The sequence below is a fragment of the Copadichromis virginalis genome, linkage group LG17 (genome assembly GCF_057382275.1).
Source record: "Copadichromis virginalis isolate Kocher_CV1m ecotype Utaka linkage group LG17, C_Virginalis_male_GT1.1, whole genome shotgun sequence".
NCBI lineage: Eukaryota > Metazoa > Chordata > Actinopteri > Cichliformes > Cichlidae > Copadichromis > Copadichromis virginalis.
The window spans coordinates 38,967,286-39,079,869 of NC_140634.1; the positions used below are offsets into that span (position 1 = coordinate 38,967,286).

A 112,584-nucleotide genomic window follows, 5' to 3' on the forward strand; every position below is an offset into this window, starting at 1 on the left:
GTTTTGTTTAATGTGACTCATGATGTCAAGCTTGTGCAAAAAGCTGCAAAACTACTGAGGTTTATAGCTGTACCACTGCGCTTTTTTTCATATTATTGGAGGGCTTCTTTTAATGTCGCAACTTGTTTGGCCTGTTTCCGGTCCTTTCTGGGGTCTTCAATTGGCACGATCTTGTGTCCATGACAACACAGCGAGAGCCGCAGTGAATTGGGACAAACGCGCACATCTTCCAGTGTAAATAAGAAGTCACCTGACCTTACTAAGTTACAGCTTGTTCCGGCTCGCGCGCTCCTTCCTCACGCTTCTCTCGCCCTTGTCTGTTTTTTTTTCTCCTTTCTTTTTGTTGTTGTTGTACTCTCTCTTTCACTTTCCGGCACGCCCATTTATTCACATGCACGCACACACGTACGCACGCTGTTCTCGAAGCGTCGCTGAGTTCCTGGCCTGTGAAAAACAAAGCCGAGCATTTAATTATGCAACCAGCTTTTAATGTGGGGTTTTTGTAAGGGAAGAATGCGCAGATCAAATAGTGCCAGAGCCCAGATTCTTGAACAGGGAACAAATGGGATCCAGTTAGATCTGACAGAGGGAGAAACTTCTTCTTTGCTTGTTTGTCTGTTCCAGCACTGCCTGACTTCCCGGATGAAACAATGCAGTGCAGCCTGTCTTAAAAACAACTATCAGTGTCTTTTGTACTCATGCGTAAAGTCTGCCGTACCTTTAAACGTAACGTTTCAGCTAAATTCCTTTATTGCGTCTCATCTCTCCTCATGATTTGAACTGACTATAATTAAAAAAAAATAGCTAACTAGGAAAGAGGAGGATATATTCTTATCACTGCACACTGTAGCCTGCGGTTAGAACGAGGGAATGAGGACAATTGTTTGTGCTCCCAAATGCTTATACTCGCATGGTTACCCATGTCTATACTGCACACAGTGTATGTTTATGAAAGGGATGAACCCAGAGTGGGAAAAAGAGATAAAAGAGAGAATAGGGACGGATTACAAAGGGTATGTTGTTGTGTGTGCGCGCAAAACCAGTGAGCCTCATTGGCCAAATGAGTTGTGTTCACTACAAAGGGGGGACTTTAGTGAGATGAGAGGGAGTAAGCACGGGGATTAGGTCTGTCGGGCGACAGAGCACCAGGCCTCAGGGCGGACTTTCTGGTTGGCTTACTGGAATGATGGAGCGCATGTGTCATGCGGAACATGTTTGTGTGCTAAAGTCACACTTGTCCCGGCAGCCTGCATTCAGACACAAGCATGCGCAGAGACAGTGGCTCAGCTGGTTTGTGCGCGCTGAATTTTTCCAAAGTATTATCTAAACTAACGTTTACTCGCTTTGACTGATGCAATCATAGTCATCCATTCTAGCACCTTCTAGCAGTGCAGGCAGGTATTAGTTATCAGAGAGAAACTGTACCGTGCCTTGGCACTGTGCTTTTTTACTTCCTGTCGTTACCTCAGTGCTCAGCAGAAGTTTGAAAGTTACTAACAAGGACTCCATGTGTTACTGTTAACATCATGACTGTATCTTGCTTTTATACACTCTGTTTCATCCAATATATAATCAACAAGCTCACATTTGTTCAGTTTGTTCAGTGATCTTAGTTTAAGTAGTAGTTAAAATATTTATTACAGTTTTAAATTTATTAAAGTAAAAAGACGACAAACTCTAATTTTGCAGGACTGCTCGTGGTAAAAAGAGGAGTTGTTTACTGTTCGTAATAGAAGAACATTGTGTCTTGTAATGCCCCAAAGGCCTGCTCTCAGCCAGGAAAACGTGACATTGGTATTGTGTGCACTCTCCACTTACCTGCATGTATGCAGATTTACAAACCAGTCATACCTCATTGTTTGTCATAAGAAATCTCTTCCCAGCATCATTCTGAAAACAGAAAGCAAGATTTTAAAAAAGATTTTGTAGATAATCGTGGGAAACAACAACACAACACAGTACAAAAACGCTGCAGCTACAAGGTGACTGCACTTTTTTCACTTCCTTTCCGATCGTGGCTCAAGAGTTGGGAGTTCGCCTTGTAATCGGAAGGTTGCCGGTTCGAGCCCCGGCTTGGACAGTCTCGGTCGTTGTGTCCTTGGGCAAGACACTTCACCCGTTGCCTACTGGTGGTGGTCAGAGGGCCCGGTGGCGCCAGTGTCCGGCAGCCTCGCCTCTGTCAGTGCGCCCCAGGGTGGCTACAATGTAGCTGCCATCCCCAGTGTGTGGATGGGTGGATGACTGGATGTGAAAAGCGCTTTGGGGTCCTTAGGGACTGGTAAAGCGCTATACAAATACAGGCCATTTCCCAGGTCTCACTGCTATATCATTTGGAAAGTGCCGGTAGAGTAATTGAAAGCGGTAGTATAAAGTCAGTGCGTGTGTTAGCTTTAGATTTCTTGTGAAACTATAAAGGAAGTTGCACAACTTTAACTCGGAGTTCATTGAACTGTTTGGCTTTGGCACGTTTGGTAAATCTCTGTCTCGGGCGTCTGTACTCCTGCCAAACCTCCAACGCTTGACAGAACCTGAAACAAACAAACTGGTTGCCATAATGAGTCCTGTTAAATTTTAAACAGTGATAAAAGAAAGTGACGTATTGTTTTTCCACCAACGGCTGACAAAGGAGGGAATGCTTCAGTTTTCAGAAGATGTTTAATCATAAGATGAGAGGGTATCAATAAAAGAAACGTATTTGCTGTAATGTACCGCTGGCTTTTTTCTTCTTCTTTTTTTAAATGTTCTACACTTGTGCGCTGAACCCTGTTCAACACAATAAAATAAGCTTTTGCTATCAAGGTGATGTTTAACTCAAAAACCGGTGTGAGTCACACCAAAGACGGGACGTGACTGTGAGGCAGGACGTGTAACTGGTCCAATGACAACACGGGCTCCATGCCTGCTGGTTTACAAAGTAAATCATTAATTCTTTGTATTTAGATCAGAGCTGTGGTGGCTGTATGCTCGGGACAGTTGTTGTACAAACTGACCTACTTCCACTGTTGTGTTTATTAAGTAAATCTGTGCAGCTGTGTCACCGTTAAAACAACAATCACAGAAACAGTTCAGTTCAATTCAGTTTTCTTTGTAAAGCCCATCATCACATATAGAGCTTCAAAAAGCTTCACGGGCATAAAAACATAAGAAACAAGGTCACCTAAATATTAAGCAGACATTTAAATAACAAACCAACCTCGCGGAAATAGAAACACACAGGAACATACAAATAATACATTAGTAAACACTGATGAAGAAGATCTGCTATGGTTTCTATCTACCTGATTGCTAAATGTCGTTGAGCTCAGTAGGTGCGGCTGTATGGTCGTTTTATTGTTGAGTGGAAGCAAATATCAGCTTAAAAATGCGTCCTTTTAACAGCTTCTTGAAATTCTCAGTAAGGTTTGCTTTGCTGATTTTTTTTAAGGGAGGCTCTCTGTGGAGCATTCAGTATCTAACATGTTAGCATAACCCTGCAGCAGAATTCTAGAGAAGCTGCACAGTAATGAGGATTTTTGGGGGAAGTCCAGCAAAAAAAGGGCACTGCAGTAATCCAGTCTACTGGGAACGAATGCATAATGCATACATGAATGACTTGATGCGTGTTTAATCATCCAGGTAAGGAAATGCCAGGAAGTTCATTCTGTTCATCCGAAACATTTTTGAAGAAGTCACCTGGATTAGTGACGCAATGTTTAATGAACAGACTCAACTTCCTGGAAATGCACGATGGAAGTTTTCAGAGTCACGACGGTTCGGGACGTGTCGTGTCTTGGCATTTCCAGAGATGGAGCAGGACTTTCTTTCTGATAAATTCTTACTCTGTCAGCTAGTGTCCCCACCTTATGGACGAACAGATCTCGTTTGATTTTAAGGTCCAATAAAATAATTTCAATTTTGTCTTAAGTTTTAAAAGGTTTGCAGCCACGTCATCCGGCTCTATAGAAACACATAGCTGTGTAGCATCTGTGTAACTATGGAAACAAATGTCATGCTGTCTGATAAGGTTGCCAAGTGGCAGCATGCATAAGGAGAAAATTGAGGGACCCAGACGGCTTCCCAGTGGAACCCCACAAGAAAAACGATGAGTGGGTGATACCTGATCTCCACAGGTGATGAGGAATTTCCTGTGTATACGTAGGTGAAGTTAAATGAGGACAGCAACCTTATTACAGAGATAAGTTAGTCTGAGGTCATTTCGTATATTGGTGAGGTCCGTCTGTGTGCTGTGATTTGCTCCATGGCCAGTACAGAACCTAATTAACCTTTAAGCACTGATTTGCATTAATACAGTTTTTGTTCTTATACTTTACTTAAAAGGTTTTATGTTTATCTGTAATATTAAGATTCATTCTTTTCTAACTGACTGCCACATCCTTTTTAAACATTTGCCCTTTTGCAGTGTCAAGGTCAGAAAGGTTCATGTAAACTTCTGCTCGCTGGACTGTATTGTGGAAACAAGTGCATCGACTTCTACAGAACTTAAACAACGTTCAGCTGTTTGTCATGGCCCTATCAGCTAACCTAATGTGGTGTTTACCTTAAAAGCAAGTCATAGCACATGTCAGTGCTTGCAACACAGCTCTTGTGTGTTAAATAGTAGATACACTTGTTTCCAGGGAATGAAGGAGTGTAAATTCACAGTGTGCCAACACGTTTACTTCTGCAGATTGTTTTGTGATAGGTTGATCATATTGCTAGAAAGCTGTGAAATTGGAATGTGCTAACGATCCCCTTTAAGATGTGATTTATATATACAGAGAAATGTGTTGTATAATCACTGCCTTGCAGACACATTTCTCTGTACCCAGTGCATTTTCAAATAGCTTTAACCTCCCTGTTTGTTTGCCATGCAAAATTCTCACAGGCAGCTGCTCTCCTCCTACATGGTTTTAGCAAATATTGGTTAGAGAGGTTTGGATTCTTATTTGAATTTTTCCGTGTAACTTTCCACCCACATCCTCCGCTAAAGACCTCGTGAAATTATCCTTGGAAAAGACAGGCGATTAATGTCTCCCATCATTTTAAGAGCTACATTTATTTTTGATATATGCTATAAACGTTCTGTTGTTTGTAATCAGCGACACTGTTTACAGTACTAATCACCCCCTCCCGCCCCTTTTTTGGTTCAATTTACAAAAAAGCAAAAAGAAAGAAAAAAGGCAGGACGTCTGTGGCTGACTAGCTCCACCTAGTGGCCAAACAAGGTAATCATTTACTGTTGCCATTGATAAAAAAGTTTCCACTTTTAAAGACATTGTGATCCTTTTACACCTGATATCTCACACAGTTCTGGCCCTTAATGGGCAAAATGGTTTAAAGGTTGTTGGCCTGGGACTGAAGCTAGAAACTAAAATAAAACTTATGAGCATCGCAGTGGTGAAACAGAAATGTAAACCTGTAATGGAGACTCTCAGAGGTCTTTATTTCCAGATAGTAATATCATGAGTGCACCAACTGAAGTTTGATCCATCTGAAAGTCTCAAGAACTTCAACATCAAGAGTAAACAAATGAATTAGTTTCATTTCGATATGAATCAAAACTGTCTAAACATTCATCAAAACACATTTGACATGTTAGAAAGAAAACAGGTGTGATATTTATTGCTTAAGAGATTTATTCGATCACTTGTCATAAAAAACACAAACATTATTGAAATCTGCCAAAACCTTTTAAAACTTAAAATTCATTACATGACTTATCTGACAATTCAGTAATTAATTTTCTGTTTAAGAATGCAAGTAAATAACTGATGTTTGGCATCTTAATCCAATAATAATAATAAGTGTTGTAAAGACTCACCTTTCAGCACACTCACCTCACCAGATGCACCTTGTTTCTTTTCCTCACCGTTGATTGGGTGTGGGGCTTGCCCTTGATTGCACTCACCTGTCACCTGTTATATAAGGACCGCACTCACCTACAGCTCTCTTTTTCTTCACTCCCACATGGGGCGGCAGCTGAGATGAGTTTCTGTTTGAGGCTCCAGAGTTCATGCATTATTTTAACTTACTGACTTACTTAAATCACACTTTGTTTCCTTTCAGAGTTAGCAGTTCATGCGTGTCTTTCCTTTAATGCTGATTATTCAATAAAACGAGAAACCTGCAAGTGATTGATGACTGTTCATTCTCATCCTGACCAGATGAGCCCATGATGGTAACTGTCTCCAGCCTCCTCTGAGCCTTCCTTCATAATAATAATAATAATAATAATAATAATAATAATAACTATAACTTGGTGAACACCCGCTGTGAACACTCAAAACTGATTAAAGTTTGCAGTAAGGGTCCTGGCTTGTTTTTTCAGATGTACATGAAGAACTCATCAGAGTGGCTGACATGGAGGTAGTTGAGGACTAACGGTACCTGGGGGTACACACTGGCTGTAAACTGGACACAGACGCTGTCTTCAAAAAAGGGCAGAGCCAGCTTTTCCTACTGAGGCGGCTCAGGTCTTTCAATGTTTGTAGGAAAATGCTGACCATGCTCTATCACTCTGTGGTAGAGAGTGCTGTGTTCTTTGCAGCTGTGTGCTGGGGCAGTGGGGTGAAGACAGCTGATGCTGAACAAGCTGGCTGGTTCTGTCCCGGGTGTCCGACTGGAGAACCTGGTGGAGGTGTCTGAGAGGAGAATATTAAAATAGCTTCTCAGCATCATAGACCATCCCTCTCATCCCAGGAGCCATCGGAGCACAAAGACTCATCGCCTCTAAATGCAGAACTGACCGCCACAGGAAATCCTTCCTACCAGTGGCTATGAGACTGTACAACTCTTCATCACTCTGTAGGTGACTTTATTATATTAATCCTATAGGATTAATATGAATGCATTTTATTCCCACAGATTGTGCAATATTATTACTCATCTGTATGTTGAATGTTTTTTTCATTCCCCCATTACATGCTGCTACTCTTTTATTCATTGCACTTTTAATTCTTATTCTTATTTTTATTTTCATGTCTATTTTAGCGTAATTTATGACAGTATGTTTGCACTGAAGCACCGCAGCAATTTCCTAATGTTGTAAACCTGCTCAACATTTGGCAATAAAACCCTTTCTGATTCTGATTCTAACATGTCACTTGTCATAATTACTCGCGCTGATAATTATGCTATTTTATTTTTTCTGCACTAACTTTTCCTCTTGCTGCATTGAGCATGTTTATGACAAAAGAATTTCCCTCGGGATAAATAAAGTTCTTCTCATCTTAAATAAGAGCAAATTAAAATTACTTTTGCAGTCATTTTTCTGCCGTTAATGTCACAATAAAAACTTCTTTTTTTTTTTTCTTTTTTTTCTTTTTTTTTTCAAAATGCAACAAATGTTTAATTAAAGCAGGGATGAAGATTTCTTTCCTTATAAAGGAGAAAGATGTAAACTCGAGAATTGTTTGTTTTCTTTTTTTTTTTTTTTTTTTTTTTTTTTTGGCCTGTCCCGTTTGGCTCTTTTGCATCAGAATTGTTGTCTAAAGGCAAAGAAAGATGCCCAACGGATTTACTTGACCAAACTGACCATCCCAGCCTTGCCGTAATGGTCCATTTGATTCACCTTTTATTGTTTATTTTATTTTCACTTACTGAATACGGGACAGACTTGACTGGGGGAAAGAAGGGGAGAAAGAAAGAGGGAAAGAGAAACAGCTGAGAAGAGGGACGGGGGAGAAGGGCAAAAGACAAAAACCAACAGAACGGGCAGAGAAAAAAAAATGCATATATCAATCACCTGGATCACCTGCTGAGAAAGAAAAAAGAAAGCAAGCAGAAGAGAACAAGAGTAATAGAATAAACAGCATCACAATGATATATGGGAATATGACAGTAAATACTAAATGTTAAACATTATTGTGCAGCACATAAGATCAACAGAACACAGTGTGCTTTGAGGTAGGAGCCAAAAAGGGTGTAGTTTGTGGGTGTGATCACCCGTGTGTACACCTGTGAGCATGGACGCGCTTGTTTTTTGTTTTTTCAAAAGGTTCCTTCATGTAATAATCTGCTAGAGGGTGTGGGGGGGCCACAGCCCCGTCCTCCAGGGCGTGAAGCAGGTGTGGAGGAGATCAAAACTCCAGACATCCAGAGGCCCCCAGAACACAAGAGACCAAGGAAGACCAACAGAGGGGCAGCTGCGCCACTGTCCCGGAAAGAGCTGAGGAGAGTCCCAGATGAGGGCTCACTCAGCAGCCGTGGAGCAGAAGCCAGGGGGAGTTGCAGTGACGCGCCCGTGAGCTCCGCCGGCAGCCAGCTGCGCCTGAATGACAGAGCCCCAGGCCGAGAGGCCAGGGGCACCCCACCTCCGAAGTGGCCCGAGCGAGCCCCAGGCTCCAGGCCCCGATAAGCGGCCGCCAAGGAGTGAGCCGGTGTGTACCTGGACGCCCATCCCCGGACACAAAGAACCACCAACGCACCGATGTCTGAGGGGGTCTGCCACTGGCAGGGGGAGTGGTGGTAGGGGGAGATAGGCCTCCAAACCTTGGAGGGCCTGAGGTGTCCCCAGAGAGGTGGCGTCTGACACCCAACCTGACATATAGACACAGACATACAGGCACACACAGATACAAACATCCATTCCCACCCTCATGCTCTCATATGCACTTACTCCACACTCAACCAACGTGGAGACAGACATAAAGAGACGTTGTACACACGATCACACTCCCCAAGCGTACTCTACAAACCGGGTCTAGGTGCCCCCGCCCCTGGAGGGGGGAACTGCACCCAGACCCAGGTGGTGTTTCCCTTTTCCCTGCGGTGGGGGGAGGCAGACCGCCCCGACTCCGCAGCAGCAGGAAGGCTCCACACTCCAGACCGCAGTCGGACGGCCAACTCCTCCTCCTAGTCCTAGCCCCCCTGCTCCAGCAGGTCGCAGAGAACGGGGGTGAGAGAAGACTCCAAACCTCCCTCCACCCGCTCATTGTAGTGTTGATGCATGTGTGTTCTAAGGTGCATTTAAAACCCAGGAGGGCTTGGAGCTACCTGCCAAGGAGCAGCAGGTAAGTGCATGGTCCCTCCTGCTAGCCCTCAATGTCTACGTGTATTTAAAATTGAGAGGTGGGCAACGATGCCAGGGGTGAGGTGTACACCCTGATGGTACTTTGGACTCCGTGTATCGTGCCCACCCCCAAGATCCTATATGTATGTGTAATGAGAGTGTGAGTAATGTGAATGTCTAAGTTGTGGGATAAAATTGAGGCAGAGGCAGCCAGAAGGGGACAGAGGGGGGGGGTAGCCTCCTCTGCACCCTGGTGACATACCCCTACTCCAAGGCCCTGCATGTGTGGGTGGTTGTGGTGGAGCGGGAAGAGGGAGGCAGCTGGAGATGGGGAGGGAAGGAAGGGAGGGGCAAGTGACCCCTCCCTGGGGCCAGCTCCCCCGCTGACCCCAGTAGGCACCCCCATACTCCGCGACCCGCCAGGGAAAGGGGGCCCAGGCCCATCAGACCGGGCCCAGTGCAGCAGCGCCGCCCGGCCCCACAGAGCCCGGGACAGTCCACCCAACCCCACCACAGAGAAAACTGCACCCACCCCACCATCCACTCATCTTCCAGACTACATAAGACAATAAACACCCAGGCTGAGATCTTCCTCCACCTCTCCTGTATCTCCCCCTCCTGCAGAGGGAGCTCCTGAGGAGAGGAAAGCTCCTGCAAGATGTGACAATCTCCCCCACCAGTTGAAGAGCCCCCCAGGTGGCTCGACGCACCGGCGGCACCCTGCTCCAGGGCTGGGCCCCCATGCACCCACCCGCCCACAACCCCGGCAACACACCAACCAGGACCCAAGCCCCCGAGGCCCAGTCCGGGTCCCAGCCCAGAGACGGAGCGCCCCCAGAACCTCACGCCCATCCCGGACCCACCCAGGGCCAGCCAGGCTACCAGGTCAGTAACCCACGTCCGTCAGCACAGACCCTCCCCTAGCCCCGCTGCACGCAGCCGCGAGGAAACAGTCACCGGAGAGCCAACAGAGCCCCTAACCGGACATGACCGCTACCCCGGGTTGAGCCCCCCAAGGAAGATGCCTCCGGGGAACCCCCCGACGCCCTAAGCCTGTCCCTACCCCCACACCAATCACAACAGTGAAGGCGGGACCAAACTATGACCCCCCACCCCCACTAGGTGATGGAGCTGATCAAAGGAGCCCAGAGCAATTGATCTGATGTGGTGGCAGAGGCTGTGTCAAGACTAATGTAATCTAATAGATAATTTCTATATTGGTTAGAATTAAGATTATTTTTATTTTTCCAGTTCATGAGGACTGTTTTCTTGGCTATGCATAGGGCAGTGAAGATCATATGGGCTATATTCTTTTCTGAAGTGACATTATCTAAGCTGCCCAACAAACACACTAAGGGGGAAGTTGGAATGTTACATTTCAGACACTTCGATAAGTCTTCACATATCTCGCGCCAAAACTTCTGAACTGGTGGACAGAACCAAAGAGCGTGGATATAATTGTCCGGTGAATTGGTTTGGCAGTGTGAGCAGTTGTTGGTAGACGTAAAGCCCATCTTGAACATCCGATGACCTGTATAGTGCACTCTATGTAATATTTTGTATTGAATTAATTGAAGACTGGGATTTCTAATTAGATGAAAGGTTTTTAAGCAAATCTGAGACCAGAAGTTTTGGTCTAAGTTAACTGATAAATCCGCTTCCCATTTTGCAATAGGAAGTGATATTGATTCATCTGTTTTAGAAAGCATTCTGTATATTTTGGATAGTAATTTGGGGGGTTTAAGAGTAAGAAATTGAACCACACTTGGTGGTGTTTGTAGTTCAACTTGACCCGGTTTAAATTTCTTTTTTACTATGGATTTAATTTGTTGATATTCTAAAAATCTTTTCTTGTTGATCCCATATTGTGTAACTAGTCCGTCAAATGAAATAAATTCTGTTCCTTCTAGTATATGTTCTAAATATTTGATTCCTTTATCACTCCAATCTGAAAAGTTTATCATATTATTGTTTTGTAATATGTCAGGGTTGTTCCAGATAGGTGTACGTTTGCATGGGATTAATGAAGACGCCGTCAATTTTAGAAACTCCCACCATGCTGTCAGAGAAGAGCTGATGTTGATGCTTTTAAAGCATTCATGTCGTTGGATGTTTGAGCTGATAAATGGTAGGTCTGAGATCTCTAGATTATTGCAGAGTGCTTGTTCTACATCTAGCCAAGGTTCATCTAAGAGGGTGTGTTTTAGCCATCCTGAGATAAACTGAAGCCTGTTGGCTAAGAAGTAGTGCTGAAAGTTAGGCAGTTCTAGTCCTCCTTTATCCTTGGTCTTTTGTAGTGTTTTTAAGCTTATACGTGGGGGTTTATTTTTCCAAAGGAATTTGGACATACATGAATCTAGAGATCTGAACCAATCTTGTGGCGGTTTAGTTGGGATCATTGAGAATAAATAATTTTTTTTGGTAAGACCATCATTTTTATAGCGGCAACCCTTCCCATGAGTGATATGGGTAGACATTTCCATCTAGCCAGATCATCTTCTACCTTCTTTAAAAGTGGGATATGGTTTAATTTAGTTAGATCTGCAAGCTTGGGAGAAACATTAATACCTAAATATTTTATATTTCCCGATTGCAGTGGTGTAGAAGAGGAATTATGGAAGGAGCAATTAATCGGTAGGACTGTAGATTTTGACCAGTTAATTGAGTAATCTGATATTCTTGCAAAAGAGTTTATCAATTCAATCACCCCACAGATATTGGTTTGTGAATTTTGGAGAAAGAGTAACACATCATCCGCATAAAGGCTGATTTTATGTTCCACGTTCTTGCATTTTATGCCCTTAATTACTGAATTCTGTCTGATTGCTGCTGCTAGTGGTTCAATAAAAATTGCAAATAGTGAAGGGGAGAGTGGGCATCCCTGCCTGGTGCCCCTCAAGAGACAGAAGCTGGAGGATGTCTGGTCATTTGTTCTAACACAAGCTGTTGGGGAATTATATAATATTTTTAACCAGTTTATGAAAGAGGATCCAAAACCAAATTTGTGTAAAGTTGCAAATAGAAATTTCCAGTTAACTCTGTCAAATGCTTTTTCTGCGTCTAAAGAGAATATTGTAGTTTCTAGGTTTTTACTGTATGAGTAGTCTATCAAATTAAGTAATCTACGTGTATTTGTTGATGAGTGCCTACCTTTTATGAAACCAGTTTGGTCAGGATGAATTAAGAGGGGGGTTATTTTCTCCAGTCTCTTTGAGAGAGCTTTGCAGATTATTTTAAGGTCTACATTTATAAGGGATATTGGACGATAGCTTGAGGGATATACGGGGTCTTTGCCTGGTTTTAGCAGGAGATGAATGTTTGCAAAATTCATATTTGATGGAAGTCTGCCCTTTTCTTTAATTTCCAACAACGTTCTGTAGAAAACTGGTGCTAGAATCGACCAGAATTCTTTGTAGAATTCTGCAGGAAAGCCGTCTGGACCTGGAGCCTTATTATTGGGCATACTTATCAGAGCTTCCTGGAGTTCACCTGGTGTCAGTGGTGAATCCAGTGCCATTGCTTGAGTGTCCAATAATTTTGGAAGAGTTATGTTATCCAAAAACTGATCAATTTCTTTTTTAGATGGGTTTATTTGTGGTGAATACAACGTTTTATAGAAATCCCTGAAAATGTTGTTTATTTGTATCGGTTCATATAATGTGTTCCCAGATGAATCTTGAACAGCACATATAGTTGTTTTTTCTTTATTTATTTTTAGCTGGTTTGCTAGAAATTGACCGGATTTATTACCATGTTCATAATTTTGTAGGCGTAGTCTTTGTACTAAGAATTTTGTTTTTTTATCAATTATCTCATTTAATTCTAGTTTTGTTTTGCGTATTTTGTTCAATGTTTCCTGATCTTGGTGGGACGCGTAGGCTTCTTCTAGGGATTTGATGGTTTTTTCTAATTCCTGAATATTTTTGTTTTCTTTTTTCTTTTTATGTGATGAGAAAGAAATTATTTTACCTCTCATCACAGCTTTCCCTGCTTCCCATAGAACAGAAGCTGATGTTTCGGGAGTGTCATTATAGTCTAAATACGAAGTCCACTCTTTTTTAAAATATTTAATAAAGTCTTCATCTTTAAGTAGTGATATATTAAATCTCCAGTTTTTTCTTGGCGTAGTATTATTCTTGTGCATTAGTGTTAAAGATACAGGACCATGATCGCTGACAGCTATAGGGTGAATCTCAGTGTCTGAAATGTCACACAGCAGTGAGCTGCTGACCAAAAAATAATCCAGACGAGAGTAGGAGTGATGGACATGTGAGAAAAAAGTATATTCCTTACTGGTGGGGTGAAGAGAGCGCCATGCATCGCAAAGACCAAAGTCACTCATATATTGTTTGATTATATTTGTGGACTGCCAATTACGCTGAGTTCCCGCTGTATTGAGCCTATCCATGTCTTCATTTAGTCCAAGGTTGAGGTCACCTCCAAGAACAAGTGTGCCATCTAAGTGTTCAGAGAGTGCACTGAAAAAACCGTGAAAGAATGAGGGATCATCAACATTTGGACCATATACACTTGCAATACATAGCTTTTTATCACGTATAGATAGTTTAATGATTAAGAATCTGCCCTCTGGATCTATAACTGTATTGAGTACTGTGAAATTAATATTTTTATGTATTAAAATTGCTGCTCCCCTTTGTCTAGAATTATAACAAGCTGAGAACATATTAGGAAACTCAGGTGTTTTAAGTTCATTCGAACCTCTAAGAGGTCTGTGGATCTCTTGTAATAGGACAACATCCGCCTGTAGTTTTTTGAGTTGGTTAAAAATTTTTAACCTCTTTTCTCTGGAGCCAGCTCCATTTATATTCCATGTAATGAACCTCAGTGTACCCATAGATGTTTGTGTATAACTAGGGATGTATGCTGTGTGCGTCGCTTAGACAGGTGGAGAGAATACGTCACTTGTTCATAAATAAAGAGAAGGAGAGAGAGAAAAAATGTGTGGCGAGATGCTCCCTGAGTCTGACTTTGTGTATGCATAGTTACTAATATGAGTAGGCTTGGCTTAAGTGTGTGTGTATCTTATATGACTGTGTGCGCTGTCTGACTGATGTAAATGTGCTGCCGTTGAGCGCATGGTGCGTATGTGTCGAAAGAAATAAAGGATGTTTGTGGATGAGTGTCGAAGCAGGTGATCGAGGCAGTGAAAGGAATAAAGAAAGAAACCAAGGACAGGGGTGAGCAGCATAAAAGCAAGAGGGGGAAAAGAGAGGAGGAGAAAAAAAAAAAAAAAAAAAAAAACGAGAAGAAAAAAAAAAACAGAAACAAAACGTAAACATTCCAATTAAATCACTGACGGAGAGTGACGGTGTTAATTCTGCTATGAAATCACACTTTAAGATGCGATTTGATACTGGTAAGTTAAACAGATGTTAATGCAAGTTAGTGTGAGTGGATAGGGAAATGGTGCAGCTGATTCTTATCTGGTGTGAGGTTAATACAGCCACGGAGTGATGTTGGGGTCGCGGTGGAGCTGTCCGTCCACGTACAGCCGGTCCACAGCAATAAAAACTTCTGATAAACATTTGATTTTCTTTCCATGCAAAACGATCTTCAGTTTTGATACTGACAATGAGGGTTTTTTTTAAAATTATTATTATTACTATTTTTTTTTAAATAAAATGGGCCTTTTATTAAAAACCTTTAACACAACTGGGTTAACACAAAATTTGTGTAAAAGCCAAGTTGCAGTCGCTAGATGGCAGTAGTGCTCAAAATCCCCAATACTGCAGACCTTCATTTATTTCAGCTCGTTTCACTTTAGGTGAGCGTCCCAGGCATGTCCAGTTCATGCCCCGGCGTCAAAGCTTACACCGGTATTTAAAAAGAATCTGTCAAAAATGAATTATAACGACAGCTTTTAAGAAATAATCGTACTGTGGTACTTTTGTGTCGTTGCTGAAGTAAAGGAACTCACCCAAAACATCTTGTCCAATCATAGCGCTGCTATTGTGCATGGGAAGTAGTCTGCGCCTTGGAGACTTTCTGGCCAGCTGAGAGGTGGTCTTTGTATGACAGAGCTGAACAGGGGCTCTGACTCTGCAGATCTGAGGGAACAGGGGCTGCCACAGCTGCTGGGAACAGAAGTTAAGCTTGAGCGTTGAGAGGAAACAACAGACTGCAGGAGAACCAAAAAGTAGGCGCTCGAAAGCTGCACCGGGAGATTCCCGTGTTTCTTTCGCTGATGCTGGGAATTTGATCAACTCTTATAAATTTTCAAAACTTTTTGGTGAGAGCCAGATGTCTCTGCCTCTATCTCGAGACTCACTCTGAGTTTCCCAATGGCGAAAACAAAATATCGTGAAACAATGACAGAGAAGACTCCTGGATCACTGATGTGGCTTCCGCTCGTCCTCTCAGTGGCGCTGGCCGCAGGGCAAGACGCAAACACGGGGGCCGTAAAGGAGGACATCCCGGAGGGCGCATCCACCCTGGCGTTCGTCTTTGATGTGACCGGCTCCATGTACGACGACTTGGTCCAAGTGATAGAGGGCGCATCCAAGATTTTGGAGACATCCCTGAGCAGACCGAAGAGACCTTTGTATAACTTTGCCCTGGTGCCCTTTCACGACCCAGGTAATGTAATAAGAGACGAAGAGATGGTTTGATTAGGTCAATTCTGCTTCTTTTTTCTTGTTTTTCTTCTCTTTAAATGTGATGATTTGGTGCTTACTCTTCGCAGTCTAAACAAAAGCAGACAGAGGTGTGACAAATGTGATAGTTTGCTCACAGGCCGCCGTCTGACTGCCTTAACCTCCTCACACCTCCACGGGAGGCACTTCTGGGGCATTTCATCTCGCACAGATGTTCAGCCTGGCGGTCACTGTATCATTAGCATTCCGCCAGGGTTACTGTGTGGCTTTAGGTTTGCAGTGCAGCTTGATGATTATCATCACTCGTGGGTGCTCTCTCATTCTGAAAAGTAATGCCTAGGCTGTATTTTATTGGGCAGTCAAACAGTATCCCTGGCTAGTATTAGTCTTCAGAGGTGCATGGGGAGGGGGGGGGGGTCATACAAGATAAAACATTTCCAAATATTCAACACACACATCTGACAAGAACGGAGTCCTTGTGAAGAGTAATGTAAGACTGAGGACATCAGTCTTATTGGTCTTATTGAACAACAGCAGATTAAAGTCATCATTTAGGGTTTGAATATTTGGGTGGTAATGTTGACTCACCTTTGTCTCTTTAATTGGAGATTATGTATCGGAATTTCAGGAGTGGGACCACGCCTCCAAACACGCTCTTTCCGATTGTCATCTATATAGGTTCCCTCAGTTCTGCAAGCTGTTCATTCTCGTTTACCTGCCCCACCCTCCTTCCTTGTTCTCAATTCTTTAACTTCTTCACTTCTATTTAGTGCATGAGGATCTGCTAGACTGTCACCAGTCCCCAAACCGCAGCTCAATTCATGTCCAAGCATCACCTTTACCTACTAGGAACGCTGTCAAAACTAAAATGAGGACGTGGGCCCAGCGAGTGGAAGCCCCTTTCGTGATTATTTCATTCAAAACAAGGAGGCTCAATGGTTACTTTTCACCAGCATTTAAGTGTACCACAATTCAATTCAACTTTATTTATACAGCGTCAAATCACAGCAACAGTCGCCTCAAGGCGCTTTATATTGTAAGGTAGACCCTACACACAGAGAAAAACCCAACAATCACATGACCCCCTGTGAGCAAGCATTTTGGCGACAGCGGGAAGGAAAAACTCCCTTTTAACAGGAAGAAACCTCCGGCAGAACCAGGCTCAGGGAGGGGCGGGGCCATCTGCTGCGACTGGTTGGGGTGAGAGAAGGAAGACAGGATGAAGACATGCTGTTGCATGCATTTAATGTTTAGTTTCCATACGTAGCATTCTGCAAAATGTGCTTCGTGAATATTACTTCACAAAGTGCATGAAACACAATGCTTTTGTATTTTAATGTTGTATGTAGAGTACCTACATTTTTTCTAAATGCACTCGGAGCAACAAACATTCCAGGATCTGAAGGATGGAAAGAAAAGATGAATAGACGGAGGTGATCTGTGAGGTGAAGACACAGATTCCTATTCCAGATGTTTTTTTTCTCTTTTCAGTTTCAGCATGTCACAAATTCTCATGAAGCACATTTCTTCAATCATTGTTTCAGTCTGCTCTGTGCCTAGAATAATAATTATATTCAAGGAGGAAAAAATGCACAGTATACACAAATCTTACAAATGATGAATTCATTAGTGCGTGCCTCTGTGGGGAAAGTAAATCTTAGGTGATTAGCGATGCTCTTGGACAGAGAGACAGTAGTGAAAGAATGCTGCGGTTTTAACCTGTTTGTGTAACTGAAGGGTTTAATTTAGAGGAAATGTTGACTTCATTGAGAAGTGATTATAAGATTATCCTTTGGTAGTGAAACACAACAGCTCGATTGAGCGCTCCAGCGTCGACTCCTCTCTGTGTTTGTGACGTTTGTCTGCTTCTTAAAGTGTTTACGAGGATGTCAGGATGTGTGCTCCGACACCCCCGGCGGAATAGAGGAATGATTACTGCAGCGCACTGCAAGCAGGGGTAGCAGAGCATTTTGCCAAATGTTCTGACCCCGTCTCTCTCCCACTTTTGGTCCTTTTCCAACAAAATCCCGGCTCCTCGGAGAGAGTCGGTTTTGTTTTATTAAGGGTTTGCTTCATTGTGCCGCGGATCCATTTTCTCTGCTTTGCATCCAACGTGGTGCGATAACGCAGTCCCTCCTGTTTGACTTGGCTGCTTTTAAATCAGAGCTTCCCTTTTTATTTACACTGCAATCCGACACTGTAAACAAGAGAGTGTGTTTGCAATCTTTGTGTCTGTGCGTGCTTGCCTGAACGTGTGTGAAGCTAAAGAGTCAGGAGGATGCCTGGATATTGGGGTCAGGCCTGTGTGGGAAGATCAGTCAGGAAGCCTCCCCCCTTTCCTCCATCCTGCAGGCAGAGAAAGAAAGAAAGGCACAGGATCCTTCACAAGTCATTTTACCACAGTGCAAGGGCTGTGTGTTTACCGCTGAAGTCTGCCTGTGTTCTTAACAATACAATATGTCATTACTCTTGAAATGGGCATTCGCTTAATGAGAGAAGTGGCTGTACAGAAGAGTCCTGGACAGCTACAAACACGAACATCTCGCTTCTCTGGCTGCAGTCTGACGATCAATCTGTCAATAAGGACTTCAGGCTCATGCAGAGAAGCCAAAGGTGCGTTGCAAACAGACTCGCTGCACTTCTGGAACATTTATTTGAGAGTTTACAGACAATTAAACTCATTTCACGATGCTTCCGTTCTTCCCGAGCTACGAAACGTGGCCTCTAGCCCAAGACTAATGCCAGTTTGTGCATTGTTTCAATTAAAGAAACAAACACTGCATGACAATGACAGGAAATAAAATGGTAGACACTTATCTGTCTGCATGGCCCTGTTGGCATCCTTACATACACACACGTCCATGTAGCTACTACCTCGCTGTGAGAGGATGTGTTTGTGAGTGTCTGACGCTTGCTCGTGTTAATGTTTAACCGTCCAAGGTTAAGACGGATCCAAACCCAGCACCTGGTTCCTAACGTGCCCAGGAAAGTCAGAGAGCCTTTAAACCTTGACACTATGTTGTAGTGCACACTCCAGCTTAATGGAGGGTGTCTAAGGCGTTTGGGGGTAGCACCGTCTTCCACTTTAGAGGACTTAAATAAACTTGCAAAAATGTACACAACAGCATAATCGGGTTTAATATTTGTTTGCAAACCCTTTGCGGTCAGTGACGTCTATGATCTGCGGTAATGCTCTACCAGTCCTATCTTGCATTGTTGCTGGTTTTGATGGTGTCGACACACTTCCAGTAGGACTGAGGATATAGTGAAAATGACTACACTTTCATTGAGTGTGGATGAAACACCGTTATCCTTAAAACTGATAGTTAACACCTAAACCTAACACTTTTTCTATTTTAAAGATAGATGAGCTAGAGTAGGGTTGCCATTGTGACTTAGGGTTCTTTGATCTACTCTGAAAATATATAAGATAAGATAAGATAACCTTTATTAGTCCCACACGTGGGAAATTTGTTTTGTCACAGCAGGAAGTGGACAGTGCAAAAGTTATGAGGCAAAAATTAGAATACAATAAGAATAAATACAGTACACAGCTGTACAGAATAGAATAAAATAATATACTATATACAGTAGAATAAAATAAAATAAATATACAATAAGATAAAAATAGAATACAAATACAAATACTATATACAACTGAGTAAAAATACAACGATGACAGAAAGGATTATTGCACTTAGTATTATTGCATATGTATGGATGTGTGTGCTTGATCAGTTAAAGTCTTTATTATGGAGTCTGACAGCAGTGGGGAGGAAAGACCTGCGAAATCTCTCCGTCCCACACCGTGGGTGCCGCAGTCTCCCACTGAAGGAGCTGCTCAGTGCTGTCACAGTCTGCTGCATGGGGTGGGAGATGTTGTCCATCAGGGATGACAGCTTAGCCGCCGTTCTCCTGTCACTCACCATATGATAAAGACTTAAAAAGATCTACGTTAGGCAGAGAGTATCATTAATCACCGTAATGTCTTTTGTCTCCCTACAATGAATGTGTTTGTGGAAGCTAAAGTCCAAACAGAGAAAGGATGAAAGATGGACAGATTTTACTGACTCATGCCTGCGTGACATCAGCGTGAAGGTTTTGAAAATGGAACAAACCACCGACGTGTTTCTTGGAGTTTTGCTTGTTTTATTCTGCACGTTCTTTGTGTTTCAGCTGCGAGATCTCGGGGTTGGTTCCAGTAAGTTGTTGGCCTTCCTTGCTAAAAATTTCCATCCAAGTTATCTAAGTTAGAAGGAGATCGACCAAAGGAGTGCGGAGTGATGGGAGGAGATGATGGAATAGCTTCTGCCTTCTCTGCAAGATCAAAGGCCGTTATCACAGAGCCCTCCATGCTGGCGTTCGCGTCCTTTTCTACCCCTCGTCCCTTTGTTTCCTTCCTTCCAGAGTAGCTTTTTTTTGTCTGAATTGCCCCGCCCGTGTGAGATTACGCGCAGCCGGCGTTTAGCTGGACAGAGTCAGTAATGATGCTATTAGGCAGGAATGCCAAAAGAGAGAGGTGGAGGTTCGGGAGAAAATAGAGGAGGAGAGAAAAGTGTGGCAGACTGAAACTGTGTCTGTGAGTTTTATGTTTTAATGGATGCGGAGTATTAAAATAGGTATTAACTTTTAGGGCTGCACCTCATGACGTGGCCCAAGGTGCTCGTAGTTCAGTGGGTTCAACTCACGACACACGAGTGGAAGGTTTCCAGTTGTCACTGAGCGACTTCTTTCATCTTGGACGCTCATCCCCGAAGACTGCTACAGAAAACCGCGTCACACTTTATCCTTTATGTTTAAAACTTCGACAGCTTTACAGATCCTAAGGTTCAAGGATCTTCTTGCCTTTTAAAAAACAGTCACATCTAGATGACCTTAGGATCCACTGGCCCACATAACCCCATGCGTAGTAAGTGGCCCATTCGTGAAGTATTTGTCAAACATTTTTCTCTCTCTGCTGTGTGAACTTGTTTTCTAATCTCCACTGGAGGCTCATCAACCTGAGGTTCAATGTCCTTGTGACCTTCTAGACTCTTTGACATCACTGTCTGGGCTCCTGCCAGTATCCCTTTGACCTTTTGTAGCTCTGCTCTTGTTTGTGTTTTTTGGATAAGTGTCTGGCTGTCAAGACATGAACCTGAAACAGAAAGCAGTGGTGAAACAATTTCATATAAAAGATTTTCCACACACGTCATCATCTGGGAAGGAGCGGTGCTGGACAGTGAAAAATGTGTGAGCTTGCACTTCTGTATAATTACATTGTTAAGTAAGTTGACGGGTTAGCTTGTGACTATCATGACCAGACGTAAAATATTGTGTAAAAGTCTTGAGCCATCCCTTTTCTTTTTCTTTTTCCAGTAAAATCAGAAATAGGCGTTTTACTGAAATGCTCAAACATACATAGAATTACAGCATATAAGGCAAAAACAGAGTTTGCACAAGTCTAGAAAGCTTGAAAGTCAATATTTGGTATGATCACGTTTATTCTTAGAGACAGTCTGAACACTCTTAGGAAAGCTTTCTTGTCATTTCTTCAAGTAGTCTTTAGGAAACGTGCTCCAGGCTTCTTGAAGGACAAAGCTTTGGCTGTTGGCTGCCTTTTGTTCTGCTCTGTGTCCTGATGAGCCCACTGTTTCAGTAATGTTTCGATCTGGGCTCTGGGAAGGACGGATCAGGGGCCGATCGTGTTCCACTGCTTTTCTATCCAGGTATGTTTTTGATGCTGGTTTTGGGATCATTGTCATGCTGAAATATGAAGGTGCTGTTACTCAGATGCTATCCAGATGGTATTGGATTAAAAGTCTCACTGCAACCCTTTGACTAAATCCCCAACAGCATGAATGAAGCAGTGCCAAACATGACGGAGCCTCCACCGTGCCTCCATGGCTGAAGACTCTCACTGCTGTGCCTCTTTCGATGTTTCTTTAGTATTGATTTTCAGTCCAGTTCTTGTTCTTGCCTTGTTCTTGGCACATCTCCGCCTTTTTTCCCTTCATTAAGAGCGGCTTCTTAAAAGCTAACCTCCTTACTGAAACCATTTCTGATGATGCCTTGGTGGACTGTACATGGAGGAGCTCGAGGCCCAGATGCATCTCTCAGGACCCAGCAACACACCCAAACGCGTCAAGTTTTCAGCTAACAGCTTTTGAGAATCACTATGTTGATGTAAAATACTGTGATCGTTAATATTTTTGTAGATTCAACGAAAGAAATGGGAAACAAATTTGTGTCTTTTGTGCGAGGCTGCTGGTTCATCCCCTGAGTTAAGTGTCTTGTGTATGTTTGAATAATTCATAGGTCAGTGGTAACAAACACAAAAAATATTCCTCTGAGAACCGCCAGGTGCAAGGAATGAAAATGATGTAATTTTACATGGTCTGTCACTTCACTTCAATTTTATTTTATTTATACAGCGCCAAATCACACAACAGTCACCTCAAGGCGCTTTATATTGTAAGGTAGACTCTACAATAGTAGATACAGAGAAAACCCAACAATCATCCCCTATGAACAAGCACTTTGGCGACAGTGGGAAGGAAAAACTCCCTTTTAACAGGAAGAAACCTCCGACAGAACCAGGCTCAGGGAGGGGCGGGGCCATCTGATGTGATTGGTTGGGATGAGAGAAGGAAGACAGGATGAAGACATGCTGTGGAAGAGAGACGGAGATTAATAACAAGTTATCTATACTTGTGTCCAAGTTGTTGCGGTGCCTAAACGTTTCCTGATTGTGAAATATCTAAGAGGGAAGACTTGATTTGTTCACCTGTGGCAGTGGGCCCAAAGACACCTGAATTTAAAAATTAAAATGTGTGGCCAGTACTTTTGTCCATATAGTGTAGCTGACACTTTACCAGCTAAAAAGATTAGCAACTGGCTAGCTGTTAATGTCTTTTTCTGTCTTTGTAGTGCACATAATGGTGGTACACAGAGTGCTTATCAAAGCTGAGGCTGAGATTAGGGAAAGTGACCCCCCCCCCCCCCCCCCCTTGCTATTAAAAACTGCAGTGCTGAAATGAACTCCATAGTTGACTGATGATTCTCTGTGAGCTCACCTTTTCTGCTATTTCTCTCCTGCGAGTTAGAAATACGTTTTAAGTTTTAAGGATTCAGAGCTATGTAATCACGTATTAAGCTAAATTATACCACTCGTGTCCCAAACATGTACTCCTGTGCATGTTTGAGAGAACTGTTCAACTGCAGACAATATGGTAGCCTTGATCATTTTGGAAGACACGCATTGCTCTTGTAATATCTCACTTGGTCCACACTGAAATGTTACAGATGTTGCACCTAAAATGTACTAACACTCAGTAGTACCGTGTACAATTTACACACTAAAGAATAATAAATCACCGCCTTGGAAGTCACAGCCAACATGAGATCATGCCATTGCAAACCATGGGAATGTTCAACTTTGGCGTCAGGTCTACATGAGAGTAAATCTAACGTGTTCCAAATGAGTCCTCCAGACTCTAAGTGTATGATGCAAAACAATGAAATCAGATGAATTTGTTAGCTAAAACAATCCTTAGAAAAGTAATTTCCTCAATAATGTAGTCTAGACATCAACTGATTATGCTGTTTTAAAGACAGCCTCAATGAAAGGGCAACAGTAAAAGTGCAGAGGCTGGGCTTATTATTATGAGTAATAAAGCAGTAAAAATGCAGAATGGCAAATACTCAACATACAACATCATACATGTGTGCCTGCAGCTGGTATAGCTGGCACCAAGCAGCTGGAAACTACCCATTTGGACTGTGTAGTGGGGCGTTTGAAAGTGTGGTTTGGACCAAAAAACTAATGTAGTCAGAACACGGCAGCTAAAATGAAAGAAGCCTTTAAAAGCCCCCAACCAAGAAAAGACAGCCAGCGGCAGCTGTTATCAAAATCACCTGATATCCTCAAGGACTCGGCTCTCCTAAATGAAGTTAGATGACTTGCTGCTCAGACCCAGAACACATGGTAAGAGTTAGGGACAGGTCAGATAAATATGTCTGACCCAGAACAGGAAAACAGTAACCTTAGACGTGTAGCAAAACCCTCAGTTTGTGGAACAAAATGGTCAAATTCCTCTGAGATTTTCTTATAAACCACGTTTTGTGCAGCGTTTCATATCAAATTTAATGTTGCATCCCTCTGATGCAGACAGTATACATACAATTAGGGTATAGTGAGGTCTATTTATTATAATACAGATAATCAGGTTATCAGAATAAGTAAATGTAAAGCAAATAAACTCTCCAGACCTTCTGAAGGTCTTTGAGTTTTTTCACTAATTTTCATTTCAGTCCTTGGGCTTGGCCACTTTGTGTGTTTGTTAAGTTACTTAACGCTGAACTCTGAATCACCCAAGCATGAAAACGATGCCTAACTCATGAAACGAATCTGTCGTCACCAGACAACTTAGCAAAGAACCGATTTTAAATTGTGTCTTCAGGCACTTTGTTACTAGCAGCCTGGTGCACAATCACATCATTTGTTCCAATTTCTTAGTTGAATCTTTCACACACAAAACATCACAGAACAGTCTCGACAGGCGTGAAATCATCTGCACCAGGAAGTTGAACAAAACCACCTACAATGGATGAATAGTATCGAAAATCATGTCCTTAGGAAATAGGAAAGAAATCCAGCAAAGACCTGGCACAGGACACAAGAGATAAATCTGGCCGCTCAGTTGATCCATCTACTGTTCACTGAGGCCTCATCAGAAATGGTCTCATTGGATTTGGCTGTCAAGAAGCCTCCCCAGAGCCCAGACCTGAACGTTACACGGCAGTGGATGGAACAACATCCAAAGATGATGTCCTTCGAGAATCCTGGAGAACTATTCCTGAAAACAGCCCAAAGAAACAACGAGACAGCTTGCCTAAGAGATGTGGTTCGCAAATAACAATGGTTGCACCAAATGCTGACTTTCAAATTCTGCTTTTGCCTTATTTGCTGTATCGTGTGTTTCCATGAATCACTGCACCTACTGCATTTCCCATTTTCTCAGCAAGAGATGAAGAAATGAGGGCTGGCTCAAGACTTTTGCACAGTACTGTGCAAAACACTTCCAGTCTCCAAATGTTCTGTATCTACAGGATGTGTAATTAGGAACAGTAACTCACCACAGCCACTTTATAAAGTGATAATATGTCAGTATTATGTTTATAGCTTGTTAACTTACCTCAGAGTGGCCAAAAATATGGTCTTCCTGTTTTATTTAAATGTTGTCTACCTTGCCAGATTTAAATCTCCTTAAATTGAGTCTTTACATGCTTGTAAAAGGTTGCTGATGGCATAATAGTGGGACCATGAAGCTGTACCTGAGCAAGTTTAGTCAGCGTCAGTATATGAGCATGGACAGAAACATGAGAGCTGAGTTTGTGGTTTATTTTGCATCAGTGAAGCCTGATCACTGTATAATTGTTCTATGGTGTGTACGGTGGTGCTAAAGCGTTTCATAATAAGCTCCACGGCTGACGTCTCATTCACTACAAGAAGAAAAGCCAGAAGATTTTAACTGTGTGGATTTTTGCTACGTATGTATCTCACCATCAGCATTTAGGCAGTCTGTGCTGGGGGGAAGTCATATATCACAAAGACCACCTTAGCCATAACTAGCTGTGTTTGTAGACCTCTCCCTTTATAAAGTATGCATCTATGTTGTGTTATTACCTCACAATTAAGGATTTAGGGTGAAGCCTGAGCTTAATCTGATGGTTTGGTACACGGTATCCTACGTCAAGCTGATGAGAAGCACATGTCGAGCTCACGGCCAGTTTTACATTTTCAGCAACACAGCTGGACAAACCTTTGTGCCATGGCACACCGTTTGGAAATCACCGCTGCAAACATCTGAGTGTGCATCTGTGTGTGGTCGACAGCGCTGATCTGCTGCATCTGAGGTTTCTCTGTCTGCTTCAGCTCAATTAGAATTTCCCCCGTTAAACAAAAGAGCCATAGTGAACCGAAAACGCCGCCGGTCTCTTATGAGCAGGCGTAATTACAGTCTGTCATAAAATACTTATTCATGAGCTTTGCAGTTCTGTGGTTTTAATATTGAAGTTGTTGCCATTTATTCTTAAGCCTTCTACTTTTTTTTTTTTTTTTTTTTTAAAGAAAATGAATGCAATTACTGCAATTAAGAAGCTGCATTTAGCAAAGAGAGAGTAAATTTTAAAAATCAGGCCAACCAGCTGTGAGTGCTTTGACTTTTCTATAATGGAGACCAAGAAACATCACAAGCAGCAATGTGTTTGTGGCCTGTGCCAGTTTTCACCCTTTCTTAAAAGGCATTTGCAGCCTTAACTGTCACAGTGAGACACGTGAAGAAAGCCGTTCAGTTAAGGCTGGAAAACATTACGAAACAACAGGCAAAGGTGAAACTAAACAATAACCTAAACTGGGTGAACTAAGATTAAAACATGAACTGCCATGGATACATAGAAAAACCTGGAAATATGACATGAACACAGCAGACGACCAGACGAGGAACGAATGAAAACACAGAATGAATGCACACAGGAGGTGACCAAGGGAAGTGGAAACATATGGGGACACAGCTGATTCGAATGAGCGTAATGATGTCACAGGGAAAAGTAAAATTGAACACATTGAAGATAGAAACCAAGAAAACAACAGGAAGTATGGAGAGACGTAGACATGACAACACAGGCTTGACAATATGGAACCCACAGACATAAAACACATGACAGACTAGACAAGAAACAAGACACAAAACCGAAGAGACAGATGCTAAACTAAAACTCAGCTACGCCCTAAATAAGAAAAACTTATAGGAACTTATATGCCTGTGAAGGTTCTCAGTCATCCAGGTCATTGTAGTCAAAGGAGCTTGCAAAGAAAAGCGTCTGGACTTCTTTAAGTTGCTTGAAGACGTTTCACCTCTCATCCGAGAAGCTTCTTCAGTCCAATGTAGAGGTCTGGGCAGGAATTCGCATGATAAGGTGGGGCCAGGTTTCACAATGAGCTCACCCGAAACCCTGGCTGATTGGGACCCACACCCAGTTTCACACCTTGGCTCATGTGATTAGAGGATCATCAGGGGGTCCTTTATCCCTCTGTGGGGGGAAACTCCCACTGGGTTTAAATCTGGAACTCTCCACCATTTGACCTTAGAACTGAAGAAGCTTCTCGGATGAGAGGTGAAACATCTTCAAGTAACTTAAAGAAGTCCAGACGCTTTTCTTTGCAAGCTCCTTTGAATAGGAATTTATAATTAAACCTCACATAAGAAACTCAAAAATACAGAATAAGCTCAAAGTGCTGGGTCACAGACAAAGTCCCCGACACTAAACAGAGGCAGACTTGCTGCTCTGGCTCATCAAGTCTGCACCTTTGTCTTCTTTATCCTTCTCACGAACGCTGCTTCTTTCTAATGTGCTGTCGTGGTGGTTTTGTAAAATCCTGTTATGACCATAAAAAAGCATCCACGGGAGTCATAACCACAAGTTTTTTTAATATCTTCAGTTTTTCATAGGTGAAGCTGATAGAAGGAACATTCATCAGAGCCTGATCCAGAGACTTTTATGTCCGTTACTATTGATCTGATGAAGTCACAGACACTTTGTAAGTGAAAACATACAGAGCACCAACCATTTGATCATAAATCAGACCAGAACTCTGTCAGTATGAAGTCATGTGTAAAGAAAGGCTTTAGAGGACTGTATGCAGTGTAAAGTAATAAACACAGTCCATTTTTCATTTATCTAAAAATCTATCCTTCAATTATAGACCAATGTGACCTCCTCTTGCAACCTAAGCCATGTGTTTTTCTTCTGTCCAAGTTTGCATTAATCTTGGAGGGATTTCCTTTACGTGCTTTCAGAGGTTTTTGGAATTCAGATCCAAGAAGATCCTCTAATTGGCATATTTGGAGTTCCAATGATCCCTCTTAATATATCTCCCAAGCAAACTGATGTCTTGGTTTTCTGTTCCCTTCTTCTTAGACTGTATTTTACTTCTTTAGAAATCTCTTACGCCTCCATCTGCACCACTATGGGTTAATACTGTCTGGACATTTTTGAGAGTGGAGAAGATCTCACTCACAGTGGACACCCTTTGTGGGATATCTGAAATCTTCCCTTCTCAGTATTTAGAGCAATGCATTTTACCCACCCTGTGACTAAATGGAAAAGATTTGTGATTTCCTCTTATTTAATGTAGACATAGGATTTAAGCACCCCCTTTCCCTGTTTTATTTTTATTTAATTTTTTTCTAATTTACTTAGTTTTTCCTTAACTTTCTGTTCTTGTGTAGGTATGATGTTTTTCATATTTTACTTTGTTTTTTGTTTAAAAAGAAAAGTTTAAATGTTTGAAAAGATCTAATGTCATATAAGATGATACAATGTATATAAGTTTGTATAATCTCTCTTTAAAAAAAAGATGTGATCACATTACTGATGATGAATTAATCGAGTGCATTTGAATAGCAGCTAATGAACGACTGCTACTTACCTTTTTAATTCTTGTGGAGTACTTTTCCTCAAGCCTGTTCTTTCTGCAGAGTTACTCACATGTATACGATTTGTCTTGAAGTGTGAATGTTTTAAAGCCAAACCAGATTCTGAAAACAAAAGAATAAAATTGCAGTCAATCTAAAACACCCCTAAATTGCAGATTTGTGCTTCCACAAAGCATTTAGTCAGATAGTCAGAGGATAGCGAGACGGCAACATTATTTACTGAGTTTAAAAAGTCTGTTATGGTAACATCTGGTTTCAAAAAGCGCTGTGGCATACGTGGCTCGAAATGTCTTTTATATTGCACAGTGAAAAACAAAATTAAATTCCGAAATAGTTTAGAAAGGTAAATGCGCTCCAGATGGAGCTTGCTGTCGTTTATGCTTTGCAGACCGTTGTTGAACACAGCTGACAAACTGTAGGGGTCAAAGGTCAGCGTTGAAGACAGGGTCAGGGCGGGCTCTGAGAACATCAGCTTTAAGGAAAGATCCGGATGCTAGCAACTCATCTGAGTACTTCTTAAAAAATACCACACATTCCCATAAATGACAGTGATAAATTTGCATAGACGCTCATGCACATGGGACACGTTTATAATAATAATGTACACTTTTATTGATCCCCGTGGGGAAATTCTTCTCTGCATTTGACCCATTCACTCAGTGAAGCAGTGGGCAGCCACCAGTGCAGCGCCCGGGGAGCAGCGTGTAGGGATGGTACCTTGCTCAAGGGTACCTCAGGGTAGCCGTTCAGGGGATTCGAACCCCTGACCTTCCGATCATGGGGCAACCGCTCTACCTACTGAACTATCCCAGTTTAATTACTGTGAGCCGTACCCTCGGGTCTCATCCTCCTCTGTGCTGTGTCTCCAGCACATGTTATCCTGTCAGATGGATAACTGACTCTGGATCAGGCTTCTCGTGGGTCTGTGCATCTGGGAGGGATTACACAGTGAGCATCAGTTTTTATTTATTTGTGCGTAGCATCGTCTGATCATTCAGTTCCATTAATAGATATCTGTGGTTTCGGGGCCCATTGTCCCCAGTCACATTCAATTACAAAGACTAACGATCACCAGGAGAGGCAGGGCCACAACTGCCTGGTGCTTCTTCTCTCTTAGTTTACGTCACAGGTTTGATGTTTGGTGCTTTGAAATCCTGCGTGCTGACAGCTCTGTTGCTTCAGGGTAACGTTCAGTCATTAGATGTAAATTGGGGATGGTATGCAGAATAACAAGATATAGATTAAGAGATTAGAAAGGAAACAGAAAGACAGAAAGAAGAACTCTGGGCCAACAATGAGCAGTCTTCTGCTCAGTATCTTCACTTAATGCATCGTCTTTGGATGTAGAGTGTGTGAAATGGTCTGCAGAAAAACACTGGATTGTGCCAGGTTAATGTTTGCCCTCTGCAAACGTCGCAGATGCATGATGGAAATAAAATTGAGCACAGTGAGGCGTCAGAAGGAGACTTCTAGGGAATCACTCAAAGATAGCGGGAGCTGCTTAGAATTGAACTTGACCCTAAAAAACCTGACCAGCCAAATTTACCAGAAGAGGTTTTTCCTTTTTATTGATAGAGTCGTGTCTCTTTTAATTCAGACGCCATATTTTATTTAGTTCTTTTCTATTCTTTTCTTCTTCTACCAAGTAGAAGTGTTAGCGCTTGTGCTTGAAGTGTGGTTATTGCTCTGCAGCAGTGAGGGAAAGAGTCGCGTGACTGTCAACACCAGAAGTAATGAAATGTTATTTGGAATAAATGGACATTATTATCCTGTCAGACTAACTAACCACTTCCTCTCCACAATACTTTCCCCCCATTTAAAACAGACACACATGAAGTTAGTAAAATGTAGGAATTAATCTTTCTCAAGATTACAATTTCCTGTTTGGTAAAGTCTTTCGGGCTGATATCACGCCTGGTGTCGCAGTAATGCTCGCCAATTTAGACAACAAAGAAGGAAAACAATTTGGCGCTTCTGTTTTTTTCTTCTTTTTTGGATGTTAGTCTTCTTTTTTATTTGTTTTGTCCTGTTTGCATGTGTGCACTAGTGATGCCTATTAGAAGTGATCGGTGCACGTTGGGGTTGTTGCAGAAAACATTGCTGGAACATTATATGCACCGTGTTCAATGTAAATGATTTGTTACCTCGAGAATCTGCAAACCTGTTTGCTGTTATGTGTATAGTTTATAGTATGATTTCTGGACACTTTCCTCACCGACACACTGTAATTGCCTCGTGCTGTGCATTTCCCCGTGGGGCTGATTAGGTGAATTAAACTCCAAACCTGACAATGAAGATGACAGCCACTCTTATTCTGGCAGACTTTGCTTTGAGTCAGCAGAATGGCAGATATTTGTGTTTATTTACAGCCTCTGCTGCTGTTAAGTGCTATAACAGCTACATGTTGTGTAACCTGTTGGATTTTTGTTGGATCAGAAAGCCACAGAGAGTCTCCTACATGACCATTATTTAAGAAAATAACATATACAGTACTGTGCGAAAGTCTGTAGCCAACCCTCATTTCTCTTTATCCTGCTAGAAAAATGGGAAATAGTTGGGATTCACGTGGAAATAAAGTATACAAGGCAAAAATAATTTAGCCTAACAGGTTTTAAAGTCAGGTGGTGTGACCACCTTTATTCTTCAACACAGTCTGAACTCTCTTAGTCAGCTAAGTAGTCTTCATGCTTGTTGAAGGACATCCAAAACTCTTCTTTGTATGTTGTACTCTTCTCCGTCAAGATGATCCCACACTGCCTCAGTATTGTTGACCTCCAGGCTCTGGGAAGGTCATGACTGATAGGGTTCCACTGCATGTTTTTCTATTCATGTGTGCTTTCACTGCACTGGAAGTGTGTTTGGGATCATTGTTATGCTGAAAAACAAAGCTGTTACCAGTCAGATGCTTTCCAGATGGCATCACAACTTGACTGTACTTTTCTGCATTTATAATTCAGCCGGTTTTGACAAAATCCCCGACATCAGCCAATGCTTTTGGGGATGCTCACTGACAGCAACTGAACCAAACATTTCTAATTTGGATTCATTACTCCATAAGATCTCTTGCCACTGATTTTCAGTCCACTTCTTGTATAATTTGGCAAACCTCACTTTCTTTTCCCCCCATTTTCCTTCCTTAAGAATGGCTTCTTGACAGCTACCCTTCCATTCAGGCCAATCCTGATGCTGCTTGAGGAAACAGTAGATGGATCCAGACGCATCTCTCAGGCTGTGCGTCAGGTCTTTGCTGGATTACTTGCTGATAAAGATATGACAGTTTTTTTAGATAATAGCTTTTTGGGAATCACTGTGTTGGTACTATTTTATGCCTGCAATTAAGTCGTTTAGCAAACAAAAACATTTCTGTGAAAATAATTGAAAAAGCAGCCAATGTCCAAAGAAAAACCTGGAAAACTGATGCTCACGACAACTTTAAAAATAAAGAGAAATCTGGCTCCTTGGAAAGAAAATATAAATAAATGAAGGACGGCTCAAGACTTCTGTACAGTACTTTGCATGTACTGCACACTGTGGCTCGCTAATTCATTTTGAAACAATAGGCTCAGTGCTAATGAGTTGTTAATATAAATCTTGAAATCTCGAAAGTTCTGTTCACCGAGTAAACATAACCTTCGATGGCATTCCTGAACAGAAGATACACTTTATGTTGTGTCTTTTATTGTTAGGAAACTGCATTTCTAAGGGCTTGGTTGTTAAGCTTTTATTAGCAGTACGATCGTGAGCTAACATCCACTTCTTTGACCTCAGGAGTGGAAAAGAAATGAAAACCAATGTGGACTATAAAAGTGCATAAAGCTGCATAAAGTCTCCTCACTGTGGCAAACAGAGAACTTTAAACCTTTGAACCAAACAATTATATGACATCATGGTCATAACTCATTAGCAATTAGCTCTAAATTATACAGTTCTGACAATTTTCAGTCATAACGCAGCTTTCCTCAGAATTTCCCATGCGCTGGCTTTGAAATTCCTTGTTGCTGCTGGTGTACAGCGAGATAAGCTCACTGCACAGTAAATGCTTCTGTGATTCCTTGCAAATTACTTCAAGCCTGAATGTCAGAGGAGGTAAAAGTGAGTTTGCCTTTGGACAGTTGCCCATCCCATTAAGACTTCTGTAAGTATTCGAGCTTGCATGTGGTTTGCAGATGGATGCTTTTTAGAGCAGGCAATACAGGTCAGTGCTCCAGAATGCTCATATGAAGGCTGGAGTGTCTCGTTTTAGTTATTTATCTCTAGTTCCCTTTTGTCAACAGTGAGCAGAACTACCACATTAACGCCACCAAAAAACACCTTTTTGTTTAGTTTTTGGCGGCCATTTTTTCTCTTTTGTTGCCTGTTTGTCAGACTTTTTTTCACTTTGAGCTCATTCGGTTGGCTGCATCCATAGCCTTTATGGGTTCATCACTGAGAAGCTATTTCCTCTGTGGAAACCAAAGGTTATGTTTCCCTTGCACATGAAGGTATAGAATTGGGATTACTGTGATTCCTTTTGTTGTCCAATTTTATTTAAAATTCATAAAATACTAAATAAGTAGGAAGTTTCACATATGAAACTATTTCTATGACCCCCCCCCCCAAGAAAAATGTCCTTTTGAAATAATGGCACTAATAATATGTCTTTTCTTAACTCCTCTTAAGGATGCCCCGGGTCAAAGCACTTGACCCCTAACAAGTGTGCCTTTGCATCAAAGAAGGTATTTGGCTATTTGGTATTGGAAAAGCACACAGTTTCTCTTTCAGGCTTCCAAATGTAGACAAACACACATTTAAAGAGAAAAGTAATGACAAACAGGAGTGGCAGCATCATCCTGACATGTAAAATTCAGAGCTAATTAAACTAGAAGAGCTTGAAGAGTTGAATCTTTTATGTCTCATGTTGCTTAGATGTCACGAGTATTATGGTTTTCCACTCTACAGCCACGGCAAAGAGGGCAGCGGTGCTAAAGGGCACCATATTCAATGCTAAAGAATACTTAAACAGCTACAGGAACTTCTCCCATAAGGAAAGAGATGTCAACTTTTCCTTCTATGAAAAGTTTGGCTGGAGATCCATGTTCCCTTCAGAGCAGCCAGAAACATTTCCATGTTAGTTTTTAAAAAGCGTCTCTGATCACCGCAAATGTTCCTTCGCTCCACCTTCAGGAGTTACAGTGATGCCAAAATCTGAGTCGTTTGGAAAAATTACTTCTTGCTTCTTTGTGAATATTGTTATTGAAATTGAAAGTGCCTGTGGGCTGTGTTTCGAGAAGGAGTGCAAGGTGATGGCAGCTGTAAATGCAGAGTAGATAATGGATCATCATCTCAGGCAAAATATGAATATTTAAATTTGAACTCATTTGAGTCAGGAGCAGAACTGAGCAGGGAGTGTGACTCTGCTAACCATTCAGCAGAGTTGAGGACTGTTGCAAAACTGTATCTGTTTTCAAACGTCTTTTGTAATTGTCCTCTCTTCAACAAGGGGACCAGTGTGTGCGTGTGTGTGAGTGTGTCTGTGTTTACATATCTTTGTGGGGCCCAAACATTGGACATTTACTCTACTTGTGGGGACCAAATGCCCTTATGGGGACACAATTCCAATCCCCACAAGTTTGAAGGTATTTTGAGACTAAAAATGTGGTTTTAGTGACAGGGTTGCAATTTGGTTATAGTGTGTGCGTGTGTGTGTGTCTTTTTTGCAGCCCCTCAGTCTCTTTCCACAGCACAGTTGCGATGGCTGAAGTTACACAATTTGACTTGAGAAGATCAAGAAGATGCTTAGCAGCTTATTAATGGACACAACAAAGTAATCTGGTCATGTTGTCACCATGTGGTAAAGCTCCAGCTTTTATGAGACAGGCCTCTTTATGTCATTTAACAGTCAAATCTTGTGTGAACAATGACTAGTAAACTAGTAAAAACTGCTTCCAGAAGAATTCAGAGGGTAAATAGCAGCCAGGTACATTTTATGCAACAATCATCAGCAATTGTGACCGACTCTGTAAAAGCATGTTTTGGAGTTAACACGGTGCCACAGTCTTTCCAAAAGTGGATGTCCCAGCAAATTCTACCTAATGTCAGATCATGCAATGCAAAAAACCAAGGAGCTACATCTCAGACTCTACAGGCCTCAGTTAGCATTTTAAATGTTGATGTTCATGAAAGTACAATTAGAAAAATACTGAGCAAGTATGGCACATCTGGAAGATTTGCCAGGAGAAAGCAACACTGAACAAAGAAAAGCTTATGTTTGCAAAAACAAACCACAAGACTCCTGGAACGGTGTCCTTTGGACAGATGAGACCAAAGTGGAGATGTTTGGCCATAATCCACAGCAACACATTTGATGAAAATCAGACACAGCATATCAGCACAAACACCTCATGCAAATGTCAAGCATGACGATGGAGAGTGATGATTAGGGCTTGTTCTGTTGCCACAGCACTAAGCAGCTTGCAGTTATTGAGTTGATCATAAACTCCTCTGTATATGACAGTTTACAGGAAGGGTATGCTTTCATATGAAAGTCAAATGTGAGACAATCTGTATGACAGTTTTGCCGACTTTCTGCGATTTTGTCCATTGAAAGAAAAAAACTCTTATCTGATCTCAAGTTCCCTTCAGATTTGTCTCCTTGTGCATATCTGGCTCTTATTCTTCATTTGTGTAGCTCCCAGGAAGAACCATTTCTGGACAACCTGTCCTTGAAAACTGTTGAAAACTGGTTAGGTCATTTTAAACTAAAATTTTTCTTTCTGCAGATATTTGAAGTTCATTGTGAAAACCTTTTATTGTATCCTGTACAACGAAAGGAGCAGTGGTTAGGTGATAGTAATTTAACTATTTTGATCACTTTTTCAAACTTTCCAGTGTGCAAACATTCCCTTGTTCAGCTTCTGAAATGTGAAAATGTTTGAATGTTGGCCTGTTGGTTTCACAAAATGATCTTTTTGGTCCGCGACAAGCTGTATGATTAATATAAAACATAATCGTGGATGAATTGAAAATAAAAACAGTTTTGCTTGTTGTGGCTAAATGTAGAATAGTGTTGCACAGTTCCACTCAGCAAGCAAAAGGTTGCTGGTTCAACTCCAGCTGGAGACATAACACTTTGGGAATGTAAAACTCTGTGAAGCAAGACATGTGGAGATGTTCAGGAGAAGGCTCAAGCTTGCCATGAACTAGAAACTGCTGGAACACCAGTGTCATTGTCCACAGTGATTTTAACGTCTCCAGGAAGAAGCCCCTGTTCCACTTTCAAGTTTGAAAGCTTGCTTTATGGTCAGAGAAGCTGTTTGGACACAATGACAAGATGTATGTTTGGAGGACTTCAAACTAATCAATTTAAATAAATTAATCAATTTAAAGAAATTAATAATTCTGCCCAGAAGAGAGGTCAAATATCCATCCAGAATTGCACCAGAATCTTCTCGCTGGCTATTTAAAGCATTGGGTCGAAGAGAAACTTGTTGAGGGGACATTTAACCAAATCTAACCAAATTTAGTGTATGTTTATACGTGACCCTGTGTAGATTAAAGCAAATCCAAAATAAATTCATACTTTTTCTTTTGTAAAGACATTAAAGATTCATGCTGTACAATCATTTCCTCCTAGAAGAAGAACAGTTCAAAGAAATGTCTTGATCCATGCTCAATCGTCCAGGTTAGTAAATCCCAAAAGGTTGATTGTGTTCATCTGGACGTTTTCCGTGGGAGAACCAGGTGACTTCTTCAGTGTCAGCTGACTGCAGCTTTCACCAACCTTATAAACGATACATTTGCAAAATAACTGAACGTAGCCGACTGAATGAACGTTGGGCTGTGAAGTCAGTTCCTCGATCATTAATATGCAAACTGACCTCACAGCCCATCGTTCAAAGAAATCATTAAAAATTGTCACACCCATGATGGATGTTTGCAAACTTCTGACCACAACTGTTAATAGAGTCCAAATATGATGAGCAAGCCTCTTCTTTAATACTTGGTTACTCACAGTATTTTTTGTATGATTTCTCTTTGCTTGCAAACCAAAAATGGTAGAATGAATAAATCCTGTGAAATTGTAACAATACTGCTTCAACTGTTTTGATTACATACTGTCTGTATTAGAATTTCTTCAGTTTTTAAAAACCTTTGTATGAATCTGATCTGTGTTTTGAAACACTGTTCGTTCGATCTTCATTTACCTTTTCTATTATCGATCTGTATCTTCTTCACATTTCCTTCTTTCCCTTCCTCGGTTAGTTAAATAGCTTTTATTTCCTCACTGCGTTTTAAATTGTGACATTTTTATCTGGACATCCGCAAGCTCTTGCCAAAGCTAACATTTGGCCCCAGAGCAGAGTTTACGAAATAAAAATGCTTTCAGTTAATCATCAAACTTGAGCCTGTGGCCCTATTAATCACACAGCTTCTTTTGTGTTTGCAGAGATTGGACCCGTTACAATCACAACAGACCCAAAGAAGTTCCAGTATGAGCTGAGAGAGCTGTACGTTCAGGTGGGTTCAGAGTTCACATCTATCAGTCTAAGGAAACCGAGGCTGAAGCCTGGATGCTCGGGTCATCTGGCTTTGATAAAGGCAGCAGGCTTTGCTCATGTCTGATCTGCTGGTAGAACAACTTGCTGAGCTTATTAAGAAATTTTATCATTCATACAACATCGGATGATGAAAGAGCTTCAATTAGTGTTTTCATCTTTAGCGGATGCCTATCCTTCATGTAACTGGGGCCATGCACCTATTAAATTAAATGATCGTTTGCTGACTTTGATGCACAAAAGCCCCGAAACTTCACCCCATTTTTACCTCCCCTGTCATTACAAAGAAATGCATAAACAAAAACATACAATGGATGGACAGCAAGCTCTGCATATTTCTGTAATTAGTTTGGTACAAAAGGGAAGATGAGTACCATTCAGAGGCCCTTTGAAGAAAGACTTTGGCGAGTGTCTGTGCATCCTTGGCATGTCCTATTGTTAATCTGGTGTGCGAGCGCATAGCATGGAAGGGATCCAGTTTCCTCTCTCTTGCTGTTTCATTCCTGAGTCTGTTTTTCTTCCCCTCACCTCTTCACCTGCACAACTCCTGAAGAGGCTTTGGCCAAAGAGCGTGGAAAATATACTCTTTGGAATTGATATTTTTCTTAAAATTGAAAAATGTCTGTCACGAAGGCAGTTGTGTTTCAGAAGGGAGAAAAAGTCAGGCCACACTTCAAGAACCGACGTGCGCTGGGGTTTGGCTTAGCCTTAGTGTTTGGGACAGTGGGGGAATGTGGGAGTGCAACATTGTCCAGAGGGGAGATGGTGGAGTTCAGAGGAGTAAGAGGAGTCCTGTCTCTTTACCTACCACCCAAATCCCCCCACTGTGGCTCACTCCGTTCCAGATGTTACTCTTGGGGGTTATGCATCCTAGCTTGGTACTGAACCCTGGAGACAGACAGACAGACAGACAGTAATGTGTCTGCTGGAATGCAGCAGAGAATATTTATGTTTGACCCCACCGACAAGCCAGAGAGAAGAGTGGAAAGGACAGAATGAGCATTCATACATTCCCCTGCATATTTTCTATTTGATGTGTCTTTCACTATATTCTAGATTGTAGAGCTAGAGTCACTAGATTTTATCAGTGCTTTGGATTTTTTTCAAGACATATATTCCACACAGTGTGGCTAGTGGCCAGTTTCACTGCATATAGAGTCCAAATCAAGCAAACGTTTTGCCATAAATCTCATTTAAACGCATTTAAAGCTCTGTTGGAGGTTCACTCACTCACACTTAGGATACTTAAACTCATAAACTAGTTTTTGATGGCTGCCTTTTTTTCTCTCAGGGAGGAGGAGACTGTCCGGAGATGAGCATCGGTGCCATTAAGATTGCCTTGGAGATCTCCTTGCCCGGATCGTATATCTATGTCTTCACTGACGCGCGCTCTAAAGATTATAAGCTCACCCACGAGGTCCTGCAGCTCATTCAGCAGAAACAGTCACAGGTTTGGATTTTCTTTTTCTTTCTACACTCAGTAATATCAACGAGCTCAGATTCAAAGTGACCATGTTTTTCTTACCTTGTCTGTAGGTGGTGTTTGTGTTGACCGGAGACTGTGACGACAGGACTCACATTGGTTACAAAGTATACGAGGAGATTGCCTCTACAAGCTCTGGGCAGGTCTTCCATCTAGATAAGAAACAGGTCAATGAGGTGAGAGGAAACTTTTTAGCACGTACAAGCATTCAGGTTTCAAACCATTTGTGGTTTCAAGAGGTAATTTGGTCGTAGTGATCGAATCATTTAAACTCATCACAGGTTTTGTTCCTAAGCTGTGTACTGTAAATAAAATGGCAGCAGAAGGTTTTACAGCCTCCTCATGTATTTCGCTATGCCCACGCTCGAGTCTGGTCTCCAGATCAAGTGTGCAGGAAACATTTAGTTGATTGATGTGTACCGTAGCTCTTTTTAACTTTTCCAAGAAATGTAAATCATCAGTCTTGGATGTAGAAACGACTCGAAGCCTGAGCTTTAAATGGTATTGCTGTTTTACTACTGTAAGATAAGATCCCCTGCTAGGGAACTGAGACGTATAGATTTTAAGCAGTTTCATATTAAAATTCAGAAATGCTTCATTTTTCTTTCTTGGCTTGTGAGCAGCATTTTTTGTCAACATCAAATGCATTCTGGTCTGGAGGTGTGCAGAGGAATGAACGAGTAAAGTGGTTTCTAACTAGCTGTCATGGTTTCGAGGGCAGGACTCAGTCGCAGGACTCACGCTGGGTAAAAGTCAAAAGATGGTTTATTTACAAGGATGACACCAGGTGAAATATATACATATATACAGTGCTGGGAGGGAAACAGCGGGCCCGGGGCAGGCAGGGAAAGGTCCAGGGAAGATCCAAGCTCCTCTTCACACAGCCAGTGACTCACAACAACCCACAATCCAGTCTTGTCCAAGCTCACTCACTGTCATCCACTCGGGATCCACGAGGAAGGGAAACAGGCAAGGGTCCAGGGAATTCTGTACACAGGGAGAGAAGCTGATGTTAGAAAGAAGCACTAGGAAATCACTAGGCAAGCTGGGTTATACTGACGGAGATTAGCGCAACAATCCAGCGAAGAATCAGACTCCACTGAGGCCTTAAGTAGAGCAGGAGTAATCGTCGGCGATGGATGGCAGGTGAGTAATTATCAGTGATCGAGGACACGCGAGGACGAGAGCCAGACTCCGCCCCGGTTGGGAGTAGTGAAAACATTCGATCATCGTCATAGATCAAAGTCAGTTAAACTTCAGGCATCTCAATCCGCCCAGTTAGGAAACATAAACCATTGTAAATCAGTTTCGCCTGCTGTGGTGCAAAAAGAAATGACAACATGCTTACTGGAGAGGTAAAAACGAGGCAACAAGACTAAATTTCAATCAGATAATGCTTCCCCATGCAGTCATCATTTTCCTAAGGCCTTTTTGAGATGAACGCTCTCACAAGCGCATGTTCCATCACATGTCCTGGATAGCGAGACATGTGGGTCACACACAGTATGGCTTGAGTTCTCCACAGAGACTCAGAGGAAGGAGGCAGGACACGGAGCATCGTTAGAAACTTCCAGATCAAAGCGTTCACGTGTTGGGAAGCTGACCTTGTATGCAGTTTGTGTGTTAGTTTTCTATATCACTTAAGTCTCCATTATATTTTGTCAGGTGTTTGAATACAGATTCAGGGTCCCAAAACTATACACCATATATGTGTAACTTACGCATTCTTCACATTTCCTTTCCATCGCTGTAGGTTCTTAAATGGGTGGAGGAGGCAGTGCAGTCCTCAAAGGTCCACCTGTTGTCCACTGATCATTTCACTGGAGTCAGCAACACGTGGCAGATGCCCTTTGACCCCAGTCTCAAGGAAGTCACCGTGGCACTCAGTGGCCCGGCACCTGACATTGAGATCAAGAACCCCCAGGGTATGATGAATGTAAACCACATGTCAACATGTTTCCTAAAAAGCTTCGTTTTTGATGTATTTTTTGCATTGTTTATAGAATTCACTAAAATGTGTATAAATTATGTATTCATTCATTTAAAATGATGAATAATGAATAATAGCTAAATTTGTACAGCATTCAATATTGTGCAAAAGTACTGAGTCATTGCTCGTTTCTTATATAAGAGCAAGTGAAATAAGTGCAGAGCTGTTGTAACATGTGCAGCCATGTATGCAAATACAACATAGAAAGCAAAACTAGAGTTTGTACAACTCTGATGAACTCGAAAACAAATATTTTCTATGGCCACTTGTTCTTCAACACTGGCTGAACTCTCTTAGGCAAGCGCTCCTGTTTCTTTCAGTAGTCTTCAGGAATAGTTTAGGCTTCTTAAAGCACATTCAGAGTTCTTCTTTGGATGTCGACTGCCTTTCTTCCTTTGCCTGTCTGATCCCACACGGCTCCAGTATGTTGAGATCTGGGTTCTGGGGAGACCAGTCCATGACTGTTAGTTTTCCATAGTGTGTGTGTGTGTGTGTTTTTCTCTCTATCCGGGGATGCTTTAACTGCTCTGGTAGTGTGTTTGGGATCACTGTCATGCAGAAAAATGAAGCTTTCCAGATGATATTGCACGGTGGATCAAAATTAACGACTCCAAACAGCAAAGAGGGGAAATACCACAACAAACATGCACAAACATTTGACCCACAGCATGCATTTAAGTCGCATGAATCTAATTTCTTTACTGCCGGTTAGGGATGGTTGTGATATCAATAAGAAAATCGGAGTCGCTAAATTCTTATCAGTTATCCCTATCCATGTTCATAATTGTGTCAATTTTGACAAGATCCCAAAACCACAGTTTGAAATGAAACCGTGACAGAGCCTCCAAAATCAGCTTTGTTTCTTTTTTTAGTTTCTCTGGAATTTAGAGGAGATTTCTCTATGTGCAGTATGTAAAATACACACTCTGCTTTCTAGCTTTGCCAGAAGCCAGAGAGAAGCTACAGTGAAGTGACAGGTGTCGGTGTCCCATGTGGCGCGCACACACGGTGCAGATAGCAGAGTCAGCAGAACAGACGAGCATCAGCTCAGATCTCACAAGAGTTGTCGTGGCCGAGTGGTTAAGGCGATGGACTAGAAATCCATTGGGGTCTCCCCGCGCAGGTTCGAATCCTGCCGACAACGACACAATGCTTTTCTCAGCCGTCAGACAGTTAAAGAGCAAACCAACCCTGACAGGCTGTAGTCGCTGATTTTCTGAGAAGACATGAAGGGATAATCACATAATCAAAAGAGAATACTGCAAATATGAATACTAACTGAGGGACCAAAGCATAAACTTACGTCTTAATGCATGCTCAGTCATCCAGGTAAGGGAATCTCAAAAATCTCTGTTCATCTGGACGTAACAGTTTCAGTGGCAAAGGTTTCAGGTCCCACTGAGATCTGGGAAGACTACTACTACACCTACTGGTAGTAATAAACTAGGACTAAAAGCTAGAATAGAGTAAATATAGAAACCAGTCACATGATGCTAGAGTAATACATAGATCAAAACAGAAATCCTAAATTGAAAAGAACAATTTAAAAAAAGGACTAATTATCTAAAACAGCAACTAGACGATACTAACACGTAGGAACATATAATATAGTAACTTAACTACAGTGTTCGAAAGCGTCTTCTTTTCTGTCTGCCATAGTAAAGACTGCAGCAACATCTGGGATGCATACATTGCGCACATGTTTTAATTACAGTATCTTGGCTAATGTATCAAAGACATCTTGGATGATTTATAAGACGTGCATCCATCCAGCAGCAAGAGTTAAGAATTAGGTTGTATAATTCAAAGCTGTAGAAAAGGTAAATAATTATCTCACGGTCCATGTCTATGTTCCTCCAGGGAAGCTTGTGGGGAAGAGTGATGGCCTCACTGAGCTTTTGCACATTCCCAACTCTGCCAAAGTTGTCAACATCAAGGATCCACAGCCTGGGATGTGGTCTATCAAGGTAAACAATTCATTCTTTAGCAGAAAATGTGTGTAAAATAACAGCCTGCTAACAACTACCATCGCTGGACTGCTTTTAAGACCGCTTACTGCAAATAGTTGAGTGGTGTAGCCTTGAAACGAGGTAACAACGTAGACCCCAGGAGGGAGCCGTGGCCTTGAAGAAGGTTCAAAACTTGAATTACTGCAGTAATATATCAGCATGCTGAGATACAATGATATGTAATCAATTTGACATGCACGCTGTCTGGTGAAGGCATCTCGGATTCCCAGTGAATCAAAGCATGATCAGAAAAACACACGTGAGCCCTGAGATGGATTTTAAAGCAACACTGAGGATCGAGACAATGTTTAACATTCAAAGCTCTGCTCCTGTCTAATCTTGGCACCCAGCTGTCACACGTTGTCACTGCTGCTGTCAAAGCCAGATGTTTTGGATTTTGTTAACCTGAGTGATTTGTCGGCGTTGTGTCAGTGTTGCCTCTGAGGCCCCCGGTGGTGCACTCATCTCTGCATAGAGTTAGATTTTTGTTGCGTGTGTGGAAAAAATGTCGACTCAGCGCTTCCTCTAATAAAAAAGTGTGCATCAAACTCTGGGAGGTGCATATGTGCATTTGTATTGCTGTAGCTTTTTCTACATGTTGGTGCGATATTACTCTCTCTGGCTTTTATATTACATGATATTCCACAGTATATACGATGCTTCTATTTTGTAGTTCTTTCTTTTGTTTTTTAGGCAAAATAGAAATTAAAACGAGTCCTTTCCAGCTGTATCTGCAGCTAACCCACAGGTTAAGCCACTGCTGGGGTCTGTCTCTTTTCAGATTGTTTCCTTATTCCTTCTGTGTGACAGAGAAAACACTCCCTGATACACAGAATTACCTCTCGTGAACCTTTCCAGGTTTTAATATGTTGCTTATATTTGTTTTTCTCTACTGGGGGTACTGGTAAGTGAAACTCTGAGATTGAAATATGCGCTAAGGTGAATCATCTGTAGTGTTCTGTTTTATATCTGCTTAAAAAGCTCTCAGGAAGCTTTGAGTTCTGTGCTGACTTAACTCATCCAATGTGATCTGTGTTTATAGAAGTGCTGATGGATATAAACAGACACCAAAAAAAGAGAGACAGCAACTTTCTGTCTTAATCATGTCATCCAGTCGCCTCTGCTGCTGCCCCCTTCCCGACTCTATCATTCACTCCCTTTCTGTCACTTACTGAATATTCCTTCCTCTTTCCGTCCTTCTCCCCTCCCCAACACATTTAGTCCTCTAATTCTCTCCCTCAGAGACTCAGGGATCCGCTGCTCAGCTTAAACTCCCAAAACATCTTGTTTTTCCTTTCGGAAAGTGGCTTTTCCCCACATCACTCTAACAGGCTTTTAGACATATATATCTCCTTGTCATCTGTAGCTGTATTTCCCAGGGCACCCAAAGAAATGTGAATAAATACTTGAGGGGGATTTAGCTATTCTACCATGCTGGGTTTCTGTAACGCTAATGGCCCATGACATCCCAGTGTAACACCCAGACCACAGATTGTTGTGTGAAAAGGAATTTGATCCATTTTAATCTGACTTTAATTGGATAAAGTAGTGATGTGTTGAAGCCAGGTTCACCCAATTATCAGCACCTGCTTCTTCACATAATTCTTGCAACATTAATCTCAATTTTGTTTAATTGAATTTAATTATTTCACTGTAAGGTAAGATCATGTACACATACTGTAAAAAAATTCAGTTTGCACTAAAAGCAAACTTCGCCACCTCTGTACGCACATAAGGTAATCAAACTGTGAGGTCGCTGTCATTCACAAGTGGCTAACCCTAAGTTAAAATGCTTTAATTTATATATCTAGAGATATATCTAAAGCCATCCCCAGCAGTAAGGAGCTCCAGCATTAGAGCTCTGTGGTACAGCTGTCTGTCAGCACCACATATCTACTGCACAAAAAAGGGATCTAGGGATATGAATTACAGTGCAGACTTTCCATATGCTTACTTTGAAGAGTGTGTTTACAGAATTTTGTAACCCATGATAGGAATGATAAAGTTTTAATTTGAAAAGCATGTAAAATAGCTTAAAGCCTCCCCAGGCACTTTTTTCCTAAATTGGTGTTTCATTAAAGTCATTCTGACTCATTTGCTTGCAGTATATCACAGGACTCGCACAAAGAAAATAAACTGACATTATAACCAGATGCAGCTACTAAGAAATTATAGGATGCAACAAAGGCATACGCTCAAATTATACTGTTTTTTGTATAGATGCATGCTTAAGGTAAGGAAATCCCAGAGAGTTGGTTCTGTTCATGTGAACGTTGTTTTTAATGTCACTCACCCAACGACTTCTTCAGTCTCTGCACATTTGCTTTAGTTTTTCAATGAATTAAAGTCGTAACCAATAAAAAAAACTATTAAAGCTCTGCGTACGAATACAATCAGTGATTCTCCAGAAAGCAAATAAATGTCTCAGCACAGATCTGATTCAGCTAAGCGCTGGTGTATTCAGGCCTGGACAGGTCAGTCTGTATGGGTGGGTGTGAAATTGGGAAATGGGAGTGGTTTTAATTGCACTCACTGTTCTTTGCCTTTTCTAAAGGAGTGACCTTTGAAGAACCTCTCTCCTAATTATCCCCTCAGTTACAACCAACTAAAGACCAAGTGTAATGCTGTGGCAGCCAGTAGGGTGGGTTTAATGCAGGCATTAGCCTTTGAGGCTGAACCAAATCCCCTCATTATCTGAGCAATTTCACCTATAGTTTCATAATTGTGCTCATCTTTGCCTGCAAGCTCTGCACTATCCTATTTGGTAGTTTTCTCTTTACTGTACGTCAGATAGAACGTAGTCATTAATAAATGCAGCAAATTCACAAACTCTCTTTGATTTCAGGCAATTGCAAATGACAGTTTAGGTTTGCGTGCCTTGTTTTGCCCTGTGACTCAGTGTCTGTGACACCACCGGCGTGTTTCACCTTAGGTGAGGGGTTTCCACCTCTCACCAACATATACTTCATTGTAATTACTCTGTCTCTATTTTTCAAAGCTTCAAATCACCTCCACATGATGAGGACCACATGAGCAATTACCTGCTCTCTGATTATAGTCGTTGTGTTTAAAGTGATTCTTAGACCAAATAGGTCATCTCCCGATTGAGATGTAAGATATTAGGCTGTTAGCAGTGGCTTTGTCAGTGGCGTGTCTGTACATGTGGGGGATTGTTGGCATACAAAAGACTCTTCCCAATGCTGTGTCTGTCATTTACACTACTCAGCACTGCCTTTGATGACCCACGCCCTCTTCATTTGTTTGAATCTGAGCTATTATAGTTTCATGAGTTCTGATCAGCTGATCAGGTTTTCCAAATTCAATAATTAGTTTTAGTCGTTTTATATTTTTCAAAAGCCTAAAATGTTTTAGTTTCGTTTTAGTTAACTATAACAGCCTTTTGGTGATTCCTATAAATCAGCGCTCCCCAACCTTTTTTGCGTCACGGACCAGTTTATGTCCAATAATATTTTTACGGACCTGCCTTTAAGGCGTCACGGATAAATACAACAAAATAAAACCAGTACCAGTACCAAATGTATTCATAACACACAGGAAAAGACCCAGGCAAACCGAGTTAAAGATAAAAACGATAAAATCCCTGTTAACCATAAATTTCACACCCGAGCTTCAACTCTCGCGGCCCAGTACCAAACAGATCCAGTACCGATCCGTGGCCCGGGGGTTGGGGACCGCTGCTATAAATCATATCGCCATTAAGGATCAGCTTGGATCAAACATCTGAAATTTAAGAATAAAGGTTTATCCATTAAGAATTCTCAAAGACAGTATCTGGTAAACAAATGGACCTAAAACACTTCTACCTTTTTAATACAGACCGCAAGTGAAGGAAGGCACTCAGTCCGTATCTCAGGTCTCAGTACCATCGACTTCCGAGCTGGGTTTTCCAGGAAAGCCACCATGGACTTTAAAAAGACATCCAGTAGGCCAGTTCAAGGTCGGTAAAGGAAACATTTAAAAACTTTGGAAACAACAGGATGTGATGTTTGTTTGTTTTGTACTTGCTGGTTTTTTGCTTTCATCTTTTGAGATGTCAGAATATTCCACATGAGGACACAACACATATTGATTTTCCAGGTATTCCCACCCATATCCTTCTGAACACCACTGGACTCTCTCCTCCTGCTCGACCTGACAGGCTGGAGCTCCTGTCTATCTCTGGCACAGTGATCAAAACTTTGCCAATCCGGTACTACCCGGACCGTCAACCGTACAACCTCTGGAACATCACAGAGTTCATACCACCCAACGAGGCCTTCTTCCTGCGAGTGACAGGATATGACCGCGACGGTTTCTTGTTCCAGAGAGTCTCGAGTGTTTCCTTCTCCAATATTGTACCTGGTCAGTGATGCATATTATTAATCATATTTAGATGGATATATAAAAGGTTTCCTACCAATTTGCTTATTAATTTTCCTGACTTCATTTGCTTCTTTATCTTCCCGTTAGATGCTCCTAAGGTGCTGATGCCAGCCAAAACTCATGGTTACTACCTCCAGAGAGGGATAATCAAATGCCAGGTAGAGAGTTTCATCCCTTTCACACTGCGCTTCAGCAGGGATGGAGGAAGACTTGGGGTGGACCAACTTTTCAGGTGAGCAGCAGCTGTCAAAATAATATAATATCATCTATTAAGTGTTAAGATTAACACATTCTGCTTAGGACCACTGTGATTCAAAGAAGACTGATTTTTCAATCTGTTGTCGTTTATATTTGGAGTCATGCTCTTTTCTGCAACCTATGAAAAAACCCTAAATTTATTCTAATGTTTGCCAGACCATATGCTTACTCAGATCTCAAAACTGGTCATTAAGGGACAGGTGAGCTCTGAAAAGTCATCTTTATTGGGGCAAGCGTTAAAGACCTAAACACCTTCAGGGTGTTTTTATGAATCATTTTGGCTATGTGTGGCTTGTTGGTTATGGTTAATGTCTTTAATTGTTACTACATTTCCAGGCTTTGTAAGAAAAGGTATAATGTCCTCAACAGATGTATTATAATGGACATGCTGGAGGATGTAAAACTATTATATTTTGTTTCCATCTCGAGATTAAATTCAGTTAAATTTTACAGAGATGAGTTGATAGAGTACCAAAAGGATTCTTAAAAAGCAAAAAATAAAGTAAATCTGCTGGTCGTTAACACTTTTTCACAAATTTCCTGTGACTCTGTCATTCTAGTGAGTCTGACAGTGCATTATGGGAAATAGCCGAGGTAACTCTAAAGGACGAGGGTTACTACGAGTGCATTGCCATCAGCAGCGCTGGAACAGGGCGAGCTCGGACCTTTCTGGATGTATCAGGTAAACAAAAGTTTATTGCACAAAAATCATGAAACACCAGCTCCAAAACATTTAACGTTTTCTAGTCGTTTAAATAAGACTTTTGTTTTTAAAAACTATGATCTGAGTCTCTAGTTCATGTTATGGATTACAAATTATGGAAGTAACATAAATGGGGGCTCGTCCGGGATCTTTTAGGCTCACCGTCAGAGATCTCAGGCACAAATCACGGACAAGCCTCCAATTTTCACAAATTTGCTTTAGATGTGTGACAAATAATGAGAACCTAGAAGATTTTTGTTTAAACAAAAGAGAATTCACAACACAAACACAAAAGAGAGTCGAACCAAGGTGGAAGCGAGAGATGGTTAATCCAGGCCAGCTTTTATTGCCTGTAAGCTAGTTGTTGTCTAATGCAAGTATAAACTACCTCTAGCAGTGTGGGAGAGGCATGACAATACAACAAAATGATAAACTAAGTTAAAGTAATTCTCAGAATTTGTGTTGCTGTGTTATTGTTATTGTAATTATTAGTGAGCTACCCTCCATCACTACATTAAATGAGCCATGGCTGCTGGCCAGGAACGCTTACAGGCTGGGGAGCATTAGACTGTCAACAGATGTAAATGAAGTCTGATCGATCTGCTGGCAGGGCAATGTTTAGAAAACAACACGTTATTACTGAGTGAAATGGAGCAGCAGGTATATGTCATGCTTAGCAGGTTTACACACACACACATGTTGGGTATTCATATCTTGTGGGGACATCTAATTGACATAATGCTTTCCCTAGCCCCATGCCCTAACCCTAACCCTTACCCTAAACCTAACCATAACCTAATTGTAACCCTAACAGAGCCACATTTTTAGTCTCAAAAATGCCTTCAAACTGATTAGGACTTGGATTTTGGTCCCCACAAAGATATGAATGCACACATGCACACACACAAAAGCTATGGACCTATGGCTGGAATCTATGTCGCAGTCAACATGGGCTAAAGTTTATAGTTTCTCCTGCAGTCGAGCCCATGCAGAGACACTGCACAATGGCAAGATTAATGTAACTTAATGGAGCGTAAAACATGATGCTGTAATCCATGCCTCAGTGCAGGTTTGTAATGGAGCCTATGGTATGGTTTTTGTGAGTCATTTGTAAAGAAATGAGCTGTGGCTACAGTGTAAGATGAGAAAACATAAAGCTGCAATTAAGCTGCAGGATGTTCAAGGAAAAAAACATCCCACTGATGGTTTGGTTTGGTCACTGACTTGGATGCACAGTTTTGATAAAGCAGCTGAGCCACAGAAACTGACTGTTATCCACAACGAGAAAAAAGATCACGTAAATCATTTTTTGGATGATAATTTTATCACTCTAAGCCCTGAGCAAGGACAGAACCAGAAGGGATCATACAGTGATTTATATGTTTATATGTTTAGTCTCACCACTGGGCAAAATAAAAATTATGTTTCCATCTTTTTTTGTCCAGTTTTTTCTTTCCAAGAAACTTTCGTCTCTGTGGAATTCACAGAGCTTCATCTGCATGATTATTGCCAAGCTGGGTGGAGAAGGTTGAAAGACGCTTTGTGAAACAGAAGAGCAAAAGAAGAAGCCAGACAGGGTCGTGTGTAATATATGAGCGTAACTCATTGCGCTGACTGACCTGCTCTGTTTACAGTTCAAAGTTGCGGAGGTAGCTCAGTGCGGCTAACTGTTGCCTTTTATGATGTCCCTAAAATTTCATGAAATAAATCCCCTCTCAGCCACAAGTCCAACCTTTGTTAGTGAGCCAGCTATACTCTGAACAGGATGACAGGGCCCTGTTTTTTATACACATGCAAACACATAATACCGCCCCTGCTGCCAAACTTATGTCATCCTAATCCCAGAGAGCTATTCTGAAATCCCCAGCATCCTCCCTTTATCAGAGCCAAAGCTTCCACCGCCACATCTTCCATTTCTTTTCTACTTTTCCTTTTATTACCCTTTTCTCTACTTAGCTGTGGTTCCACACTGAGAAAATGATTGATGACACGGCAAGGCTCACACGATTTCTGTTTTTGACATGATGACGCGACAAAAGACGGACAACAGGCAAGTTTGGTGGATATAAGATCTGACAAACTTTGGACATCATTTGATGTGCGAGTGCTTCAAAAGATAACAAAAAACCTTTGCACATCTATTTCAGAAGAAAATCAGACTGAGCAAATGTTGTAAACAGGCAAACAATAAATTATTGCTCAGGCGTGTGAGGACATCAAGGAATACATTTCCAGAGGCTAAGAACAATACACGTGTACATCCTGTATTATTTGACCGTTAGAAATATATGAATTTCTGTAGTTTTGGTCTATCTGTCTGATCTGTAACTCATATCTCTTTTGGTTGTTTGGTTGTTTGCAAACATTTGTGTGTTTCACAGCTTCTGACCAGTCGACCAATAACTCGTAGTTTGTGCACGTGCAGAAAATTTAGGTTAAAAAACTTGACTCCAAAAAAGTCAGGGCAGTTTCCATGATTGGATTCTTTTTGTCGCTACTTACGTAAGTGTCACAAAGAAAGTAACCACTTGCTCTGAACTGCTGTTTATTCTATGATGTCACGTTTTTTCGATTGCTGCCAACAACCTTCGTTCATCCTGCTCTCACACTCACACAGAGCCCCCTCCAGCCGTCACAGTCCAGGGTAACGTAACTGCCTCCCCGGGCTCCCGGGCCGTCCTCACCTGCCACGTCGTTAGCACCGTCAGCTTCAACCTCACCTGGTTGAGAGGAGGCCAAGACGCCCGTCTGGACCCACGCGTGAACGTCCTCGCCAACCTTTCGCTGCAGGTGTCCGCCGTAACCCCGGATCATTCTGGCTGGTACGAGTGTCACGCTGTAAATGAGGGAGGGGTGACTGCAGAGCGGCTCTACCTCACTGTACAAGGTGAGGAGCGTGTGTTTATGTCTTTGTGTGTTCTTAGGTTTTAACCTGCTGATGGTCTGTGTGGCTTTGTACCTGCACCTGCAATTCTCAGCGAACACAACCACTTTTCTAAAATATATGTCTCTTAAGTGCCCCTGCCTCCCTTCCCTCCCCTGCTCCCCATATTTCACTCTTTCGCTTTATGAGATGTGTGAAAATTATTTATGGTTGACTCTCAGGCAACACTGAAGTAGAGTTTTCCATCTCAAATCAAATCAAATCAAATCAAATCACTTTTTATTGTCACATCACATGTGCAGGCACACTGGCACAGCACATGCGAGTGAAATTCTTGTGTGCGAGCCCCACAAGCAACAGAGATGTGCAAACACAACAACACAAACGAGCAAAATACAAGAATGGCCAACCTGAAACTAATAAATATATGTACAATATATAATAGTGTATGCATTTCTGGATGTGTATACTAAATATTTTCCTACGTGTGTGTGTGTGTGTGTGTGTGTGTGTGTGTGTGTGTGTGTGTGTGTGTGTATACACATTTTTACAAATTAAATAGTAAAAAAATAAAATAAAATAATAATACCGTAATAATAATAATAATAAAATATATAAAATATACAGAGTTGAATATGTGCAAAACAAGTGGCATTTATATACAGTGTGGAGTGCATAATGTTGAAGTTCCAGTAGTGAAGCTGAGGTGTCTATGACGTGTTCAGCAGTCTGATGGCCTGATGGAAGAAGCTGTCTCTCAGTCTGCTGGTTCGGGACCGGATGCTGCAGAACCTCCTTCCTGTTGGAAGTAGTCTGAACAGTTTATGGCTGGGGTGACTGGAGTCCTTGATGATCCTCCCCACTTTCCTCAGGCAGCGCTTCCTGTAGATGTCTTGGAGGGAGGGAAGCTCACCTCCAATTATCCGTTCAGAGCACCGCACTACTCGCTGGAGAGCTTTGCAGTTGTAGGCGGTGCTGTTGCCATACTAGGTGGTGATGCATCCAGTGAGGATGCTCTCAATGGCACAGTGATAGAAGGTCCTGAGGATGCGGGGGCTCATGCCGAATCTTTTCAGTCTCCTGAGAAAGAAGAGGCGCTGCTGCGCCTTCTTCACTGTTTTGTTTGTGTGTACTGACCACGTAAGATCCTCAGCCAGGTGTACGCCAAGGAACCGGAAGCTGCTCACTCTCTCCACAGCAGCGCCGTTGATGGTGATGGGGGTGTGTACTTCTCTGCACCTCCGGAAGTCCACTATCAACTCCTTTGTCTTTGCGACGTTGAGGGTGAGATGGTTGTCTTGACACCAGTGGGTCAGGGCGCTGACCTCCTCCCTGTAAGCCGTCTCATCACCGTTGGTGATAAGACCCACCACTGTAGTGTCGTCCGCAAACTTCACAATGATGTTGGAGCTGTTAGTGGCTGTGCAGTCGTAGGTGTAGAGTGAGTACAGGAGAGGGCTCAGTACACACCCCTGTGGAGCACCAGTGTTCAGTGTGATGGGGGATGAGGTGATGCTGCCCAGTCTGACCACCTGGCGTCTGTCAGACAGGAAGCTAAGGATCCAGCTGTAGAGGGAGCTGCTCAGTCCTAGATCCTGCAGTTTCCTGTCCAGCTTCGAGGGAACGATGGTATTGAATGCTGAGCTGTAATCTACAAACAGCATCCTCACATACGTGTCTCTCTTCTCCAGGTGTGACAGGGCAGTGTGTAGTGTCAGGGCTATGGCATCATCAGTGGACCTGTTGTGGCAGTATGCAAACTGTAGAGGGTCCAGTGAGTCGGGTAGTGCAGAGCAGATGAAGTCCCTGACCAGCTTCTCGAAGCATTTGCTTACGATGGGGGTCAGGGCTACAGGTCGCCAGTCGTTCAATGAGGAGATGGTGGAGGATTTGGGTACAGGGACGATGGTGGCCATTTTGAAGCAGGCTGGGACTACAGACAGAGAGAGGGAAAGGTTGAAGATGTGCGTGAACACTCCAGCCAGCTGAGCCGCGCATGACCTGAGGACGCGGCCGGGAATCCCGTCCGGACCAGTAGCTTTGCGTGCGTTCACCTTCCTGAAGCACTTCCGCACATCCTCCTCAGACACAGTGTGCGCACTGACGTCATCCGCGGTGCGCACACTGTCCGGTCTCATGGTGTTCGCTGTGTCGAATCTAGCGTAGAATACGTTTAGATCCTCACACAGAGAGGCCGTGGTCTGCGGTGTGCTGGTTTTCCCTCCGGTTTTTCTCCGGACAGCACTTATAGTCGTGTTCCTAACGCTTCACTGACATGAGTCGGGAACACTGTTGCATGGATGAAAGAGTGCTGCTATCTATCTGGCCAGCTCCACAGAGCGTCTGCCAGCACCTGGGCAGGAAACAGTGATGCGGTACAGCTGCTAAAATCCACTTATTAGCACAGGATCTCAGCCAGAAACATTTGAGAAAGGAATTGAGGAAGTCTGAATGAGTGAAGAATTTTTCTTATTTTCTTTCCTTAATTCAATCTGTCCAGATGAACATCCTGTGTTTGCTTGGCTATACGACCAGAGAAGAAGAAAATTCAAAATCCATATGCTGCACGATGTAAATCTCTCCGCATGCTTTACTTCTTGGGCTTCAGTGGTTTTAAAAGAAGACAAATTGGCGTTCTTCTCTTTTTAAATGAGAAGGAGAGCCGTTTACTCAAAGTGGCTTTTATTTTCTAGACCTAAATTTAAAGTGTTCTTGTGATCTTACCTCAGAGCAAATTGTTGTCTTTCTAAGTGAATATTTGAAGCCGGCGCTTCAGGCAGGTTTTGAGAGGAACTCTGTCATTTGGCTCGTCTCACTGAGTGACGACCTACACAGTTGACCCAAAAACTGTTTAACTGGATACTTTTTCTCTTTTCTTTAATATCTCCACCTGCTTGTTTTTTGTCACTAGTTTATTTTAACCTGTTTATTGCTATTTGTTTTACTCCTTTTGCTTCTTTCTTTCTTTTTTTGCATATTATTTTCTCTGTAAAAAAAACCAAACAGCTGTTAGCAGGCCCTGGGGGTTTCCTAATTACTCCTGTACAGACCCATCCTAGTGATTAGTCTCACTTTGAAGTAAGCCAAGTCTGCTGACAGCTTACAACACTTGGACGCTGCACAGTGGAACTTGGGAGTGTGTCTGTGCCGTCTGCCTTAATTTAAAATGTCTTTTCTTCTTTTGATTTTTCTGTTGTGTCTCCACAAATTACCTGTTTAAATGGCAACATGTCACACCATCCGAGTGTTGTTTTTAAGCCTTATTCAAACGGTTCTTGTCAGACAAAGTTTCCAGCCAAAAATAGGGCTTTTAATGACTTCTTTCCACAGCTGTGTAGCAGTCGTCGCTTTGTGGTTGTTTAGTCGTTGGAGGACAGAGATAAAGAAATATGTGGGCGAAGTGTTCGTGTGTCCAGCTTTGTGAGTTGTGACTTACAATACTACTCTTTGTAAGTTGGATGTCTACAGTTTGGATACTGCCAGTGAGTCATTAGCATACATGGCCTTTTCAAAATTAGACAGCCACAGATGTAGTCATAGTAGATGCAGTCTGACAGAGGGGTCAGAGGAAGACGTGTAAAGAGGAGACTCGGGATAAATACATCGTGAGAGGGAGTGAAGGCAGATGAATGACGCAGAGGTGGGAGAGGATCAAGGGACTGCTGGAGACAAGCCTCTCCCAGACGTATCACATCTGTTGCTGGCTCGGGAGAGGCTTGTCGATATGGTTGTCCTAGTTTCTCTGCTGTCCCCTGTCCCCGGTGACATTGTGAGAATAAGAGGCAAGTGAAGACAGAGAAGAGGCCTTGTAGTTGTTCTGGCACGCTTTCCTTTGATCTTGTGTGTTTTCCAGTCCTTAAGATGTTTTTCACAATGGAAAGTCAAATTGTTCTCAAGTCAAAGTTCTAATATGTCAAAACTTGACAGCATTTGGTAAATGTGCTGTATACCTTTTAAAATGTGGTGATTGAAGCACCCAACGTGTGTGTGTGTGTGTGTGTGTGTGTGTGTGTGTGTGTGTGTGTGTGTGTGTGTGTGTGTGTGTGTGTGTGTGTGTGCCTTCATTTTCTTAAGTGTATTCCCTGAGCTAACCTTTCATAAAGTAATTTATTGATGGCGCACAAGCCAGAGCAAGTTCCTGGCAGGGACGCAGATTTGATGTTTCAGAAAAGTCTCTACATTAGGAAGTCTTAGACGGATTTTCCTGAAGTCGGAAAGGTCGGAGAAACTGGACGTGATCGTAGCAGCGGGAATAGAGTAGAGAAAACACACCCTTAAAGAGAAGAGTTACACATCGTAAATCAGTTGGAAAATCTCTGTATAGCCAGCTTCTCTGGGTCCGGATTCAGTATTCCCTCCTGTGTTACCAATAAAAACGAGAATGTGAGGGTGAAAGATGTCCTGTGAAACACTAATGGTTGTCATATCAGCTGTCACTCTTCTCACTACGGTGACAATAAAAGTTTATGCACTGTTACGACGTCTGACTGAAGCTGGACTCATTCAAAGCGCAAACTGCTTTCCTTGAATCTGTCCACGACTGTGTTTCACTGCAGACAGTGCAGCCAATCGCTCTGCAGTAACGCCTGCGACTGAATAAGACGGCGATTCATTTTAGCAACTTGTCTTTTATTCTAGAGGTGCCCAGAGTGTCAGTAGAGCCGCGCAATCAGACCTTTACGGCAGGAAACGATGTGCAGATCAGCTGCTCGGCTAGCGGCTATCCTCCACCTCGCCTGGTCTGGACCCACAACGGCATGTTCATCACAGCGTCCAGCAGGTGAACTGATTTCCTCTCGCACAAACAGAATCAATCATTCGTCTTTATATTAATTATACAACTCAGATTTTTCAGCGCATAGAATAAATGTCGATCTTTTCAGACACAGGATGACTCCCGGTGGCTCTCTGGTTATAAAAAATATGGAGAAAAAGGATGGAGGAGCGTATGGCTGCCTGGCCAGCAACCCGGCTGGGACCCACTCAGTGACCTCCATCCTCACTTACATGGGTGAGCGCACACATTCACAGACACTGGAAGCAAACACAACATTTACTAATATATTTTATGTATCACGTGCACTGCATTGCCCTTGATTCTCTTTATGGTACTGATGTTTTTCTATTTTTTGTTTTTCTAGAGTCTCCTGTAGTGTCTGTGGCATTCAGCGAGATTCTTATTGGTGTTGGAGAAGCCACTGTGATGGCCTGTTCAGCATCTGGAATCCCCCAGCCTGAGATCTGGTGGTACAAAGGTAGCATCTCATAGGACGTGACAGGTTTAGAAAATAAAGAAAAATGGAAACCGTCAACATATTCCCACAATCAGTTTGGATTATGTATAAGTTCAACGCACAGAAAAAGATTTTTCACCAAAACACTTGTTTTTTGTTACGCTGCTGTACTTGCTCTGTTTTGTAGGCCACACAAAGCTCCGCCCATCGTCCCTCTTGGAGGTGGACACATCGGGGGGGACGCTGACCATCAAGGAGACCCAGAATGCCGACGCTGGAGATTACACCTGCTTGGCTGTCAACGCTGCTGGCACCGCATCAGGACGGATCTCTCTGAGCGTTGGAGGTGAGAGCGGGACCAAGTTCTGTTTCCTGTGCTGCATGTTGCTAATGTCGTGCGACTGAGGTTTTCTGTCTTTGCTTCTGTTTTCAGCTTTAATATTTGCTTTAAGGGGGAATTGTTTTTACCATCCAGTCCTATTGGATAGCTACAGCTCTTACTTTCTTTTCAGGAAGACTAACAAAAGTAAATTGAAATCCAAATCTGTTAAACAGAAGCAAACTCAGAGGAATTGTGGGTAGTCGTCTCTGTTTGGGACTTTATCCCCTCGGTGAACTCGTGCAGAACTGCGAAACCTTTTTCAGGGCCAGATGTATAAATGACATAAGCACATGTTCCCTGAAGATGGTGTTGTTAAAATACTTGTACCTTCACACATATTTTACACTATACACACGCTTTACTTAGATGACCTGAGTGTGACATATCTTCATGCCAAAGACAACAATAGAAGCACCGATTGAATCCTGGCAACGCTTTATTTGGAGCCTTGAAACATTGTCTTTATGTGCTATATATGAATGCGCTCTTTACCAGACCAAGAACAAAAAGTGTTTGGTTTACACCTGCAGTTAAGAAGGTTGTACAGAGGTGGATTCACATGTTTGCAAGGTTAATTGTGCAAACTGTCCGCAGTAGCTGTACGCGTGAGTCCTAGAATCGGTAACTAACCCAAAACATGCAAAAAGCACGGACAGACTGTCTTTAACGTGGATCATCTTCTACCCTTTTTGGTCTCTTCACCGCTCTAGCTGCACCCAAGTTCACCGTAGAGCCGTCGGATGTGGCTGTGGACATCGGCTTCAACGTGACCCTGCCCTGTTATGCCCGAGGTTACCCTGAACCAGAGATCGCCTGGCGGAGAGAGGACGGCTCGCCACTTTTCAACAGGCCTCGCACACATGGCACTATCTCACAGAGCAAAGGGCGTCTACAGATCACCAGTAAGATTTTTTTAAGCTGTATATGAATTTACAGATGACTGAAACAAATACAGTTATTTTATACCTTAATGTCCCTCTTTCCTTCAGACCTATGGGTGGGGGATGAGGGGGTTTATATTTGTGAGGCCCAGAATCAGTTTGGCAAGATCCAAACCCAGGCCAGCGTCGCTGTGACTGGATTAGGTAAGAAAAGCTTATTAAATTTCTCATTTCTTTGATACTATTATATTTTTCTGGTCTAGCACCGTAACCTCCGAATCGCTCAGTTAGCTCCGTCGCTCTCAAAACACACACATATCGGTTTCATGGCTGCTGAAGCTTCCTGTGCATCTTGGGAGTTTGTTAGAACCTTGTAAACTCTCTAATTCTGTTTCACAGCTTCTCTTTAGTGGAAAACACACTGAGCTCTTATATGTAGGCCAAAGGTTAGAAGGCAAAGACCCACCCAGATGTTATGCAGCTTCAGCTACTGCAGCTTTTCCCTACTGACAACATGCCTCACAACATTCATGGGATAAAAGAAAGTACATTCTTAATGCTTCCACAGAATGTGAGGGGAGAGGTAGCACTTTATTACCTGATCCTATAAGTAAGTCTGAGCACCTCTATAAAATCAGAAGTCTTGGCAGTTTGCTGGTGCGTTCAGGTGCGTGTTCTTCTGAGGAGTGGACTTCCCAGCAAATTCATCTTGAGGTCAAACTGTGCAAAATTCAGAGAGATTGCAAAAAACCCAGAAGCAACATATCAGACTCGGCAGTCTGTATGTTAAATGTTAAAGTTCATGACAGCACAATTAGAAAACCCTAACCCAGAGAAAGCCTCTTGTCTCTAAAAAAAAAACCTGTCAGCACATCTCAGGTTTGCAAAGTTGCATCTAAACAAACCACAAGACTTTTGGATGTCCTCTGGACAGACAGGGCCAAAGTGGAGATGGCCATAATGCACAGTGCCATGTTTGATGTAAACCAAGCAGCATATCAGCACAAACGCCTCTTACCAGGTGAAAGTGGGCAACAAGACAATGATCCCAAGCACAGCAGCTACAACAGAAGAAAAGAAAAGAATCAAGGTGTTGCAATGACCTCTGTTTTCTGTTCCTTTAAGTTAAGAAAGTTTAAAGCCATCCATGCCTTTACATCATCCAAACAATCTAGTGAACCCCTCAGAGGACTCACAGATTTGCGTTTTAGTGGCAGGTAAATCACGTGTTGCAATGACCGTGAGTCCAGACATCAACCTGGCTGAAATGCTGTTGGACTGTAAGGCAGCTGTGACTAAACAAATGCCTGAACTGAACACTGCGTGTTCCAGAATTCCTCCACAACCATGTGAGACACTGATAAAGTCGACAGAAAACACTTACTTCAGATTATTGCTGCTAAAAGTGATTCTTCAAGCTACCGACTGGTGGCGTGCATTCAGTTTTTCTCAGAAATGCATACAGTCCTGAAAACCTCGTTTTTTGCTTGGCTGTATACCAAATGCAGATGTACGGCAGTTTCTTTTGGTGTGTCCGCTGCATGTACGCGTTCCCAGGCTCATCAGGGTGGTCGTCAAATTCCCCTCACCAACACCCTGTTGTCCATCTCCTACAGATGACGTCACCACTGATTGTGTTAACACCCCAAACTGTTTCCACAAATGTGATGTTACAAGTTTGTATTTATACACATACAAAGGCGTGTGCGTGTGGTTCTAGCAGCTGTATAAACACTGTACTTACAGTATTGATGATGCAGTTGCAGGAACAGTCACTCCCTGTCTGTCATACTGTACGCACACTGAACACACCTTATAAACACTTATTGCCATCGGCGTCCTTGATTTTTACTTCTCATAACGTCCGTAAACTTGTCCAAATGGCGTCCACAGTTTCACCCGTCATCGCGATGAGTCCGGCTGTGCTGAGCGTGATCGAGGACCAGCCGATGACTCTTCCTTGCGTGCTGCTTGGTGGGAATCCGCTGCCCGAGAGGCAGTGGCTGCACAACTACGGCCTGGTGAGGACACAGAGAGGAATTAGATTTTTAAATTGTTTTCCACATCTTGCACACCTTGATTCTTGCCCTGGGTTGAATAAAGAGGATTTCATTCAACTTCTGTCAGGTGACCTCAGACCAGTATGTGTCAGTGAGGAGGGATGGCAGTCTGCATATCGAGAGAGTTCGGCTGGATGATGCCGGTGACTACACCTGCCTGGCTGAGAACGCTGTCGGGGCCGCCAACCACACCACCGCTGTCAACGTTTACGGTAGCAAACATTAGAACGCATAAAATCTCTACACAGACAAGCGCATGTTATCCTCCCACCTATCAGACATCTTTTAGGTTCAGCATTGAGATCAGCTCTAACGGGAATTGAAGAAATTGAAGAAATGCAAATAACCGAACCAAGCCTGGGCTGATATCATTAAGCACACCTGGGCTGTTTCTGCATTGATGTCTCTAAATATCATTTCATTTAATGTCTCCTTTCCACTGTGAAGGCTCTTGTGCTCAGGAACAGGAATATCTAACCCAGGAGCTGCTGAAGGAATTGTAGACTTTGAAGCAAAGTGTGTGAGAGAGTGAAACGTGTTCTCCATTTCTACTAAAATCAGCTGCTGGTAGATTCTACCGACATAAACAGGAACAGTTTGCAGCATGTATATTAAAGCAGCGGCTCCTTTAAATTAGTGGGGTTAGGTCATTTTCATGTAGGCATGCACAAATCACTTGTATTGATCTTGCAGTAAGTCATGAGAAACTGTGCAAAGTGTGCAGCCAGAACACCATGCTGTGTCTTGTATTGTGTACACTCCACGTGATGCAGTTGTTTAGCTAAATCATGTTTCCAAAAAAATGTTACAAGCCTCCGAGTGATGATCTCTTCTGCAGAGTCCTTGGAGTGACAGAGTCACAAAAAAAGAGAGCGAGAGGGGAAAAAAGCACAAAAGTAAAACAGGAACATCTGTACTGAGCAGTGCATGGACAGCTTCTTTCCAGATGCTCGTGAGACACACAGGAAATCAGTGGTGGCAGTGATGTGGAGACATCCAGGCACAGATTCAACGCAGAGGACAAAATGCATGGAGTAGATTCTATAAATGCCCGATGATGAAATTCTTCCGTATCTTCTCTTGCTTTCATTTTTGCAGTGATTCCCACCATTCAGCATGGCCCTCAGGTATTCAGCACAATCGAAGGAACGCCCATCTCCCTCCCCTGCCGTGCCGCTGGAGTACCGGCTCCTGATATCACCTGGACAAAGGTGTGCATCTCTTCTCTTGAAACAGCCAAAAAAAAAAAAGCCAGGTCTCTTTAAATGCTGCCAAATAATTTTCAGTGCCACACACAGAGAAGCCATATGACACAGGGATGAAAGACACAACTAATAGTTAACTGTAGCTGTTAACTAACACTTAATATTGCTCAAGTTGCATCGCAATGTCTCACCTGATGATTTGGAAGGAGTAAATAATTCCCCTTTTCCTTAAATAGCCATTTTCCCTGATTCCCTCACACTTAAAGGATCAGTTGACTCGCGTACCCGTGCACAGATGAACCTCTTTATTCTCCTGTTGGCTGTTTTATGGCTAACACAGAGAGCATTTGTGTTTGTGCGGTTTGGTTGTGCGGTTTTGAACAGCGATGAGCTCAAGTTGAAACCTTCCAGATGTGGATGCATTGTTTTCCACTGCGAAGGAACAGGTTCCTGCATTGTTTTGTGTCAGAGGTCAGGATTGCACAGAGACAATAGCGCTCGATTGGAAAATGGCTCTGTGAGGGTACATGTGCATGTTTGATGTGCTGCACTATGGAATCTAGCTGCGTCCATTAGCTTGCACGGTGTCTTCAGCCTTCGAGCGCTCACATTTTGAGCCAGTCTATGCATGTGGACAGTCCCTCCCTCTTTTCAGTCTTTTACACTCGTTCCTCCGAGTTGTAAAGGCCTTGCTGTTAAAGTGAACAGGGCTACAGGGACATATGAAACTAGAGCCTACTAAGTTCTGCACCAGCTGTTAAAACGTGATTCCCTCTGATTCCTTTGCTGTTTTCTATAACATCAGTCAGATGATGGCATGTTAGTGACTGCAAGGCTGAAATATGACACACTCCCGCTGCACTAACATCACACTGGCTTTGTGCTTTGGGTTTATATGATTTGTGCATTTGTAATAATTACTTCATAGCGCTGCTGCGTAACAAGCGGGCAAAGAATCTGCTTTTATATTTAAGTATTTAGTGGGTCAAACCACACTTCTTTGTCTTGGACAACAAATCAAGTGTTAAAGCTGAGCTGATGAAGTAAAATCCAGCCCTGCTGTGATTTGTGTTCTAGGGTGGGGAGCTAGTGAACTTGGGTGGTTCGGCCTTCTCGTTGAATCCTGACGGCAGCCTCCTTATTACTTCCCCTTCTGGAAATGAGACTGGAGAGTTCATCTGTACTGCTGCTAATGCTGCTGGCCATGCTTCCAGGAAGGTCCAGCTCACGGTCTATGGTAAACCTCATCACCAGCTGAAGGCTACACATAGTCTGTAAAGAAGCACGGGGGCTAAATGTAGCATTTTACGTCAAGAAATTATTGCTAAATTAAGGTTTCCGGGATCACACTGATCATTTTTTACCAAGTCCACATTCTGTGCAAACTCTAAAAGATGATACCAACAAATCACCCACATTCAAAGTCGCTTAAATCTCCTTTCCTCCTCGTGTGATGCTCAGTTTGAACCTCAGCAGGTCAGCTTGACCATATCTACATGCCTAAATGCTAGCAGCGAGGAATTAAATGTCTGTGTGTTTGATCGCCCAGTCCGACCGAGGTCCAAAGCTGGCGATGACGAACACTCAGCAGGTCCGACGAAGATGTCGGTGATCGAGGGCGAGGATGCTGTTTTGCCATGTGATGTCCACAGTGTCCCGCCTCCCATCATCAGTTGGGCCAAAGAGAGGCAACTAATCTCTCCGTACTCTCCCAGGTAAACACATACACATGTACACGACTTTATTCTGCCATTTTCATGAAAGTCACACCAGACAAAATCACCTTCTACACCCGTGTCAATGACACATTTGCTTAAGTTTGGCTAAAATCACATTATCTTGGTTTTAACCTCAATGAGAGAGCTTGATTTGTTGTTTAAAGGAGAACCTACATACACTGTAATCTACAATGGAGTGCTTTGTCAACCGTTTATGACCTCAGGGCATAGTTTGTGGTTTTCTAAGATGACTGAGTAATCATACTCCTCCCTGTGATCTGTTGCTCCTACTATGCGCCTGGCAAACTGACTATAATTATGGTTGATGGTGGATTAGTAAGAATTACCAAAGTGTCTTTTTTTATGTAATAACCGAATAAGTCACTGAGTGGAAACTGTAAGTGTGTGAGTGTGTTTGAGGTTTCTTTTCTTAATATTTCTAAATTTGCAGCCATGCGTTTCACCCAGACTGTTTGGTTTTTAAGTATGTTCTTGTTTCTTCCAGACATGCAAAGCTTCCCTCTGGGTCTATGAAGATCTTAGAGACCAGGCTGTCAGACAGTGGACTCTATGTGTGCGTTGCTTCCAATATTGCTGGAAACTTAACGCAATCCATTGAGCTGAGCATTCTGGGTAAGTTTAGAAGATTAAAAATCTATGATGAGTGTAAAGATTCCTGACGTCTAATGTAAAAACTGTCAAAATATCAGAGTGAAATATGCAACCACCTGCATGAAAATAGATAACTGAACATATACAGTGTGTGATATCCATTTCTCAGATTTCAGACAGTCAAACTACTCATTCAGTACTCACAATTACCTAAATGAGAGGTGCAGCTCAGACATAATATCACCTGGGATTACATAGTTCACAGCCACACACATAATCTATAGTAACTCCTGGGCTGAAGTTCCTGCACTAAATATCATGCAGCTTCAGGTGAGGCAGAAGAAAAGCTTGGCAAATCATGTCCTTTCTACTGCAGTGCCCCCGAGTATTCATGCTGGCCCCCGGGTAATGAAGGTGCAGGTGGGTCACCCTGTGGAGCTGCCATGTGTGGTGAAGGGATTCCCAAAGCCCGTGCTAATCTGGACCAAGGATGGTAGAAGATACCCGGTGTCACCTGATGGCAGTCTGGCCTTGACCAATGTGGGACTGGATGATGAAGGAACCTACACTTGCGCAGCGACCAACACTGCAGGCAGAGATGAGGCTCGAGTTCAGCTTGTAGTTCAAGGTTGGCAACTTACAGTTTTACTCTACCGCTCAATTTTAAGACGCTCCATACTCAAACTGTTATAGATGCTTTGGAGTGTGTGTGATATGTTTGATTGTGTGTTTGCATCTTTTCAGTGCCCCCCGTTGTTGAAGTACTGGAGCCCCCCTTCAACAGTCCTCTGCAGGAGAGGGTTGCTAATCAGCGTATCGCCTTCCCCTGCCCTGCCAAAGGTGCCGTATTACCATCTCTTAGCTTTCAGTTCGCAAACAAGGATCACAACCAAATGCAAATGAAAGCACGTCTGTTCATAATGAAGCAACAAGCAAGGCAAGGGGCTGTGGTTTAGGGTTCTTCCTGTTAAAAGGACGTTTTGACTTCCCACTTTCCCCAAGTGATTGTTCATAGGGATTTGTCAACCTTTCTCCCTATTATTGTCGGGTCTTTGACTTTCAATATGAAGGTGAAGATTGTTGTGATTTGCGGCTATAAAAATAAGTAAATTGTATTGAACTGAGGGCCCGGGCCAGCTCCTGAGCCCGGCACCTGTGAGAGTGAATGACAAAGTGCATGCACCAGTTTGGTGCATTTATTAAAAAGAGTACAGTGCAGATTTTCTGTTGCAGGAGCGCAAACACAGAACAACTTTGGAATTCTTTTGCGAGTGTTCCTGTCTCCATCCCTTCTTCAGGTCTTCCCAAACCAGTGATTCGCTGGTTGCGTAATGGCCAGGAGCTGACAGGTAATGAGCCTGGCGTGTCCATCCTAGAGGACGGTACGCTGCTGATTCTGGCCTCTGTTTCACCGATGGATAATGGAGAGTACGTCTGTACCGCTGCCAACGACGCTGGATCCACTGAGAGGAAGTACCAGCTCAAAGTCAACGGTGACTGACCTGTTCTTTAAGTATTTTGCACCTCTAGTTCAAAAATAAAATTCCTACATTTCATAATATACTCATTACCTTTGGCACCTCCACAGTACCCCCAGATTTCCGTGACAGAGAAACATCCGGCAACCTGTCAGTGGTCCTGAGCCAGCCCACCAGCTTGGTGTGTGACGTCACAGGAACTCCAACGCCTGTCGTCACCTGGTACAAGGATGGAGCTCCTGTATGTGAATAATTGATTATATTGAATGGAAACAAAGACATATATTATTTTGCCATGTGTGTAAAGGTTACACCTTTAAAAGACAGGTACATAAATCAAATACACACACTGAGCGCTTTAAATTGCATGAGCCAAATTTAACCTGGGGTCATGAGACTGTGGTCTCTTTTTACATGAGAACAAGTAATGAGAAATTATAATGATGGAAGCCTTAAGCCTTGAAAGACTTAATGTGCTCTGATCACAGGGTGCGATGTCCAAGAGAACAGACTGTAAATGTGGGTGGAGCCTGTGTGCGTCCATGTGTGTGTGTAACAAAGACCTGCCAAAGAAGCCTTGGTTTCAATATGCTCAAAGCTGCAATGACAGAATAATAATGATAAACTGAGGGGAGAACTGAGCATCATCACACACTTTGCTGTCACGTCCCAGTTAGTTGGCTGCTTTTTGTTCCTTTGGCTGCTGAATGTTTTTCCCTGTCAGGCACAGATGGTGAAATCAGAACTTTAATCCACTAATTACGAGTAATCTAAATCTACGCTCTTCTCTCCGAATGTTTTCTTGAACTGCACACTTTTTGTGTTTTGTATACATTTTAAATTAGGTTTGTCTCTGTAGACCGCAGCCACTTTCAAATCTGCTGAGAAACGTATCAGCAGCTCGTTTTTTGTTTTTGTTTAGATCCTATTACAACGACGTTACACTGTGATTTTATTTATGCTGATCGACAGGTAGTTGCAAGTAGTGACATTCAGATTGCTGATATGGGAAAAACTCTGAGACTGCTGAAGGCAGAAACAGCAGACGCAGGCAGCTACAGCTGTGAAGCCATCAACGTCGCAGGAAACGCCGAAAGAAGCTTTTTTTTGGATGTGCTTGGTGAGTAAAGACAGTCGGTGGCGACGCGCAAAGACTATTCTGTGCTGCAGGTTAATGCAATCCTGTCTCCTAGATTTACCCACAATTCTCAGTTCGGTACAATTAATTCAGAGCTGCGTTAAAAAAGTATTTAGACCAAAAACGAGAGAACATATGATATACAGTGCTCTCTTCCTGATTGTTACTTTCTGAATTTTAATATACTTAAAAAAAATCTTTTTGATAAGTTTGATAAATCTAAATGTTAAAATAAGAGCTGCTCAGCTTGTGGACGTACAGAACTTGTCAGATATTGGCAACATTACTGCAGCAGAATAAGAAACTTGTAGTTGTACTATTAAAGCCATTTTTTCTCTCTTGGCTCCTTAGTCCCACCAACAATTATAGGTTCGGGCTCTCCTCAAGATGTTTCAGCAATTATCAAACAAGCTGTCTCTCTTGAGTGCGAGGTGCAGGGAATCCCTTTTCCTGCTATCCAGTGGTCCAAGGACAGGAAGTAAGCGTGCTCTGAAATGAAAAGAAATGAAGTTGGCTGAACATTCATTGGTCAGTACTTCCTGTTCTCATTCTTATTCTTAATCCTTTCTAGGCCGGTGTTTCTCGGTGATCCCAATCTGGAGGTCACAAACAGGGGTCAGGTTCTGAGAATAAAAAGTGCCCGTCTTGGAGATCAGGCCCGCTACCAGTGTAGTGCCACGAATACAGCTGGGAAACAGTCCAAGGACTTTAACCTTAGTGTCTATGGTTAGTGTGTAATCCTAAGCAAAGTAAATTTTCTAATGTAAATACAGCACCGTGTCTTGTCTTGAGCCACCCATCATTTCCAGAGAAATAGAAAATAGGTGGATAGATGCAGTTATTTATGGAAAAGTGTGCAAACATACATGGAAGTACAGTATGTGGGGCCAAAACGAGCTTCAGGAATCACCCTGGCGCTTTAAAAATACAGTTTTATGCTGTCAAACTGTGGAATTTTTTTTTATAGTTTTGTTGCTAAGCTGTCTGTCGTGTGTAGAAATATGTGTATAATTCAGGGTTATGTGCCTTGGTCGTGTACAAGGACTTGACTGAAAATGAGTGAAAAAGCAGCCAAAACTTTGAAAGACCTTCAGAAATCCTGGAGAACTGCTGCTCAGGAAAATCAGGCTCCGCAGCAGCAAAACGTAAAGAAACGAGTGGTGGCTCAAGACTTATGCACACTACTGTATACTGTGCATAAATCTTTTAGCACAATTAACATGGACAAACGTAGCTGAATTACAAATTTCAGTATGTTTATATGTTTATTTCAGTGCCCCCCTCCATCAAAGGAGGTAATGTCACCACAGAGGTGACGGCACTGCTGGATACTGCGGTAACTCTGGAGTGTGAGGCACGTGGGGTGCCGCTTCCCTCCATAACCTGGCACCGAAAAGGAGAGATCGTCCTGTCCAGCCGTCAGGCTCAACATGTAGAGCAAGGCCGCTACTTGAAGATCGTTCGTGCACAGGCCTCTGATGCTGGACAGTACACGTGTAAGGTGACCAGCGTGGCTGGGAGCGCTGAGAAAAGCTACACGCTGGACGTCTACTGTAAGAGCCAGAAATGATATCGACACACATCTTTGTGTTCACTGTGTTTTGTGTCAGCTTAAAGTAACAGCTGTTAAAAATTAATTTAAATGATGTTGTTTACAACAAGTCCAGAACAAGTCCTGGAAATGAAAACTGCCATCATCTCTGTGTTTAGAAAACCCTTTATTGGCTCTGAAGCTTAATTTGGTGATTTAGCATAAACCAGATGTAAGTTCTGCCTGATAAAAGCCTGAAATGTGTCAAATGCAAATAAGATTTTAAACCTTTGTCACGTTCTCTTCTTTCCGTGGCGGACCTCCCTGTGCAGTGCCTCCCACAGTCACAGGCGGGGATAAAGGGCCCATCAAAAGGAAAGTGGTTCTCAGTAAATCTCTGATCCTGGAGTGTGAGGCTGGAGGACACCCTCCACCTTCTCTTACGTGGCTGAAGGATGGAGTCCCTGTACGCGATGGGGCAAGTGTCCGTGTGCTCGAGCAGGGAAAGAAACTAGAAATCCCCTCGGCCGCCGTCTCAGACTCGGGACACTACATCTGCGTGGCTACGAGCATCGCCGGGGAGAAGGAGGTCAAATATGATGTCAGAGTTTTAGGTATAAACACACAGAAAATCGCTGATTTCTGGTATAACTACATCACTTTCCATTTTCTTCTTAGAGTGCTATCCCAGCTGTCATTATAGTGATTTTTCACAGATCACCCAAACTACAGCTGATGGGGAAACACCTGGGATATTTCTATCCATCCAAAATGCACACAATGCATTTTTAAGTCACGCACATGATACTGTTTGTAGGAAGTTGACCTGCTTGTTTGCTTGCATGTTATCCCAGGAAGTGTTTGGTCTGGCTTTGTTGTTCGTTCCACACCGATTTCTTTACTATATCCAAATTAGTGTTTTTGCTTTGAGAAAATTTAGTCTACTTAAGGTTTATTGGTAATGGAATTCAACATTTAATTCTGCCAAGTAGAAACATCACAGGAAAAAAAGTGTGATCTAAACTGGCCGCTCAGTTGCATGTGTTTCATAACTGGTAAGAACGAGGACTAAGTACAGTCGACTTACCGACGTGATGCTGTCATTTATGGAGTAAATGTAAATGCCTGTGAGAAAGACATTCATCTCCTCTGGGTACCAAACAAGCGTCATTGCACAGCTGTGCCTTTAATAGAAATGCATTATAGCATTATGTAGCTTGCTATCGCCAGTGTGTGAATGGCTGAATGTAGTGTAAAGCGCTTTGGGGTCCTATGGACTAGAAAAGCGCTATACAAATGCAGGCCATTTACCATTATTTCAAAGACGCTGCTGACAGGAAGTGTATTTTCTGAATTTGTACTTGCTAACAGAAAATCGGCGACTGCAGCCTGTCAGGTTTGCTCTTTAACTGTCTGACAGCTGAGAAAAGCGTCACGCCGTTGTCGGCAGGATTCGAACCTGCGCGGGGAGACCCCAATGGATTTCTAGTCCATCGCCTTAACCACTCGGCCACGACAACTCATGTTGAGCCGATGCTCTCGTGTTCTGCTGATTCTTATCTGCAGTGTCCTGTCACTTCACTGTGGGTTTGATGTATCTGGCCTCACATATGCTAGAAATATTTGTCAGAGTTTATTCTATTGAGCATAAACTGAAATGTCAGGAAAATGAATTAAAAAAAGATGATTTTCACTCCTAGTTCCTCCTTTCATCGATGGATCTGATAATGTGACGGTCACCACAGTTATACTTAACACACCTTTGGAGCTCGAGTGTCACACCGCAGGAACACCTACACCTGTAATCACGTAAGAGCTCGTCTATTGCTCACAGTTAAACAAATGCAAACAGGCCTTATTGAAAGTCACTGTAAAGTTAATTCCTTCCCAGGTGGCATAAGGACGGAAAGCTATTGCGACAGGGTGAAGGATTATGGATCGCAGCCGGTGGGCGACGCCTAGTCATCTCTCGTGCTCAGGTCTCTGACACAGCTCTCTTTCAGTGTGTGGCCACCAATGAGGCAGGAAACCATAATAAGGACTTCAGTGTGGTTGTCCAAGGTAAAACAAAGAAACTTACTTTAAAATTAAAAAGACCCATCTCAGTATCTTTTAAATGTAAATGGCTTTACCTAAACTCTAGTTGCAAGCTGCAGCAAAATCTCGCTTTACCTTTTTTAAATTTCCTGGTTCCTCATTTTCAGTTGTAAAACGTTTCCAAGGATAAAAACCTGCCCTCTGTACCTCTGCAGTTCCTCCATCCATCCGTACCAATGGACCTACTGAACGTTCAGTGATTCTCCACAAGCCCGTGAGTCTGGACTGTGTCTCCAGTGGAATTCCTCCTCCAACCATTACCTGGCTTAAAAATGGACGACCAGTCGACGCAACTAGTGAGCACCTGCAGGTTGGTCCCTTAATTGTCTGACATTTTCAAGCTATTCACTTTAAAATCAATCATCACTGAAGCATGAACTTCTTCAGGTGAACCACAGATCCATACATGCTGTATATCTGCAGCCAAACCTAGATTCTCCCTCTCTCCTTGATGCAATTCAAATTATTACTTATTTTTATACACAGTGCTTTCAGTATGGAAACACAGCTCATTTCTCTATATTTTACTTTTGAGGAGCCAGACTTTCTTGTAATTTTGTATCTATATGTAACAAACAAAGTAGCAAACAACCACTTTATAAAATGTATCTTTATAACTTTGTTACAAGCAGCCTGAATCTGCAACAAATGTCAAAAACAAGTTTTTGAGTATTTTTGCAAAAAGCAACATCATTACCAAAGAGTTCTAATCTGAAAACTGGACATATCTCAGAATATCCTCAAAAATGTTTGGAAACTAGACAAGAACTGTCAGGCTTCACAACTATCCACAACAGATGAACAGTATCCGAAAGTTTTGTCCTATGAAACAGGAAGAAATCTCACAAAGAGCCGACACAGGACCTGAGAGATGCATCTGGCTCGTCAGGTGATCCGTCTGCCTTCATCTTTTGGGGGCTGGTGTTGGGGATCTTGTCAAAACTCACATACCTTCTCGAAAACATGTGATTGGCAACATTTTCATCTGACAATGATCCCGAGCACATTGTCAGTGCAGTGAAAGCAGACCTGGACAGAAAAACACACAGTGGGAGATTATCAGTCATGGACTGGCCTCCCCGGAACCCAGACCTCAACATTACTGAAGCGGTGTGGGATCATGTTGACAGACAATCCAACAAAAGGCAGCCAACATCCACAGAAGAGCTTTCAAGAAGCTGGGCTATTATTCCTGTTATGATGAAGAATAAAGCTGGTCACACCAAATATTGACTTTCACACTCATTCGCCTGCTTTTGCTTCATATACTGCATTTCCATGTATGTTTGCACATTTCAATAAATCACATATTTCTCAAATTTCCTAGCAAAAAGTAAGGAGGTGGGGCTTAAGGCTTAAGAGTATTAACAGGTTAGAAGAAGAAGAAGCAGAAGCAGCAGAAAGCGATTCATTCTTATTCTTCACTGCTCAGTAATTACCAATCTGAATTCTCTGTATCTGCCACAGCTGGAGTCAGCAGGCAGGACACTAAAGATTACAGAGGCAAGACTGGAGGATTCTGGGAAATTCACTTGCCTGGCCACTAACGCAGCTGGTGAAGCTCAGCAGCACATAAGACTCAGCGTCCACGGTAACTTACTTATGGATATACAAATCACTCGCTCTGCATGTTTGTCTCGCTTATCTTCCTCCTCCTATATCCAGAGTTGATAATAATAAGCTGTTGTTTCTGGGTGTAATTCTGTTTGTGTCCCTCAGAGCCTCCCAGTATCCCGTCCTCTGGAGAGACCATTAACCAGACCATTCTGTCAGGCTTTTCCACTGAGCTCGAGTGCAAGGCCGCGGGCAGCCCATTACCTGGTAAGACTGTTCACTAACAACCTCCTCAGTCCCACTGTGCGCACTCAAAGCCTTTACAGTGTAGTTTTCCTACAAACAGCTTCAGCTTCTTCCCTCTCCTTCTTTTTCCATTTGGATGATCTAAACACTCAAAAATGTGCTACATATAAATTCATGTGTAACTAGGTTCTTATTGTAAAATCACTTTCTTCATTGTTAGAGGAAGTGTTACAGTACAGCAATTTAGTATCTATGTAACCATAACTGGGCAACGGAAATTCTTTATCAACTTTAAAAATTCTAAAAAAATTGTAAAAATTACAATTCTTTATAATAAACTTTGATTTTTAGTCCAACATTTATTTTATTTGCTATTGTCTTCAGATTTTAAATAAACTCAAACCCTCATTAATCTCTTTTAAGCCTAGTTTTCTGTTTAATAGTTCTTTTGCTGAAAGTATTTTTGATATCCTTCGTGCCTTAGCTATCACTTGGTACAAAGATGGCCGACCTCTGACCAGTGCAGCTGGTGTGACGTTACGGAAGCGTGGCCAGATGCTGGAGATTGAACGAGCACAGCTGTCCGATGCTGGCATATACAGATGTGTCGCTGTGAACCTGGCTGGAGCTGCTGAGATATCTCACAGACTTCAGGTCCTCGGTGGGTGGCTTTCTCATTAATTAAGCAGAAGTATGCTGAACTTTTTGGTTGTTCGTGAGTAATACTATCTCTATAAGTTAGAGATTAGTCGCTGACAGATGATGACAATATGCGGATAGCTGAAAAACAAAAACAACTCCAGTGGCGTTGCAGATCGTCACTGACTGAGTGCTTTATCCTCGTGCCTTGCAGTGCCCCCGGTCATCTCCAGCCGAGGCGGTACGGTAACTGTTGTGGTGAATGAAGCCGTCAGGTTGGAGTGTGAGGCTACAGGGGTTCCTGCTCCCAGTATCACATGGCTCAAAGATGGCAGCCCTGTGGCAAGTGTTTCACATGGCATACAGGTGACATCACTACATTCATGCTTAGTGCTTTGTGCCGGATCATTCCAGAGATCTGTTGTGATGCAAAATGCGAGGTGACGTTATCCTCAGGTTATGTTGAACATTGCAGGTGTGCGGAAGCTCTGTGTTAGATAATAATAAAAGTCTTCTGCAGACCTTTTAACGACTGTGTGCTGTGAGTCTGTGCGTGAGCCGAGCACCGTGACGTGACCTCTGCTCTGTTTCCGTCGGCCTGTCAGGTGTTTGCTGGTGGCAGAGTGCTGTCCCTGGATAGCGCACAGGTTAGCGACACAGGCAGGTACACCTGTGTGGCTGTCAACGCTGGAGGAGAACAGCACAGAGACTATGACCTGAAGGTTTATGGTGAGAACATGAACAGCTGTTGTTGCATACATGTACCTATATGGTATCATATGGTAAACAGCATGTATAGTACTTTTTTTTTTTTAAATCCTTTATTCGTTTTGTTTTTTTTAGAAAAGTGTCTGACATCATTTGCAGTCCCCAGCTTAGGTTAACTGGTGGCTCTAAATTTGCCATCGGTGTGAATTTGTGTAACAGTCTGTGTTAGCTTTGTGACACTGATGACCTGTCCAGGGTGCATACTGCCTCTTGCCATATGGCTCCAGTCCCACCATTAACCTGAATTGGATAAGCAGAAGATGATGCATGATGAATGCATGTTCATTAGGTTCAAATAAATGCATATCCATGAAATATGAATCGATTCAAATAACTTATTGTTTATACTAAAGACACAAGTATCTGTATTTTACCGTATAAATATAAAATAGTTTTAAAAACAGATTTATCCGTCCATCCATCCAAGGTTTTGACTTTCACCTGTTTATTTGTGGATCACTAATGTTGCCTTTTTAAAAAGCTTTAACATCATAGTGCACTCTCTCGTTACATGCCCTGGTTCTTCTCTTTAGAGTTTAATCGTACTCATGCATGTTACGGCTGCTCCTTCTCAGCTGCTTTGTTTTGCTAACTAATGGTTATGACTGACTGTCAAATGTCTTACAGCAGAAACCAGACTGAGCACCAGGCTGTGAATTATAATACAGAAACAATATCTGGCAAGAGCCTTGAGCAAAGCATGTGCGTGTAGAGGAAGTGCGGCTTGACTGAGTTTAGCATTTCAATAAACGCTGTCAGCCTCCTGAACAGAGCCGAGCTTGATGGCGACTCAGCTGTTATACAAGTCTAATCAAAGCTAATGTCACTGAGGTAATAGGAAACATGTCATCTTACATACATGGGATTGTAGAGTCTGTGTTTGGATCTTTGTTCGTATATGCATGCAGAATGCAAACATCCACATGATGCGAGTTTCCTCGCAGAGATCAAAAAGAAAGGAGGGAAAAAGAACTTGTCCACTGAAGTGAAGGCAGATTTGTTGTGGTAATTGGTACCATTCTTCAGCTGATAGCCTATTCCCGTCCTTCTCCGATGACTTGGGCTCTGTCTGAACAGCGACCACAGTTGAAGGGACATTGGCCTGCTGTCATTTTCTAAATAAGAGCCGACTGTCTTCTGAAAAACTTGTAAACAGAGGCTTAAACAAAACGCCTTTCATCTCATATATTCTGGGATTTCTGCCTCCTGTTAAAATAATTACATTATTATTCCCAGAGAAATGATTTCCTGAGCTACTTCAAAGTCAGTTCATTTCATAGGCGTGTGCTTTCGTTGCACAGATGCTCAGTGGCAAATACACATCCTGTCCAGAACTTCTTGAAATTGCTGGAAATCAAAGCAACGGCCATCCAACTGGTATTTTTTAATCCCTACTCATTTTCCATCTCAGTGCATGTTAGCAATTCCCAGTGACGTTAGCTTTCATAACCTTCTGGGAAACGAAGAAACTCAGATTTATAATGTCACTAAAATATGTTGAACTGGTTTAATGATGCCGTCATAACCCAGGATGCAATTGGAGCTTAAAGAGCACCAGATGCACAACAAACAGCGCCTGTGCTGCTCAGGAAGCAATTATATTGTTTACCCATGAGGTAATCTAGCAAGTTTAGTGTGCTTTGTGGGACAAAGCAGCACTTTCACAACAGCGCACCCTTAATACAAAAGATTTACTCCGAATCATGTCATTTAAATGATTTCATCCCAGAAAGTATTCATTCGATGACAGAAGCCTTTTCAGGAGCTCGTCTTCATGTTTTGCCACAGTGCCACCAAACATCAAGGGTGAGGAGGTGAATGCTACAGTGATGCTCGGTCAACCCGTGGAGCTGCACTGCCAGAGTGATGCAGTCCCCCCACCCACCCTGTCCTGGCTCAAAGATGGCCGCCCTCTCTTTAGGAAGCCTGGTCTGACTGTGTCAGCAGATGTTAGTCTGCTTAAGGTACAGTTCATCATACAACCATCATATAGCTAAAAGACAACTGGAAGGGCTAACTTTAATCTTAAGAGGTCCCTTTTAACGATGACCGTCTCTCCTGCTGTTAGTTGCATTTTTTCTTTGGCCAAAACTCTGTTCTCTGTCTACAAACTGGCAGATTAGCAGGGTGCATGTGCAGGACTCAGGCAGATATACCTGCGAAGCCACAAACATTGCTGGCAAAACAGAGAAGAACTATAACCTCAATGTGTGGGGTAAGTTGATCTTGTGTCACTGTCGTGCATTTGGACTGACCTGAAGAGATTTTTCAGTCTTTCTTGGACTGTTAGACAAAACAGAAACAAAAAGCTTTTTGTTAGTAGATTTTGATCTTTCTTTGCAGCCCATCATCACGATGATTTATGCATCGCTCATTTACTAGTACTAATGCATGCAGTGTGACTGCCTCCTTTTGGCGTCCCTTTGCTATTACAGTGTCTCCCAGTATCCGAGGCTCTGAGGAGGCGTCTCCTCTGACGGTAGTTGAAGGCAGTCTCATCACTCTTATGTGTGAGTCCAGTGGCATACCGCCTCCCAGTCTCACATGGACGAAGGATGGTAAGCCAGTTTCTGCTTTGATCAAACGTGGGGAGGCAGTGCGCATGCGCGGGTGGCGTGCTGGAACGCCTCACCTATCCTGTGTTTTGTTTATATTCCAGGTTCTGAAGTGAAATCTGACCAGCGGGTCAGGATTCTGTCAGGAGGTCGTCAGCTGCAGATCTCCAGCGCTGAGAAGACAGATGCTGCTTCTTACACCTGCACAGCCTCCAGTGCAGCTGGCACCGTCTCCAAGGAGTACAGCCTGCAGGTTTATGGTGTGTAAACACCACGAATTCATCCTTTTTTTTTTCAATTGCCTTTTTGCCTATAAAGGATACAGGCTGTACAGGTGTTGGTTAAATGTTGTCTCTATGGGGGAAAGAGTTAAGGTGATAAAAACAGTAAAAAGCTTCTCTCATCTCATCTTTTTAATGACACACCACTCACCCGCTTTTCTCACTTCAGTCCGTCCTTCCATCAGACGCACCGAAGGCGGCGCTGATGAGGTCACTGTGATAAAGGGAGGTGATGTGACGCTACAGTGTGATGCTGAAGGTGTGCCGCGACCTGCGGTCACGTGGCTGAAAGACGGACGGCCGATCACAGGCCAGCATGGTGCAAAGGTCCTGAACGAGGGGAGGCTATTGCAGATTAAAGATGCCAAAGTGTCAGACACGGGACGCTACACGTGCATCGCTGTTAACGTGGCGGGACAGGCTGACAGCAAGCATGACATCAGCGTCCACGGTATGAAACAGGAATTGCTTTCAGAGATTAAAGTTTTTTGTGTTTTCATAATGATCAAAGAAATCATCTTTGTGTCCATTTACCTCCTTTTCTCTCATCTTCAGTCCCACCAAGTATAATTGGGCAGGTGCAGTTTCCAGAAAATGTGAGTGTTGTCATGAGGAACCCAGTTGCTCTGATCTGCGAGGCCTCCGGCATCCCTCTTCCTACCATCTCCTGGTTGAAGGACGGTCAGCCAATTAAAACGACTAGTTCAGCGCGCATCCTTTCAGGTCTGTTCCTGTTTGACTTTTCGTGACTTTTCAAGCTCTTAGTCTTGATTTTTACTTCCCAGCTAGGTTTCAGAGGTTTCAACATTTGCAATGCACTGCCACTAATAATATTATGGAATGACTGCGACCACGGCCAAATGCAGACGCCAGTTCTGTGAAAAACCAGCAGAAAAACAATTAAATTGTGAAGCAAAAGAATGTTAATATTAATTTGAAAAGTTGGAAATGGAAACTGTAACAAAGTGTCGAGTGAATCCTAATGACACTCATGTTGTCAAACCTGGAGTTGTTTCAGTAACATGTCATTATTTTTCAATTATTTTCTCATTAACTGTGGCAAAGCTACGCTGTTGGCTGTTGAGACTGACATTAGTCTGAAATATCATTAAACTCTGTCCTAAATGTTTGAACAGCTGTGGTTCTAAGAGTTCAGCTTCTCTGTGTTGATTGATTTCAGTGCTCAGAAAGGCTAATGTCATTTCAACACGTTTAAAAGCCTGTTTACGTGTTCTTGTCATGTTTTATTTCTGGGGAAAAAAAGTACTTTTCTTCTGACCTAGCTTTTAAAGACATTACACGTGGTTATAGAAACATAATAATAATGGACTTGTTTAACTTCTAGGTGGCCGCAGCCTGCGTCTGATGCATGCTGCAGCAGAGGATGCTGGGAGATACACTTGCATCGTGTCTAACAGCGCTGGGGAGGAGAGGAAGACCTTTGACCTTGACATCCTTGGTGAGAAAATAGAAAATTTATTGTATCATGTTTTGTTTTGTTTGTTTGTTTGTTTTTGTTTTTAGCTTTATGCCATAATATTGTCTAACTAAAGTGACTGTGCATTTACATATATTGTACCATGCTCGAAAAGGTGGAGGAGGTGGCTGAAGACAGGGAGGTGCAGATTATGGGTGCATGGATGGATGAATGGATGGATGTTTATTTTCCACTTAATGATAAAATGGACTTTGATAGAAAATAATAACTATTTAACTGATTTTTCCGACAGTTCCCCCGAGCATTGTGGAGGAGGGAACTATGGTGGATACTAAAGTGAAGGAGAAACACAACATCACTCTCACTTGTGAAGCATCAGGTATTTGAGATAATCTGGTAATGAAATGTTTGGATCAATCCTTACTGTAAGTTCCAGTCAAGATAATCTCTGTGCTTTGGAACAATTTTCTTAAGCCCTTTTACAATTTCCCAGGTAATCCTGTACCTGAGATTAAATGGCTGAAGGATGGACAGCTGCTGGTGCCTGACGGGCATTACCAAATTCTGTCTCATGGCCGTTTCCTCCAAATCTCTGGAGCCCAAGTCGCAGACACTGGCAGGTACAGCTGCCTGGCCTCTAACAGTGCAGGAGACCGCAGGCGGCATTACAATCTTAATGTCCTGGGTACAAAGACAACTCTTTTTCCATTTTGGAGACTTTGAGTTCATTACACGTGGAATGAAATCATATTACTTATTTGTCTGTTTTTTCCCCTCTTTTCTTGACCAGTTTCTCCCACCATTGCTGGGTCAGGCCCTGACATTTCTGCAGAGGAGGTTACAGTAACCCTGAGCAGCCCCACCTCACTGGTGTGTGAAGTCCAGTCTTACCCTCCTGCTCTGATCATGTGGCTCAAAGATGGCACTCTGTTTGAATCCAGTCGCAACGTCAGAGTCCTTCCAGGTTTGCAATGACGTGCACAATGAAAATAAAGAAGCAATAAAGGGACAGAAGGAAAATGTGTTAGAATCTTTGAATCGTGACTCTGTGGCTGTTACAGGTGGGCGAACGCTGCAGATTCTCAATGCTAAACAAGAGGATGCTGGGAGGTATACCTGCGTGGCCACTAATGAGGCTGGAGAGACACTGAAGCACTATGAGGTCAAGGTTTATGGTGAGACCCCTTCAGCTTTGGGAGCATGCTGCAGCATAAAATGTTTTATGTGTGTTCAGTTCTAGCATAATCTATTGCACATGCTTTCTTGTACAAGTAAATATAATTTACAGCTCCTTGTCAGAAGTTTACATCCACTCATCATGGACATAAATGTCATGGTAATTTGGGGTTTCAGTGATTTATTAGAACTGTTCATTTTTCCAGGGAACCATGATTATAAAGCACACATCTTTATTGACTTTAAAAAAAACAAGAACAGGGTGCACAAGTTTGAAATTATGTTGGATTGTCTCTCAACCAAATGGGGTCAAAAGTGCTGCTGAATCTTCTACAATGTCTTTTAACTTGACAGGATCGATTTAATTTCTCATTAGTGGTCATGATTGACTACAACTGGTCGTTCTCAGCATAAAAAGGATTTGTATGACAGTAATCACTGGATTGGCCATTGCTCAGAACAATGGGAAAGTCCAAGGAACTCAGTGAAGGTTCAAGAAGGAGAATTGTAGAGTTATACGAGTTGTGAAAGATTTCTAAACAACTGCAAATCCCAAGATCATCAGTTCTAACAACTGTATGTAAATACAACTCATTTGGATGTGTCACCACTTTGCCACGGTCTGGAAGAAGATGCAAACTGTTACCCTCAGATCAGGAACAACGGAGGAAAACTAGGCTCAAGTATGGTATGAAATGGGGTTTTTTCCACAACGATGCCTCTTGTACATCGTCTTATTATCTTTTGGGAGACGCCTGCGTCACTTTCCGGTCAAAAAAAAGTTGCTGGTTGAATAAAAGTAACTTTAAGTCAAAATTTGCCAGGAGTATGAATAATTATAGGCTTCACTGTATATATTAGAGCCTGCATGTATCCAAAATAAATAAAACTTGTGCCCCTCATTCTTGTTTTTGAAGGGCAGTAAAGATGTATACTGTACAATCCTTCCATCTTGGACAAAAGAAATCATTAGAAGAGATTCATATCAATGATGAGTGGATGTAAACGTCTGACCACAACTGTAAATTACTGATAAGAATTACCAGTAATCAGATTTACATTAAACATATTTTAACTTGTTTTTGTCTCCAGTTCCTCCACAGATTAATAAGAATGACATTCCCGGGGAAGGACTGGCCCCTAAAGAGGTCAAAATCAAGGTTAACAGCACCCTGACTTTGGAGTGTGTTGCTCAGGCCTTTCCTACCCCCGCACTGCAGTGGTATAAAGATGGACAGGTAACGTCTGGGATATTTTCACAGTTTTTTAAAGCTGTGGGATTAAAGGCTTGAAAAAAAGTTTTTTCTCTGCACAGATCCTGCAGTCAGATGACCACGTGTCCATTACAGCCAACGGGCGGATCGTTCAGATCAAACATGCTCAGGTGTCAGACACTGGCCGCTACACCTGTGTAGCCACTAATATAGCTGGAGAGGATGAGAAGGACTTTGATGTAAATATACAAGGTGAACTGGGTTGACTAATGCAGATGTGTGCACTGCAACTATTATTTAATAAAGACACTACATAAATGCACAACCATGCGCCTGATGGCGTTTCCTCCTGTTAGTAATGTAATGCGTGAAGTAAGGTTTTAACGTCTGTCCTCTTTTTCCCCGCTGCTCAGTTCCACCTAATTTTAACAGGCCTGGTGCAGATGGTGATACCACGTCTTCCTCAGGCTTTGGAGTTGATGCACGAGACGTGATACTCAACAATCCCATCTCCCTGTACTGTGAGACCAACGCCGTCCCCCCTCCGACCCTCACTTGGTACAAAGACGGACATCTGCTGACATCGAATGACAAAGTTCTGATCCTGCCAGGTGAGACAGATGACGAAAACTGTAAGGAAGAGATGAAATGTGAAGGATATTTAGTCCATACACATTTTCTACTGCTTTAATCTCAGGTGGGCGAGTGCTACAGATTCCCAGGGCCCAGATTGAGGACTCAGGCAGGTACACATGTGTGGCTGTCAATGAAGCAGGAGAGGACTCCATCCAGTATGATGTTAGAGTGCTATGTGAGTAAAAACACTCTTATTTCCTGTGGGACAAGTATCGATCAGTTTAGCAGAGAACGGTTCACATGCATGTATGTGTTCTGCACTAGTACCTCCGACCATACGCGGAACAGACAGCGACCTGCCTGATGAAGTCACAGTGCTGGTCAATAAAACTGCCCAACTGGAGTGTCACGTGGAGGGAACCCCGGCCCCCAAAATTAGCTGGTTTAAGCACAACCAGCCAATCACCTCCAACAGCTTGCACAGAATTCTGTCCAATGGGAGAGCGCTTCAGGTAACAACCAGGAAACACAGACTGATTAAATTTGTATTTTTAAACCTCCCATACCCCACACAAGGTACGATGTCTTGACAACAATGAAAATAACTGTAATTGTTCTTTTTACTTCTTTTACTTGTTTATGTAAACATGTCAGTATCAATGCACCTCGGGTAATATTTACAACATTTTTTCTCCATCAGATATTGACGGCTCAGGTATCGGACACAGGGCGTTATGTGTGTGCAGCTGAAAATGTGGCTGGAAGTGCAGAAAAAACATTTAATCTCAATGTTCATGGTGAGTTACTCCCTTTTCCTTTTCAGCTTAAATGTGTCACAACCAGTGTTGGTCAAGTTACTTGAAAAAAGTAATCAGTAACTAATTACTGATTACTTCCCCCAAAAAGTAATCCTGTTACTTTACTGATTACTTATTTTCAAAAGTAATTAATTACTTAGTTACTTTTTAAAAACACGATTTACAACCTGAAGAGGTGATAAAGCGATAGATCTTTCAGCCCAATTCTACTTTTTCTGCATAATCCATCATACAAAATGTAATCAGATGGAAAAGTCTCTTTTTAAAACTTGTTTATTAGTTTTAATCTTTTAACTTTATGCATCAAGCAAAAATATAATTATATGCAACATTCTCTGACTGGAAGAAATTAGTTTAACATTTAAACCTATTTTCTGCACATTCCAGCACATAAAATAAAATATTTTTTGTGTTTACATTCAGTCTTTCAAATAGATGCAAGTAAAACACAGCAGAAAATAAATAAAGTCAACGACTCAGCGGTCCTGTTGCTCTATTTTCACCTGTAAAGCAGGAGTGGGGTAGGCGGAGGTTTACCCTGGTGCAGGTGTGCCGCGGTCAGTGGAAGAATCCGCGAGTTTCTCTGTGAGTTTCCCATTGTCGTAGCTACTCGGTGCTTGTTGGAAGTTTAGGGGTTTTTTCGCTGTAAAAAGAAGTTTTCTTCCCACGCACAGCGGACACTAATGTTTTTGTCACTTTGTATGGAATCAAACTCAAAGTAAGGTCAGTACTTCCACGCTGTAAACGCTGCACGCTCATACTCTCTCTGCACTCGATATATGATCCACTGTTGATCTGCACACAGCTGTTGTCACAAATGTCGCACTCGCTTACGTCACTGTCATGAGACATTCTCGCAAAAAAAAAAAAATCACGGTTTTAGTAACGCAGTAACGCAGCGTTCCTACGGGAAAGTAACGGTAATCTAATTACCATTTTTGCAATAGTAATCCCTTACTTTACTCGTTACTTGAAAAAAGTAATCGGATTACAGTACATTTGTTCATGTTCTGCCCATCTCTGGTCACAACATGAACAAATGTAGTAAAATACTTTTCCCTCATGTGATCACAGCAAATTAAATATTTTTGTCTTCTGCCTGCTTTATTGAACATTCCTCGTCTTTTTTCGTTAAGTGCCTCCCACCATTATCGGCCCGAGTTCTGAGAATGTGACGGTGGTTGTGAACAACTTTGTGGCTCTCTCCTGTGAAGCTACTGGCTTCCCTCCTCCAACACTGGGCTGGCTCAATGGCAGGGGCCCAATTCAAGCTAACACCAATGCACTCATCATGCCAGGTACTGTGAAGGAGTTACTTTCACCTATAGACTCACGATATCAAAAATACCTTTATGCAGACGATAAAATGACATGGAAATCACTGTTTCTCTGTGTCTGCGTGTGCCTGCAGGTGGACGCACTTTACAAATCCTGAAAGCAAAAGTGTCCGACGGAGGAAAGTACAGCTGTGTGGCCCTGAACGCAGCAGGAGAGGCTCACAAACACATCTACCTCACTGTTTTCGGTCAGATTGTTTCTGCAATGGTTTTATTGCACAGTGTAGCTCCGTGTGTTGTCTTCAATTGATGCTGATTTACCTCCTCCCCCGCAGTTCCTCCCAGCATCCGAGACAATAGCGGGGACTCTCCTGTGGTGGTGAATGTGCTTGTTGGGAAATCCGTAACTCTGGAGTGTGAATCCAATGCTGTGCCTCCTCCCGTCATCACTTGGTATAAGAACGGCAGAGTGGTGACAGAATCAGCCAACCTGCGTGTTTTGGCTGAGGGACAGATCCTCGAGATCAAAGGTTCAGAGGTGAGAGACGAATGGAAACCAGCGATGATGTGTCGTGTCCCTCTGCTGGATTAAAAGCACCTAACCAAAGTGTTGAATTAACTATTTATATGTTTTTTATCTGTTTTGCATCTGTCTGTATTTTTCAGGTGTCTGATACAGGACAGTACGTTTGCATGGCCACCAATGTTGCCGGGCAAGTGGACAAGCACTTCCACTTGAACATCTATGGTAGTCTTTCCTAAATATTTACATTTTTACAAATCTGAAAATGCACCAGGAACCTATTTCAACCAGTGTCCACCTGCAGAATATTATTAAAGATATGTCTTTAAATTTCTTCTTTCTCCAGTACCTCCCAGTATCGATGGCCCAGCAGAGGAGACAGTTGTGGAAACCATCAGTAATCCGGTCATCTTTAACTGTGACGCGAGTGGAATCCCTCCACCCACGCTCACTTGGCTGAAAAACGGGCGCACCATAGGTAAACCTGTGTGCAGGTTTAACTGAACCACAAAAAAGGTTTTTCATCTGTTAATGTTGTCCTTTTTTTATTAAAAAAACACACGAACTTCATATTTCCTTTAGAGAACTCGGAGTCTTTGGAGATGCACATCTTCTCAGGGGGCAGCAAACTGCAGATCGCACGCTCGCAGCTCTCTGACAGCGGCACTTACACATGTGTGGCCTCCAACGTGGAGGGCAAGGCCTACAAGAGGTACCGCCTAACCATACAAGGTAGATGGACATCTTTATCTTTAAAACCCTGCTAATGCCTTTCTAGATACACTATATTGCCAAACATATTCGCTCATCTGCCTTTATCAATATGACCTTGAGCTGCATCCCATTCTTAATCCACTGGGTTTAATATGACATTTGCTCACTCTTTGCAGCTATGTTACACACAGCTATGCTAACCCGGGTAATTTGCTCTTAGTTCCTCCCAGTATCTCTGGATCAGAGCTACCCAGTGAGATGGGAGTCCTGCTAAATCAAACCATTCAGTTGGTCTGTCAAGCTCAGGGAACCCCAACTCCGACCATCCAGTGGCTGAAGGACGGGGAAGCCATCAACAGTACGGGAAGCAAGGGGCTCAGGTAAAGAATAGCACAATGTGCAATACACACAAAAATACATATACAAGACATATATTTTACAAATATATGTATGTATGCTCAGGATCAGTGGAAATGGCAGCAAACTCACTGTACTACGAGCTCAGACTGCTGACGGCGGCAAGTACACCTGCGTGGCCACCAACGCTGCAGGAGAAGAGGACAGGATATTTAATCTGAACGTGTATGGTGGGTTCAACTCAGGATTCAAACGTAACGCATATCTTTGGCGCAAATATTCTTTTATATAACGGATCCTGCCTCCCGTCTCCCAGTGCCGCCTGTGATCGTAGGCAACAGTGCGGCTGCTGAGGAGCTCGCAGCAGTTCTGGACAGTTCTGTGAGCATCGAGTGCGTCGCAACAGGCTCTCCCCTGCCTCAGCTAAACTGGCTGAGGAACGGCCTGCCTCTGCCAGTCTCCTCACACATACGTCTCCTCTCTGCTGGGCAAGTGCTTCGGTACGTCAGCAGACAGTGCGCGGAGGATGAATTTCTTTCTTTTGAAATATGCAAATGTATTAGTCTGAAACATTCTTATCTCGACTCTGGCTTTAAAATCTCCCAAATCATCAAAACAATGTCGTCATTGAAGATTGAAAAGGTTTGAAAAATGGGGGATTGGTTTAAATAGGAAACCTCTTAAATTTACACATCGTACAAATTTCCTGTCAGGGTGGCGCGCACCCAGGTGTCTGATGGTGGACGATATACCTGCGTTGCATCAAACAGGGCAGGAGTGGACAACAAACATTATAACCTGCAGGTGCACGGTGAGTCTGAAAACTTGCTACGTCAGCAAGAAACTGCAAGCGGCCGCATGTTCTAGAGTTGTATAGCTTTCATGTTTATTCATACTTTTCAGATATCCTCCAGGCAAACTGAGAAACAAAGGCTAACGAGTTGTTAAATTACCCTCCTCAGTCCCTCCCGGTCTGGATGGAGCAGGGAGCACAGAGGATGTGACTGTGGTCGCAGGAAACTTGGCTTCTCTGCTGTGTATTGCTGATGGGACCCCAACGCCCACCGTTTCCTGGCTCAAAGACGGAGCGACTCTAGTCCCCGACCGCCACGTCGTTCTCCTAAACTCGAACACCAACCTTCGTATTAGACGGGCTCAGGTTGGCGACACGGGACGCTACACCTGCGTGGCTAACAACACTGCTGGTGAAGCGAGCCGTCACTTCAACCTGAAAGTTATGGGTGAGTGCAATCAGACTGTAGCTCTCCATTATCCAGCTTCAGCTGCTGATGCATGGACGACTAAAGAAACATTACTTGTACTTTCTAAGATCCTCCGCGCATCGAGGGCTCTGGTGTACCTGCAGAAGTGTCTGTGGTGGTTAATAATGTCCTGGAGCTCCACTGTGAGGCCACGGGTATACCTACGCCCTCTCTGACCTGGCTCAAGGATGGACGCCCGCTCCCACAGACAGACAGCCTGCGCCTCCTCCAGGGAGGAAAGGTGCTCCGTGTGGCCTCAGCACAGGTCAGAGACTCGGGACTGTTAAAGTGAAATTTTGTTGCTCATACAGCATCGTGTGATTTTTATATAAACACTCACTGGAAACTTTATTAGTACACCTTGCTAGATGTTTGCATCCCTTCTGCCTTAATAATTCTTCATAAATTCAACAAGGTGATGGAATTATTCCTCAGATTTTGGTCCATGTTGACATGATAGCGTCGTGCAGTTGCTACACATTTGTCAGATGATCCATGATGTAGTTCTCTCTCCAGACCATCTGGCACTTCTCCTTTGCCCCGATGCTCAATGGATATTTTCTCTTTTTCTGACCATTCTCTGTAAACCGTAGACATGGTTGTGTGGAAAAATCCCAGTATTCCCTAATCTGATGCTCAGTTTGAGCTTGACTGCGGCTAAATGCACTGTGCAGCCATGTGATCGGCTAACTAGATATCTGCATTAAATACCAGTTGAACAGGTGTGTCTAAAAGAGGCCAGAGAGTGTACATGAATGGTTTTTGTGTGTTTTTTTTTTTCCACTGTTCTCACACTTTTGATGCTCAGCTGGAGGACACAGGCAGATACACCTGCTTAGCAAACAGTCCAGCGGGAGATGATGACAAGGACTTCCTAGTTCGAGTGCATGGTGGGTAACATAGACGTGTAGCGCAAATTGCAATATGCAAACTGTTTAAATTTATGGAAATTTCAATTAAATTGGTTCCATTACAAATACAAAAGGGAAGTTACAGTGTTGCAGTTATTGAATTGCTTAGAAATGTTTCTCGTTGTCATGCACATGTGTGCACAGTTTGATTGATCGTGGGCTACAGACGGTTAGAGCTCTTTTGTCTGCCTTTTCAGTTCCTCCTAACATTGTGGGAGAGAGTACACCTCGGGATGTTTCAGTGCTGCAGAACAGACAGGTGACCTTAGAGTGCAAGTCTGATGCTGTTCCACCTCCAACGCTGACCTGGCTCAAAGATGGCCAACAACTGCAGGTCAGAAGTCAAACAAAAGAAGAATAGCAACACGATGATACCTGGTGAGGTAAATAACCTTATCTGCCCCGTTGTGCAGGCCTCTGCTCGTGTGCGTGTTCTGTCTGGTGGCCGCTACTTGCAGATCAACATGGCAGAGCTCAGCGACAGAGCTCAGTACACCTGCGTGGCTAGTAACATCGCTGGCCAGACCACGCGCAAGTTTAACCTGACTGTCAATGGTACGCTTATGTATTTATAGAAATAAATTCCTCCTTTATTAGTTATGGAGTTAAGTAAAGTTCAAAAACCAGTAACACCTGTCCCTTCAGTGGCCCCAGTTATCAAGGACGGACCCCAGTCAGTGTCGGTGCACGTCAACAAGCCAGCGGTGCTTGAATGTGTAGTGAGTGGAGTCCCACCACCTCAGGTCACCTGGAGGAAACATGGAGCAATATTGGCAGGAAACAATCCCAGGTAGGTTCCTCGTCTCAAACTTTTATCATAGTTCTTCAACCTTCACAGAGATATTTCACATTGGCAGATTCAGGGTTTCACTCATGTTGTGAACACGTGTGCAGGTACACGTTTGCAGAGGATGGGTCTTTGCGCATCAACTCCACTCAGGTGACAGACACCGGTCGCTACCTGTGTATGGCAACCAATCAGGCTGGAACTCAACGCAAGAGAGTGGATCTGCAAGTATATGGTGGGTGGCAAACAGTGTTGGGGAGTAACGGAATACATGTACCGCCGAGTAACTGTATTCTGTTACAGTTACCGTTTTAAGTGGTATTCAGAATACAGTTACTTTGTTGAAAGTAAGGCTATGAACTCTAGATTTTGGGTGTCCACGCCGGTGGCAACCAAACAAAACGCGCATTAAGAGGCTCTCATGTCTGTGTCTCAATCTCGCGGCCCATGTCACCTCGACTTGCGGCCACATAATGACGTAAAGAAATATTTAAAAAAATTATTCACAAAAATGATTTAATATGAAGGCAACAGGCAGAGTGTTGCAGGCATCGCTCTAAAGAATGTAGCCTCATGGGTAGTGTAGTCCGTGCCGCAGGGAGAATGGACTGCCATACACGTGATGTGTCTGTGAGCGAGGGAGGGAGAAAAGGAGTCGAAAAGTACGAGATGTCACCGAGCAGAAACGGGAGATGGAATGTATGTATGTATGTATATATATATATATATATATGTGTATATATATATATATATATATATATATATATGTGTATATGTATATATGTGTATGTATGTGTATGTATATATATATACATACACATACATACACATATATATGTGTATGTATGTGTATAGATATATATGTATGTATATATATATATATATATACATACATATATATCTATACACATACATACACATATATATGTATATATATGTGTATGTATATATATGTGTGTATATGTATATATATGTATATATATGTTTCCATCTCCCGTTTCTGCTCGGTGACATCTCGTACTTTTCGACTCCTTTTCTCCCTCCCTTTTTCCACACACACACACACACACACACACACACACACACACACACACAAAGTTGACCCAGACAACAAAGTAAAGCTAGTTTTCGACTACGAGCCCGACACGAACCCGACATATTAGCCAGAGGTCCCTTTACTATGGTTTGGAGCTGCAGACCTGTTTTATATTTGCGCGAAATAGTTTTCTATCTGAGATCGCTGCAAAAAGTGCAGCCTTACATAATGTCCACCTGTTGTTACTCATTTATATTAAGATTTAAAAGTCTAGTTGGTGTTGGTACAGAGAGTAACCTTCAGTAAAAGTAATAATTCACACAGCAATAGTTCATTCATGTAGTTGTAAAAAGCCTGACAGTATATTAAGTAATCCAAAGTATTCAGAATACGTTACTCTCATTGAGTAACGTGACGGATTACGTTACAAAATACATGTTGGGCCATGTAATCTGTAATCTGTAGTGGGATACATTTTAAAAGTTACCTTCCCAACACTGGTGGCAAATATGTACCATAGATGTATTCAAATGACAGTTACTTTACTACTGCTTCCTGTCTTTTAGTGCCTCCTTCCATTGCTGATGGTCGCACCAATGTCACAGTTATAGTCAACGTTCAGACCACTCTGTCTTGTGAGGCTACAGGCATACCCAAACCCACTGTCAGCTGGAGGAAAAATGGCCGACTTATAAACACAGACCAGAACCAGAACATATACAGGTCGGAGTTTTCTCCTTCTCTTTCCTAGTGAAATATATTCAAATTTGTCTCAGAAAAAAACAAAACCGGCTCACTTTAAGTGTATAGAAATACTAACGCCATCTCTTAATCGTTTCCAGATTACTGTCATCGGGCTCACTGGTAGTTATAGCGCCCACAGTGGAGGACACGGCTGTGTACCAGTGCGCTGCCTCTAACGAGGCAGGTGAAGACACCAGATCCATCAACCTGACTGTGAACGGTGGGTAACACAACAGTTATTTACAGATTCCTTTTGTTTTGTGTTAATTAAGTTAATTTTCTTTCTAATAAGTAATGGATCGTTCATCTGTGCGAGTTTATTCTACATTGTGGATTTTCATATTGCATCTGTTCCTCTAGTTCCTCCGTCAATAGCAGATGAACTCACAGAGTTAGTTGTGACCAGGCTGTCCCCGGTGGTCATTCCGTGCACTGCGTCTGGCATCCCGGAGCCCACAATCCACTGGAGCAAAGCTGGCATGAAGCTGCCCATAGAGGGTCTGGGATATAGCATCCTGGCAACAGGTATGTTTTAAATATACCCACTGCTGATGAACTCACCAAACCAAAGTGTCAGTGAAGGTTCTCTGTCATCTAGGTCATCGTAGTCTAAGGAGCTCGGACAGAAAAGCGTCTGGACTACTTTAAGTTTCTTGAAGACGTTTCACCTTCTTCAGTTCTGAGAGCAACTGGTGGAGTCCCAGATTTTAAGACCAAAGGGAGTGTCCCCAGGAGGGTCCTGGACCCCCTATTGATCCTTTGCCTAATCACATGAGTCATAGTGTAAAAACGGGTGTGGGTCACAATCAGCCAATGTTTGGGTGAACCCATTGTGAGACCTAGCTCCATCCTATCGTGTGATTTACTGAGACAAGACAGCTCCTTGAAAAAACAGAACGAGCTCACTCACTCAGATTTTGCGCTCTGCCTCACCGCCACATATTTTAATTACAACAAGGATTTTACAGACAAAACATGGCTGTGCAGTGGGCTCCCTGGTGTCACCTATTGTAGCCAAACTTAACATGGAGGAAGTGGGGAAAAAGTCTCCCATACAGGTATGTTGATGACACCTGGGTCAAAATCTAAATCCAGGAAGTAGAATCCTTCACTGCTCACATCAGCTCAGTGGATAAAAACATAAAGTTCACCTGTGAAGACACAAAGATGGCAGTTTGCCATTCCTGGACTGTGCCGTGGGCTTTGAAGGGAATGGAAACCTCAACATTGAAGTTTACCAGAAGCCCACACACATGGACCAGTACCTCCACCCTCTGGAACACAGACTTGGAGTGATCAGGATCCTACATCACTGGGCAGAACATGTTCCCCTTTAGCCATGTAAAGAAAGCTCTTAAAACATGTGATTATTTCCTCAAGTCAGCAAAGATGCACAGAAAAGGTCAGAAGCTTAAATAAGTCCAGACGCTTTTCCCCCCCGAGCTCCTTAGATCACCGAACCGAAGTTTGATTAAAACGTAAAATTCCCTTTTTAATGGCCTTAAATTTGACTACAAATACAACAAAAAGTAAGACAAGCGTCTCCTAAAGGGCACATGTCAGGTTACTTTGTGTGTATTTTAGCTGTAGATAAGATGTCGAGGAGGATTTTGATGCCTGTCTTTAAATATTTTATCTGCTGTTCGTGTCGATCTGCATTCAGGTCCGATAGAGATCACCTCAGCCGAGCTAGCTCATGCTGGACGCTACTCATGTACAGCTCAGAATGCTGCAGGCTCCACCCACCGCCACGTGCAGCTCACAGTCCAGGGTAAAAAACGAATTCTTCAGGGTTCACCGCTTAAATGATTTTTATTTTAGAGCTCTTGATTCTGATTGAGAGGCTTGTTTTTTTTAATTTTTTTTATTTGGAGGTTTATTCTTTTGTTCTTGATCATCACTACTTTCCAAACCTTCTCCTCAGAGCTTCCAGTGATTGAGTCCCATCCATCAGCACTGGATGTGATCCTGAATAACCCCGTAAGTCTGCCCTGCAGAGCCACAGGCTCACCCACACCTACCATTACCTGGCAGAAGGAGGGCATCAACATACCCACTACAGGTAAATAATTTTGTGTTTTTGTCAGTTGGTGTAAGCAATCAGTCGTGAAATTTTGGCTCTGGCTTCGTGCTAGGTGGTAGGTCCACTATACTCCCGAATGGAAGTCTGCAGATCTCCAAGGCATCACTATCAGACTCTGGAATGTACATATGTGTGGCTCAAAACCCTGCTGGCACAGCGCTCGGCAAGACCAGACTCAGAGTGCAAGGTAGGTACTTTTATGTTGAAATTTCAACCTCACGATCATAATACCAGTTGTGTACAAAATGCACCCAAAGTCACTGAAATTCAGGTTTCCCACGATGTCAACAAATATACTAATGTACTAACCCCACACATTTCTCCTTGCACCTGAAGTCCCTCCAGTGATCAGCTCAGACACTCGGGAATATTTGGCACCTGTGGACTCCTCCGTGACGCTGCGGTGCCAAGCTGACGGCTCCCCTCCCCCCTCGGTCACGTGGCACAAAGACGGGCGCGTGCTGAGTGAAACCGTACGCCTGAGGGTCCTCAGTTCAGGATCTCTGCAGATCGCCTTCATTCAGCCGAGCGATGCCGGGAGATACACTTGCACTGCTGCCAATGCAGCGGGCACTGTCAACTTGGAAATGAGCCTTACTGTGCAGAGTAGGTTCCAGTCATTGAAATGACGTGATTTGACACATCACACTACATTTGTGGTGTTAACGTTTTCTATAAAGATGGATGGGTGATGCATGGATGCATGGATGGTTCCAGTAGTTCTGCTTCTTCAACACAGCATCATTCAGATTTTATACTCACATCCAGACATATAGTCCCAATCAAAAGTTTAAGACCACTTGAAAAATGGCAAAAAAATCCTATTTTGCATGGTTGGATTTTAACAAGGTTCCAAGTGGAGCTTCAACATGCAACAAGAAGAAATGGGAGTGAGATAAAACATTTTTTGAGCATGCAATTTACTGAAAACGACGCTTAAACTGGTTTTAAACTTTTAATCGGGAGTGTATAGCAAAGCAAAGATAAAAAAGGGTGACTTGGTTTTATCCTAATCTCTTGCAGTTCCTCCGTTCATTCGTGGTGGAGAGCAGGAGGTCGTGGTGGTGGAAAACAGTCAGGTCCAGCTTGTGTGTTTGGCAGAGGGCGTCCCTCAGCCAAAACTGTCCTGGGAAAAGGACGGTAGTCCTGTCAGCGAAAGCGCGGGGGAGTATACGATCCTGCCATCTGGTGAGCTGGTTATTGACAGTGCTCAGGTAAAAAATAGAAACACTGAATAGTATTTTGTTTTGATCATATTTAACACACGAGTTTGACCTATATGCTCCTTTTCCCTTCACCCTGCCCCCACCTTTTGGTGAACCAGCCTGAAGATGCAGGAAGTTACACCTGCGTTGCCACTAATTCAGTCGGGCAGGACAGTTGGACCGTCACCCTGTTGGTTCATACTCATCCCATCTTCACTGAGCTTCTTGGGGATGTGGCCCTGAACAAAGGAGAGCGCCTCACGCTGTTCTGTGGAGTCAGTGGCATCCCCCTACCCAGAATCACTTGGGCCTTTAATAACAACATCATCCCAGGTATGAATCATTGTAAACGGAGAGGTTTCCTTTCGTTATTTCTTAATCTTTGTCATTTCATTTTATTTCTTTTCTGCCATTGATGCTTCAGTTCACTACGATCAAACGAACGGTCACAGTGAGCTGGTGATCGAGAGAGTGAGCAAAGACGATGCCGGCACCTACACCTGTGTGGCAGAAAATGATGTGGGAACCATCAAGTCGCTGGCCTTGGTCTATGTCAAAGGTAAAAGCATGCTTTCATGAACTATTTTGATGCTGTTGCATCTCTCTAAGCTGCTCTACACTCGACCTGATCTGCCTGTTCTTCAGAGCCTCCGATCATCGATGGGGACCTTCACTCCAACCGCATTGAACCCCTGGGCGGGAATGCAATCCTGAACTGTGAGGTTCGAGGAGACCCGCTGCCAACCATCCAGTGGAGCAAAAATGGAATAAACATCCAGATCAGCTACCGAATCCGTCAACTGGACAACGGCTCCCTGGCCATCTATGGCACAGTGGTAGGAAGACAGCTCTTTTGTGTAAGACAAAGGTGAGCTTTGGAAAAGGTCACGGTGATTTCATTTACAATGTGTGTGGCAGAGTGAAGATGCGGGAAACTACATGTGTGTGGCGACAAATGACGCTGGTGTGGTGGAGAGAAGTGTCACACTTACCTTACACAGTGAGTGTTTAACCGTGTCAGGATGCAGCACTTTTAATTATAGCGTTTTTGTAGCAGTGATAGATGTGATAGAAGCACGCTGCTCTTCCAGGTGCACCCGCAATCATTGTAGAACCCGTGGAGACGGTGCTGGATGCCGGAACCACGGCTGTGCTCAACTGTCAGGCGGAGGGTGAGCCTACGCCCATGATAGAGTGGTCTCGCCAGGGGCGCCCCCTTCTGGGCAACAACCGCTTCTCTGCCTTATCTAATGGCTCCCTCAGGATCATCAGTGCGCAAAAGGAGGACACAGCTGAGTACGAATGCGTGGCAAGAAACCTGCTTGGATCAGTGCTGGTCAAGGTCACTCTTACCATACGGGGTGAGCAGTTTTTAGTTTATTCTTACATCTGCATTCAGAAATGGCAAAATCGGTCCATATGCATGCTTTCAATATTTTGGTGTCTAAAGGGACCTAACGCCAAGTGCCAAAGTTAATTAACGTTCTTGTCAGTCCATGGCGGCTTCTCGGAGTGGGCAGAGTGGGGTCCTTGCAGTGTGTCATGTGGTGTTGGTAACCAGAAGAGGCTCAGGCAGTGTAACAACCCTTTACCTGCCAACGGAGGCCGCCACTGTGCAGGATCAGACACAGAGACACGCAGCTGTCAGGGGAAACCCTGCCCAGGTGAGACTGAAACAGGGCCTAGAACCAAGTGTTTACAAAGGAGACCGTGTGCAAATGTCACATGCGGAACCAAATCTCTCGTCCCTCCACAGTGAATGGTAACTGGTCAGAATGGTCTCTCTGGGAGGAGTGTTCACGTACATGTGGTGAGGGCAACAGAACCAGGGTCCGGACCTGCAGTAGTCCTCCGCCTCAGCATGGAGGCAGGCCGTGTGAGGGGAAGGCAGTGGACGTGGTCATGTGCAGGGTCAGGCCATGTCCAGGTGAGGAAATGCATTTGCATGCGCAGGCACACACAGTTAAAAACAAGAGAACCACTGTCATTAAAGAGAACTTTAATTTGAGGGTGTTTGCTACAGTATAAATATCTTAATATTCTAGTTTTTGATGAAACTCCAGCTCTTTGGGCGTTTGCACACATCTTGACTTGTTGCCTAATTCTACTTATACTTCACGTAGCAGGCTAGCCTGTGTGGACAAACAGATCTAATAATTTTCATGAAACAAATATGAATGTTTTTTTATGTCATTTCCAAATTTAATTCAACTTTCTTTTCTGATTTCCATGAATTTTTCCTGTTGTTAAACTGCAGATCTGTTGGGTTTTTTTCTAGCAGCACTGTGTTGCTTTATTCTGCTGTGTATATACATATATGTATGATGGACTGTAGGTTTATGCTCTTATAGTGGGAGGTAACTGGGGTTCTTGGCTACCGTGGAGCCCATGCAGCGAGACCTGCGGTAGGGGCCTGCAGTCCAGGATCCGTCTCTGCAACAACCCTCCTCCAGCGTTCGATGGGTCACAGTGTGTGGGCACAGACACCCAAACACAAATGTGCAAGGAGAAGCCTTGTCCCGGTAAGGACGCGATTATGCTTCGAGAAAAATCTCCGCTCCAGCCTGGATTTAGGAATTCGTTAAACGAAGCAGATTTCAGTTTTATACACTTTGTGTCCTCCAGTGGATGGAAAGTGGTCGTCCTGGGTGAGCTGGGGAGCCTGCAGTGTTTCCTGTGGGGGGGGTACTAGACAGAGGACACGCCTCTGTGCCAGCCCCGCCCCTCAGCACGGCGGCAGACAGTGTGAGGGCAACGACGTGCAAATCGACTTCTGCAACAGCGACCCCTGCCCCAGTGAGATACCTGAACTGCTACTGACTGCTTAGATACGCTCATTTCTGCATCTTTTCTTTTGTGAATCTGTCATTTTGCACTTCTGTGTGTTAGTCAGTGGTAACTGGGGTCCATGGAGCAGCTGGGGCAGCTGCAGCAAGACATGTAACGGAGGTCAGATGAGGCGCTACAGGACCTGTGACAACCCCAGACCCGCCTACGGTGGGAGAGCTTGTGCAGGTGCTGATACACAGATACAAAGATGCAGCACCGTCAAGTGCCCCGGTGAGTCAGCCTGCGGCACGGTCAGGCGTGTGTTATTGGTTCCCTTGTAAGACTAAATTACCCCTACGACTGCTCCATTGCCGTGATTTGTGTGTTGATGTGTACACCTGTACTGTTTGTATTTTGCAGTTGATGGTACCTGGGGTTCATGGCAGCCATGGGGAGAATGTTCTTCTTCCTGCGGAGGAGGACAGAGGACACGTGTTCGGCTCTGTGACGGTCCGTCTCCAAGTGACGGTGGTCGGCCGTGTCCAGGAGACTCTACTCAGCTGTCCAGGTGCAACACTCAGGCCTGCCCAGGTAACGTATCTCTTAAAAAAAGCTTCTGTGTTCATTTGCTGTATTTACATTTAAAGACACGTTTCTTTTGATCAGGTGGGCCCCTGAAGGCCCGAGGAAGCATCATAGGGAACATTAACGATATCGAGTTCGGCGTCTCCATCCTCAATGCCACCATCACCGACAGCTTTGGCAGCAGAATCATCAAAGCCACAATCTCTAATGTACCGAGGACGTTAGGTCAGTTTTCCATTAGCTCGTTGGTTGTATCACTGTTCTGCTTTTAGATGTTGTATGATGCTCTCTAATTCCTGCCTCCATCTAAAAGTCAGCTGTTTTCTTGAACTCCTAATAAATCTAAGACCTTTAAATTGATTCAAGGTCCTGCAATGAGGAAGCTCATCTCCATCCTGAACCCCGTCTACTGGACCACTGCGCATGAAGTAGGAGAGGCGGTCAACGGCTACACGCTAACAGGAGGTATCTTCAGGCGGGAGACGCAGGTGGAGTTTGCCACAGGTAGGATTTCATGGGTTCAACACGGAGGCATGAAATCTTTGAACAGCTGTTTATATGTAAAGATATGTGACGCGACTGCGTGTTGGCAGGCGAGATCCTGAGGATGACCCACATCGTCAGGGGTCTGGACTCTGACGGCGCTTTGCTTTTGGACATCGTTGTGAGCGGACACATCCTGCAGCTGCCTTCACATGCTCTCATCGGCATCAAGGTACACAAATAGGCAATGGGAATATTATGAAGCCAGCTAATAAACTAATATAGGGACTGAAAGAAATATGCATATGCTTATCAGCCTGTTTACAACCAAAACACATCAGTTCATGTATATTTACAAAACGGTTTTATTGCATTTCTGGAAATTTAAACCATAGAAAAGACTGGAAATCGAATACAGTGAACGCCTCTATTTTAGAAAACATCAATTTATCATTATTTGTTTCTCTCTCTCTTTTTTAGCCATATGTCATCTCTAAGCTTCCCACCAGCAAATCAAGTCCCCCGTCTTGTATACCTCATAGATTCATATAAACGCACAATAACTCAGTTTAACCCAATAAAAACAATTTAAAGTCTAATGTCACACATTGCAAGGAAACAAACTAAAATTAAGGTCCAGCTGACAGACGCCAAACTGAATAATAAAAATGCACAATGTTCTGTTGTGTTTTTTTCCCAGGACTACACAGAGGACTACATCCAGACGGGACCGGGTCAGCTCTACGCTCTGTCCACTCGCATGTTCAGCATCGACAAGGAAAGTGTGCCCTACACCTGGAACCACACTGTCTCCTATGACCCGTCCAAGGGGAAGATGCCCTACCTGGTGGAAACGCTGAGGGCCGCAGCCATCAGTGCACACTACCACCCACTGGAGGAGGTGTTGGAGTACAGCATACAAGCTAGTATCTCCAAAGGTGAACGCAAAAGATGTTTCAACTTCTATTGCCTAATACTTTGTTGCACTTTCACCAAACATAAGCGAAATTTAAAGTTTGTTAACGTGACTCCAGGTGATCGCAGTAACCAGTGTCCTCGTGGCTTCACTTTGGTGGCTGCCGGGCCTTACTGTGCAGGTAATGCTAATCACAACACACGTATACTTACCCCCAAACCACGAAAAACTGCACCTAAAAATGATGTATTCATGGATTCATAATTAGAACATCTGATCGTTTCTTATTGTTCGTATTCGTGTTTATCTTTGTGCTGCAGATGAGAATGAATGTGAGGTTGGGAATCCGTGTTCACATGCCTGCCACAACACGATGGGCACCTACTACTGCTCCTGTCCCCGAGGCCTCGCCATCTCAGCCGACGGGAGGACGTGTCAGGGTACAAAACTCTCCGCCGCCTACTGACCCGACGCGGCAGCAAATCACCGTTAAGCCTCTTCTCTCCTCTCTCCTAGACGTCGACGAGTGTTCGCTAGGTGGGAATGTGTGCCACGACGCAGAAGACTGCGAGAATACCATCGGCTCTTACAGATGCGTCACGCGCTGTGGGCGTGGCTTCAGGAGAACAGCTGACGGCTACAGCTGTACAGGTTTGATTGTACACGTAAAGGGCATTCCTTTCCTTTTTAATCGATTTGACTTTCTAATAATAGTGGGACATGTTTGTGTTGTTCAGATGTGAACGAGTGCCTGGAGTCAAATCCGTGTAATCAACGTTGTTTGAATACCGTCGGTAGTTACCGCTGCGCCTGTGAGCCAGGATTTCATCTCAGGAACAGGCGCTGCATAGGTGAGAGAGGCGCTCCTCTCCATTGATGTTCTACGTAAAATAAGACAATTTATCACTAAACCTGGAGCCACAAACTTCCCTTTTTCCTCTGTTCACCGCAGATATCAACGAGTGCAGGCAGAGGGTTTGCCGCTCTGATCAGCAGTGTAAAAACACTCGCGGTGGTTACATCTGTATTGACCTCTGCCCCAGTGGTATGACCAAGGGTGGCAATGGAACATGTGTGGGTGAGTGCTACTGAAGTACTGTAGAGTAGTTACTAATACGCTGTTTAGAAAATGTAGAGAAACACATCTATTCTCAGTGGGGGGAAATAATCATGCAGCATATCTGTACCGATACAGACTGGGTAATGTGTTAGGAGTGGAAGGATCAAGGTAGAGGGCTGAATTCAAGCCTGGAAATGAAAAAATTCCACACAAAGTAGCAGTTTCCTGTCCCGCTGATGGGTTAAGGATCTTCTACAGCCCTGTCCAGCTCTCCCAGAGTAACTGTGTGTCTCCTGGATTCTCCTCCATGCTCTTGAAACTGAGCTGGGAGACTCTGTAAATCTTCTGGTATCTTCTGTGTCGTCCTGGAGGAGCCGGACAACAATGCAGCCTCTGCAGGGTTCATGTATCACGTCACGCTAACAGCAGTGACACTGACCCTAGCCAAACGCAAAACTAGTGAAAAACAGTCAGGAAATATAAGGAGGGGGGAAAGTCAGAGGCCTCCATGTGTGAAACCCTTCCTGTTTGCAGCTCTTGTTAATTTCATTAAGACCAAAGCTGCTGAGACTGATTAACAACCCCCTCTGCTATGTAACTGACCACATCGATAGCCCAGAAGTTTAACCGACTAGATGCCAGCCTCTAATTAAAAGGTGTTTCTTGCATTTTTTTGATTAGCATATTGTGATTAATAAGATGATGCATGTTCGTCTCTTGTGGCCTGTTGCAGACGTTGACGAGTGCAGAGACGGTACCCATCAGTGCAGATACAACCAGATCTGCGAGAACACCAGAGGCAGCTACCACTGCACCTGCCCCCGTGGTTACAGATCCCAGGGAGTAGGGCGGCCCTGCGTCGGTACGTGTCTCTGCCTTGAATTGAATCCAGTGCGGTATAACATCAAACCCTCATTGCTGCTGTGTCATTCTGATTACTTTGGGCTACTTAGCCAAGCATGAAACATCCTGAGCAGTAAAATAAAAATGCAGTGCTCTTTCCTTATGTTTCGCATCAGCTTGCTTGCTTCAAGAAATGCACTTTCTTCTTTCTGATGCTGACTCACTCACTTCTGCAGAAAGCCTAAAAAGCTGCTGTCATCATATCGCGCCACTGCTTGCTCACATGACCAAATGCTTCACTGAGAACAGCTGATTAACTCTTTCTATTAAACGCAAACAAAAAAAATATCTTGCTTTTTGTCAAGAAACAATGCTGCATGATATCAGAGGCTTTGCCAGCTCAAGATGATGCTACGGTGTTAGACAGCTGTTAGGGAAACAGGAAGGAGGGAAAGGAATACATAAAACACCAACTGTAAAAAGACCAGCACCGTCACCTCACAGCTCTGTCTGTCACTTCCTCCTTTTCATTCCCTCCAGTTCGGATCTATCAAAGTGTTTCCAGCACCTTTATGTTTGGGGCTGGCTGTTTCCTGGCGTCGCTTTGTGATGGCGTATGTACCCTGATGCTGCTGGGACATTAACACTCTGTCTGCTTTATTCAGATAGTCTGAATGAACTGGGAACGTTTTTTTAACATAATTCATATCTGATGTACTTCTTCAGATAAAATGTGAAAATTATGATTTTGTTATTTATGAGATGGAGTGATTCTCTCATTCAAATTAAACCTGTAGTTTCAATACATTTCTGTGTCCCTGACATGAAAATGTATTGTTATACAGCGGGGTAACTTGCATATCCCCTTTTCTCCCCTCATCCTTCTCCTCTTTCATGGCCTGCACCTCCTCCTGTGCTCCTCTCATCACTCTGTTCTTTTTTCTTTACTTCTGCATCATTTCCAACCTTTTATCCACCTTTTCTTGGTGCTGGTCTTTCTCTGTGCCGAGGGCAGATGTAAATGAATGTGAGCGGCTCCCGCAGCCTTGCGCCCACCAGTGCATCAACACTCCCGGCAGCTTCAAGTGCGCCTGCCCTCCTGGGCGCCACCTGCTGGGGGACGGCAAGTCCTGCGCTGGGCTTGAGCGGCTGCCCAGCTACGAAAGTTACTCGTACACTTACCGCACGTCTCAGTCTGCCCCCGGCGGCGGCTCCAGCCAGATGCTCTACCACAACTTGGCCTCCCAGAGCTACCACTCCTACGCAGCCCCCGCGTCGGGGCGCTACAGGAGTCGGAGCCGCAGAGAGACGCGTGTGCATTCCTCACATCAGGGCGTCCTCGCTTGTCAGCAGGGCTTTGAGCCCAGGGGTCACCGCTGCTTAGGTAACTATGGAGAAGAGGCAGGGTTGAGATGAGGGAGAGGAAAGTTCAGCATTTCATTACTGCCTGAGAATTTGCAGTGGGGTCTGGAAAACTGATGTTCTGTGTATCCCTCTGTGGCTGTTTTTGTGTGTGCATGACATCAAAAAGACATCAACGAGTGTGAAGTGAGGGACACCTGTCAGCACGAGTGCACGAACACACCAGGAAGCTACAGGTGTCTCTGTCCTGCTGGTTACCGCCTCATGACCAATGGCAAGACTTGTCAAGGTGAGAACCTCGGTGTGCTCGCTTTGTCTACCCGGCAATCCACCTGTTCACTGGAACTCATGCAATTTACCCTCAAGCGAGGTGTGACCTGTGCTTACTGTAGCTGTTTGCTGTATCTGCCGCAGACACAGACGAGTGCCTGGAACAGAACATCCAGTGTGGAGTGAATCGAATGTGCTTCAACACGAGAGGAAGCTACCAGTGTATTGACACCCCCTGTCCCCCAAACTACCAGAGGGACCCGGTCACAGGGTAAACCTGCACACATACATGAAACCTGATCATTCTGAACTTTGAGACAAAGTGATCATATTTTATCATATCCTACAGATATAAGTACGGGGGCGGGTTGTTTTCTCTTCAAATTGTAGCAGATTTCTGTGTAAAACCTTCTTCTTTGGGCTTCTCACATCGCCTTTACACCAAACCTTTGTTTTCTGCCTCCTGGGCCCACCAGCACCATATTCAACCAAAATTAACTTTTTTCTTTTTGTAGGTTCTGTCTGAGAAACTGCCAGCCAAATGACCTGGAGTGCGCACTGAGCCCGTACGCCTTGGAGTACAAGCTGCTGTCGCTTCCCTTTGGCATCGCAGCCAACCAGGACCTCATCAGGCTGGTGGCCTACACACAGGATGGAGTGATGCACCCCAGGACCTCCTTCCTGGTGGTGGACGAGGATTTCGCGTTGCCGTTTGCTCTGCGAGATGAGAACCTAAAGGGAGTGCTGTTCACCACGCGGCCGCTACGAGAGCCCCACACGTACCGCATGAAGGTCCGAGCCCTGTCCTACAGTGAAGACGGAGGCATCGAGTACCAGACGACCTTCATCGTCTACATCGCTGTCTCTGCCTACCCCTACTGAAAACACTTTAAATGACCCGAGTGGCTGCGTCCTCTGAGTGCAGTGCTGCAAAAAGTGGCATGGTGAGAGTTAGTGGATGCGACCGCATCAGTAAACAGACTGGAAAAAGATTATCGAGTGTGTGCGAGAGGCCAGCGGGTGCATACAGCCCCGAAGGTGTAAGGAAGTAGGACGCCTGATGTTTACATGAGGAAACTTACCAACTATTTATCAGCTCTAATCCCTGGAAACCTCCCAAACCTCTCAGTCAGTCATCTCCTGACTCTTCAGACTTATTTATAAGACACGTTAGATTCGACTCTTCCAAACCGAAACGCCACCGGTTCAGAGAGTACAACATATTAGCTTCTCTTTCATTTACATCAACCTATTATTAACTTCTTTGGGAAGGGCTCGAACACGAAAAATGGAAGACGGGTCCCACTTTTGCGCCATCAGTTGCCAAAGCGGAGGCGTCACTGTTCGGGTTTGGTGCTCTCAGGTACTGGCGCACGAACGCCTCAGGCAGAAACTCACGTCACCAGCGCGATGATCCACCCAACAGCTGGTGCCAAGATGTATTTTTTTACGATTTGTACATATGTTTTTCTCATAATGTAATGCCACACTTGTACGTACCGTATCCGTTTTGTAATAAAAATCGAATATGAATAGATAAACGCTGATTTTACAAATTATATATGCGTGCACAGCACTGCTGCACAAAACATCCCCGATCTTGACGGAGCGTGCCACACGTGGACCCGAGCGCCGTACGCAAAGCTTCTGATCACAGATACACTCGAAGGCCATTCAGAGATAAGTTTTCTCCGTCTGCCGTGAAGTCTTTAGATTCTTCGTATCCTTATCAGTTAAAGAAGATTAATGATAATCATGTGCAATATCAAATAAAAGTAATTATTACATCCGAATTATTACATTTACAAATGTTTGATAGTGTAAATCATTTTGAAGCTATGCTGTTGTTGATTATACACCCACACCTTGTTGATAATAGGTTGGACCTGCTTTTGCTTTCATAACTGTCTGAATTCTTCAAGGCACAGATTCAGGAGTGCCCTGGAAATCTTCCACAGAGGTTTTGGTTCAATTTTATTTATATAGCACCAAATCACAAAAAAAGTCGCCTCAAGGTGCTTTATACTGTACAGTAGATGCAGAGAAAAACCCAACAATCATATGACCCCCGATGAGCAGCACTTTGGCAACAGTGGGAAGGAAAAACTCCCTTTTAACAGGAAGAAACCTCCAGCTCAACCAGGCTCAGGGAGGGGCGGGGCCATCTGCTGCGACCGGTTGGGGTGAGAGAAGGAAGACAGGATAAAGACATGCTGTGGAAGAGAGACAGAGGTTAATAACAGATATGATTCAATGCAGAGAGGTCTGTTAACACATAGTGAGTGAGAAAGGTGACTGGAAAGGAAAAACTCAATGCATCATGGGAATCCCCGGCAGCCTAATAAACACATTCCAGTTTATTAATAATTCGAAAAACAAGTTATGGGTACATATTTGCATAACTTTTTAGGTATATGTACAAGTAGCGGTAATTACAAGTACAAAACATGTACTGTGCTTCATAAATGAGTAACAAATGTAGTACATAACAGTAACCTACAGCACACCAGAAAAATAGATTCGGACTACCTGACACGGCTTTAACAAGAAGAAAAGTCAGTCATTCACCATCTTTCTCTTCTTCCTGCGCACTGAAACCACCAAAGTCCTCTTCTCCAGTGTCGGAAACGAACAGGTTCAGGATGGCTACGTCATCCACTCTCAGCTTCTCTCCTTCGTTGTCACTTTCAAAACCAACCAAAGAAATCCTCGTTGTCAGAGTCGAACACCCTCAGAAGGGCCGTGGCGGTGTCCTCCTCTCCATCATGCAGCAGTCCAGCCCTTTGAAATCCGTTGGTGATCGTGGATGTTTCCACACTTTTCCACGCTGTCAGATTCCACCGGTGGAGTTGAGCATAACTTGCTTTTCGCAAGTTTATCGCCCCTCGTCATCCACGCCTCCCGCTGAACGCGTAGCGCTACTTTGAAGTTTGTTTTTCGCGCTACTTGTACGGCACTATGTTGCCTGGCGGATGGAGATGTGACTAACATACCACTCTTGAACCCCGATACTGTGTGTCTGATCACATGCCCTTCCGCCAGGCAACGTAGTGCCGTACAACAGCGGAACAAACAAAACAAATCGTCTTACGATATGACAACAATCACGGACAATCCATAGAAAAGCCGCACCTGACTAAAAGCCGCAGGGTTCAAAAAGTAGCGGCTTATAGCCCGACAATTACGGTACTCAAGAACAACAAGTAGGCCTGCAGAGCGAGAGCGAAGTGCTCTAATAGGGTGATATGGTACTACAAGGTCATTAGGATAAGATGGGGCCTGATTATTTAAGACCTTGTATGTGAGGAGCAGGATTTTGAATTCTGGATTTAACAGGAAGCCAAAACAGGAGAAATCTGCTCTCTTTCTAGTCCCTGTCAGGTCTTTGATGTCAGGTTGACATGACATCATCATACAGTTGCTAAATTGTTGACTCTGGGCTGTTACAATGTGATAAAGTTTATATTCTGCTGTAAAGCATCATCTATCATGTTGTACAGTCACTCCAAAGTGTCTCTCAGACGTTGTGCGCTAATTTCTGTACCTGTACGGTTCAACCGTTGTCTTTATCTTTGACTCAAAAATTTAACTTTGGTCGCTTAGTTGTGACACAATCCAAAATAATCACAACACAGCTAAGACTCAGCATTCACACATTTTAATTTATTGTTGTTTTTCTTCCAAAAGCACAAACATAAAAAAGGAACATTGGAATAAGGCAGTTTGTACATCAGTTTGGTGCGCTCCATCATCTTCTCACCCAGAAGAGCATCGCCGACTAGAAATACACGAAGCTCATAAATCTAGTCATTACTGCATTAGAGAAGGTGTCTGATGTCCGGATGCATCGTCACTGATGACAGTATTCAAACATGACAACCCATGTCTAAATATCAACCGGTGATGAAAAAAACACAACTGTAGTGACTTGTGTTTTATATTTTAAAAAAAATGAACAAATAAATAAAAATCTATGAGTAACTTTAACTCCGTGTTTGAAAACAAGCAGAAAGGAACCGAACGCTGGAGCTATCATCACGTCTGCACTCGGAGCAAAGCTCACGCAACACGCGTTTCTTTCATGCTCATATATACTGCATGGTTTCAAAATAAAATGTAATAAAATCCACCTCTTACTCTCTAAACACACGAGCTCCGAACTAAATCCCAGATGTAAGCAACGTTATTCCATGAAAGCGAAAATAAAACATTTGGCAACATGTCATCTACCCAATAAGGTGGATGAAAATTATGTAAAATGTGTTGGAAAAGTCTTATTATTATTAGACCAACTCTCAGGATAAATAGAAAAAAACAACAAGAGGGGCGGAGCCCGGCTTTTATCCCATCAGGGAGTCTGATGATGGAAACCAAACAGTTTCCTCACAGACAAAATTCCTGAAACCTTGGAAAAACAAATGTCAGGTATGAAATGCTAAAGTGAATACTGAAAATACATCATCTATTCTTTAAACTATTAATTCCCCGTCAGTTCACAAAAAAGAAGAAGAAGAAAACGCATCATCGTACCGAACGGCGTGTCAGGCCTGCAAACGGTGTTTTTAACTGAGTGAGTGGAGGCGAAAATAACGTCACTCAAAACAATAAAACAAAGCAGATGTTTGATCCTAGATTAATGTTTTTCTGTTAAATAGTGAAAAAGTTTTTTAAACAAAACCGTGTGAGCGCACGTTCTCTGGGAGACGCTGCGATGAACAGTACCAGCAGAGCCGCATCAATGCCCTGTTCAGTAGCAGAGGGGTCACAAGCAAAGTGGGATTAATAGAGTGGCGATGGAGATGCATCGTGGGTAGTATAACCCTTAACTGGGGCAGCACGAGGGGATAGATGGATGAATCCCCCCGGCCCCTCCTCCAGTGCAAATCCACCACCCTCTGTGCGTGACTGTGCTTTTCAAGCAGCTCTCGCTGCTCAAGTGTTACAGCGAGAGGGGCGGAGCCCGGCTTTTATTCCATCTGGAAGTCTCTGACGATGGAAACCAAACACTCAGTTTCCTCACAGATAAAATCCCTGAAACATTCGGTGGACGATGGAAAAACATGTTTGTTCCTATGAACGTGTGCGCGCAGCGGTGCCACCCGACCTTTCTGACCAGCAGGGAGCGCTCTGGTTTCTACTGGTTTTGACCAACAGCCCTGCTTTATGCAATTCAATCATGAGCAGTTTTACTAACATTTACCTCTGTAAGTTGGGAACCGCTGGGGGCACAGTGCACAGGAATGACCTAGACATAAAGGTTAACAGGTCAGGGAATCAGCACAGACACACGGGTACAAAATGATCTGTAGCGCCCTGTGAGGAGTACGATTTAAGCTATGACCGTGCAGGGACTCCACAGGAAAACCCATTTTTAACTTAATACGAGCCAGACTGTACTTTAAAAAAAAAAAGGAAATAAAGTCTTGGCTTGAAAACATCTCATTGGGTTAAAAATCTGGTTTTCCTGTTAGTCCCTGTGCCATCTGTTACATAAACAGAGCACCGCCCCCTCTCTCTGTCAGGGATGTGGAGTGAGCTGCTCGTCTTCTACACCGTCTTCCTCGCCGTCAGTACCCTGACGATGCTCCCCACTCCTCCAGCTGCCAGAGCCTGAGAACACAGAAAGAGAAAAACTGTTTTTGATGATCATAATAAACCAACTAAAATCGTTTTCTTACACTTAAGTACTGTCGATTTGTTCGATTGTTCTGTGCTGCTTTCACTGCATTGCAAACCTCTGCAGGTTTGTCTTCTGAACACTGAGTTTCAATGTAACGCAACGTGCGATATAAACATTATTGCCACCACGTCCAGGCTGTAGCGCATGTGTGAGAATGACTTGGACGGCTTGGACCATTTATTAACCCCTAATTTACGTGCACATGAACCTGCTGTATCAGACAGAATAATGACCCAATCTGTATGTTTTTAACCCAAGAAGATTAAGAACATGAAGTTTAAAGCACAACGTCTACAACTGTTTGATTTAGAAGCTGAGAAACACAGTTATCTGACCCTTTGGGTGTTTTCAAAGTGGAACGAGTATCATTGCGGGAAAAGTTGAACTTGTCTATTGTTTTGGCTCAAGAAGACGCTGGAGATCCCACAGTGAGGTGGGAATATTTACCTTTTCGTGCCACTGCAGCAGGACCGCGCTGCTGTTCTCTGACGGCCTCTCGAAGCCTTTGTAGATGTATTTCATCAGCAGGTCCACGCCGTTTTTGTCGAGAGACTGAACGCCTTTCTCGATGTCACCGCTCTTGAAGGAGCTGAGCACCTTCAGCACCAGACCCTCCGCACGGTCCTGGCCAGGAGAGAGCAGACGGCTGAAGGCCAGAGTCGCTACACATTCCAGTCAGTTCGTATACCTGGCTGTGAAATCATCGACCACTGGACCTTGAGCCGCACACACCCTGAAAGGACCTCAGCTATAAGGTGCTGAAGATCTGCTACTTTCTGCTGTATTGTTTAAGTTTGGAGAGCTTAAGAAGAACCAAATATCACTGCTATACTACAAATCAAGAACCTGAAGTTTCTCAAAGTGATGCATTAAAATGTGCTGGCGCTTGAAGCTTTACTGACGAGGAAAACCGAGCTCACCTTGACGTTCTGGTTCTTTGTGTTGATTGGTGGGTTCTTCAGTACTGCGTGTAAAGCCTCCGTGAGATTTCCTGTGCAGGAAAGGTTAAGGAAGCAGCACAGCAAAGACTCACCCTCCATCACAACGGATGTAAAGAAAATTAGAAACTAGCCTTTGCCTTCGTCTCTCATAAAGAACAACAAGCTGCACAATCAGTGCAGTCCAATTTTAAAAGCACAAAGTCTTTCAGTTAAATCAGCTTTATGAGCAGTTCACTGCCTGAATAATACAAATGCATTCATGCCCCGCAGCTCTGTTAATCATGAAAAATGTATTAAACACCTTCCACAGCTCCATTTCCCCCCAAATAATTCTGTTTGCAGCATTGCTCAGTCTCCTGATTGGTGGTTTTCTACACTAATCAGCCGTAAGTATGCTTCATAAAGACGCTCGACCTTATTGCAGTCCATGGTAGCAAAACTGCTCAGGCACAGGGGAAACAGCACTTGTACGAATAAGTGACTGAAGCCTGAGTGCTTCCACAGGTTCAGGTTCCAGTCATTTACTTGAATGTGGATATTGATCCCTACAGACACAGATGGGGAGATTTCTCGCGTGACTAAATCAAGAGCTACCGTACCAGCAAATCTCTGTTATACAGCGATTGCTCAAGATTGCTTGACTGGGTTTTGCTTTGATGTTTTGAGTTTTCGCTGTTGTAACACGCGCTGGGAGGAGTTGCTCAATGGGGAAGTGGAGCGCCTTCGAGCCCTATATGGCCTACAAAGCTCTTTTGACCCTCTGCGAGATGCCGGGTTCACCACACCCTAAAATGCACTTGCAGCATCAGGGAGAAAGCAGACCTGGGCAGGAGGGTGAACTCAGTAAAAGTGATGCACGCCCGCTTGTTCAATCTTGGAGCGCAATCCCTGGAATGTGACTGTCAGGCAAGTCGGGGCAGTGACTGGCCTGCTAGCTAAACGCCCATCCATGCAGCTAGCATCCCCGAAAGCTAAGTGAAGTGTGCGGATAAATCTGAGCCTTACGGGCACACTGCACAGGCCACCGCGGCACTTTCATTCAGCACGCCGTGTAGGCTAACGGGCGGGCTAGCTAATCTCGTAAAGGATATTGTCTGATGAGCGAGTCCACCTCTGCCTCGTCAGGACCCATCTGATTTTCTCCTCCGTCCTCCTCGTCCACAAACTTGTTCTCGTCGTATTCGTCCACGTCCACTCGCCTGAAGCGGGCGGACACGGTATTCTTCGACATGTCTGCGGCGATTCGGGTGATTTATATTAAACCGAAAAGCAGAAGCGTTCGCGCGCAAATCCTTTTTAAAAAAATTATTTCTGCAGTGCTTTTTTCTGATGTGGGCTGTCACTGGCAGACAGGCGACTTCCGGGCCTCCCCCTTCTTTCCTCCCTCGCCGTTACTTTGACTTCCGCTGACTCAATGCCGCCCCGTGGCTGCAGTTTCTGTTCTCACCGCCAGAGGGAGCTCAAACCAAAGAAATAGTTCCGCGGTCAACAAAACTAAGCAGGCTATGTTAAGATTTTCAACTTTAGTATTTAATTAATTTGCATCACTTTTTGTCACAGTGTACTATGACATTGCAAAATAAAATGAAATTCTGCAGCTATTTATTTTATTTTGAGCAGTGGAATAGTCTTAATTTCTAAGTCAGCAAAAATAATTTTCTGGCACAACTTCACCTGCTTCCAAGGTGCATGGAGAGGATAAAAGAATTCACAAAGCAGGAGCTCCAGCAACACTTGAGGGAAGATGAACAACTTTAATAATAGACCAACGCGTTTCCGCTTGTGGCCTTCATCAGGGTCATAGTAAAACATTTTAAAATTGCTTAAATACAAGACAGGAAACAGAAAATTTTTTCAAATTAACCAGTACCTACCTATTATATGTCAGCTTACCTATCTATGAAGTTTTGACTGGTTAATTTGAAAAAATTTTCTGTTTCCTGTCTTGTATTTAAGCAATTTTAAAATGTTTTACTATGACCCTGATGAAGGCCACAAGCGGAAACGCGTTGGTCTATTATTAAAGTTGTTCATCTTCCCTCAAGTGTTGCTGGAGCTCCTGCTTTGTGAATAATTTCTAAGTCAGTAAGCTGCAAAGTCATCACTATCATCATTAAAATTCTACGTTTGGACTTGTAGGTTATTCCCAGACAGTTTGGACTAAACCAAACTCATTTTGATAGATGAAACACATTTGTCTGACAGCCAAAGATAAATACATCTGATATCAGGTGCTCTCTTTTTTTGAATAAAAGAATTGTAGTTCACAACCCCGGGGACAGTTGTAACCGTCCCTCGTTGCAGCTGTCCCCAGTCTCCCCTATAAACTTCTCCACAGTTTACCAGTGTTTACAGCCCTGATTTTATTTTGTTTATTTTTATTATTCTCTCTCTTTTTTAATCTTATCTCATATCTGAAAAAAATGATGATGAAGAAAGAAAGAAAGAAGTTGAACGTTCAAAAAAAGTAACATGTAAGCAAAACAAAGTGAACAAAAACAGGTGTACCTAAAACGTCGCTTTTTAGGTACACCTGTTCAGTGGTTATCACAAATATCTAATCAGTCAGTCACATGGCAGCAACTCAGTGCATTTGGGCATGAAGACAGCTGGCATGTACCTGAAGTTTGAACTGAGCGTCAGAATGGTCATTTAAGTGACTCTGAATGTAGCACGGTTGTTGGTGCCAGACAGGCTGTATTTAAAAAACCCAAAACTGCTGACCTACTGGGATTTTTCTGCACAACCATCTGTAAGATTCCCATGTTACTAATCCCCGCACTCGTCTCTGTTTGCATCACAGAAACAGTTAGAAATAAACCCAAACTGAAGTATCTAGTTTTCAAACTGCATGACGCCTTGGGGGTGGGGGAGTGTGGCTTTGTTGCCTTTTGAAAACCACATGAGCTCATATTAAATTTTGGCTTATCGTCCCGTGATGTTTCCAGGGATAATGGGCAGGCATTTTCACTGCGAACCAAAAGAACGTAGTTCATAACACGCAGATCTTTTCTGGGAAAGCAAGTAACTAGGGCACACCTATGTTTCATCAATGCCTTTTTTCCCTTTAGAAGTGGGATCTTTTTATTTCCTTATCTGGCCTGTCTAGACTGCCCCAAGAGTAAAAAAAAAAAAAAAAAGATAAAGTATATCACTGCCTTTTTCCTTACATGCCAACCTACACAGTGGGAGTATTAGAAAACAGCGATGACTGCACCAAAAAAAGGAAAAGGTCAAACAATTGCAAAACATTGAACCCTGCCTCTGAGAGGCTCCTCACTCACACATTCGTCCATGAAAAACATACAGAGACGTTTTCTTTTCCTTCTCTTTCCCTGTGATTTTCCCACTCCCTCTTATTGCTGCACACATACACACAATCTGGCGTGCATTGGTCACAAGTGGCCTCATTGCAGGCTTTCTGCAGTGCCCCAACCTGTCCGTGCTATGTTGCTATGTGAATGACTCAGCACACAGAGGGTAAATGGCCTGTACTTGTATAGCGCTTTACACTACATTCAGCCATCCACACATTCACACACTGGTGATGGCAGCTACATTGTAGCCACAGCCGCCCTGGGGCACACTGACAGAGGCGAGGGTGAGGATACAGCCTCACAGAGGGCATTTCTGTTCATCTGCCAATTAACAAACCTGTGAAAAAGTTCCACATGGAGTCCCTTTTGTGCTGTGCTGGCTCTAAGGAAGAGGTGAAACTTGAAACGTTCTCTGAAAAGATGCCGATACAGAGCTTTTAGACTCTGGGCAAATCTGTTGGGAATCTGGCCAGGTGCTTCCGTGCCAGAGGAAAGGACTAACAGAATAGCAAACTATCCTAAGCACTTAATTAGTACTCTCACACAAGGAGAATATTGCTTTTGGATGAGGATTTAATTGGGGAATGTAATAATTTAGCGGGGGCTTTGTTGGAGCAGGTCTCCAAGTTTTAGAGGCTCTGTGTGGTTTTCTTTATCATGCAGGTCAAAGGGAATCGTTTTGTCACGTTTTGTAACATCACTACTTTGACATTTATTGGTTAACATCATTCGATATTTGGTACGGGTCCTCAAATCACATTTTCAAATCAAAACAGTCCTCTCTGACTGAAAAACTGAGATTTAAAGGAAATCGCTGCATCGGTGTGTATTCCCCTCTTCCTGGAACCAAATATTCCCATTGCATTAGGTAATTCTTTCACATAGACAATTTCTTTAGTAAAAGGAAGTCGTGAGCAATCAAGGAAGTCTGGGACTGGCCACTGGTCTATTTACCTCCACCGAAAATGATTAATCTCACATACTGTTAGGTAACTATTAACAAAGCAGAGATGTAGAGATGTCATTGCATTTTATAAACTACAGTACTTACCAATGATTCAAAAATGGTTCTTACAGATAAATTATTACAAAAAACTGATTTAAAAAGAGGGACATTGTTTTCTGTGATGTAAGAGACTACGTAAGCATCTGCAGTTTTTAAAATTCACGAGCCTTTTTTGTACCTTTTTTTTAAATTTCAGATGTGTAATCTCCAAGCCCAAATCAAGACAATCCTATCTGATTTGGGCTTGTAGAAATAACACAGATTGTATTATCTGTTCTCAGAAGTTAGAACGCTGGCTCCAGTTTTTCAAAGGGTGTGTGAGCACTAACTGATCTTTATCCATCCATTTGTTTTCTGTCACTTATGTGAGTTCGGGTTGTTGGGCAGCAGTCTGAGCAGAGGAGACCAGACTTCCCTCACCCCGGAAACCTCTTGCAGCTTCTCTGAAGGAGAAACCAAGTTGTTCCCAAGCCAGCTGAGACATGTAACCTCTCAGGATGCATCCCAATCAGCATTTGACATCAGTAACTGCTCATGCCAATTGCAGCGGTTCTACTAGGAATCCGTCTCTAATGACCAAGCTCTCCCAATCTCTAATGGACAGCCCAGTCACCCTTTTGCAGGAAACTCACTAATCAGAGCTCTTGACCACAGGTGAAGATAGGAATGCAGATTGACCGATAAATCAACAGCTTCACTTTTACACTCAGCCAAACCATTGCAGTCGTCGCTTCTGGATAAGCTCTTCCATCGAGGCCTGCTGATTACACTGACCACGTATCGCGCTGTTGCCGAGATGGTCACGAAGGGACACTGGGAAAATCTGATGCAAACAGTGCATTTGGAAGACCTCGAGCTTGTTGAGGTCATGTTTGAGGATGACCCGGGTCAAAGATCCATAGAGAAGAATGGGCAATACTAGTGTGTGGGACAGGTGGATTTTGATGATGAGGGTGACGTTTGTCTTCTTCCAGATGCACCAATGGAGGTAGGCGAATGCTGACACCGATTGACAGCTGTTGAATCCACTTTCTTTTCCTGCACCAGAGAGCCAAGGTATTTGAATTGTTAGATTTACATGCCTTCAAGATACACGGTGGCTGGCGATCCACCAGTAGTAAGGACTTCTGTCTTCTCAGCACTGAACTTGAGGCCATATGGTTGAGCATATTGGACAACGTTGCATAGGATGTCTGTAGCCTTGTAATGCGTGAACATCAAGTCAGTTGAAGATTGGTCATCGGCGAACTCGATTCCACGGCGGCGGCCGTTGAAGGTCCTGCGCATAATTGCATCGATCATGAGGTTGAAGAACCGACTGGATGGGCGAACCCACACACACTAACAAATATCCTTTAGAGGACAAAGAGCAGGTCCACTGTTCCACGGCCAGGACAAAATCCACAATGTTGGTCCTACATCCAAAGTCTGGCTAGTGGATGGACAATGAACTGGCATGGTGCAATCGCCCAATAGTTGAAGCACACCCTCCAGTTACTTCTTTATATGGAAAATAATACAAATGCATTCCTTTTGGTTTGTTTAACATGTCACAGTTAAAATGCTCTATACTGCTGAAAACGGTCTGTTTCGTTAGGATTTGGGGTTTCTTGTGATGCCAGTCAATACAAGCTGATTTTTCAGGTATTTACATACCCGAAGGCAAAATTTTGTAAATTCCTTGAAATCAATATGGTGGTATAATAGCTACACATTTTCATTACACTCTTTGTATATGACCACTTTCAGAGGAGCGCAGCCCGTTCTCATTCCCGAGGCGTAATATAATGACGATCTGGCGTTCCCGAGGAACACAAAAGGTGACCGTCCCCATTCTTATGCTACGCGCCGGGTTATGGATGAAATCCAGTAGGATGATGCTCCCGCGGTAACACAGATTCCAGCCATGTATTCCAGCCCTAACCCTCACCTTATCCCTAACCTGAACCAGCACTTTAATGACGTTACATAGTGTTTTCCAAGCGATTTAAGTAAAATGAATGTACATGTATAGATTCATTTCAAACGGTTGTCATGTTTCCTCATTTTTTCAATCTCGTAATCTAGTGACGTGTTGGGTGCCCGGAAGCGTAATATATCGATGCTTTGGGGGTGAGAACACGTTGTATCCGAAGCCGAAGTTAATGACGCTGTGTGGGATCATGTTGACAGAGGAAAAAAGACCGCCAACATCCAAAGAAGAGCTCTGAACATCCTTCAAATATTCCTGAAGACTACTCAAAGAAATGACAAGTCATCTACCTCAGAGAATTCCGTCTGTGTTGAAGAATAAGGCGGTCATATCAAATACTGTATTTCAATTTAATAAACTGCTGAACCCATTTTCAATTTGCCTGACAACAAATAAAGAAATGAGAGGTGACTCAAGACTTTTACACACTCCGACATCCACACACATTAATACTCTGACGCAGTTCTTTTTAAATACAAGCCAAACTAAAGCAGGTCATGGTTGAACCCGAACCTTGAACTTTGACCTCAGCTGCTGTGTTTTTTCAGGAGGGG

The 112,584-nt window shown here is 43.2% G+C and overlaps 2 protein-coding genes and 2 non-coding genes across 4 annotated transcripts; 2 read left to right on the top strand and 2 right to left on the bottom strand.

Moving 5' to 3' along the window:
• The first annotated feature begins 15,007 nt into the window (after positions 1-15,007).
• On the top strand, positions 15,008-100,907 carry hmcn1 (hemicentin 1). Its single transcript, XM_085435920.1, has 107 exons — positions 15,008-15,586; positions 36,508-36,578; positions 37,908-38,066; positions 38,153-38,275; positions 39,853-40,024; positions 41,950-42,056; positions 45,936-46,056; positions 46,197-46,460; positions 46,569-46,713; positions 47,300-47,421; positions 50,060-50,329; positions 54,965-55,106; positions 55,210-55,337; positions 55,468-55,581; positions 55,748-55,906; positions 56,653-56,844; positions 56,932-57,027; positions 58,717-58,844; positions 58,951-59,095; positions 59,982-60,094; positions 61,166-61,325; positions 61,638-61,803; positions 62,312-62,439; positions 62,795-63,046; positions 63,163-63,258; positions 63,717-63,911; positions 64,007-64,137; positions 64,869-65,016; positions 65,386-65,512; positions 65,606-65,760; positions 66,309-66,587; positions 66,898-67,179; positions 68,266-68,374; positions 68,457-68,626; positions 68,818-68,972; positions 70,130-70,253; positions 70,382-70,483; positions 70,947-71,123; positions 71,316-71,467; positions 71,707-71,830; positions 73,658-73,833; positions 73,988-74,084; positions 74,305-74,427; positions 74,529-74,684; positions 74,875-75,156; positions 75,261-75,428; positions 76,051-76,164; positions 76,436-76,522; positions 76,637-76,828; positions 76,934-77,107; positions 77,205-77,318; positions 78,412-78,557; positions 78,635-78,785; positions 78,947-79,144; positions 79,231-79,344; positions 79,434-79,621; positions 79,810-79,906; positions 81,064-81,225; positions 81,339-81,452; positions 81,540-81,742; positions 81,871-81,952; positions 82,074-82,205; positions 82,310-82,459; positions 82,662-82,821; positions 82,904-83,028; positions 83,115-83,298; positions 83,512-83,609; positions 83,761-84,039; positions 84,129-84,325; positions 84,869-84,950; positions 85,169-85,305; positions 85,385-85,526; positions 85,617-85,761; positions 85,866-85,993; positions 87,361-87,517; positions 87,637-87,758; positions 87,899-88,063; positions 89,202-89,309; positions 89,463-89,600; positions 89,674-89,808; positions 89,958-90,227; positions 90,645-90,835; positions 90,946-91,159; positions 91,251-91,385; positions 91,472-91,662; positions 91,745-91,826; positions 91,918-92,187; positions 92,320-92,490; positions 92,583-92,753; positions 93,178-93,348; positions 93,452-93,622; positions 93,716-93,886; positions 94,016-94,186; positions 94,262-94,405; positions 94,547-94,684; positions 94,774-94,895; positions 95,364-95,601; positions 95,698-95,760; positions 95,900-96,019; positions 96,096-96,230; positions 96,317-96,430; positions 96,532-96,657; positions 97,373-97,501; positions 98,498-98,866; positions 99,014-99,133; positions 99,259-99,385; positions 99,630-100,907. The coding sequence occupies exons 1-107, from the start codon at positions 15,292-15,294 to the stop codon at positions 99,994-99,996; spliced, it is 16,911 nt and encodes a 5,636-aa protein (XP_085292046.1). The 5' UTR covers positions 15,008-15,291; the 3' UTR covers positions 99,997-100,907.
• On the top strand, positions 41,152-41,233 carry trnas-aga (transfer RNA serine (anticodon AGA)). Its single transcript has one exon. It is a non-coding gene; the product is annotated as a tRNA-Ser (tRNA).
• On the bottom strand, positions 68,004-68,085 carry trnas-aga (transfer RNA serine (anticodon AGA)). The gene has a single exon. It is a non-coding gene; the product is annotated as a tRNA-Ser (tRNA).
• Positions 100,908-102,756: 1,849 nt separating the features above from the next.
• arpc5b (actin related protein 2/3 complex, subunit 5B) lies at positions 102,757-107,147 on the bottom strand. The gene is made up of 4 exons (XM_085436936.1): positions 106,827-107,147; positions 105,715-105,787; positions 105,242-105,418; positions 102,757-104,724 (listed from the first exon to the last, which is right to left on the bottom strand). Exons 1-4 carry the CDS (start codon positions 106,964-106,966, stop codon positions 104,662-104,664), a joined length of 453 nt encoding a protein of 150 aa, XP_085293062.1. The 5' UTR covers positions 106,967-107,147; the 3' UTR covers positions 102,757-104,661.
• Between the last annotated feature and the right edge of the window lie 5,437 nt (positions 107,148-112,584).

Excerpts from the sequence above, each read along its gene's own strand:
- hmcn1 (XM_085435920.1), top strand. The coding sequence starts at position 15,292 with ATGGCGAAAACAAAATATCGTGAAACAATGACAGAGAAGACTCCTGGA. Across the intron at positions 82,206-82,309 it reads GAAAAACGGGCGCACCATAG|AGAACTCGGAGTCTTTGGAG; the intron begins GTAAACCTGTGT and ends TATTTCCTTTAG. Across the intron at positions 94,896-95,363 it reads ATGCTCTCATCGGCATCAAG|GACTACACAGAGGACTACAT; the intron begins GTACACAAATAG and ends TTTTTTTCCCAG.
- arpc5b (XM_085436936.1), bottom strand. The coding sequence starts at position 106,966 with ATGTCGAAGAATACCGTGTCCGCCCGCTTCAGGCGAGTGGACGTGGAC. Across the intron at positions 105,788-106,826 it reads GTGGACTCGCTCATCAGACA|AGGAAATCTCACGGAGGCTT; the intron begins ATATCCTTTACG and ends CCTTTCCTGCAC. Across the intron at positions 104,725-105,241 it reads TGCTGCAGTGGCACGAAAAG|GCTCTGGCAGCTGGAGGAGT; the intron begins GTAAATATTCCC and ends CTGTGTTCTCAG.